At 45.1% G+C, this 144,179-nt stretch overlaps 1 protein-coding gene across 1 annotated transcript; it reads left to right on the forward strand.

Annotated features, from left to right (window-relative positions):
• Positions 1 to 13,405: 13,405 nt before the first annotated feature.
• LOC120919088 (junction plakoglobin) lies at positions 13,406 to 116,955 on the forward strand. The gene is made up of 15 exons (XM_040331087.1): positions 13,406 to 13,517; positions 78,966 to 79,186; positions 82,736 to 82,995; positions 83,638 to 83,876; positions 85,232 to 85,433; positions 88,654 to 88,798; positions 94,033 to 94,136; positions 100,894 to 101,232; positions 101,878 to 102,033; positions 105,040 to 105,159; positions 109,845 to 109,995; positions 111,921 to 112,042; positions 112,152 to 112,191; positions 112,524 to 112,672; positions 116,717 to 116,955. The coding sequence occupies exons 2-14, from the start codon at positions 78,973 to 78,975 to the stop codon at positions 112,655 to 112,657; spliced, it is 2,226 nt and encodes a 741-aa protein (XP_040187021.1). The 5' UTR covers positions 13,406 to 13,517; positions 78,966 to 78,972; the 3' UTR covers positions 112,658 to 112,672; positions 116,717 to 116,955.
• Positions 116,956 to 144,179: the final 27,224 nt, after the last annotated feature.

Genomic DNA, 144,179 nt, shown 5'->3' on the forward strand with positions numbered 1-144,179 from the left:
ACTCTCTCATACTGGTCACTGGAAGTTCAACATGGCACCTCATGGCAAAGAACTCTCTGAGGATCTGAAAAAAAAAATTGTTGCTCTACATAAAGATGGCCTAGGCTATAAGAAGATTGCCAAGACCCTGAAACTGAGCTGCAGCACGGTGGCCAAGACCATACAGCGGTTTAACAGGACAGGTTCCACTCAGAACAGGCCTCACCATGGTCAACCAAAGAAGTTGAGTGCACGTGCTCAGCGTCATATCCAGAGGTTGTCTTTGGGAGATAGACATATCAGTGCTGCCAGAATTGCTGCAGAGGTTGAAGGGGTGGGGGGTCAGCCTGTCAGATGGATGAGCAAGTTTGGGGTGGAGGAACTGGACTGGCCTGCACAGAGTCCTGACCTCAACCCGATAGAACACCTTTGGAATGATTTAGAGAGGAGGCTGCGAGCCAGGCCTTCTTTTCCAACATCAGTGCCTGACCTCTCAAATGCGCTTCTAGAAGAATGTTCAACCATTTTTTTGCATTTCTCAGCCCTAATGAAAGAAGGAGTTTTAAACCCCCCCGAAACATGTTAGCTTTCTTCTTCTGTATTATGTTAAATAAAACCATCTTCTGGGCTCATTCAACGGTTGTGTTGTTTTCATCTTTCCAATACCCTACAGACTTCTGAAGGAACCCTTTGTGATACCCCTGTCGATGGACAGCTGCCTCCAAAAGGTTTTACATTTTGGTCCACTGGCTCTCATCCGGTCTGGGAATCCAGCTCCTCTGCAATACACATCTACTACGGATCTAATGTTCTGACATGATTTTTTTTTTAAAGGTTAAAAGGTGTTTGTGTGCGCCATCGGAATTGCCAAATGTTTACTTTAAGACATGCTTCTAGTCCAGTCACACTCTGACCCTCTAATGCAGGGGTCTCCAAACTTTCTAAACAAAGGGCCAGTTTATTATCCTTCAAACATTCAAGGGGCCAGACTATGGTCAGTAGGAGTAGAAAATGTTGTGGTATCGGTCGCATCATTGGTGTCAGTGGGAGGAATAGTGTCCCATCATTGGTGTTAGTGGGAGGAGTAGTGCCCTCTCATTTGTGTCAGTGAGAAGGACTAGTACCCCATTTTTGGTGTCAGTGGGGGGAATAGTGCCCCATCATTGGTGTCAATGGAAGGAATAGTGTCCCATTGTTGGTGTCAGTGAGAGGAAAAATGCCCAATCATTGGTGTCAATGGAAGGAATAGTGACCCATCATTGGTGTCAATGGAAGGAAAAGTGTCCCATCATTGGTGTCAATGGAAGGAAAAGTGTCCCATCATTGGTGTCAATGGAAGGAATAGTTCCACATCATTGGTGTTAGTGAGAGGAATAGTGTCCCATCGTTGGTGTCAGTGGGAGGAATAGTGCCCTCTCATTTGTGTCAGTGAGAAGGACTAGTACCCCATTGTTGGTGTCAGTGGGGGGAATAGTGCCCCATCATTGGTGTCAATGGAAGGAATAGTGTCCCATTGTTGGTGTCAGTGAGAGGAAAAATGCCCAATCATTGGTGTCAATGGAAGGAATAGTGACCCATCATTGGTGTCAATGGAAGGAATAGTGTCCCATCATTGGTGTCAATGGAAGAAATAGTGTCCCATCATTGGTGTCAATGGAAGGAATAGTTCCACATCATTGGTGTTAGTGAGAGGAATAGTGTCCCATCATTGGTGTTAGTGAGAGGAATAGTGTCCCATCATTGGTGTTAGTGAGAGGAATAGTGCCCCATCATTGGTGTTAGTGGGAGGAATAGTGTCCCATCATTGGTGTTAGTGGGAGGAATAGTGTCCCATCATTGGTGTTAGTGGGAGGAATAGTGTCCCATCATTGGTGTTAGTGGGAGGAATAGTGCCCTCTCATTTGCGTCAGTGAGAAGGACTAGTACCCCATTTTTGGTGTCAGTGGGGGGAATAGTGCTCCATCATTGGTGTCAATGGAAGGAATAGTGTTCCATCATTGGTGTCAGTGAGAGGAATAGTGCCCCATCATTTGTGTCGATGGAAGGAATAGTGTCCCATTGATGGTGTCAGTGAGAGGAACAATGCCCAATCATTGGTGTCAGTGGGAGAAATAGTGCCCCATCATTGGTGTAAGTGGCACAAACTATGCCCCATTGTTAATGTCAGGTGGATGAATAGTGCCCCAAGGGCCGCATAAAAGCAAGCAAAGGGCCACATCTGGCCCCCGGGCCATAGTTTGGAGACCACTGCTCTAATGCATCCTTTATAATAGACATTCTGTGTGGTCACATGATGAAAGCTGCCCTGATCCACCTTTATTGTCAAGTTGCATGAAATGCAACAGCCTTAAGCTGGCCATACATGGATCAAAATGTGGCCGATTCTGAAGGGACCAAACAAATTTTGATCCATGTATGGGCTAGCTGGTTGTACAAAGGTTAATTTTTTGATCAACTTGTGTACAACCAGCCTGGCAGGTTTTTCCCGAAGGATCAGGGAAGGCTCCCCACCGGCAGAATACAATAGCTCAGTGGGTAGGATTCTGGTTAAACCCCAAAAAATTCATCATGTATGACCTGCCTTAGGTTGTGTGAAGACCCTGACCCATGGGGTATGTCAATGGCAGCCAGGGTTTTCAGAAAGGTTTACAATCTAAACGGAAGGTATTTGCAAGAAATACTATGACGTATTTTTTGCAAAAACTACCCTGCGAGTACAGGACATAAAAAGAAAAAAATATGAGGAATCCCGGCCGTGTGATGTGCTCCCTAGCAGTTTTCCCGTCAGGAAAACAGCCGGGAATCCCGACGGGAAAATAGAGAACCTGCTCTCTATTTTACCGTCGGGATTCCCGGCAGAGTGTTTCCTGCCGAGAAAACCAGTCGTCTGTATGCTTACCTGCAGTGTAGAAAAACCGTGCATGCTCGATAACATTTTGACGCATGCGCGGCAGCATACAACGTTTGTTTGGGGTGTAGCAAGATGGCGGCGACGGAATCGAATGTGATGAGACACCGGCTCGTCATAGTTGATGACGTCACCGCGTTCTTGCCATTTTGTGTGGCCGTGTGTATACACAGCTTTTCAGGGCAAGCCTGCCAGGAATCCCTGACGTTTTTTTACAGGGATGGCTGGGGGGCTTTGATCTAAGGTAAGTAATTCATAATGAGCTAGTATGTCTATCACAAACATCACACTATGCATACTAGCTCATCATGCCTTTGTCATGCAGGTTTTTTTTTTTCTTTTATTAGGGTTTACAACCACTTTAAACATCACGGCCTACCCGAGTATTGTTGCTGACCATGTCCATCCCTTTATGACTACAGTGTCCCCATCTTCTGATGCCTCCTTCCAGCAGGATAATGCATCATGTCACAAAGATCCAATCATCTCACCACCACCAATAGAGCACCTTTGGGATGTGGTGGAACAGAAGATTTGCATCATGGATGTGCAGCCGACAAATCTGCAGCAACTGTGTGATGCCATCATGTCACTATGGACCAAAATCTCTGAGGAATGTTTCCAACACTTTGTTGAATCTATGCTATGAAAAATGAACCACGTGTTTACTGGGCACTTATGCCCCCTTCCTGCCCAGGCCAATTTCCAGCTTTCAGAGCTTTCACATTTTGAATGACAATTGTGCGGTCATGCAACATGTACCCAAATTACATTTTTATCATTTCTTTCACACAAATAGAGCTTTCTTTTGTTGGAATTTAATCACCACTGTTTAAAAAAGAAAAAAAAAAGAAGTTTTTCATATTTTGTTATAAAACTGGTAATTTTTCTCCTTCACTGATAGGCTGCACTGATCGGCACTGATAAGGCGCCACTGATCAGGAGGCACTGATGAGGCTGCACTGATGGGCACTGATAGGTGTCCCTGATGGGCACTGATAACAGGCACTGATGGGTGGCAGTTATATGCCGCACTGATAGGTGGCACTGATTACCAGTACTGATGGGCACTGATAGATGGCACTGGTGGGCACAGATTTGCAGCACTGGAGGGAATTGATTAGCAGCACTGTCCCTCTAAGGCTACTTATACACCGAGTCGTTTTTCAAGCGCTAAAAATAGCACCTGTAAAGCGCCCGAAATATGCCTCCCCTGCCACTCCAGTGTAAAAGCCCGAGTGCTTTCACACTGGGACGGTACGCTTGCAGGACAGGGAAAAAAAAGTCCTGCAAGCAGCATCTTTGGGGCGTTGGGGGAGCAATGAATACACCACTCCTAAAACGCCCCTGCCATTGAAATCAATAGCCATCGCTGCCGAAGTTCCCACAAAGCGTTTCGGCAGCGGTGCTTTTAACCCTTTTCCGGCCGCTAGCAGGGGTTAAAAGCGCTGCTAAAACGACTGTAAAGCGCCGCTAAAACTAGCGGCGCTTTACCACTGAAGCCCCCCCTAAAGTGCCCTAACAGAAGCCGGTTACCTGCTTTATTCTTTTCTTTACGCTGACAGCGTGAAGAAGAAAAAAGTCAAGTAACTGGTTTCTGTTTACTTCCGTGATCAGCTGATCACGTGGTAAAGGGCCCGCTGTGATTGGCCCTTTACCCTGCTCTGTGATCTGAGGGGTCGCAAGAACTCAGCAATCACAGAGTGCACCCCCAGGGGTGCGGGCATGTGGCGCGAGAAAGGGAGGAGGACGTACATGCTCAGAGGGCCCTTAGAATGAGGTTAGAGGTTAGGAGTTAAGCTCAGGTTAGGTGTTCGGGGTTATTTTGGGATATGAGTAAAGAGGACGTTAAGAATTAATAAAGGGTTTAGGTTTCCTGCGTTGTGTAACCCAAAAGCATTGGTCTTGTATAGTACATGTGTGTATTGTACAAAATGTATACATTTATTTTTCAACACCAAAAACTCTGAGCACTTGGGTTCTCTTAGCTGAGGGGTTGAGAAGTTCATATGTATATTTTATTTCCAATCGGTCAGTTGAGCCTTAGAGAACAACTAGCGCTGAAAATGTGTAACGCAGATCAGGTTGCAGTTCACGTTTACCTCGAAACAATACAGACTGGGTGAAGGGTAAGAGATCACCACAGGAAACACTACGGTTACATTCCCTTATCCAAAAATAAGGGAAAAATTAAATAAAAGTTTTGCCTGTAGTTCTACTTTAACCACTTGCCAACCGGCCGCCGCAGTTGCGGCTCTATTGCGCAAATCGCTGTACCAGTATGGCATTTTGTGTAATAGATACAGCGGGCGCTTGGTGCTGGAGCCGATTCACATGGGGGGTTGGCCGAGATGTCCGCCAGCCATCCGCGATCGCTCCACAGAGAGGCAGAACTGGGGTCTGCCAATGTAAACAAAGCAGATCCATATTCTGTCAGGGGAGTAAAGTGTGATCGTCAGTTTCTAGTTATCAGGAACAGCGATCTATCGATACACTGATCACCGGCCCAGTGTCCCCACACAATGTAAACACACTTGGGGGGTTATTTACGAAAGGCAAATCCACTTTGCACTACAAGTGCAAACTACAGGTGCAAAGTGCACTTGAAAGTGCAGTCGCTGTAGATCCGAGGGGGGCATGCAAGGAAAATAAAACAGCATTTTAGCTTGCACATGATTGGATGCTGAAATCAGCAGAGATTCCCCTCATTTCAGATCTACAACTCAGATTTACAGCGACTGCACTTCCAAGTGCACTTTCAGTGCAATTTTAAGTGCACTTTGCACTTGTAGTTTGCACTTGTAGTGCAAAGTGGATTTGCCTTTCGTAAATAACCCCCAAAGTCCCCAAAACAGTGTCCCCAAAACACGTTCCCACCCAGATGTCCCCCACATATGTAACAGTAAAATCACATGTCCCAATGATCATCTGCACACATATGTCCGTGATCACCTGCACACATCTGTACATGATCATCTGCGTACATCTGTCCGTCATCACACAAGCCAATTATTATACACTTAAAGCGGAGCTCCACCCTAATTCCAACATTACCTTAATTGTACCGCTGATATTAAAAATGCTTAGAATGGATTTTTCATATGTGTACAGTACCTTTATATTCTTGTGCCTTCCGGTCGCCACAACTGCGGGTATTGTTCGGGCATTGCGTCATTTCCCGTGCCACGCAGTGTGCTCTGGGAGGTTCTCTCCTAGCTCAGCGCGGAGCTGTGATAGCAAGTATCGCGCGATTTCTGAAGCAGGAAGTGATGCGCGACATAAACAAAGGAAGGAGGGCGGGCATTACAAACTCCATTACAGGACAGATACAGCTAGCGATCGGCTCCCCGTTGCGAGTGCGCATGAGGGGACATCAGCATCGCCGCAACAAGGAAGTGCCTGATTGTGGGCTTCTAATGCCCACAGTTAAAATAGCAACGGCACGAACTGCAGAATATGGGGCAGATCCACAAAGAATCCGCGTCGTATTTTTGTTTTGAATCCTCAAAACAAGATACGACGGCATCTGGGTTAGATCCGACAGGCGTACGCGTCTGTTGGGTGGCATTCTCATCGTAATCCGCGTCAAGTATGCAAATTAGCTATTTCCGACGATCCACGAACGTACGAGCGGCCGTCGCATTCTTTTACGTTGTTTCCGTTTGGCTTTTTTCGGCGTATAGTTAAAGCTGCTATTTGGTGGCGTACGCAATGTTAAGTATGGCCGTCGTTCCCGCGTCGAATTTGAAAATATTTTTTTTGTTTGCGTAAGTCGTCCGTGAATGGGGCTGGACGTAATTTACGTCCACGTCAAAACAATGACGTCCTTGCGACGTCATTTAGCGCAATGCACGGCGGGAAATTTAGGGACGGCGCATGCGAAGTTCGTTCTTTGAAGCTTTGAAAAGTAAGTTACAGCGGCGTAGCGTATCTCACATACGCTGCGCCCATGCAATTGTACGTGAATCTGCAATTGTACGTGAATTTTTGCGTGGGAGATCCGCTTTAACAGGATTTTTTTAACCAAAGACATGAAGCAGAACACATTTTGGCTTAAATTTATGACAACATTTTATTGGATTTCTTTTAAAATAAAAGTAGAATAAAATATCGTTATTTTTTTTCAAATTTCTGCTCTTTTTTCGCTTATATTGCAAAAAATAAAAAACAGAGTCGTAAATAAATACCACCAAAAGAAAGCTCTATTTGTGTGAGCAAAATGATAAAAATTACATTTGGGTACATCGTTGCATGACCGCGCAATTGTCATTGAAAGTGCGAGTGCGCTGAAAGCTGAAAATTGGCTAGGAAAGGAAGGGGGCGAAAGTGCCCGGTATTGATGTGGTTAAAGGAGACCTATCATGAGAAAAAATGCCACCATGGCTGTCCTCTCCCTCTAAAAATGCTAGCTGCTTGACTTCAATACATTCTGGCCCAGATTCTCGTATGAGTTACGCCGGCGTATCTCCAGATACGCCGTCGTAACTCTGAGTTTGAGGCGTCGTATCTATGCGCCTGATTCTTAGAATCAGTTACGCATAGATTTGTATTAGATCTGACCGGCGTAAGTCTCTTACGCCGTCGTATCTAAGTTGCATATTTACGCTGGCTGCTAGGTGGCGCTTCCGTCGATTTACACGTTGAATATGGTAATGAGCTAGATACGCCGATTCTCAAACGTACGTGCGGCCGGTGCATTTTTTTTCGTTGTTTGCGTAAGGCTTTTTTCGGCGTATAGTTACCCCTGCTCTATGAGGCGTAGATGAGGTGTACTAATGTTAGGTATAGACGTGGTTCCCGTGTCGAATTTTGAAAATTAGATGTCGTTTGCGTAAGTCGTCCGTGAATGGGGCTGGACGTAAGTTACGTTCATGTCGACTAGGCATTGAGCGGGCGCAATTTAATTTGAAAAATCGACGATACTAAGCATGCGCGCGCATGCGCCGTTCGTTAAAAACGTCAATCACGGGTCACGATACATTAACATAAAACACGCCCACACTAGCCTAGTTTGAATTACGCGGGCTTACGCTGTATCAGATACACTACGCCGCCGTAACTTAGAGTGGTTTCTGAATACGGGACCTGCCGCTCTAAGTTACGGCGGCGTAGTGTATCTGAGATACGCTACGTCTGCCTAAAGATAGGCGATTCTACGTGAATCTGGGCCTCTGACTTCATTACACAGAAAAAAATGAAGAAATGAAACAAGGACCAGGACCATCTGAACTCTCTATTCAGCAGTTTTAAGCATACCTGTATTTCACCCTCAGTGGAAATGAATTGTTCTATTTGGAGTCAGGAAGGATGTCCTTTTTTTTGCCTTCCTCTAGGTCTACAGAACAATGGTTCATAAAGCAGACTCTGAGAAGACACCGATATACAGTAGATAATTTATATCTAACAATTGCATCTTTATACCCTAGGCTTGCCAAGGACTTATGCCCTGTACACACGGCCGGTTTTCCTGACATGCCAAAACCCAACGTTTTTCCAGACGTGATTCCTCTCAAGCCTGCCTTGCATACACACGTCTGGTCAAAAAAAACGCTTGACCAAAGCGCGGTGAGGTCCAACGTGTATGACAGCACTATAAAGGTGACGTTCCATTCAAATGGCGCCACCCTTTGGGCTGCTTTTGCTGATCCTTGTGTTAGTAAAAGTTTGGTGAGAGATGATTTGCGCTTTTCAGCCTTGTGCTTTTTAGTTACAGCATGAGGCCCCGTACACACGTCCGAGAAACTCGACGGGCAAAACACATTGTTTTGCCCGTCGAGTTCCTTGTGAAGCCGCCGAGGATCTCGGCGAGCCAAGTTTCCTCATTGACTAACGAGGAAATAGAGAACATGTTCTCTATTTGGCCCGACGAGATCCTCGGCGGTTTCCTCGGCCGAAAGTGTACACACGGCCGGGTTTCTCGGCAGAATACGGCTCCCGTCGAGTTTCTGGCTGAATTCTGCCGAGAAACTCGGTCGTGTGTACGGGGCCTAACGAATGTGCCATCTCCATTACAAACGCTAGTTTTACCAGAACGAGTGCTCTCGTCTCATTCTTGATTCTGAGCATGTGTGTTTTTTTTCTCCCTCGGAAAAGCATACACATGAGCGGTTTTCGCGACGAGAAAAAGACTGACGGGAAAAAATAGAGCAGGTTCTAATTTTTTTGCGGGCAGTTTTCTCGTCGGGAAAACTGATATGGAGCATACACACGACCGGTTTTCCCGACCAATGTAAAAAAATGGCAGTTTTCTCGTCGGGAAAACCGGTCGTGTGTACGAGGCATTGAGGTTTGTTGACTATTTATATTGTGTTTATGCCTATTGCATATTGTACATTTTAAAATTTTAAAGCAAAAATTTAGGCAATTTTTACAGATAAAGGGTTTGTAAAGGTACAAAATGTTTTTTTCCTAAATAACTTCCTTTACCTTAGTGCAGTCCTCCTTCACTTACCTCATCCTTCCATTTTGCTTTTAAATGTCCTTATTTCTTCTGAGAAATGCTCACTTCCTGTTCTTCTGTCTGTAACTACACACAGTAATGCGAGGCTTTCTCCCTGGTGTGGAGAAAGCCTCGAGGGGGCGAGCAGGAGTGTCAGGACGCTCACTAACACACAGCTCCTTTCTCTATCTGCAAAGTAGAGAGTGTCCCGACTTGCCTGCTCACCCCCTCAAGAGGCTTTCTCCACATCAGGGAGAAAGCCTCGCATTACTGTGTGGAGTTACAGAAGAACAGGAAGTGAGGATTTCTCAGAAGAAATAAGGACATTTAAAAGCAAAATGAAAGGATGAGGTAAGTGAAGGAGGACTGCACTAAGGTAAAGGAAGCTATTTAGGGAATTTTTTTTTTTACCTTTACAACCCCTTTAAGCCCTGGTTCACACTGGGCTGCAAGAGTGAAGCCGTGCGAGTTCAGCTGAACTCGCACGGCTTCACTCCCGCTGGCAGTCCCGATTTTGGCCGCGATTTAAGAGACATCTGTGCAGGTTTCTGCACAGATGTCTATGTAAATCGCGGCCCGAAGTCGCAAAAAGTAGTACAGGAACTACTTTTTGAAATCGGTGCAGCGCCGCAGATGCGGCGTCGCACCGATTAGGACGGTGTCATTGCCGACAATTGCCGGCAAATGCCGCCGATTTGAGATGCGATTTCACATGTGAAATCGCATCTCAAATCGAAGCAAATCGTACCCAGTGTGAACCAGAGCTAAATCATAACATGTAAACACTTGAAATGCGCTGGTTTGCCCATGTCAAAGGTGTGAAACCACCTGAAAATCAGTCACCTCAGGTAGGAGCCTGGCCTAAGGCCCCTTTCACACTGAGGAGTTTTTCTAAAAATAGCGCCTAAATACCGCCTGAAAAACTCCTGCCTCAGCATTCTCAATGTGAAAGCCCGAGGGCTTTCACACTGAGGCGATTCGCTGGCAGGAGAGAAAAAAATCTCCTGCAAGCAGCATCTTAGGAGCGGTGAGAGGAGCGTGGTGTATACCGCTCCTTCACATTTAAAACAATGGGAAACCGCGGTAATACCGCCCGCAATGCGCCTCTGCAGAGGCGCATTGCGGGCGGTATTAACCCTTTTTCGGTCGCTAGCGGGGGTAAATACCGCACCGCTAGCGGCCGAATCCCGTGGCAATTTCGACGTTATAGCGCCTCTATTTTTAGCAGCGCTATACTGCCACCACACCTCCGCTGCCCCGTGTGAAAGGGGCCTAAGGTGTGAAACCACCTGAAAATCAGTCAGCTCAGGTAGGAGCCTGGCCTAAGGTCTGAAACCACCTGAAAATCAGTCAGCTCAGGTAGGAGACTGGCATAAGGCCCCTTTCACACTGAGGAGTTTTTCAGGCGGTATAGCGCTAAAAATAGCGCCTAAATACCGCCTGAAAAACTCCTGCCTCAGCATTCTCAATGTGAAAGCCCGAGGGTTGGCTAGGTCAGGAGCAAGACCATCCGAGTGCTTCCTACAGTGTGTTTGGGCGGCTCTGGCGGAGGCGGTGACTGAGCAGGTCGTGTGATGTCATGGCGCAAGGGAGCCAAGCAGAGCGGCCAAAGGCTCGTGTGCGGGTCAGGAGCAAGGCAGGCCGGGAGCGGGACGGTCAGTGCTGTTTAGACTGGAGGGATCACCTGGTGTGGAGAGTGACTGTCGCTGTGACTCAGGAGGGGACATGTCGCGTCGAAGATCTGAGTCCTGTCCCTGAGCTACTTACTTACTATATCGAAAATAAAATAAGAAATATGTTTTTTGCTATACTATGTATCTTAAATCGTATTGCTAATTGCATATTGTATTTGTTTGGAGCCTAATAGCCAGATTCAAGTAGAGTGCCGCATCTTTAAGGCGGCGTAGCGTATCGTATTTACGCTATGCCGCCTTAAGTCAGAGAGGCAGGTACTGTATTCACAAAGTACTTGCCTCCTAATTTACGGCGGCGTATCGTAAATGTGGCCGGCGTAAGCGCGCCTAATTCAAATGAGGCTGGGGGGGCGTGTTTTATGTAAATTACTCGTGACCCGACGTGATTGACGTTTTTTTACGAACGGTGCATGCAAAGTACGACGCAAGGACGTATTGGTTTCGACGTGAACGTAAATTACGTCCAGCCCTATTCACGGACGACTTACGCAAACGACGTAAAATTTTCAAATTTCAACACGGGAAGGACGGCCATACTTAACATTGACTACGCCTCCTAGGGGGCAGCTTTATCTTTATGCGGCGTATCCCTTACGGAAACGGTGTATCTTTACTGCGACGGGCGCACGTAAGTTCGTGAATCGGCGTATCTAGTCATTTACATATTTTACGCCGAACTCAACGGAAGCGCCACCTAGCGGCCAGCCTAAAAATTACACTTTAAGATACGATGGCGTAGGAGACTTACGCCGCTCGTATCTTAGCCTAATTTAAGCGTATCTGGTTTCCAGAATACGCTTAAATTAACGCCGGCGTAGATTCAGAGTTACGACGGCGTATCTACTGATACGCCGGCGTAACTCTCTATGAATCCGGCTATTTATACTGAAATTTGCACGTAAAACAGTATTTTTTAAACTTTTGGAAATGCTAGTAAAAACGTGGCTGTGCCAGTAAATTTTGGGTGGTTTGTCAGTAAATTTCAGTCTGGTAGGTTGGCAACACTGGTACAACGTCGCACGACCGCGCAATTGTCAGTTAAAGCAAAAAAATGGCCTGGTCATTAAGGGGGCAAATCCTTCCGGTCCTTAAGTGGTTAAAGCCTGGCATGTTAAGCATCTATTCACTCGACGTGACATCATCTTTTATATTTTACTCCAAAAAACGGGTATTATGTTGTGTTTGTGCGCAATAAAATGTATTGTTTCCCTAAAAAAAAAAATGCATCAGAAAAACCATTGCACAAATATCGTGTGACATAAAAAAAAATTGCAACACCCATCATTTAATTCTCCAGGGTCTCTGCAAAAAAAAAATGATATTTTTTGTAGGTTCTACGTAATTTTCTAGCAAATTTTTTTATTTTTACACGTCTGTGAGAAGCTTTTTGTGCGACACACATATTCATTTTAATGGACTGTCCTACAAGCGGCACACTAGTTTATGTAGCTTTTTGCCGCATTGAGCCTTGCGTTTTTTATTTTTGTACCGCACCTTTTGCTGATCATTTTTTTTTTCACGCATCTTATTCCTGTTAACAATGGATGGTACCGGCGTACCGCAACAGCATATTTTAAGCACGTTTTATAAACGCACACAAAAAAAATTGTAATTTTGGAGCCTTAATGTGTCAGGCTAAGGCAGCCAATTGGAACGGATGGGCTTCCAATGCAGGAAACCCCCAATTATTATATCGTTATCGGACGTGTTGCCATATGATACAATATGGTTGCTATTGGAAATGAATGTGAGTACATGTGCCAGGGGTGGTCACGTGGTGCTGTGCAATGTATATAGATCATGGGTGCTCTACCTGTAGCCCTGCAGCTGTTGTGGAACTACAAGTCCCATGATGCTTTGCAAGGCTTACTGTTACAAGCATGACTCCGAAAGGCAGAGGCATGATGGTATTTGTAGTTCCGCAATTGCTGGAGGGCCACAGGTTGAGCACCCATGGAGGTGAGGGGAGGGGGCTGGGAATGGACTTTATATCTGCCAATCACCCCGCACACACCTTGCTGGTACATGAGCCGTGTATGTTTCGGTGTCTGCCCCTCTATGACTCACACACCCTTCACTATTACTCACCTGGCCAGGTGAACCCGATATCGTCATTCCAGGGCGGTGCCATCCCTCTATTGGCTAAACTTTATTTGACTGAGATCGGCACCAGCCAATTATCGTCTTCTGTGTGAACTTGCACCCAATAGCCAGTGAGTTTCGGAAGCACGGCGAGAAAGCAGGTTGAGCGACATCCGCCTTGGCCAATCAACTTGCTCAGGGCGGGGACGACGCGGCGAGAGATTCGGGGATTGATTTCTGTATCGACCAATAAGAGTGGTAGGAGGGGGGCGGCGCTAGGGTAGGGGCGGCTCCTCATTGGTCGGGCGGGGGGTGTCGCTGTCAGCAGGCTCGGGGTTGAGGGTTTAGTTGTCGGAGTGAGTCCGGAGCGCAGTCACAGGATACCGCCGCCTCCTCCAGCGCCTGGCACCGCGGGGTAAGAGGACCTGTCTCGCCTCCTCCTAGGCTGGGGCTCTGTGGGTACCATGTGGAAGGACTGGGCGCGTAGTGGGCTGCACTGCTTGGGGGGGAAGGGAGGAACTGGCATTGTCTCATCGCTCATTGTTTCTTATGTCAGGATTGTGTCTGCAGCTGGTGTGTAAAGGCTCCCCGTACACCACATGACCCTCTCCTTTACAAAGTCACATGGGGACAAACCTAATCTATTCAATTGGTCATCATTGTACAATCAGATCGCACGGTGTATGGTCAGCCTTAGTAGGGTGTTGGTCTTGTAGTGATCCTAGTGGAGAACAATGGTCTTCATGGATCAGATAGGAGGAAATGTTTGTCTCATTTTGTGTTTTGTTTACCATGGCTGGACAATTGGAGGGGCGAGGGATTGTATAGGTAAACCAATGTCTGGAGGTTGGATGGGAGACCTAGAACTTCTGGCCTATGGTGGAGGAGTTTCTAGAGATCCCTATGTGTTCTAGATCACGCTTTCTCACTGGGGTTCCTCCAGAGGTTTCTATATGATGGCACCTGCATGGTTCCAGGGCAATGCCACTTGGAAGAGCCTGCTGTAGGACACCAGTAAGCTCTGAAGCTGGTATTCTCGCCACCAATGTCAAGGACGTCCCGCCCCCTCTTTTCTCACCACCAATGTGGACACCCCCCCCCCCCCACTGTTGGTATTCTTGCCACCAATGTGAAGTATTCCCCCCCCCCCCCCCACTGTTGGTATTCTTGCCACCAATGTGAAGGATTTTCTCTCCCCCCTCCCCCCCACTGTTGGTATTTTAACTACTGATGTGGGGGGCGCGGGGATGTTCTTCCTCCTTGACCACCGACTTTGGTGGTCGGGGAGGAAAACGCACCCCCCTATGTGGCAGTGCGTCCCCCCTTGACCATCAGGGCAAGAGGGGGAACTTCTGCCCACAAGCTGAGTGCTTGTGGGGGGTGGTGTTTTATTTTTTGCCTGGACCTCACCTAGACTTTAATATTGGTTGAGATAACTATTGTATTGGGTATTCTTCCCATTGACTCCCAATGTGAGGGAAGTTCTTCCTGCTAACTGCCAAGTACATGGGGGGGGGGGATTGGTGGTTCTTCTTGCTAACCGCCAAGTACCTGTTGGGGGGGGGGGGGGTGTTCTTCCTGCTAACCGCCAAGTACCTGTTGGGGGGGTGTTCTTCCTGCTAACTGCCAAGTGTGGGGGGGGGGTGTTCTAACTGCCAAGTGTGGTGGGGGGGGGTGTTCTTCCTGCTAACTGCCAAGTGTGGTGGGGGGGGGTGTTCTTCCTGCTAACTGCCAAGTGTGGTGGGGGGGGGGTGTTCTTCCTGCTAACTGCCAAGTGGGGGGGGTGGGGGTGTTCTTCCTGCTAACTGCCAAGTGGGGGGGGTGTTCTTCCTGCTAACTGCCAAGTGGGGGGGGGGTGTTCTTCCTGCCAAGTGGGGGGGGGTGTTCTTCCTGCTAACTGCCAAGTGTGGTGGTGGTGGGGGGGGGGGGGTGTTCTTCCTGCTAACTGCCACCGTATTGGGGACATTCTTCCTATGGACTTTGTGATGGGTCAACTAGACCTGAAGTTTCGTTAAGGTTGAGAGATTCTGCCATTGGTGGTGTAATCTTAAAATCTGATCCTCCGTGTCCAATCTGAAGTTCTCCTGGTTTTATGTGTTGGGATTAAATCTTTCTGGCTGAATTCTATATAATTTTGTCTAATCTGACCTGGAGATTTGTGAGGTTCAGGGTTGCCCTGAATCCCGCCTACTCTCCAATGTTACATTTGCGTCTCCATTTATTTGTGTCTCGGGAACCTCAACTTGAAATCTGGAAACAAAGTTCCATAATTTTATGTTGCAAGTGGATTGGGAGTGGTCATTATTTGTTACATGCCCGGAGTGTAAACTTGTCCAATGTCCGAGTATTGCACATTACCTGTAGCTGGTATGGGGGCATCTGCTGAGATTTCTATAGGACATGAACACTATTGTTTTGTTTACTTTTTTTTTTTTTTTTTTCTTGACAAAAGTGATTTTTTACAAATGTATTTATAATTTTATATATATATATATATATATATATATATATATATATATATATATATATATATATATAATATATATATTTTTTTTTTTATTTTATTTTATGCTGAGATCAGATCTCATACATTGCTTTCATACATAACCCTGTGTGTCATAAGGCAAGCGTCGCCTCTCCTCTTCCTAGCATGATCTCATCGTGGGCTGGCATTGCTTCCTTTGTGATCCTCTCCCCTCCTACCTGTGGTTGGTCTGCTGTGGAACTTCACAAGGGAGATGAATTCCATGTACTATTTTTATGAGCTTCTGTTGGAATAATAGTGTGTGTATGTGTGTAATATAAATATATATATATATATATATATATATATATATATATATATATATATATATATATATATATATATATATATATATATATATATATATATATATATATTTTCCCGATGCCTTGATAATATCTTATTTATAAAACATTTTTTGTATTGTTCTAGATTTTCTATATATATATATATATATCTCCACACACATTATTTTATATTTATTATATATGTGTTTTATATATATTAAAAAATTATATGATATATGTGTTTTTTATATATATATATATATATATATATATATATATATATATATATATATATATATATATATATATATATATAAAAAAAATAACACATATATAATAAATATAAAGTGTGTGTGTGTGTATGTATGTGTGTGTGTATATATATATATATATATATATATATATATATATATATATATATATATATATATATATATATATATTCTATCCATTTTCCCCCAGTATATCTGTTCTTAGAACATCTTTCTTTTTTTTCTACTAGAACACAGAATTGTCAAAAAAACTGAATTATTAATATTTTTGAGCATAACACTCTTACGAACTGTCAAACTAATGTCTGGATGTGCTGTGTCTACATTGGGTATATGCCCCCCCCCCCTGTCATTGGAACAGGAAGAGCGTATCCTCCTTTGTCCTGTGTTTTGGTGAACTTTGTACGCTGCATCTCGGAATAGGTCCTCCTCCCACCGGCCGCCCAATACTAATGTTACTTTAAAGAATATTCCCAAGCTTTTATTTGCTGATTGAGTGGGACAATGGGCGCTTGTGTGGGTGAAATTCTGCCTTTTGTCATTGGTAAGCACATGACTTGGGTCTCTGCCTGGCTCGGGCAGTGTTTTTGTTTCAGCGTGACGGAGAGGTATTTGTAGACACATGGCCGGTCACCGTTGTGAAGGGATCAGGGCAGCTTGGGGTCCAGCCATGGCTAGTGAAAATATTGCTAATGAGCTGGCATAGGGTTTATTAATCCTGAAAGTGGTCGGCATCCATTTCTGGTGAGTGTCATTTATACCCCCGGTGCTCCGCCTTGTACTATGTGCTGAACTAGAGTTGTGGCATTGATTGGCAGCCTTCGTTACTGAGAGAGTGCAATTGGTGCCACCAAGCGATTTACCATGAGCAATGTGTGGGGGTAAGATCTGAAGATGTCATTCAGTCCCATCCTATTGTCTGAAATGAAACTGTTTAAATCGGTGTGGTGCCACACAGATCTGAAAAAGTAGTTGCTGCACTACTTTTTGGCAATTTCAGGTGCAACTTGCATAGACATCTGTGCATGAAGTTGCACTGTTGTGGGCCAAGTTGCACCCGAAGTTGCACTGTTGTGGGCCAAGTTGCACCTCTATGCAGTATACATAAGAGGAACATGACGGTAGCTTTGCAGTTGCCTCTACAAATGGAATTAATGGAGACCGCTTGTTGGGAAGTGTTATCAGTGGAGCTCTCAAGATGGAAGAATCCAATGTGGTTTAACTTGTCAGCAATCACCCAAGACTGAAATATTCGGTTTGGATGGAGTTGATCTTGGATCATTTTTGCCTGGATTGCTTTTGGGTGCTTGTTAATCTTGGTATTAGTTGAAGTTCTGCTAATGTATGGCCATTGATACTGAATGGATCGATTGTACAGTTTCTTTTAGTCCAGCGGCTTTTTGCAACTCTGATGGGTCCATAGAGATGCATATTTTTGTGTTTTTTTTTTTAAAAAAATGGAGTATAAGTCAGTGGTCTCCAAACTGCGTCCCAGAGGCAAAAAACGCACCATTCTCTCTGCTGGGGCCCAACAATGGGGCCTCTCTTCTTGGCGCTGGGGCCCAGCGATGAGGGGGTGGCTCTCTTTTTGGCGCGGGGGCCCAGCGGTGCGGGAGCGACTTTCTTCTTGGCGCTGGGGCCCAGCGATGTGGGGGCGGCTCTCTTCTTGGCGCTGGGGCCCAGCGATGTGGGGGCGGCTCTCTTCTTGGCGCTGGGGCCCAGCGATGTGGGGGTGGCTCTCTTCTTGGCGCTGGGGCCCAGCGATGTGGGGGTGGCTCTCTTCTTGGCGCTGGGGCCCAGCGATGTGGGGGTGGCTCTCTTCTTGGCGCTGGGGCCCAGCGATGTGGGGGTGGCTCTCTTCTTGGCGCTGGGATCCAGCCATGTGGGGGTGGCTCTCTTCTTGGCGCTGGGGCCCAGCCATGTGGGGGTGGCTCTCTTCTTGGCGCTGGGGCCCAGCCATGTGGGGGTGGCTCTCTTCTTGGCGCTGGGGCCCAGCCATGTGGGGGTGGCTCTCTTCTTGGCGCTGGGGCCCAGCCATGTGGGGGTGGCTCTCTTCTTGGCGCTGGGGCCCAGCCATGTGGGGGTGGCTCTCTTCTTGGCGCTGGGGCCCAGCCATGTGGGGGTGGCTCTCTTCTTGGCGCTGGGGCCCAGCCATGTGGGGGTGGCTCTCTTCTTGGCGCTGGGGCCCAGCAAACTTTTCTACTCCCCATTGGCCACAGTCCAGCTACCTTAAAGTCGGTCTAAAAGAGCGTAAACTGGCCCTTTTGTTAGATAGTTTGGAGACCCCCTGATATAAAAGAACCAGGTCTCAGGTGCATGTGTAGAGACCTGAATTTTTATGCGCTAGAAAAGTTCTCGGGTTTCATCAAGGGTACACCATACCCATTGTTTTCTGTGTGCCCTGTTTACGAAACGGAGCCCTCGGGCACAGTGCAGTGTGGGAAAAATGCAAACTTTATAGACTGGATCTATACTGAAGTCTCTACTTTTCCATATGGGCCAATAGAGGTAAAATGCATTTGGACCCATTGAAATGTTTTTTGGTACTTGGGTGTCTCTTGGCGTGCAGTTTCGTCATGTTCTTTTAGGCTAGGTTGGCACTTGTGTGCTATTATTGCATGTTGGGGAGCCTATTGAAATGAATAGAAGAGCAAGAAAACATGTTATGTTCCACACATCAGGAAAGGAAGGAGAAAGCAATGCATATACACAAATACACATCAAGTCGCATTGCAACACACAACACAACATACTACATTGAGCGCGCTCAGGTGGAAACCCAGCTTAACTTGCTAAGCTGCTTCTTGTCCCCGCAACGCCTAAAATGCTACGCCGGCCATTTTGTAATTTGTTTATCTTTCCACTTAAATTCTGCAGTCAGCGTTGGCAAAAACATTCTCTTCCTTTTTTATAACCACAATAGCCATGTAGGGAAAACATCTCTTCTCCCCTCCCCCGAAATGTCATTCTTTGCTTCCTCAGCTGTTTTTCTCTTATTACAACTCTGGGACAGTTTGTGACACAAAGCCTTAGGGTGAGGAATTGGTACTGGAAGGACCTGTCTTGGTATCTACAAAGCACAAGCGGGCAAGAATCTCCAAAGATAAATGCGGGCGTTTGATTAACTACATGGCTGGTATACAGTAATTTGTTTTTCCAATAAAAATTTTTTTCGCTTTTAAGTATGGCGTGTTTTTTTTTTTTTTATTAAAAAGTGGGAATGTGCAGGGCAAAAAAAAAAAAATCGCCACAGGTAAAGGACACCCGATAAAACCCAACTGTGCACCCCATTTTTTTTTCTATACTTTTTTATATGTTGTCTCAGTGTGAGGCGTGTAAAAAGGACCCGATGTCTGCTGCACATTTTAAGAGGAGCAACAAATATTGAATTGATTAAAATTGAGGTCAAAGCATTTGCGCTTTAGTTCCCCCCCCCCCCCCCCTCTGTGGAAATAATTGTTATTTCAGCCACAGAATAAAAAATAAATAAAAAAATATTCAGGCTAACAACCAGAGCTAACGGTGTCTGTAAGAATGAAGTGTATCATAGCTGGTTTATAGCAAATTAAGAAAGTTTGCTTTTGTTAAAGGTGACCTTTCAGTTATTGGTATATGCTGGCGGCTTCCCCCGGGCCTGGAGGAGCCCAGTGGGGGGGGGGGGGGCGGCTTCCCCCGGGCCTGGGGGGGCCCAGTGGGGGGGGGGGCGGCTTCCCCCGGGCCTGGAGGAGCCCAGTGGGGGGGGGGCGGCTTCCCCCGGGCCTGGAGGAGCCCAGTGGGGGCGGCTTCCCCCGGGCCTGGAGGAGCCCAGTGGGGGCGGCTTCCCCCGGGCCTGGAGGAGCCCAGTGGGGGGGGGGGGGCGGCTTCTTCCCCCGGGCCTGGAGGAGCCCAGGGGGGGCGGCTTCTTCCCCCGGGCCTGGAGGAGCCCAGGGGGCGGGATCTGTTAACATTCCTTCATGTGAGGAATCCAAGGGCCTCTTCCTAGGCTTAGAATGCAAAGGTGGAAGCGCTTCACACTGAGGGCATAGCCTTTTGTGATATAGATATATCCTTTCCGCTGTAGGAGGAGAAGCCTTAAAGGGGTTGTAAAGGTTCCAGTTCGTTTTTCAGAGAGTGACCTTGATTTTCGTGTTCTGAGGTCCCTCGGCGGCTGTCTCGGCTCCCCCCCAGCAAGAACTACACACGTTCTGGGAATCGCTCTCCCAAGGGTGTTAGCTTGCGGGGCGCGCTGCCATGATGCAGTCAGCTGCCATAGGCGCCGACTGTATCATTCAGCCTGGCGTGCTTCATCACTGATTTGATTGACCGCAGCGGGAGCCAATGGCTGCGCTGCTATCAATCATCCAATGAATGAGCTGAGAAGCCAGCGCGTTCACGACGTGGAACTTTCGAGGGCTCAGGTAAGTAAACGGGGGGGGGGGGGGGCTTATGGGTGCTAATCGTCAGATGTTTTTTCACCTTAATGCGTAGGATGCATTAAAGCGGCGCTCCGCCGTACAAAAAATATTGAAAGCCAGCAGCTACAAATACTGCAGCTGCTGACTTTTAATATCGGGACACTTACCTGTCCTGGAGTCCAGCGACAACGGCAGCAGAAGACGAGCAATCGCTCGTCACTCGGCTGCCCCCACCGCCATCCTCGGTGAGGGAACCAGGAAGTGAAGCATTGCGGCTTCACTGCCCGGTTCCCTACGGCGCATGCGTGATTCGCGCTGCGCCGTGCTCACTGATCCCCGCTGTGTTCTGAGAGCCGAGTGTTTCCCAGAACACAACAGGGGGGACGGGATCTGATGTTCTACCCGCAGACTGTGTGGCCGAAAGTGGGTGCAAATACCTGTCTTGGACAGGTATCTGCACTCCCCCTTGAAAGGTGTCAAATGTGACACCGGAGGGGGGAGGGTTCCGATGAGCACAAGTTCCACTTTAGGGTGGAGCTCCGCTGGTGAAAAAACATGTACCTTTTTTACAACCCCTTTAAAGGAGTTGTAAAGGTAGGTTAATCTTAATGCATTAAAGTAAACCTTTTGTGTGTAGCAGCACCTGTAATTACTTGCCTGATCCTCATCTCTCCAGCGATGTCCTAAGTCGTCCGGGACACTTCTCCTGATTGGCTGGGACACAGCAGCAGTGCCATTGGCTCTTGCAGTCATCAGTCGGCCAATCAGGGGAGAGAGGGCCATGTTGGCGCTCTGTGTTACAGCCCTGGTTCACACTGGGCTGCGGGAGTGAAGCCGTGCGAGTTCAGCTGAACTCGCACGATTTCACTCCCGCCGGCAGTCACGATTTCGGCCGCGATTTAAGAGACATCTGTGCAGGTTTCTGCACAGATGTCTATGTAAATCGCGGCCCGAAATCGCAAAAAGTAGTACAGGAACTACTTTTTGAAATCGGTGCAGCACCGCAGATGCGGTGTCGCACCGATAAGGACAGTGTCATTGGCGGCAAATGCCGCCGATTTCAGATGTGAAATCGCATCTCAAATCGAAGGAATTTGTACCCAGTGTGAACCTGGGCTAAATGGACACATGGAGCTGTGACTCGGCTCCAGTGCCCCCATAGGAAGCTGTTGACTGTGGGGGCACTCGATAGGAGGGGAGCATTTCCGCCTTATCTGCTACTTTTGTTTTGCATCGGCCTTCTTTGGACTTGTTAAACTACAATGTGTGTTTTATTATTTATTTGTAGTATTTGGCCTTTTAGGTTTTTTGTGTTTTTTTTTTTTTTTTTTTTTTTTTTGTGTGTGGTGTTTACGTTTCCTTGTAAAATAGCTGGAATCTGGCTGCTTGGAGCAACTTTATATGTCCCCCCTGAAGTGTATGTGGCATACCGGTCACCCCCTTTCCAGTGGGTTGGGTTGCTTACAGAGCCCTAGCAGTGCAAGAGTTAACAGTTCCAGCTTGCCATATCTCATGCATGTGAGAAATTTCTGGTGTCCTCCCTAGTTTAGTCATGGGAAGGTTTCTGACTACATAGAGCAATCAGACAAGGGCAGGGCCAGGGGCGAGGTTCAGACGCTACCAGGTTGGAGCAGAGTTGTAGCAAAGGCAACTTGGGTGTTAGCTTGAGGAAGGCTTGGCCCGCCGGATGAGTAGCCTGTAATCGCTGAGTATTTTACCTGGAAGGTACAGACTGTGCAAACACCATGATGAGCGCTTTCTGTTGACACACGTCTCACCTGACGGGGTCAGTCTGCTGCTTGGTGGCTCCCGTGGATGGGTGCCAGGATCTGGTATCCTTATTGGTAGAGCAGATTAGATGTCTGTTGGTTGGCTTTCATTTAAAGCATTTGCAGGATAGGCGTTTTGTTTAAAGTCGCACCATTCTACCGCAGTGTAATGCTGATCATTTTGGCTTTACTGCTTGAATTGATTGTGCATAATACAGATATCAGCAGAGGGAATTTTAAAGTTTACTGCCATTGTAGCCGTCCACGTTCCAGGTTAAGAATAACCCGGTAATTGGGAAGTGCTTCAGATCATGTGATGAGGGCCGTACACCAGTATCTTTAATATTTGAATGGATTTTCCCGAATAAAAACCACATAAGCTGTTAAAAGTTCCATTGTTATGATGTAAATTTCTATCCTGCTCCTTTAAATGTTATCACTGCGTTCGAAATAAACGTCAGTTTGACCCCATTAACCGCTAAAGGACCTGGGCAGTTTTTGCGATTCGGAACTGCGTCGCTTTAACTGACAATTGCGCGATGTGGCTCCCAAACAAAATTGGCGTCTTTTTTTTTTTTTTTTTTTTCTCTCACAAATAGAGCTTTCTTTTGGTGGTATTTGATCACCTCTGCGGTTTTATTGTTTGCGCTATAAACAAAAATAGAGCGACAATTTTGAAAAAAAGCAATATTTTTTGCTATAATAAATATCCCCAAAATATATAAAAAAAAAAAATTAATTTTCCTCAGTTTAGGCCGATAAGTATTATTCTACCTATTTTTGATAAAAAAAAAAATCACAAGCGTTTATTGATTGTTTTGCGCAAAATTTATAGCGTTTACAAAATAGGGGATAGTTTTATTGCATTTTTATTTTATTTTTTATTTTTTTACTACTAAGGGCGGCGATCAGCGATTAATTTTTTTTTTTTTCGTCACTGCGACATTATGGCGGACAATTTTGACACATTTTTGGGACCATTGTAATTTTCACAGCAAAAAATGCATTAAAAATGCATTGTTAAAGCGGTTGTAAACCGCGCAAACTTTTTTTTTTTTTTTTTTTAAACTTGCAAGGCAAAAGGCATAATCGGCTAGTATGCACCGCATACTGGCTGATTATGAAATACTTGCCTCGGAACGAGGTGAAGAACACTTACCTGGTCCACGCCGAGCGAGATGTCATCTTGCTCCGGCGTGTCATCCGGGTATCACCGCTCCAGCGCTGCGATTGGAGCGGCGATTACGTCACTCGTGCGCACGGGAGATTTAAATTCGGCAAGGTCCGGCGGCTGCCGGTCCTTTCGCCGTGGATCCCCCCTGCACATGCGCCGCTGCAATCAGAGGTGCATTGCGAGGGGAATATCTCCTAAACCGTACAGGTTTAAGAGATATTCTTTATACCTACAGGTAAACCTTATTATAGGCTTACCTGTAGGTAAAAGTGAAAAAAGTGGGTTTACAACCACTTTAAAATGACAATTGGGAGTTAACCATAAGGGGGTGCTGAAGGGGTTAAGTGTGACCTTATTTGTGTTTCTAACTGTAGGGGGGTGTGGCTGTAGGTGTGACGTCATTGATTGTGTTTCCCTATAAAAGGGAACACACGATCAATGACGGCGCCACAGTGAACGGGGAAGCTGTGTTTCCATGGTGCTAAGCGCTATGGAAATGCATGGTGCTAATTTAGGGTGGGTGGCATTCAGGGCAGCCCCAGCACTCAGAAGGGGACAGACGTTTACTTTTTTTTAGGACTATTTATCCCCCTGCACAGCCCCCCCCCCCATTACCATGTTGCCACATCTGAGTTGAGCCACGCTGATTTAGACAGGGCACACAAGGCATAGTTGAAACTCCCTACAGAAATAATTGTGGTCTCTGAAAATGGGAGACTCTGTGGGGTAGGGCCACATGGAGGGATAATGAAAATCGTACGACGGACAAGCTGTATTGGAAAACAAAGCGTTTGGGTTTAAAACGCGTGAAGCATGTTTTTTGACTTACTGGCATGTCTCTTCATTGATGACACATTGTATGATCACATATGTTTGGATAGAACAAAACCAGCAGCCCGGATAATGTAAAGCCATATTGCAGCCTTATTGTTTAGCTGTTTACATGGCCTCTAGTATGCACAGGCTCCACGTTTGGCAGATGCCGCTTCCCAAGGCAGTTGCAGTCATAGCGGCTATTTTTGGCACCACCATCCTGCCAGTTGGAATCTTTTTGTTTTGCTTTTCAAACAAATGGAAATTCTTTTCCTGGCAGCTTGTGATGCATCTGAAATCTGATTTCATTGTGTTCAGCGAGATGGACTTCCTACATGTTTAACCCCTTTCTGGGCTGAGCCGGAGGCAGTCTAGCTCGGATCTATTAACTGCAACGCACCAGTGCAGGGTCTGATGAAAATCCGAAGACCGTTCTTTTGGTACCGGTAATCGGTGAATCCGGACTAGCGGAATATTCTGGAGCTTCTTTGTGTTGCTGGCCAGAAAGTGTGTTTTTTATTTTTATTTTATTTTTTTTTCAATTTTTTTTGTTTGGTGTGTGTGTTGTGTTTTTTTCCTTGATTCAAATCAAGCCAGAAATGCGACACCAAGGAAAGGAGTAAGGGTCGCCCACACCAAGGAAAGGAGTGAGAGCCGGTTCACACTGGAGCGACTGAGCTGCCTGACGAGTCGCGTCCCATTCTATGCAATAGAACCGTTCTAATAGAAGAGACCTTAGAAAAAGGTTCTTGTACGACTTCGGGGGCTCGGGGCGATTTGCATTGACTTCTATACAGAAGTCATTTTGCTAATCGCCTCAGAAGTCATCTTCAGGACGACTTGCAGAGTCGCCCCCCAAAGTTGTGCCGCCGCAGTGTGAACCGGCTCTAAGGGTCGCCCACACCAAGGAAAGGGGTAAGGGTCGCCCACACCAAGGAAAGGAGTAAGGGTCGCCCACACCAAGGAAAGGAGTAAGGGTCGCCCACACCAAGGAAAGGAGTAAGGGTCGCCCACACCAAGGAAAGGAGTAAGGGTCGCCCACACCAAGGAAAGGAGTAAGGCTGTATTCACACCTGAGTGTTTTGTAGCCTGAAGCTATAAAACGCTAGAGGGGAATAAAAACCTTATTCTGAATGGAGATGGTTCACATCTCCACTCCAAAACGCCTGGAGCTCAAACAAGTTCTGGACCCTTTTTTGTCGTGCGAATCGGGCTGATTTGGGCGTTTTTGAACGTTTGTATTCCCATAGAAACTAATGGAAATGCTCGATTCTAGCGCGACAACAAGCATTTCTACCGGCGTTTTCTCGATTTAATCTGTTCTGTGAAATTGAACATTCACCCAGGAATAAGATAAAAAAAATCTACAAACATACCAACAAATGATGAAAGAGATGATGATTTTTCCTATTGGCTAAAATAAAAAACGACGAAGTTCAAAAACGTCGGACAATGCTGGATGCAAACGTGTGAATACGCGCGACAAAATGCTGGAATAAACGACCGAAAACGATACGCTCAGGTGTGAATGCGGCCTTGGGGTCGCCCACACCAAGGAAAGGAGTAAGGGTCGCCCAATGATGAAGAGGAGCTTGAATTGCTCTTGCTTGATTAGTTCTTTCCCTGGCATGTGTTGGGATAAGTTTGAAACCTTTTTTTGACCTCCTGATTTAGCAGTTTGGGTACATTTTATGTAACCGCACTAAAGTTTTCTTTTCAAATACGCTATCCCTTTGGATAAGGTGTCTCTTCACGTTCTTCTATTCAAGCTCCGGTGCATTGCCATGAAATGTGATTTGCCATGAAATGTGATGGTCCGCCTCCATCACATCCTATTGGCTCACTCCTGTCACGTGACAGTCTCAGCTAGGCTATCATAGGGAGAGGATCTCCTCTCCCTGTGATAGCTGAACCTGCACGGAGCTGTTAGCGTAGACCTGTATGCACAGTACTAAATTTAGTTTACTCGCGCACCCAGGGAGGTCAACCCCCGTGCAGTTCTTCAAAGGGCTAAGAGAGAGGAGAGGGGGGCAGGCAGATGGGAGGCTGCTCCATGTTACACTGGCTTCTCCTTCCTAACAGTATATGTAATATGTTACACCACAAGCCCAACACTACTGCACTGCCTGCTCCCAGTTACAGGCTGTGCATGATGTATATACTTGGACACACAGCCTGAGGGGCTTTCTCCTGCCTCATATAGCACCAGCTTCGTGCAGGTTCAGCTATCACAGGGAGAGGAGATTCTCTCCCTATGATAGCCTAGCTGAGACTGATGACGTTTAACTATGTCACGTGACAGGAGTGAGCCAATAGGATGTGATGGAGGCGGACCATCACATTTCATGGCAAATCGCAATTCATGGCAATGCACCGGCATGAGCTGACCTGTCCATGTACAGTTATCATCTGTGTTTGTAAAGGCATGGCTAGAGCTGTTGCACTAAACTGGCTATTCGTAGTCAATTAGTAGTCTAGACAAGAAATTGAAAGGAGGATGGGGGTTGGACCTTAATTAGGGTTGTCCCGATACCACTTTTTTAGGACCGAGTACAAGTACCGATACTTTTTTTCAAGTAGTCGCCGATACCGAATACCGATACTTTTTTTTAATGTCATGTGACCGTTTTCAAACCACAATACAGACCAAAGATATTTTCTTTAGATTTATGAAGAACTGGTACATCATGGTGTGGGGCTGTTTTTTAGCATACGGTACTGGAAAACTACATATCATTGAAGGAGTGATCACTGTCAGTGCAGCTCATCGGTGCCAGTTCCCAAAAGTGCAGCTAGCCAGTGCCACCTATCAGTGCAGATCAGTGCCCATTAGTGCATCAGTGCAGGGAGGCAGCTTATTAGTGCATCTCATCAGTGCCACCCAATCAATGCCAGTGCCACCTATCAGTGCCATCCATTTATGAGTGCCATTCAATCAATGCCAGTGCCACCTAGCAGTGCCATCCAATGGTGCCATCCAATTTGTGTTCGATGTCACAAAAAAAAAAAAAAGTATTCTATTTTGGTATCGGGAGTATTTGCACGAGTACTAGCGCAAATACTCAGTATCGGTCCCGATACCGATACTGGTATCGGTATCTGGACAACCCTAACCTTAATGGTACTGTATATTAACTGATATCCAGTCAAGATTTAAGAAAACACAAAGACTGAGTAATTTTACGTATTCATAGAATAAAATATTTGATCATGAAATCACTGTACATCCTATAATTTCCAAGTAGAATATCAAAACCATCCATAATAAATTGCTTTTTAATTTCTCAACATGTTTCGCAGATTTTTTTTGTATTACTTGCTTCTTCAGGAGCATTGCTTACACATATATTGTCAGATGGTAAACACATAGTTGTCAGACTACAAACAAAGGAGAAAAGACATTGGTATTCTTTATCAGTGTGAATAAAGACAGTTGTATTTTTTTTTTATTGTGTAAAAGAAAAAGGCATTCATCCCATGAACTACCCTTAAAAGCCGCATAGATGTCTCCCCATAGGGAGTTGTGCTAATAGAAAGGAGGCGGGGACCGGAGCATGAAATGACCCACCCCGGAGGACACAGGAGTTCCTGGAGGGACGTCCACATCCGGTATTAATCTAATTTACAAATACAGGTGTATAAATAACATCATGTAAATGCATTGCTAATAGAAGCCAATGTTTTTTTTTATGTATAGCACTCCTCTACATTCAATCAGTAGTCGGTTGTACTTGGTGACATGCATGCCACATGCAAAGGTTAATTGGCTGCTCATTTTTAATTCATGTGTAAAGCGGCTATCGTCATGGTGTATACCTGACCTGGTTATTTAACCCCATTTTGAAACCTCTCCAGTTCTAGTTTACTTTCCAGTCCTGGTATGGTGGCTTTAAGACACTGGTATGGTGGCTTTAAGACACCAACTTTCAACAAGGCTTTTTTCTTTTTTCTAGAGATTTATAGCAGTGGGGTTAAGAGGCCAGCATACTTGTACTGGGCTTCTTTCAGCCAAGTAACACAATACCCACAACACGATGGTGATGACTATTTCAGCTATGTTGGTGTGCCGGGGAGCTTCTTTTGTAAGCTAACCGTCCTTTTTTTTTTTTTTTGTCATAGACTGTGTGACTTTTCGGTGTGAAATGTTTTCTGTTGCTCGGCTATAGAGATCATAGATGGAATCCATGGACTGGACATAATGTCTTTTTAACTGCTCCTAGTATTGTCTGTAGCGGTGTTGACCGTGAGCTGCGCTCCCTCCAGCTTGGCTGTGAGATGCCGTAATGACTAGAATTGATGAACCAGCTTCACGGCTCCAAGACATGTATTTGAGGTTTTTGGGTCAGATCCAGCCATGCCTATTGTAGAGTAAATATCTTAAATCAAAGAACCCATAAAGTTTTACTGCTGTCAGTCGTGCACATTAATTTGTAGAACGTCTCCTGAATGCAGTTCTGCATTCCTCATTATTTTCCCAGATTTTATTTTTATTTTTTACACATTTAAAGCAACCAGACCTGGGACTCTCCGAGGACTTTTGGTTAGGACCGCTACATTTCAAATGATCCTGTGCCATGCAACCATACCTGTGTTCTTTAATGCAGTGTTACCCAAATGTTGGTCTATGGGTCACTGATGGTACACTGTCCCATGCTATTTTCGAAGGGAGCTCTTCACAATAGCTGTGAATTTTGGAAGCCGTGACCTCACCCACAGGCTCCCATAGTTGGGTTGAAAAAAGACACAAGTTCAACCAACCATAAAAATAAATAATAAAAAAAAATATCAAACAATCCTATACCCGTAGTACTCCCATGGCCCAACCGCTGTCGGCTCCCCCTATTTCCTCTGCAGCAGCTGCTCACTGGCGCAGGTAAGCTAGAGCCACAGAATATTCATCTTGTATTCTGACAGCAATAAGGCCGGTGTTCTGACGAGATGGGTCTCCCATCGGATAATTCCTGGGCTGGTCAAAATTGCAGAGGATGAACAGCTGATCATCAGATGTAGACGGCGCCTGCGCAATACGCTGCCGCACGCTCCCGACGCTCGGGGCAGGTTATTCATTAAACGCAACAAGGGGCGGATGCATACAGAAGAGGCCGCATGATGGGCAGAGCTTATAAGTGCTGCTTAATAATACATTTGCCCCTTTGCGAAAAGCACTGCTCATGTGGCCTCTTCACCTTGTTGTGTTCGATGTATAACCATACATCTGCCCCTTGTTGTATTCAATGAATAACCCGCCCCGAGCAGCATTCGCCCCGTGTTATATTCAATGACTAACACTCTCCCCCCTCCCCCAAGCATCGGGAGCGAGCGGCGTGGTGATTGCGCATGTGCCGTGTATAGGTAATGAAGGCTGTTCATCCTCTGAGATTTTCGGGGGCTCCGTTTGCGCAAGTCCTGCACAGTCCAGCACCGGGCATTAACCGACGGGGGACCCAAATCGTCTGGACACTGGCAATGGACAGAGGGAATTTCTTTCCAGCAACCAGTTACTTGATTCTCCCATCAACAGTGTTGATTGGGAATCCCTCTGCAGAGCCTTTCTGTTCTCCTGGGAGAACACAATGGCTAATCGCACGTAAAAACTCAACGGACTGGATGTACCCAAGCCAGCATACTTGTACTGACCTAAGACTCTCCAAAGACATTTGGGTAGGACCCCTGCATCTTCTCGGATAATCCTTAGTCTCGATTGATCAACTTGGGTACATTCAGCCTGCCCATACAAATTCAGGAACCGGCTGAGATTCGATCCATCTATGGCCAGCATTAGCAACGCTCTTGCAGTTAGCGGCAGCATTGTGAGCCTGGTGTGTAACCTTCTGCAGGCCGTTGGGCTGCATATTGGGCCCATCCAATAGACTACCCAACTGAAGAAGCACAAATGGCATGCTGTCTGACCTTTTTCTGCTGAACCAGCTGAAATATGAGCCTTGGATGGCTCTTAAGCTGGCCATAGATTGGTTAAAATTCAGCGTGTTCAGTAGGGACTGGGCAAATTTTGATTAGTCTATGGCCGTTTCCATTTTTTAAGAGAAGTCAATCCAAAGCTTCATACACGCGATCGGACTTCCATTGGACTTTTCCGTGGATTTTGCTCTGAATGGGCGTTGGCTGTGAACTTGTTATGCATACAAACGGCAGCCATCTTTCACCAAATCACATTTTTTTTTTCAGCTCTTTACTGCCACCCTTTGATCTTTAGCATTGGTTCTGAGCATGTGTGTTTTGGACTTTGGACTTTAGTCCGATGGACCGATTGGATTATCCTCCATCGGACATTTGTTGCCAGAAAGTTTGTCTGTTTTCACAGCAAACATTTTGTCCGATGGAGCATACACGCGGCCTGATTGTCTGATCAAACGGGTCCATCCGGACCGTTGTCAAAGTCCGATTGGTGTGTATGGGCCTTGAAGGTTGATTTCTTCCAGTTTGTTCGAAAATTGTTTTATTTTGATCAACACTGCAGCCAATCGTATTATAAATATATCTATCGCTATAAGTTTTGTAATTCTAATTTTGAGTGTCCATCTTTCTTTCCTTCTACTGACGGAAGCAGACGAGATTTGTCTTGCAAATTTTGTTGCTCAAGTGTTAATACAAGGCAGGTGTTGATACGGGATCTGCCCAGCTGTCAGACCAGCAGTGTTCAATGTAGTCTCTTACTTTTCCTGCATTGTGAATTGGTGGTTACCAGTGCTTTGCCATTCCGCTCCAAAATTTAACTCATGATCATCCTTGAGATGTTTCTGCAACTTGATTGGAGTCCACCTGTGGTAAATTCAGTTGATTGGACGTGATTTGGAAAAGCACACAGTTAACAGTGCATGTTGGAGCACAAACCGAGCCATGAAGTCCAAGGAATTGTCTGAACATCTCTGGAGAGATCTGAAAATGGTTGTGCACTGGCGCTCCCCATCCACCCGATGGAGCTTGGGAGAAACTACCCAAAAATAGGTGTGCCAAGCTTGTAGCGTCTTACTCCGAAAAGACTTGAGGCTGTCGTTGGCGCCAAAGGTGCTTCAACAAAGTATTGAGCGAAGGCTGTGATTACTTGTGTACATGCTATGTTATTATTCATTATGTGGTTTGGTTTGTAGAATTTTGAGGAAAATTGCTTTAATAAATGTTGGAATAAGGTTGTAACATAAAATGTGGAAATAGTGAAGTGCTGTGAATAATATCTGGATGCACAGCGCTTGGGTGCACAAGGGCAGGTCCACCATTGGGCATCGTTTTGTGCATTGCACTAAGGATTTTTTTTTTTTCTGGTATCTGTTTCTTCTTCGTTCGGCTTAAAGTTCTATAAAAAAAAGCTGACCTTCGGCGTGCGTGTGTCTGTCTGTCGCTGTTTTGGGGGTGCACCCCCCTTTCAGAACACAACATCTCAGCGGTGGAGATCACTGCACCAACATGGTGAATGGGGGGGTAAGAAACTCTGTGTACCAGGCTAAAGAATGAAGGGGAGTAGTATGGACTGTCACATGAATCCCATCTGAGTCTGCTGCGGCTGCTGACAGCAGATAAGAGGTGCTGGGTGCCGCTATCTCAGGCCTTTTGGAGAACTATGCAAGGGAAGCTTCTACAAATGAACAACTTGCATAAATCTCAGATTCGCATAAACTTATGGGAATTTTTCTGAAATTAATGGCCTGGTAACGGGGTCTCTTCGAAGCTAAATTCCAGGTATGGCGTTTTATAGCATAGTTGCATTATTTAAGCTTGAACCAGTGTGTGTTGGAAATCCTTAGAGTAGTCTTTGCTACTCCAGCGATTACTATTTTTCAGGTCCGGTCACGCTCACGTGGAATGGACACCATTCACAGAATGCCTTGCAATTTTCTCAATGAATACAAGGCCTAGGTGGAGATTGTGGTAGAACTAGCCTGCCTGTCCACCTCATCCAATCAGAGAATGCCTTTTATTCTTTGAGAAAACTGCATGCAGTTCTGTCAATGGCACCCACCTGTGATTACTGTATGTAGTGGGGCAGCCACTTGGCACGGGACCTGGCAGTTGGAGGTGCTCACTGTGGCATTGGTGAATACTATAGTGCTTTTCAGCTTCCACTCAAATCCCACGTGTGTGTGTGTGTGTGTGTGTGTGTGTGTGTGTTTTTGTCCAAGTTGGACCAATGGAATAGAATTATACCGGGAGGTCAGCTCTAAGGGCTCTTTCACACGTCCTGTCAGTTTCTTTTGTCGGCTCAGCGGGAATCCCTGCTGAGCTGTCGGCGGATAGGGCGGTCCCCGCACACAGTGCAGGGACCGCCCTGTCTCGGCTCCGCTCTGCCCTATGGGGAACCGGATGCAGACGGACCGTCTGTCCGTCTGCATCAGTTCCGTTCCGCCGGACGGAAAAAAAAAAGGTTTTTCTTCCGTCCGAAAACCGGATCCCGACGGACGCTAGCGGATGCTCCATCCGTTAACGGACGCGTTCCCATAGGGATTCATTACAAGTCCGTTAACGGACTTGTAATGAACGGACAGGCGGAACGGACATGTGAAGGGGGCCTAAGGTGCCTGTGATTTATTGGCAGGATTTATCGTTCTTGGTCTATGGGACAACACCTGGCAGCCCTGAACAAGCATTATTGTGGAACTAAATGACTGGGCAGTCTAGAAAACCCATCCTGGCTAATTCTGGGACTGGTACTGCCCACACATTGCTGTACATAGAACACCTTTTTACGTGTTTAATGAGACGGCGAGGTAGGCCAGTTACATCCAAGTGTTCTATAATGTGCTTGATGGCCTGTGGGTTTGCTTGGCATCTTGGTATACACGCTGGTTTTCCGTGCTGTCCCAGCTGTGTCTGCTCAGTTTACACTGGCGCTGGTAGATTTGTGTAGATGAAGGTCACAAGAAGGGCAGACTTGATTACTCCGAATGTGTGAAACTGCACCAAAGGCATTTTTTTTCGTCTCCTTCCTTGTCTCTGTAACCCTCCAGTGGCTCCTAAATTGTAAGGAAAATCCATTATCACTTATGTATACACCCTTGACTGAAGGACAGTTAAGATGGCCTTTTATGAAAATGGAATATTCAGATTTATTTTTCAAAGTTCTCTGGAGTGTATCGGAACTTTTTTGTCCAGTTTGCGTTTTTTTTTTTTCCCCCCCCCCCGTCTAATAACCGCTCTGTAATACTTTGCAGTCAGCCGCCTTCCAGCCTGTGATGGCCAAGAGTGGAACAGAGAACCTCCATATATTCAATCCTATACCCATAACCCACAGATCCAGAGGAAGGCCAAAAGTGCCTAGTGAAGCATGGTCCAATTTGCTCCAGCAGGGTTGACACCAAGTGTATGTACAATGGGTCCTACAGAGGCTTGCTTTTGCGTTTGGCTCGATCTGGGGATTAAAGGCCTCTGCCTCTTGCATTTGTAATGCATATACTATGACTAAGCATTGAGGTTCAATGTGAAACGCGTCAGCTGTTTATTTCCCACTGTATGCTGTTTTTTTGTAGTGCATTTATTTTTACCCAATAAAGGGCACGTCTTTTTTTAGACTTATTGGAGTGCGGCTGTCCATATACGTTTCTTCTTTTTGCATATACCTGGGGTTGTAGAGATTGGGGGTGCCCAAACTTTATGGATATGCTCCTCATCCAGAGTAGTAAGGCCTTGTGTGTTTGTGTGGTTCTTTATTTTTTGGTGAAAGGAGCAGGAGAGCTTTTGTTAGGGTGCAAAAGCACTTGTGTCATGAATTGGATGCATTCATTGAAGTATAAGGGGCCCAAAAAACTTGGTGCCAGTTTGTGTCTATGCAGGCTGGTTGCGGTGCAAATTTTTAAAAGGGTCCTGTGCGTGTTTTTTTTTTTTGTATTAAATTTACAACTAAACCGCTGAATGCAAACCACACCGGACTCTGCATCAAAACCGGACCTGTGTATGTGAATCTAGTAGTATTTGATGGTCAGCAAGTAGGATGTTTCACCATTACCAGCAGATGTGTTCTAGGGTCACCAGATCAGGCAAACGATTGGTAGGGTAAATATATAAACAACACTTAAAGCTTGTTTGGCTGTACTTGGCTTATGGATAACAGGAGTGCAGTTCGTTCTGCACTCCTGTGACCCGTCTTCAGCAAGCAGCGGGCTGAAGTCACAGAGCCGGTCTAGGCTTGGGCAAGATTACGGCAGTGATGTCAGGATCTGCCCACATGTCTGAACCGGCACCAGGCTCAGCCTCTCTGTGAGCTGCTCACCCCCTGACTGAGTAGTTCTCTGCTCAGGGAGCTGTGAGAACTGAGTGATCAGCGGTGTTGGATCGCTCGGTTCTCAGTGTTTGAGCTGGTTGAGGGCAGATGCTGCATCCACCTAGGTAAGTATGATAGGGGGGAAGAATCTTTTTTTCTCTTTAACACCTAGATGAAAAACTGATTTGGGCCTCCATTCATGCAAGCACTGAGGCCTGTACACCAGTGGTCATCAACCCTGTCCTTGACCCATTAACAGGCCAGGTTTGCATGATAACTGAAATACATCACAGGTGATATCATTTGCTGCTCAGTGATTGCAGTATTCTTAACTGCATCTCCCCAAGGTAATACATAAAACCTGGCCTGTTAGTGGGCCCTGAGGAAGTTGATGACCACTGCTGTATACCATGAAATGGCCGTTTGTGACTGAAGCCGCCAGATGTGGCAGACAGCCCATGCAAGTCTACAGGGATGCGGTGGCTACACTGATACTTGCCAGGCCTGAGATGTGGGTGAGCCACCCCCCAAACTGTGCATTTTAGGGTCTCTCACCTATATGCTTGTTAAATTAGGATGAGTGGCTATTTTTCTTGCAGCCACTGCGCCTCCATAGAATTTCATGGACTAGCCCATGGGTCTTCAAACTATGCCCCTCCAGTTGTTCAGGAACTACAATTCCCATCATGCCTAGTCATGTCAGTTTTACAATGCCTCATGGGATGTGTAGTTCGCAACAGCTGGAGGGCCGTCGTTTTGACGATCTCTGGACTAGCCACATAAACAAATGACCAATTTTAGGGGTTTTGAGCCCCCATGTGAATGTGGCCTTGGCGCTTTTGCTATTCTATCTGTATGCATCTCAATGTCTGACAATACATTTGGTCTTTTCTATACCTTTTTATTAGTCTGGTAAATCTGTCCTTGGAAGATCAACATTATCCTGCTCTTCTAATTATGTGTAAAGTGCTGATAAATGAAGTTTGTGCTCCGAATTTTCCATTGATTGTTTTCGTTGCTAGCACAGAAACCCCCCTAGGCCATGTACTGGCTGCACCCATCTCTCACATTGTTTTGGTTTCTAGTAATCCGCAGGAAGAAAGGCAGAAATCCCCCCACGGTGGACCTGTTTTCTGACTCTGCTCACATTCCTGGCATTCTGGCAGCTGGGGCCGTCCTCTACCCTCGAGTGTCAACAAGCAGGTCAGCCCAGCCTGCAAATCGCACCTCTGTGCTAGCTGGGCCGTGCCCCACTGCTGTTTTGTTACTAAACACGGCTACTACGACCGCTAGCGCACACTATACTTAAATGGGTTGTTCCACCCCAAAATTGTGTTTCAGCTTTCACAAAATGCTGGAAGGTTGATTTCATTTTAAGCGATTTTCGTACTGGCATGATAAACCACAAGCAAAGGCGGCTTTTTATTAGATGGCCAGGTAAGACGTTTCTGCATGCCTCGTAATTGGTCCTCCGAATGAGGTGTAGCGCATGAGGTCACGGCCCCGTGTCTCTACCTTGTGAATTGGAGATGGTGTAGATCTTTGCCAGCACACCACGGATCTTCCACTTGAGTCCAAACGTTTTTTTATTGAAGTATGATCACAAACGAGAGCGCAACGTTTGGAAGGGACGCAAAGCCCCTTCGTCAGGCAGGTGATGACATTGCATGCCTGACGAAGGGGTCTTGCGTGACTTCAAAACATTGCGCTCTCGTTTGATGTAATCGTACTTCAATTAAAACCGTTTTTTGACTCAAGTTGAAAATCCGTGGTGTGCTGGCAATGATTTGCACTGCGTCATGCATGATCAGTCTCCAGATGGTGATTGCGGCAGCCCCCAGTATCTTGGAGCCTTTTTTCCAAGAAAGTGTGTGATGGGTATATGGACGGTTGTCTAATCGGAACACGTTGCAATCAGTCATAGAATGGAAAGTATTCTCTGACTGGCGCCCGTGCCAACTGGCCAACCACCTGTGTTTCCAATGCAACTGATCGGCAAGGGACGCAATACTATGTGGAGATAACTGGATCAGCAGTCTCTGCTTCAGTGATTTCCAGCCTTTAGGGGCATTGGTCAGATGTATGTATTTGGTCCAAGCTAGATCAATGTAACTGTGTATACAAAAACCATACCAGGAATCCTTTTAAAGTGGTTATAAACCAGGGCTGCACTGGGACAAAAATTTGGCCCTGGACTTCATCCAGACTGGCCCACTTTGACAGGTCTCTTCCAATGGCGGCCGGACAACTCCCGCACACCCCCCCGGCCACCCAAGCCCCCTCTCCCCATTCACTAGCCACTAGCTGTTCTACTTTATTAAAGTAGAACGTCTGGTACTGGTACTTTTATAGGCAGTACCAGAGGGGAAGCTAGGCATTATTTCACCCGGGGGAAAGGATCAGTTTGGTGCCCCCCCTTATGGGACAAGATTAGGCAGAAGTGAGAAACTCCCAGGCCATAGCTGTTGAGTCGGCTGTCCGTACCTTCACCCATGCTCCTCTGGTCCTCCCCCTGCTTCTCTGTCCCCCCCAGGTGAGCGCTGTGGGAAGGGAGAGACAGAAAAGCGGAGGGGGGCGGCGGTCCGCTGTCACTGAAGCCGGCCCACTGAGCCATCGGCCCACCGGGAAACTCCCTGTAGTCCCAATGGCCAGTCCATCCCTGTTATAAACTCTCAGAGGGGGAGAACCCTGCAAGACAAAGGCATAATGAGTTGGTATGCATAGCATACTAGCTCATTATGAAATGCTTGGCTTGGATCGAAGCCGAACAGCCGGTTACAGTGCTGTTCGGGGACCACTGCAAAAGCGTTGTAACCGGCGACATGTCTGCCGGAGTTATTTCCAGGTTCGCTGGCTCTGGCACGCAGGAGCGGCCGCTCGCGGCGCATCTACTAAAGCGGCACGAGTGAACCGTTTCTTCAGTGTGCTGATGACGTTGGCACATGCGCATGCAGTGACCGTTTCCTAAAAGGTGCAGTTTGTATTGCGGTTCGTTTCCCCTGTTAATGAGTTGCCCTCAGTATTTGTTTATCATTGTTTTTGTAAGTAAAAAACACCAAATTTTTGGGTTGTCACCAGAAAAATAATAGAGTGGAAATCTTCCAAACAGGAAGTGAAAGGGAATCCCTTTGGGACCCCCAGGTCACCAGAACTAGTGTGCTCAAGGGATTTCTTTTAATTATCATGGATTTCCTTTCGCTTCCTGTTTGGCTTTAAGACAGGAAGTGAAGGGAAATCTCCTCCACAATGGACCTGAAAAGGGTTCTAACCCTCTCCTCTATATGGGGGGAGTTTTGCCTATGGTTTTAGAGAACAATACCTATGCTGTTGGTCTTTGAAAACCTAATTGTTTTGCATTGAACATGGAAATAGTTGAGTCTAGTAGCACAGCGGTTGCCGCACAATTTTACAGCATGTTCCCAGATGCTAAGTTTGTCGCCAAAGAGTTGGGATAGTTTGCTGTGCAGGTGGTGTAACTTTACATCCAGTTGAGATTTAAAATGATGGCACATCTTGGCAGTGTGAAGTGGGGGCAAATATCTCTTTGCCCGTCATGAGCCCATAGCTGATTTGGTAGAATCGGCACAGGTGATGCAAAATGGCGCTTTTTCAAATTGTGCCGCCTGCCTGAGCTTTTCACACAGCAATTAGTAGATCTGGGCGGTAGACGCGGTGGGGATGATGCATGGGAAAGTGCGCATTCATCAGACTTGCCGTCTCTAGAACGTGTCTAACCAGAGAGATCACATTTTCAGACTTGTCAATTCAAGTATGATCCTCCGGCTGGCTGTAAGCGAGAAACGAAATGAGAGAGGGCGCTTTTTCTGCTGAGCAGCAACTTTCATAAACAAGCTCCGAGGATCTGATAAATGATTTAAAGGCTGATCTTCCTAAGTATTAGGCTTAATTTCCACTGGCGATTTTACAGCCACTTGTGTTGGCCTTTTTTACAGCTTAAAAACGCCTGTCCATGTTTATTTTGTAAAAAAAACACGGTAGCGTTTTTGAGCGTTTTTTAACGTCTGGCGTTTTTACAGCTCTACTCTGGAGCTTCAGAACGCCTGGTCCTGTGTTTTTTTTTTTTTTTTTTTTTTTTTTTACAGCTCAAACGCCTATGCCATTTGCAGCTCAAAAACGCCTATGTGGGCATGATGCCATAGAATAACATGGACAGGCGTTTTTAAGCTGTTAAAAACGCTCAGAAAAGTGGCTGTAAAAACGTCAGTGGAAATGAAGCCTTAGGGCGACGTTCGACCTCCTAGAATGGCTACATCCTATACTGAGCGGTGTTCAGCTTTTATTTTACAGGGGGTAGTCTTCCCAGTATTGAACCGGAGATTGGCCGTACACAAATTTTTTGACTGGAGATTTGTACAAAAATTCTCAGTGCATTTGATAACTTGATGAAGGCACTTTGTATTCTTTAAACATTCAGTTGTGGAATAAATGGCCTTTCCAAACGGCCACATTCACTGTATTAAATTAATTAAAAAAACAAACTAATGTTCATTTGACCCCACTAACCATTTGACAATCAAAACATTTTAAGGTGTATGGCCTGCTTTTAGACCCCTTTCAAACTGGTGCCACCCATGGCTTCGGCTGTAAAACTGCGCTATTTTACCGTCGGATTTGCGGCGCATTTCGGCCGCTAGTGTGGCATATTTAACCCCTTCTAGCAGCCAAGAAAGGGTTAAAACCGCCCGCAATGCGCCCCTACAGCTGGCACTGCCTATTCATTTCAATGGGCAGGAGCGGTGAGTTCACCGCTTCAAAAAAGCTGCTGGCAGCACTTTTTTTGACGTCCTGCTAGTGCACCGCTCCAGTGTGACAGCCTTCGAGCTTTCACACTGGAATGAATGGAGCAGCTGTTTAAAGGGCGGATCGCAGGCGCTATTTTTTTTTAAGAGTCCTTTCACACTGGAAACGCCTATAGCGGAGCGTTAAAATAGCGGTAAAACACCGCTAGTTTACCGCGTTTTCAATGGAGGGGTGTTTTTTGAGCGTTTTTTTCAGCGCTCAAAAGCTGCTCCAAAGATGCTCCTTGCAGGACTTTTCTCAACGCTCCTCCAGCGCAAAGCCTCAGTGTGAAAGGGTCCATTGAGATGCATGGGGGGCATTTTATGAGCGTTTTAATAGCGCTATTTTTACTGCAAAAACACACCAGTGTGAAAGGGCTCAAGCTATAGCGCCTGCAAAACACCCTCAGTGCAAAAGGGGTCTTGGTCCTTAAATCATGTGATGGTCAAAGTGCCCAGGGTCTTCTATTCTTGTAGGCATGGCTGTGGTGCACCCTGAGAACTGCACTACCTATTATCTTGAGAACACCGCTTCCTATGATTTCTTATCTGCCCAAAATTTGCAATTCTGTTCAACCAATTTTTTAATCTGAACATTCTGTGGGGACCGCACGTACACGGGATCAGACCTCGCTTTCTTTTCTGCTGTCAAAGCAATACAACATGGTCGATGACCTCCCCAGTCTGTGATTGGACAGTGAAGGAGCAGAAGCATGTTCATGTCAATCCTGTGCTTTGTTTTCCTTTTTTTTTTAGATTCCGGTCTTCTGTATACCCAGATAGACTTGCAGTACTGCTCCCTTTTATCTGCAGTCCTAAGGCCCCTTGAACAGTTGTGCCTCCACTAGCTCAGTCGGGGAGCTGTCCACTGAACCCCGCTGAGCAGGTGGATGACGAGTCTGTGTCCGCTATGCAGAGAGACACGGACACAGTCCCGCACTCCTATGGGACAAGCAGATGAAAACAAAACGGCCTGTCTGTTTCCATCCGGACGGATGGAAAATAGGACCACCGTTCGTTTTTGGCAAACCGCATCGGGTGGCGGCGGACATGTGCTTTAACTTGACAAATGGCTTCACTGACCTGTGAGGTCCATTTTGCAAAATTCAAAATTTACATTTATCGCCCATTTCTGGGTCTTCTGATGTTTCTGACGTGGTGTTTGCTGAAGGTTATCATTATGCATGGTTTCCAGGGTAGCATTCGCTCGCCACTTGTTGCCATCTCACAGAGAACTTGGCTGTGCCAATCAAACAATTGTATGGATGTGAAAGGTTAACTTCAGCTTGTATACAGAGCGGACTGGATATGTGGCGGGTGCGATGAAAAGCTGTCATTGTTGCTGGTTTGTTTATGGCTCATGATGATGGCTTTTCCTCCTCAGTAATATCGTTTTTAGAAAATGTTACAAAGGCTAACATTACATTTCCTAATGCATTTACTTCTACATAAGCAGTTGTTGTCATATCACTGTGCGCTAATGGATTCTGAAAGGCGTAGAGGTCTAGCGGGGCCTTCAATCATGGTGAAATCGCCCAATCGTAGGGAAGCGTATATTTGTTTGATTTGAGAAGTCCTTATCCGGCTTTGGGTTTTTCTCACTATCGTTTGAGGGAAAGAAAGCGTTGCCTTGTGTTTGGGTTGTATTGTGGTGCTTTGTTTTAATATACGTGGAGCTGCCACAAATTGAACTCTGCGAATACAAAAATCAAAATATTAAGCCAGTGAGCCCCCGATAAAGGTGCTGTTCAAATTTTCGGTGTTCCCCTCACTTCTGTTTTCGTTGACGCCTGAATGAGAAGTAACCTCAACCTGCCATGTGCTACTTCAGTTGGCTAATGGGTTGCCTATCTGGTCCGTGCATGCCTCCTGCAGACCTAATGGACAAAGTGCACATGATGGGCTTACAACACTACTATTTAGGCAGTCGTTCTTCAGCATTATTTGCTTGCAACAAGAAGTATTAACTGGCAGGATCACCAGGTAAGGACAAATCCTATACAGGAAGCCATGGCACCAACTATGGTGAAAGATTTTGGGGTTTGTCCACTTTTAGAGGTATGGCCGTTTTGTGACCAGAGACTTATTTTGTCAAACCTACAGAAAGTTAGTGTGTGTCAGAAGATTAAAGCGGGGGTTCACCCTAAAAAATAAATGTTTTTCTACTATGCCATCCAGCATACTAGCGCGAGCTACAGTATGCCTTTATTTTTATTTTTTGCGCCATACTCCGTTTAATCCCGTAGTTAAGTTTCAGACTAGGTAGGCGTTCCTATGCAGAGGGGAACATGATTGACGGCCGGCTAAGGCGCGTCACGCTTCCCGAAATAGGACTTGGCTCTTCACGGCGCCTGCGCAGTCAGATCCTAGTCTGTGCGCAGGCGCTGCATAGCGCAGTGAAGAGCCGAGTCCTACTCCGGCTATTTTCGGGAAGCGTGACACGCCATAGCCGGCTGTCAATCATGTTCCCCTCTGCATAGGAACGCCCATTCCCCGCGGGTAGTCTGAAACTTAACTACGGGATTAAACTGTGAGTACGGCTCCAAAAAATAAAGGCATACTGTAGCTCGCGCTAGTATGCTGGATTTCATGGTAGAAACTTGTTTTTTAGAGTGAACCACTGCATTAATATCTACAAATCAAGGTCTGCTAGATCTGTGAAGATGTCCTAGAAAGTCATCCCTGCTTTGGTTGATAAGGATCAAGCTTATATTTATGCTGCTAGAGATGTTCATCCTTTTTTTTATATCCGGGTTTCTCAACCAGGGTTCCTCTAGAGCAGGGGTGCCCAACCGGTGGTCTGCAGGCCTGATGTCGCCCGCGACCTCTTGCTCTGGGATGGCCGGTCAGAAAGCTCGGATCATGGGTTAGTGAACCGACATTCCAGAGCATCGGCGTTGTGAATGTAGTTGGCGGCAGAGGAAGCAAGCGGCTGCCGAGCTTTTAGGAAGTGCACCACGCCTTCAGGATATAATAAGTCTTTGGTAAAGTGCAGGAAAGCCACAGTGTGGGCAAACCACAGCACATCCGTGTGAAAGCAGCGATCGGGTCCGCCTTTCTGTCAGGTGCACCCAATGGGAATCTCCATTTACCTCTATGGAGCTGCTGATGTAAACTGACTTGTGTTTGTTTACACTTGCCAATCCGACCCGCTAAAAAAAAACAAGAGGATCTGCCTGATCGGAGGGCCAATGGAGCAGAGCGGGCGGTGTTGATGTCCGCTCTGCATATACAGAGTGGACATCGACCTGCCGCCCGTGAGCAGTTACCATGTCGCTTAAGTGGCCCTCGCTCTTTAGAAGGTTGAGCGCCCCTGCTCCAGAGGTTACTAGGTGTTCCATGAGTAACTTTCTGCCTGTCCGCTAAGTTCCCACACCATTTAAGCTTTTTAGCTATGTGTAAGGGGTTAATTTCTCCAATTGACCTAAAGTGTAAGAAGCATTCTTCCCAGTGACCATCACACTAATGTATTGAGAGTTGTAGATCCTAGTTTATTTACCACGTCCTCCTCCTGGACGGTGGATTATGTGACCATCCTGGAGAGTCCCGATCCTGAGTGATCGGTTAATATATTTGCAGGGGTTCCCTGAAACCGGAATGTTATTTCCTCTGTGTTGGGAAAAGGTTGAGAGCCTACTTTATACTGTCCTAAAGTGCAAGAAGTACCAGTAATGGGTCCTTGGTGCAGGGGTCGACAATATCCGGGCGCCAGGTCGCAATTGCAACAAGAAATTGTGACCTGGCGCCCGCCGGTAATTGAGGCCGCGGCCTTGTGAAGTCCCAAGCTCTTCCTTCTGTGAGCTGGCGCCATCTGGTGGTGGCCGTTGGCATTACAAGTTAAACAGCAATTCTAATGTAATTTTTCACTGCCATCTCCTTCCCTCTAATTGGAACCCCCAAACATTATATATATTTATTCTAACACCCTAGAATAAAATGGCGATTGTTGCCACACCGTATTTGTGCAGCGATCTTACAAGCGCACTTTTTTGGGGGAAAAATACTTTTTTTAAATTAAAAAATAAGACAACAGTAAAGTTATCCCAATTTATTTATTTTTTTTTTTAATTGGGAAAGATAATATTACACCGAGTAAATTGATACCCAACATGTCACGCTTCAAAATTGCGTCCGCTCGTGGAATGCCAACAAACTTTTACCCTTTAAAATCTCCATAGGCGACGTTGGAGGAGGTCTAGAGCTAGAATTATTGCTTTCGCTCTCTAACGATCGCGGCGATACCTCACGTGTGGTTTGAACACCGTTTACATAGGCGGGCGCTACTCGCGTATGTGTTCGCTTCTGAGCGCGTCGGGACGGGGGCGCGTTTTCTGCCTCCTAACTTTTTTAGCTGGCTCCTAGATTCCAAGCAAATTTGTCAAACCCTGTCTTAGTGCTTCTCCATTTTGGGACTGGTGAAATGTACACTCACAGTAAAATCCCAATAGTACCGGTAAGCAATAAATAACGTTGTTTCACTTTTAACCTAATGCATGCACTGCTGCGTAAGTGCGTACATACCATAAAATTGTTCATTTCATTTGCACTGTAAAGGTTAGCAAAGACGCAGTTGCTGTGTAAAACTCCATCTGGTCATTCAGGGCTGTGTAAGCCATTCTTAATTACTGTTGTGCTTGTTCTGGTGCACTGCCCTAGTCCGGCCAATAAACTCGAGCACTCTCTGCTGTTCTTGGGGATGTATTAAAAAGAATTGCCATAATTCATTAACCTTTTCACTCCCACAAAGCCGCCTTTAGCAGGTTGGAGCCATCAGTCTAATTAAATTGTCTTGAAAGACCACAGGAACAATTTAGAATTTGCTTCGGTTTGTATTGGAACATCTGTATCCCAGCATCTGTTGAAGCTGCAGTCGGCTGCCTTAATCTTTCAGCCAGGAAAGGGGTGATTGCAATTCGGCGAGATGGAAGAGAGCGTTCTGTGACCTTACCGGACCCGCAGAGAGTGTTTTTATTTTTGGGGCTTCATAAAACTAAAATGGGGTACACTTGGATGACTTGGGTAGGCAGATTTGCACTGGGTCGTCTATAATTCACCGGTCACCAGGCTGTGTGTGCGTGTCCAATTTATCTGTTCCATAGGCACTGTTCACATAGGCTTCCGTAAATATTAAAGGGCAGTTGAATGTGTACAACTATGGGGTCTTCTTCTCTTCTCTGCCCTCTGACCACAACTATGGGGTCTTCTCTTCTCTGCCCACAGCTATGGGGTCTTCTTCTCTTCCGCCCTCTGACCACAGCTATGGGGTCTTCTTCTTCTCTTCTACCCTCTGACCACAGCTATGGGGTCTTCTCTTCCGCCCTCTGACCACAGCTATGGGGTCTTCTTCTCTTCCGCCCTCTGACCACAGCTATGGGATCGTCTTCTCTTCCGCCCTCTGACCACAGCTATGGGGTCTTCTTCTCTTCCTCTACCCCCACAGACTTACACCAATGATTGCCACCTAACCACAGGGTGCTTCTTGCTCCCCCTGACCCTGATCTTGCTAGAAGCAAGGCTTTGCTTTCTCATATCTGGACTGCTCCATAAATACTGGTATTGGTATAATTAGTGGGGTATATTGTAGGAGAGTTGCAGGATGTAGAAGACCCAGACTGAATCTAGTAAAAACAGGGATACCTTTGAACTCGTTACAGCTTTTGCTCCAGCAAGAAGAACCTTGAGCAGTGCAGTTGTGACCTTGCTGAATCCCATAAGACTTGAATGTTTAAAGCGGTAGTGCCTTAGATCTTGCACTGCAGATATACTGTTATGAGACTTAAGGTAAAGACGCAGGAAATCCCTATTTTTTTTGAGGTGGAATTTGAGTCAAAGCTATATAAATGACTGTTGGCAAACTCCTTTTCCAGGCACCACTATATGGATTTTTGTGAATCTAGAACAAGGAACCACCTGAAACTTTCTGCTATACAGAATCGGTTGAAACCCATTCTACTTGATCGGTTTTATATCAAGAATGTGTACCAATACTTGTAGTCTCCGTAGCACTGGCAATTTTCTGAAGAGATGTAAAATGACTTGAGGAGAAACCGTCCTTGCTGTCATAGTGCATAGAGAGAATGCATTAAGTCAAGATGGGCTGACTTTATTTCATCCCCCACTGCCTCTGCATGAAAAAATGTCCATCAAGGGCAATAAATAGATGAGTGAAAGCCTTTAGGCGGAAAGCAGCTCCAGTTCCAGTGTACTGAAGCCAAGCATTACGATGCATTTGTGGAGTATGTTCTAGGCTTTGCAAAGCCTTATCTAAAGGATACAGGGAATTGCGCGCTAGCTGTGAGTCATCCTGTTATAACTCGGCCTTCCTTATTGTCTTAAGACAAAGAAATTCCCTTAAGCTTGCTCCCGGCTTAGCCATGCCTCAGCTACTTAGACAAAGGCCTGTTTGCACACTGACCCGTGCCTTCCCCACTGAGTTCCATGGACGGCTAATCAGTCTGAAGCCTCTGTGCTGACATTCATTCAGTTCAAGGGAGCCACACTTGTAATATCACAAGTAATAACTTCAGAAGACCAAGGATTAACATTATATATTTTTTCTTATTACTTTATAGCACCGGCATCTTCCAAGTGAGGCCCTCACTGAGACTAAAAACAATTGAATACAAGTAGAAAAATGATCATTATTCGAACTAAAAGAACTTGGCGTTTTTGGCAGGTTGAATTCAAATTTTTCCCAGACCCAAAAAGTTTTTATGCTCGTCACTGTTTACCTGAGTAATTAATACAAGAACATGTTTGGATAGATGTAAACGTCCATTGCATGATGTTTGTCAAATTTGTATTCTAGACACGTGACTCTTATGCACCCCTGAGGAAGGAGACCTATATCTCCGAAACGTGTTGGGTGAACGAACAGGCCTCTGTCATTTAGGACCGTTTTGTAATGTGTGCCGTACTTAGGTTTTTTAACCTCCTTCTCTTTTTTTTTTTTTGTTCTGCATTAACAATAAAAAGTTGGGAAACCTTTTTAACTTGTATGTGCTGCGATGGTCCCTTTTTAAAATCCCACTGGGGTCATGCACATGTATCTAGTTGATAAATTGGGGATGTGGCACAGATAAATTCAGAATACACCCACTGTTGGATATTCATACCCAAAAACTGGATTACACTAGATTAGGGGTCTCAAAACTTTCTAAGCAAAGGGTTAGTTTACTGTCCTTCAGGTTTTAGGGGGGCCAGACTGTGGCCAGTGGGTGTAGAGAATGCCTTAGTGTGGGCGCAAAAAAGAGGCCATCATTGGTGTGGGTGGCAGGTATAGTACCCCATAGCTGGTGTCAATGACAGTAATTATGCACAATTGGTGTGAGTGGGAAGAATAGTTCCTCATGTAAGTGGGGGGGAAAAACAGCGCCCCAAGGGCTAGACAAAACCAAGCAAAGGGCCCCCTGAATGCAGTTTGTAGACCACTGCGCTAATCCTGTTCCTCATAGTTGGGCTGGTTCGTAGTGCCTAAAGGATTTCAAGTATGGATATTTTATACATGGTTACATCGATGTAATCGATGTAACTAAGTATATACCATACCTGTCTGATGCCCCAGAAAGCTGGAAATCCTTGAAATACACACTTACTCCAGTGGCCTCCACTTGCTTCCATGTCCAGCACCGAGGGCAAATTGATGAATGGAAAGAATACTGTGATTGGACAAGGTGTGATGGTGACGTCACACTCTCCTTTTCCATTCAGTCAAAGAACACTTTACGTTAATCCAAAACCTTCCGCGAATGGTGCCCATTCCAAGTAGCCAACCTCCTCCTTCTGCGGTACAGGCCCCAGACGCAAGTGGAAATCACTGAAGTAGCCATTTCGAGCTTCGTGGTTTTCAGGTGTGTGTGTGTGTGTGTGTGTGTGTGTGTGTGTGTGTGTGTACATTGGGCCAATGTAACAAAGTATAAAATATCCATACCTGGAATTCTTCATGTTATCTATTTCTAATATATTTTGTTGGCATCATCACAATGGCATTATGACCAAAGGAAACTGATATCGGAACCCATGGCTGGTTAGGAAGGAGTCTGTTATTCCTGAGAAACGAATGCCAGTGAGTCATTTGAGGTGCAAGCTATTTCTTCAGGGGGTATTTTCAGGCTTTAGCATTTTTGCCAATGGGAAGCTAGATCGTTGTAGAGGCAAATTTTATGTATTTTTTTTTTTTTTTTTTTTTGGCCTTCCCATTTGAAGTCTATAGGAACCAAAAGCTCCTAACTCTGCGCCAGGGGTTCATGAATTTATGGTGCTTTGAATGCCGGCTTCAAGCGGCATGACCCTCAGGTGTAAATGTGTCGCCATTAAATATATAGGTATTTTTGAACCACTTTGAACTCTTGTCTGAACTGGATCCGAAGGTGGGTCTGTAATATGTGTGTGTGTGTGTGTGTGTGTATATGTATATGTATATGTATATGTATATGTGTGTGTGTGTATGTGTATATATATATATATATATATATATATATATATATATATATATATATATATATATATATATATATATATATATATATAATTTTTTTTTTTTTGTGTATGTATATATATTTTTTTCTCTGAATTCAAGCAAAGGCATTGCAAGCTGCAGTCTATACAAACCCCTCAAAGTCTCTCTCATCATAGGTTGATGTTGGCTGAGATTCCATGTAGGCGTACACCAGAAGATAAAAGTTCTTATGATGCTGGAGAAATCTATCGCACGTGGCAATTTCCCAACTTCAGAAGGCAATGTCGGCAAGAGTAGTGGTAGTGTCACTTGTGCGTGCGCGGTTTCAGTCCTTCGGGTACGAGAGATGGCCGCAGACCCCGGTACTACAGATGGCTCGTTTTTCTGACACATCTGTCTAGCTTTGACTGGCCTTATTTGACCTGCTTCTGTGTAACCCATTTTATTTCAGTTGTATCAGATTTGATATGTGTTCTATAGGTAATGGTCCTTGTGTGTCTTGTGATGCAAGGCTAACTCCCATTGAAAGCAGACTGTGACTACCTCCATAATTATTCTTGTCCAGGTCATTGACGGGTGACAAATTCTCTTTTCCTGCCTGCATACGAGGGGAGAGTTTCTGTTTTTGTCAGCACAACAGTCTATTATTATGGAGAAGGTTATCTTCTGTGCGTCTGACTTCAGATCAAAGTGGTTTCATTAAAAAGAAAAAAAAGTTTAATGCAGATGCTGTTTATGTACAGATCCATACTGGGAAAGATGGCTGTGTGTAGTGTTGGGACAAGGTCATCCAGTATCCAGGGTGAAGATGCAACCCGCCCCCAGGAGCAGCAAAAATGCACCCCCTCCCAAAAATTTGGGCACGTGATGCCCCCTCCTACCTGACATATCGCCACACCCAGGGAAGCCTCCGCTCCTGCCCACCCCTAGTCCCGACCCTGGCTGTGTGGCAGTCCTTGGCACAAGTGCCGAGTCAAATGTGGGTTCTAGCTTGCTATGCTTTTTTTCAACCTAGGTCTGTAAATATTTTTCCTTGCTGAAGCTCTAGATTCCTTTTTTTACTTGTTAACCAGGCTAATTATGACTGCCCTGTTGGAGCTCTGTCGTTCAAGCAAAGACCATACTCTGTTCATATAGCGCCCTGTGGAGAATATTTTTTTTTTTACATTCTTACTATTACCTATGTTGTTGTGTTGGTGACCCTGTCATGTTAGAAAATTACCCAAAATCCATATCCTGCAATAGTGTACATACTAAACTGTTCTGCTGCATGGTGCCGCCAAACTGTTCTGTAGTCAAGAGTTGGTAATGAGGTATGGGGAGCACGCTGAATTCTGGCAGATTTTCTGTACCTGCACCTTTCAGGCGTAAGGCTTTGTGCATGTATTGTGTACTGTACCTCTTAAAACATACATTTTAATGGATTCCTAAAGCCTTTTCAAATGATTGTGGGCTTCCTGATGGTTGACGTCCATCACCAGTATTGAGGTAGCTTGTTGGTAGAGCATTGCACGGTAGGTGATTGACATTCCTGCTCTGTTATGTGCTAGTGGAAGGTATGTGAGCTTTTAAAGTGTCTATTGTTCTGCTGAGCCATTGTTATCTTTATACAATAAGTGGATGGCGGGAACTTGTGTGACATTTTGCAGCAATACGTTTTCTGTATCAAAGTGGCCTTGGATCTGGAATTCCGTAAATGTGTGAGCAGATTCTGTACATGCCAGAGCCCATTTGGATTGTGAACCAGCGTTCCCCAGATTGTTCTACAGTTCACGGGAAGCTGGAGACCTTGGTGACTTTGAAGGACAATTCCATGGCTTTTCTCTTTTTTTTTTTTTTTTTTTGTTTACTGTGTGCAATTTTAAATAGGCGATCAATGAGTGTAAGCGACTTGAATTTTATTTTGAATGACATAAGTCTCCATTAAAAAAAAAAAAAAAAAAGGTAAGGCTCTTAATTAAAGAGACTTCAATGTCTCTTCTGCATTAAAACAATCCTGCCTCTTCTTTAGGTCAGTTCCATACTCCATACTGGGCATCTTTTTGCTGATTCTGTATCCACCTTGGAGCTGCATGCAGGAGGCTCATAGAAGTAGATACAGATGCATCGGCTGAAGAGAAACTCTCATGCCAACATTTTGAAATGGTTGCTTTTAATGTAGGACGGGATTATGCGCCCATCTGAATAAGCCCTTAGAAGTTACCCTATGCTGTGCAGTCTACATTCCTGAGAGCTCTTATGACGTCGTCCCGCGCCAACCAATAACAAATGGCTGCAGCTCGAGATCCAGAAAAAGCAGGTAGTAGAGGCTGGTGATTGACCTTGGACCCTAGAATAGGAGGCAATTGCACATGTTGGTTCCACTTTTTAGGTTGACTATGGGGGATGCTGGCTGTGGAGCTGAGAAACAAAGATCACTTTATTTCCCCATCTATGCTAAACGGCACCAGCCTATTTTATTGTCGGCCATTGCTCCCGTGGCTTGTAGAGTACTTGAACAGTGATTGGATTCAGCCACCAGTTTTCGCCCTGTTCCTTAGATTTTCAGTTCGAAGGGTTTTGAGCGTGAGGCGGTCAATTTTCATACATTGCATGTTTGTTAAATTGTATTCTAGATGTGACACTCTTATGCACCCCTGAGGAAGGAGACCTATATCTCTGAAATGTGTCGGGGTGAAGGAAAGTCTTCAGAAAAGACCCCTTCAGCTAGAGTGTCTGCTTAAATGTGCCTTGATACCAACTTTTATGGTTTCTCAACACGGCAGTAATTTACCTGGCCATACACTGTGCAAATGTTGGCTTTGTTTCTGATGAACCGGACAAAATTCAATTAGTGGGTAGCACAGAAAGCCCCCCCCCGTCCAACATCCTTCAACTGAAAAGAAATTAATCAAAGGAGCCAGGTGGAAAATTGTTGCCCGAATGGCGGCTGTGGTCAATCAGATGAAGCCACTCTTGGGGTTTTCTCGGCTACCAGAGTTCTATTGCCAGTCGTGCAACTGGAAGAGAAAGCGGTAAGATGACCTTATCGATGTGCTTCTGCTCTTAGCTTTCTAGTTGGCAAGCTGGTGTACATTTGGCCAGGCTGGGCTTATCCACTGTAGTGGCGTTCCGGGGCCAGGCTGGGCTTATCCACTGTAGTGGCGTTCCGGGACCAGGCTGGGCTTATCCACTGTAGTGGCGTTCCGGGACCAGGCTGGGCTTATCCACTGTAGTGGCGTTCCGGGACCAGGCTGGGCTTATCCACTGTAGTGGCGTTCCGGGACCAGGCTGGGCTTTCTGGCAGCAATGCTTGGTTTACACACTGGTTGCCTAACTTTAACAGGGAACCTATTTCTTATGTGTCCTCTTTTGGCTGTTTTTCTTCTTGGGATTATATTTTGGGTAAACTCCTCAACCAACACTGTTTTTTGTGAATGACATCCACCATTACTGTGTGAGTTCGCAGCTCATCAGGAAGCCAGACACTCCTTGCTCCTGCCTTCTCCTATCCCAGTGATAAAAATGCATTGAAGAATGCATAATTTTGAACTAAGCTTGGTCTTCTGGAGCCTACAGGTTCTCTGCAGAACAATATCCCTTCCCGTCATTGTCAGGAAGCATCCCCCTCGCTTCCTGCTGTGTCTCTGCAGGATTTCTGCCCTGCCAGCCTATCCTTGGTGGAAAAAACCCTGATCCTCCACATACTTTACCCCCCTCCCGGTGTTCACACTCCTCTGTTCATCCACCACATTGAAAACGCAGGTGAAATTTCTCCGGCTTGCTGTAATCTGTCAATGCATTCTACTGAAGAACTCTGAACTTTGGAGTGAAACTGTTGAAGCTGCTTATCAGCCAGGAAACATGGTTACAATCACAAAATAAATACTGGTTTCCCAGCTCTAAAAGGCAAAAGACCTTGGATGGGAAGCCAGTGGTTGGATTTTTCCTGTAAATCGGGCTGGATACTAAAGCACTGCATTGTAGCAGATGGGAGCCAACCAACCGTACATGGTGCACAGCATTAAAAAAAAAAAAAAAAAAAAAAAAAAAACTTTTACTATCAGACGCTCATTCAAAATAAATATGTAGCCTTACAAAGCATAATGTGCCATTTTCTGCAATGCAATAATGCTAATGGGCCCCACATGGGTGCAGAGAGTTGGACAGCGTAAAGTGTTTCTGTGCCCAGAAGCCACAGGTGTTTGCATGCAGCTGCCTATACAAATCAATGACAGGCTGAGGCTCTATTTACATTTGCTTGCACACAGGGACATATGAGTGGCCCTGGACACAAAGTGTCTGCTGGGAATGCGCGGATGCGGAATTGCCTGCATGACGTCACAGCCTGTCATTGATTTGTACAGACGGCTTTATACACTTGTGACTTAACACCTGAGCAGTGCTGAGTGTACAGGGATAGATGTATGCCCTTGGGTAATTTGCACCCAGGACTGTCCATCTGTCCAGGTGTGTATATGAACGCTCGGATGTGCGATTAACAGCATAGGCACTGCATGCAAAGACCTGTGGCTTCTGGGTGTAGAAATACACCCCCCCCCCCTTTTCCCATCACTGTCTGGCCCTCTGCACACATGTGGATGAGCCTTTTGTGCCCATTGACATCTAGTGCATTGCAGAAAATGGATCTGCGCATCCAAGCAGTTGCGTATTTGCACTCCTGGGATGAGATGGATTGTGTCCAGGGTCTTTCATCCATCCCTGTAAGCATATAAATGGCGGTATGTGCGATTACTCTCATACTGCCCCAGCCTGTCATTGATTTGTACAGGCAGCTGTATGCACAAGTTTGTATTCCTGGGTGCAGAAATATACGCTTGTATTGATGGTGATCATGTGAGTGCTAATGCAAGAAAATGTATTTATTGGGTAAGGGTTTATGGAATTGTACTTGTATCAATGACATATGATGTTATATTGAGCCCCCCCCCTCCCTCGGTGTACTTCTCTAGCCATTAATACCAGTCTTGTCTGTAGCATGGCCTGGATACAAGTGTCTGCTCTGCTCTCATTTTGTCCCCATTAGGGAGATAATTGTAACAAGCGGCAATGATTGGAGGCAGTCAGAGCTTGTTAATCAGAATTAGGCGGACATCTCGGGGGCTTGTGGCATTGCATCACAGGAGCGGCCTGTCAGACATCCGCTCACTTACTGGAGCTGTCGGGAGCGCTCGGGGAGCTGCTTTTCTCTTCTACTCACTCGCCCTTTGCTGAGATGAAGCGCAGTGCTTTCTGCAAGGGATAGTGTCGGGGAGTAATCTTATTAGATCTTTTCACTTTGAGTTGGTATTTGTAGACCCAATCACTAAAGTTTTTTATTTTGTTAATGTCATTGCAAATGTTCAGTATTTATAAATCTGCAGATTTTATTAAAATTCCTGTTGATCCTGCCGTAGGAGTCCTTGTTTAGGCACTTCCTGTTATAGGGTGACAACGCTCTGTCCCTTTTCTCTCATTTTGCACTCCCGCATGGCATGTTGAGCACACATTACACAGGCATTGTTCTACAGTTGTCGGCATCAGGAAACCCGCCCTGTGAAATGCTACGGAGCCTTTGCTGAGGTGCATGTAGACAGCAGGTGACTACATAGAGGCTGAATGAAATCAGGATAACTGAGTTGTAACCAAGGATTAAAAAATATATATACTGTATGTACTCGCGTATAAGCCGAGGCACCTACTTTTACAACAAAAAACTGAGAAAACGTATTGACTCGAGTATAAGCCTAGGGTGACCATCTGCATGCTTCACCGTGCCTGGAAATCGGGAAGTAAATTAAGAAATGCAAGAAAGTACACAAGTAAATAGTGTGTGTGTGTGTGTGTGTGTGTGTGTGTGTGTGTGTATATATAATATATATTTGTGCAGCTCGGGAGCAATCCTGCTTGGGTGCCCCCCGTTGCAAGCTGCTTGCTCTGGGGGCACTCTGCAGAAGGAAGGAGCACTAGCGAGGGACTTCAGAAGAGGAGGATCGGGACTGCTCTGTGCAAACTATTGTGCAGGTAAGTATAACATGAATTTTATTTTCTAAATACTTTATCACGTTTTGGGTAAAAAAATATTGCACAGAGCAGGCAAGTATAACTTTGTAAAATGATTGATTTTTTTTTTTTAAACACTTTAATATACGTTTTATGACAAGGTTCTGAAGCCTTGAGTGCGCAATTGCACATTGAGGAAAGTGGTAACTCCCTTGTATATTTAAAATTCGTTTTTGTTTCCTGGTTCAGTTCTACTGAATTTGCGCACAGATGACACTTTAGGGGTGTGTGTGTGTGTTGTTGTTGTGTGTTTTTTTTTTTTTTGTGTGTGTGTGTATGTATCTTGGTCTTTTGTCTCAATACTGTTAACCTCCTGCAGCCCACTCCAGCCTTTTCCTGTCTATATGCACGCACTTAATTGGGTACACGTTGCTGTGAACTGGCTTGCTAGTGGTGACAATAGCTGGTAACTTTATTTTTCAGGTAGTTGTATAGCGCCGTCAATTTTTAATTATACTTTGTACATTCACATCAGTCCCTGCCCTTAAGGAACTTGCAATCTATGGTCCCTAACGCGCATATGTACAGATACTAGGAACCAGTTAACCAACCGCATGTCTTTGGTGTGTGGGAGGTAACAGGAGTACCTGGAGGAAACCCACACAGGGAGAACATGCAAACTCCGGGCAGGTAGTGTTGGGATTCGACCCTTTTGCTTCTAAGCAAAGTGCTAACCACTAAACCACTGTGTTCCCGCAGAACGTGTGGGTATGGCCCATTGTAGTCACCACCAGGAGCTCTTATGGTAACTCTGAACAGTTGGGAGACCGGGACAGACTGTCACCCTGTAACGGAAGTACTTGAAGAACCTTCATGGCTGAATCTCCAGGAGGTGAAATGCAGATTTACAAAGTTTGGAATGACCTGTCAAAGCTTAGATGACTTTAGCGTAGGGTTTAGTTCTACCGTCGTAGCCTCAAATGCTTGACTTTTAGGCTAGTCCTTTGTAACTCAAATTCAGCAAGTTCCTGTTGGCACCCCACAACTCAACAAACTTCAGCTGGAAAATTGAAGGGTTTGGGTGGGAAATTGTCAACTGAGCAGGAAATGGTAACAGTGTTTGGCTGCGGGTGGGTGGGTGGTGCATGCCATAGGGTCCATTCTTGGGTCAAATATTGACGGACTCGTGAGGAACTGTCTGACATTGGAGTTGCATATGGCAGCCTCCAGACCTGCACAAGGATATGGTCTGGCCAGTATAGGTTTGGATTATTCTTTCTGTAGAGTTTTACTTTATTACGCATAAACCACATTTTTCTGGATTTCATACTTTCGTTCATTTTTCTGTTTATTTGTAACAGCTGAACAAATGTTCCATATTCTGAAGTTGTGTGGGCAAAATAAGCAGAAAAATGTAGCGCAGCCAAAATCTAATGACTGGCGTTCATGACCATACAAGGTTCGACATGTCTTTTCTCACACTCTGGCCTGGGAAAACATTGGCATTTCATGCTTGGTTTACACAGAACGCGTTGGTTTTAGTAACACTTTAGTGATGCCACCTGTGCCTCGGAAACCAATGACTTTCGAATCTAAAATGGTCTTGCTTACTGCGTTAAGCATTATCTACCTCAGTGTTTTTCAACTCCAGTCCTCGAGGTGCCCCAACAGGTTATGTTTTCAGGCCTTCCATTATTTTGCGCTGGTGATTTGATCAGTTTCACTGCCTTAGTTATTACCACAGCTGTTTAATCTGAGGGAAATCCTGAAAACATGACCTGTTGGGGAGCCTTGAGGACTGTAGTTGAGAAACACTGATGTACCTTATTGTTGCAGGCTTCCGTATAGTTGGCGGCACAGATGGTTGTATGCCAGGGACCTACAGACATGAAGCGCTCTGCCATATTTACTTAGGAGTGCCAAGGCTGTGGGGGTACCTGAACCTGGATGTGGGGGAGGGGAGATCTAGCCCCACCCTTACGTTTTTTGCACACTCTTCCACTTTTACAACCATATTAGGTTAACGCCTATTTCGTATTTGTTGCATGTTCCCGTTCACATAGCATGACTAAATTGCAAACTTCCTTTTTTACTAAGGGCAGTTTCACACTGGGGCGTTGAGAGCATCGGCGACAAAGCTTTACGGTAAGCTTTTCAGCCGCTAGCGGGACGCTTTTAACCCCCTGCTAGTAAGCGAAGGAGTCAATACCTCCCATGTAGTACAGCAGTGCTCATTAATTTCAATGGGCAGGGGTGTTTTAGGGGCAGTGTATACACCACTCCTAAACCACCCCAAAGATGCTGTTTGCAGGACTTTTTTTAACGTCCCGCAAGCGCGCACTGCTCCAGTGTGAAAGCACTCTAGAGTGACCGGAGAGGCACTTTGCAGGTGCTCTTTTTAGCGTTAAGCGCCTCAGTGTAAAAGTGGCCTTAATGTGGGAGTAAACTCCCATGCACAAATTTTACCTATAGGTAAGCCTGTAATGAGACTTACCTATAGGTACTATAAATATATCCTAAACGTGCACGAGATATTTGCTGTAGCTGCAACCAGTGACATCACCGGCGCATTCGCTCTGAAGGAATGGCATACTTATGCCTTCAGCTTTCTGTGCCGTAAACAGTGGCTCGCGCACGCGAAGGAGTGATGTTGTGGCTCCGGCCACTCGCAAAGCCAGAGTCCATGAACCCGGAAGGAAAACCACTTTTGGCTGTGACAGTGCGCAGCTGAAGGGCTTTGTTCTAAGGTAAATTTCTCATATATGCTAGTATGCGATGCATACTAGCAGATTGACATTGCCTTGCAGGTTTAAAAAAAATAAGCCAGCGGTGTGCTACAGCTTTAAATTCTACCTTGCTTTCCCCTTTAATGTTAAAGCAGACCTCTGAAACTTGCTCCCTCCATACTTTAAATTGCTGGTTTTAAATGCCTTTTTAGGGGCGCCGACCCTGCGCTTCCACTTTTCTCACCCAGCTACACGAAGCCTCCTAGCATACACACGTCATGTCAGGAAGCTTTAAGGACAATGTTGAACACACTACACATGCGCCACTGCACATCAGGAGGGCCAACTGGAAGAGATAAATGGCTCCTGATGACTCAAGTGCAGTAGATGGCGGCAACAAGACTAGGATTTCATGGCCTTGGGTTACAGAAGGTCAACGTTGGCTTCCACTGGATCTGTGAGTATGTATAAGATGGTAAAAATAATGGGGGGGGGTGGGTGAAGTTGCTTTTCTTTCTACCCCCCCCCCTTTTTTTTTTTTGCGGGGGCTGCCATAATTTGCTCTGTACTGGGATCTCATGGGGTCATGTGTTGGATGCTTTGAAAGTGACAGGTTCACTTTATTCTCCTGATGACTGTACTTGATGCTATCATCCATAACTTATTGCTGATGGCCCTGGAGTACACTGTGTATAATCAGATTTATTAGGTGATATATCATGCTTTATGTACCCATGTCATAGGCAGTGTTTGGCTTTGCGTAATTCCCGTAGATCAATACCTTTCTCTAGAGCTATAATGGTCAGACACATGCCTTTCTTTTTTGCTAATGGGTGTTTGTATTTAATGACCTGATGCCTTTAACTGTCTTCTCACATTATTTCAAATAAATGGCTTTATGGCCCATCCCCCCCATGATCATAATGCAAAGTGTAATTAAGGGTAACCATAGAAATGAGAAGACTGCTCTCCTATCTGGGGGGTAATTTGTGTCCACGAGCACCCCTAGATAAATGAGGCATAGGTAATCAAATCGAGAACACCACATCCCGATATATGAAAAGCAAAAATTTGTGGGATAGGGTAACAAGCCCTGGGATTTTTAGGGTGTCATTCTATGAAAATAGATCCAAAACGATATAGTAAATAAAGAAATTAATACATATAATATTTCATAAAAGGAATACAGAACACTGATGATCTCTCTGATAGTTTGGCGGCTTTGAAGAAAAGCAGCAGCAGAACCTGTTAGGGGATGCCCGACATGTTTCGCTCAAGGAGAGAGCTTCATCAGGAGCAATACAACAGGATAAACTACAAAATAAAGAAAGAACATAATACATAAACATAGGGCATTGTAGATAATGCCACCCCCACAGGCTGTAAAACCTGACCTAACAACTATTTTGAGCCAAGGGGCACTAGAAGCGCTCATAATTCTCTACTCATTCTTCTTGCCTAAAGACGGCCATAGATGGAGCATCTTTCATTCCTGCAACCAAAGAATTCCTCCCATGGAGCCGTTTTCTCCTGGTGGGGTATGTGGGTACATTCAGCCTGACCATACATGGTTTGAATCTCAGCCAGTACCTGCTGAACCGGCCAAGATTTTAACCATTTAATGCTGGCTCAGTCAAGCTGTCGTGTTTAACATCATATCCTGGTCTGACTATGCATTCACATGGGAGTAACGGCCTTTTTTGCAGTCTGCCCATGTAGAGTTCTGCATTTAAAATGATAGTTGTGTTGGTTACCGTAAACCAAAGTTATGCCCGCATGTAGGTGGTCAAATCCTCTTCATTGAAGGTTTTTTATGTGAAGCAAATCTTCCCATGATTCTTCAGATTGGGAACTGTGGGACGTCTCCAACTTGTGTGGTGTTTGGGTTCAGTTCATGGATGTTGAGAGGATCCACCATCCTTTTCAGTGCAGAACTGTTCATCAGTTGCTAATATTTTGTCTATCAAGTCCTTTGAAAGTTATTAAAATACCAATGTCCATTAACATTCATTTTCTCTGTTTTGGATTGTCTTCCATGAGCTTCTAATGCCGTGTACACACGATCGGTTTTCCCATCTGAAAGTCAGATGTGAGCTTTTGGACGGGAATTCCGGCCGTGTGTATGCTCTATCGGACTTTTTCTGTCGGAATTTCCGCCAGCAAATGTTTGAGAGCTGGTTCCCAATGGAAAAAGATTCCTAGCGGAAATACTGTTCGTCTGTATGGAATTCCGACGCGCAAAAAAAAAATGCATGCTCAGAATTGAGCAGAGCCAAACTGCCTATTGAACTTCATTGAACTTCATTGAACTTCATTGAACTTCATTGATCTCGGCTCATCATACATGTTGTACTTCACTGCGTTCTTGACGGGCCGAATTTGGTGTGACTGTGTGTATGCGAGACAAGCTTGTAAACCATCCAAGGTTTTTCCAACGGGCAAGCCGATCGTGTGTATGCGGCATAACTGTGCTATGGTGGCTGGTTTCGGGAAACTGTCTTGGGGGCTTCTTCAGACAGTCCAATGATCACTCTGGATAGAAGATTGCCGGAATTGGAACTGATCCTCCATTTTTTTTTTTTTTTCACCTTTTGGCACCCAAAGTTCTAAATCTATAAAACTTTCACCTGTTTCTGTGAGACTTTACAGCAGACTATAATAAAAAGCTGCAAGCTGTTTGATGCCGGAGGAACTTTAAAGATGTGTCTGAATTGTTATAACCTGAGATTTTCCAGACCCAATCTGCCACCAGGAAATAAAGTTATGATCTTCGGATGCGGCTTAAGGGAAAAAAAAAAGCCTCAAAGACTGATCTTGCGGAGATTGGCATCCATCTTTTATATAGGTAAAAAGGGACAGTATAAAAATAAATCGCCACTAGCTGGTTAGTTCAGGTGAGACTTTTCTGTAAAATGAGCAGTCCTCATGGATATATCACTCACGAGAGATAATTGGTTGTGTATTCCCAAAATTTCACTTGGTCTACCTTTTTTTTTTTTTTTTTTTATTTAAATTACAAAAGCCTTTGGAATACAGTTAACATTAAATATCAAACCGCTTAAAATTGTCATAAAAATATATATTTGACATTTTTTATGCTAATAACTTTGGTGTGGGCGGATTTTTTTCAACCACAGGCTGTGTGCTTAGAATAAGAGGGAAGTGAAGCCACCGCCAATCAAGATGTAATATCCCATCCTCCATTGCGTTTAGCTGGTTAGTGGGCATGGAGGAAGTCGGCTGTCATGTACCACTGTGTAAACGCCAACATGTGTGACTAGTCATATGGGCTGCTCCTATGTGATCAGCATGGTAACTGCAGACTGAGCATGTGCACTAGCTGCCAACGGCTGCTCTGCAGAATCCCCAGCTGCAGTGGGGACATGAACAAAAGGGGAGGGTTAGAGAACGGCAGTATCAACCATGTTTTGCTGGTTGCAGAAAGCAATTGCCATAGTGACTGTCCTGTCTGATGCACGTTTCCCAGGGTGTAGCTCAACATGCAGCTAAACCTTCCTATTCTGCAATAAGCCAGCTCATATTGATTATATGCATCTGTACTTTTTCTTTAGTTTCACCAACCCTGTTTGGTTAAAAGCTGTAATTTTGATGCATTTAACCAAACTGGGTCAGTAAAGCTATTGAGAAACAAAACAGATGCATATAATCAATATATAAAATATAGAGAAATAAGCTAGGCTGTAGATGGCGATAAGTAGTTCTCATCAGCGATCCTGCATTTAGGAGATGCAAGTTTTAGGCCAACATGTGCTCTTATAGCTGGTTCCTTCTTTCAGTCTCGAAGATGGGAGAGTTCCCAGGATGCATCTGTTTCTCTTCCTAAGGCCTCTTTCACACTGGGGCAGGAGCAGTGTCAGCGGTAAAGCGCAGCTAGCGGGACGCTTTTACCCCCTTGCTAGCGGCCGAGAGGATTGCAGAGGTGCTTTGCCGGTGGTATAGCCGCAGTGCCCATTGATTTCAATGGGCAGGCACGGTATACACATTGCTCCTTCACAGCTCCAAAGATGCTACTAGCAGGACTGCTTTTTCAGGTCGCTTTTGCAGGTGCTATTTTTAAAGCGGGAGTTCACCCATAAAAAAAAGTTTTACTCTTAGATTCATGCTCATTTTGTCTAGGGGAATCGCCTAGTTTTAAAATCAAAGCTGTACTTACCGTTTAAGAGAGCGATCTTCGCCGCTTCCGGGTATGGTCTTCGAGACTGGGCGTTCCTATTTTGATTGACAGTCTTCCGACAGGCTTCCGACGGTCAAATCCATCGCGTCACGAGTAGCCGAACGTCGGTGCGGCTCTATACTGCGCCTGCGCACCGACGTTCGGCTACTTTCGGAAAATCGTGACGCGATGGATGCGACTGTCGGAAGCCTGTGAATCAAAATAGGAACGCCCAGTCACGCAGCCCATACCCGGAAGCGGCGTAGAAGATCACTCTCTAAAACGGTAAGTACTGCTTTGATTAAAAAAAAACTAGCCGATTCCCCTAGACAAAATGAGCAGGAATCTAAGGTTAAAATTTTTTTTATTTCCGGGTGAACCTCCACTTTAATGTTATAGCACCTGCAGAGTGACCCAGGGTGAAAGGGGTCTTAGTCTGAAGAATGATGGGAACTTTTGTTAAAGGTAAACCGTTTCTAGTTCCTGCAAAAAAATTGTAAATTTACCACTGGCTCCATCTTGTGGTCAAATCTGATATTGCAGGCACAACTTATGCTGGAGGGCAACAGTGACTGAGCATGAACAGCACGTACTAGAGCATTTATTGATGGTGTTTTTTTTTTAATGTTGTGGGTTTGATGCTTTAAGCCTCTGGTCCTCCACGTGATCGCTACTTCATGAACCCCGTAGCTCCAGTTCTTTTGGTGAAAGCTTTATTGATCCAAAACAAATGATGGTGGCATGGAACTCCATACACTAAGAACCATGGCTTGTGGGCACAGCTGGGAAATCGGGTTCTGGTATTCCCAAGTGAGAACCTTTTTCCATGGCCTTCTTAAAATTGTGTGTCTTGTGGTTATATGGTAACCTTGGCGTGGTTGGTGGCAAATACTCATTATGTGTCTTCATCTTTGCTTACATAAAAACTAGTGAATTCCTTGGTGTATATCAGTGGGAGTACCAATAGGCATGTACTATTGTGCACATAACAAAGACCAATTTATTGTTCTAGCTGTGTATATGCTTTAGACGATGCATGTAAGGGAATATGAGTCATCCCATTTAACTGCCGTGTAGCAAACAAAATAAGATCTCTGCTCTGACCTCCTCTGTCTTTTTCCCGCCTGGCCTGCAAATCCCTGGGATGGAAAGCAAATGTGTCAGTTGGTGCATTATTTAGCACAGCGGAAGAGCAAGTCTGGCAGTGCAGGGTAATGTGCCTGACAAGCGGCTTCCACTCCTGACGTGGAGGAGAGACATCAAAACCCACCACGCTGTTCTGTAGTGACAGCACAGGCAGATATAGGGATATACTAGACTAGGGACTGTGCTACAAATTGCATGGGGCTTCCACGGAGAATGGAAAAGTGGTACTAATATGTATTATATGTAGCAGTGGAAACAAGCCAGTTTATAGCTTGGGCCATGTGACGTAATAATAATTTGTGGCCTTAATCCAGTGTTTCTCAATTCCAGTCCTCAGGCCCCCCCAACAGGTCAGGTTTTCAGGATTTCCATTATTTTGCACAGGTGATTTGATCAGTTTCACTGCCTTAGTAATCACCACAGCCTTTTCATCTGAGGGAAATCCTGAAAACCTGACCTGTTGGGGGGGGGGGGGGGCCTGAGGACTGGAATTGAGAAACACTGCTTTAATCTGATGGATGGCATTTAACAATGAAGAAATGTGGATCTGGCATGTTTTTAATGCATAAAAGAGCATGAAGACTCCATGAAAAATGCCTGTAGCAGCAGTCGGTCCCTCTTCTTAATTTGCCAGCATGCTAAAGACGAGGATCCTTGCGCTGTGAAATCAGTGGTCTCTCTGCAGTGGTCCAACTAACGCTTATTCCTGCCGTTTGGCAAGCTCTTGCTCTGACTCAGAAGGGGGGTGTTGGACTTGTGCATCAAAAGCAAGAGTCCTGTATAGATTGCTGGAAGAGGACAGGCTTTTTTTTTTATTTTTTTTATATTCGAGCTGTGGCTATTTTTTAACCGCTTAAGCCCCGGACCCCTTTTGCCAGACAAAGCCCCTTTGTGTGGCCAAAGACCAGGCCGCTTTTTGTGATTCGGCACTGCATCGCTTTAACTGACAATTGCGTGGTCGTGTGACGTGGCTCCCAAACAAATTTGACTTTTTTTTTTCGCAAATAGAGCTTTCTTATGGTGGTATTTAATCACTTTTTTTATTTATTTCGCGCTATAAACAAAAATAGAGCAACAATTTTGAAAAAATCCTATTTTTTACTTTTTGCTATAATAAAAAAAGTGTGTGTGTGTGGTGCAAATTAACTTTTAATTGATTAATCTTTAATTTTTTTGATCGATTAAAATTCTTTTGATTGGTACTCACCTCTCCGCCAGCTTCAGGGAGTTCTGTCGGGGATCCGGTGACGTCACGGACACGGCGGGGCTTGCCGTGTCCATCTGAAGGGCTCCTTTGCTGTGCCTTCATATCTGCATGCTGGCGGGACCTTACTATCTGCCACACGCAAGGGCTGTTACACTTCCCTCTATCACTTCCCTCTATCAACCTGGGATTCTACAACCATTCACTGGGAGTTGATAGTTCCCTTCACGGGACATCTACATGCCGACGGACTGATGTTTACCTCTCCTCATCTGTATTCAGCAGTGGTATGGTTGTACACATTTTTATACCAGTATCATACTTGGCTCCATGTTTTTATGGCTGCATTTGGTATTACTCGCACCATTTTTACAGTTTATGTAGCTACATTGATTTTATCTCCATTGCAATATTTATTTTGTTACCTACTTGAAGACTATAAAAGTTTAATGCTATTCCCATCAAGCGCTGCCTTTGTGTGCTTTTTGTATCCTGCTATCCATTTTTTCAGTGGTTGGTAGCTGCACTGGGAACCAGCCTGCAAGGAGATCAGCTAAAAGTAGTTGGATCTGTATGTGCGTTATATTTAATCAAAATCAGTCGATTAATCGATTAAAAAACAAACGATTAATCGAACAGAAAAATTTTGATCAGTAACAGCCCTAATATATATATATATATATATATATATATATATATATATATATATATATATATATATATATATATATATATATATATATATATATATATATTCTCATCAGTTATACGCATTCTACATATTTTTAGTAAAAATCGCAATAAGCGTATATTGATTGGTTTGCGCAAAAGTTATACCATCTGCAAAATAGGGGATAGTTTTTATATATTGAAGAAAATTATTTATGCATGCATACATACATGCATACATACACTTTTGACACCATTTTTACAGCTATCGGTGCTAAAAACAAATGCACGGATTACTTTAAAAATGGCAGTGAAGGGGTTAACATGTAGGGGGCGCTAAAGGGGTTAAGTGTGTCCTAGGGAGTGATTCGAACTGTTAGGGGGCAATCCTACGAGTGACACATTATTGATCGCTGTTCCTGATGACAGGGAACAGACGATCAGTGACATGTCACTAGGAACAACGGGGAGATGTTGTGTTTACACCGACGTCTCCCCATTCTTCAGCTCTGTGACCTGATCGCGGGACACCGGCGGACATCGAGTCTGCAGGCACGGTGGCGTGCTGCCACACGGCGGCAGATTAAAGGGGACAGATAGATGGATAGGGATAGATATATCTCCATTTGCCCAGCCGTGCGACGGTTGGCAAGTGGTTAAAAGTAAACTTTGTTTTTGAGTGAGTTTTTTTTTTTTTTATATACAACTTTAATGTCTTCAGCTGATGGGAAGTGAAAGCTCAGTTGGGCTTTAACATTTTACAGGTTAGGCCAGCAGTTGATCTCATCACATATCTATCTTTTTTAAAAAGTTTACTCCAATTTAGCTGCTAATGCTTGGTGTCAGAAAATTGAGCCCCGTGGGAATTGATAGCTTCTGGTCCTTTCTCTGCATTATCTGCAAAGGAATGCATGATTAATATGAGATGTGTATGAACCTGTTATTGATCCTTCACCTCCCCTCTCCTTCCTCACTGATAAACAGCATTCCTGCTTTGTGTGTAATGGGAGGAAGTGGAGGAGGACCTGTCCGCTGCCCCCACCACATCCCCACACTGATTGATTACTTCTGTTTTGGTACACTGGGCTTTGCATTTAAAGGGAACCTGTCACAAAGCCATATGTTTTGCATGGGCTCTTTGCTTGCAAACCTCATCCAGACTTCATAGCGTTCAAGATTGATCCTGAAGAAATGGGCAGTGATAGTGTATTAAAATGTAAAAAAAAAAAATCTCATCACTGCCTAGTTTTTGCAAGTGGGACTTTTCTGGAAATTATCAGCCGTCGATACATCACTCAATAGAGCGGATTGGTTGTGCAAGATCGTGTATTCACAAAATTTCACTTGTCCTAGAAACCTTTTATATTGAGTTGGATTTTGATGGCACCATAGTCCTTCTTTTTTTTTTTTATATATAATATATATATAGTTGGAACCCAATGGCCAGCATGCTGTTTGAGAAGACCTTTAAGACTCTATATGGAAGATCAATGTCCACCCCGTACCCCAAGTTCTTTTGGAAAAAGTATACTCCACTGGGATGACCATGGCTTGTGGGCAAAGCTGGCAATGATTGGTTCTGGCATACTCCACTGGGATGACCATGGCTTGTGGGCAAAGCTGGCAATGATGGGTTCTGGCATAATTTCTCTGGCATACTCCAATGGGTATCATAACATTTTGTATACGCTTTGTGTGGTTTATAGTATACTGTGCCATTGGACTGGTTGGTGCCCTTGTAACTTGCCAAATACTGCATCTTTTTGTTGCCTTTTGTCCGCTTGCATAAAAGCGAGTGATTTACTGGGCATATACCAGTGGTCTCCAAACTTTTGCCTGCTTTTATCTGGCCCTTGGGGCAATTTTTTACCTGACACGAACAAGGGGCCATAACACCTCCCCCCCCCAACACCAATGAATATAAAAAGCCTTTTCTTGCAGTGAAGCTAAACTGGCATGTTCTCGCTTCTTGGGGCTGGTATGAGGCATGGGAGTTACGCTGGCTGCTTCTGTTAGAGGTTTTCGAGAACAGTGTCTGGCCACGTGATTGTCCCATTGACTTTGGCCATCGGTCAGTCTACTTCTTCCAGTGCAATTTTTGTTTTACAATTCTTTTTAGGGTTTTCAAAGTTCAAAAACCAATACGCAGAAGTGCAATGTGGCTACATCATTTGGCACTGAAACGTTACAACTAGCCCAGGCTATCACAAGACTATTCAAAGTTCTTCACTAGCCAAGGGCAAGTCCAGAGAGTAGACGAACTCCATAACATTGTCACAGTTCAGATCAGTAGGGCAAGTATTGCCTATAGGTTTGTACACCCCTAGGGAAGAAAAAGGGTGGGGGGTGGTAGAGGGGGAAGAAAAAGGGTGGGGGTTGGTAGAGGGGAAGGGCTCTAACTCCCAGGACAGGGGAGGTGGAAACCAGAAAATGGAAGGGAAGCGGCATCAGAAGACCACCAACTGACCAAAGATGGCCTAAAGGATGAAAAGAACGGAGAGGCGGGAGCCAGGAGTAGAAGCGGAAAGGGGAGCACCAGGAGGAAAAGGGCACTTGCCTGGGGAAAAGAGGGAAAACGGGAGGAAAAAGACTTTCCTGATCAAGAGGAGTAAACCAGGCGGAAAGGGGCACTTGCCTCGGGCAGGAAGAAAAGAGAAGCAGAAAAGGGGACTTGGCTGGGGAGAAGGAAGGAAAGTGTCCTGTGCAATGCATCGTACTGTCACGGGGTGGACTATGCTAATAGTCATTGATATAGCATGGCTTCTAATTCCATTTTGAAAGCCAAAAATGTTTGTTTCGGAGCTTACAAAGCTCGAGTGGCTGAGCTGGAGTCTGCATGCTGCTTTGATTAAAGAATAAAAAAAATGTAATTCCTATTTATAGAATGCTTCACAGTTCGTGCCAGGTCCTCGAACGATAGAGCAGGGCCTGTTGAATGAAGAGATGTGGACAAGTCAAGTGATGCCTTCCTAATTTTGGGCCTAGTCATGTGCCTACGCCAGCTTAACTGCTCCATGGATTTAGAGAGGACGGATAAACGGAGATTGTCCAGCTCACAGGGAGCAACTATTGCGTAGTCCAATGTCTGCCTCCATTCTAATTACAATAAGGTCAAAACTGTTCTTTGCAGGTTTCGTCAACATGAAGTGCACAGTACCAATAGGGAGTCAGCTGCTGTAATGTCACGTCTTAAATGACAGACCTGTTAGGACTCATTCACATTTTCATGTTTGGGTATCAAACGGTACAAACACATGTTGCCCAGTGGCAAACGGTTGAAAAGAGGCCTGTGTGCAAGACCCAGGTTTTAGCTACTGGCCAAGCAAAAAGAGCAAAGATGGCCATACACTATTAGCATTTTGGTCAATTTCTGATGAATCTGCTGATAATTACATCCTTGGCTGGCCCTGTTGCAACTTGTCTGCCCCATATTTTTCAATCAAAGTAGCCGGACAGAAAGCGTCAGCCACAATGGCTCCATCCAATCGGATGAAGCTTCTACTGGGGCATTCTGACAACCACTGGTGCCGGCTGACGGTACAGTAGCCGCAGCGGGAGATTTGTCTGTCCATGCTGTATAGCCTGGATGGAAGAATCTGACCCATATTCAGTAAAAATGGGTTCCCAAGTCTTGGAGGTTCTTGTGTATGGCTGAACTTGCATTGCACAGACATCGCATGTGATCAGCACAGCAGTGCGGGTGCGCATCACATGCAATGTCTGTCTGCTACAGTGTGAACATACTTGCTAGAACTTTCAGAAGTATCAATTCTCTAATTCCCTAGCAAAGCTACTCCATCCTTGGACATCATAGCCCTCTCTTCTGGTAATGTCTAATGACTGTGCTGTCCCAGCTCTTCTGCTCCTTCTGCAGGAGATGCATAAAAGGTTACATGGCGAGTTGAAGGGTGAAGAGGAAAGGTGAGGGTCTTGCATGGAAAAAAAAAAAACGGATCACCTACCTGCCTGGGACAATCAGATCTGAGGCCAACCTCAGAGTGCCCTAGGAGATGCTTGCTATCCCTCACCCAACCCCCCCCCCCCCCTTCATCCCTTTCCTCTTTCATTTTTTCCTACTAACGATGGGCTCTGCACGTGTTCGCATAGAACACGCGCAGAGCCCGCCAGGAAGTGTGCACGGCTCTGCGATAATAACAGCCAGGGAGACATTTCACGATCCCCGCAGCCGAGCATCGGGACAATGTCTCCCTGGCTGTGATTAGCACAGCACCGCGCACACTTCCTGGCGGGCTCTGCATGTGTTCTATGCTAACACGCCAGAGCTCATCCTTACTTCCTAGAGTTGTTTAGGCAAACACAGACCAGCTACCGTGATCGATTCATGGCCGAGATGATTTATCTTGGACGAGAGCGCCCAACGGTCATGCAGCTCCCCTTTGGCGGCTGCATCCTCTACTCAATTATAGGTACCAAAATGGCATTATAGCGGATCTTTAGCAACCACTGGTGTACGTCACTAATATTATGTACTTTTCTATATTTGTATGGTTTTAGATCTCTACGGTTTATAATCTTAATACAATTGATTGGAAAAGCAAAGTTTATTTTGAAATGCAAAGGGTAGCACGATCAGATATATTTTTCAGATGGACCTCTACAAAAACTCTGCGAGAGCCTATAGGCACGCAGATGTGAACGAAAATGTGTTTTTATAATTGATGACAGTCTCCAATTCAAAAGCTTTTTTTCGAATATCTGGGGTTTCACAAAACACCTGGCCACCAGGTCATTCATTCAAGCAAAAAATCTAATGGTATGTGCGCATTTACACGTTAACCTGTAAAATCATTCCTTGTGTAGACTTCTAAAAGCCGCCATCTTGGATGTGATGTCAGTAGCAGTCATGCAAGACCCTCACCTTTTTTTTTAATCCTCCGCTGTATTTGACCGTTGCCCACTTCCAGGAGACAGGGCCGTGGCGTAGTCTCTCGGAAGTTTGGCCCTCTCCTCCTTTCTCTGCTGCAGGACCAATTGAAAAGTGCAGCTTGCTTTGCGCGTGCTCAGTAGGGAATGCTCAGTTCCCTTACCAGGAATGGCAGTGGCTGCACCCAATGGCCAATCTGAAGATTGGCTGGGGTGCTGACATTGCGGGCTCCCTGGACAGGTAAGTGCCGGTTCACACTACAGCGACTTGGGATCCAACTTGTTTCGCCCCCAAGTTGTGCGACATGAAGAATTCCATTGAAGTGAATGGGAGCCGTCTTAATGCACACTACTGAAGTCGCTCCGACTTCAGAAAAGGTTCCTGTATTACTTCTAGGCAACTTGTACCCATTGATTTCAATGGAAGTCGCCTCCAAGTCGGATCAATGTCTTAACTGATGCAACTTTACAGGAAGAGAAAATGTTTTTCTCGGGAAAACCCCTCGCTCCCACAGAGCTGATGATTGATTATTTGATTGGGCACTGGCAAAGTCGCCTGTCCTGGAGGCAACTTGAAGTCGCGTTGCCCCTGTGTGAACCGGCACGGAGTGTCCAGTATTTGTAGCTGCTGACTTTTAATTGTTCGTGGGAGGGATTTGCCACTAATTTAAGAGGTCAAAAGATGGCACTGGGGGGTTTCCAAGATCGTTATTCTGGCTGCTGCAAAGATGAAAGATATTGGGTGTTGGGTAGGTGCATCTCAAAATAAACTCTTTTTATTATAATTTTTATATATACTATCCCTTCTGACAGGCGCTTATGTCAGCAGAACAGGTGTCTGTCTCCATTGTACCACCATGATTGTGGAGACTAGATAAAGCTGCCCCTTTTTTTTATCCTGGCCTCCAGCCTACCCGCTTTTTCCTGCCAATGTCAGATTGTCCCTGTAGGACAAAGCAGCGCGGCGGCTCTGTTCAATAACGCAATGTTTACACACACTTCTCATTGTGTGGCTGAGCAGCCCATTGAGTTTTGTCTTTATCAGCCTGTCCCATGGGGTGCTGGAGATGGATCAGAGGCGGATGAGAGCCATGTAACTCCACACTGCTCCATCCCATCTCCTCCCTGTAGCTCATGTTCTAGGTAAACCAGCTCGGTGGCTTCTCTCCCCCACCCAGGAACTCCAGAGGAAGCGGTGACAGCCTGACATTCCACACCAGGGTGTGCCTGGTCTCTGACAAGCAGCTGGCTTTGTCTCTGCTTGTTTATTGTCTCTATTTTCTTCCCCCTCCCCAGTGCATTTGGCAGTGTCTCCAAACAGGCCGTGTCCCTCCACCACTCCCTTCCCAGTTTTTCTGAAAGTCGTATGACCGCCTGCCATCTTTTTACAAGCGTGTTTGTTTCCCTTGCAAAGTGGTGATATCGATTAACGTATACTGTAGAAGTTAATTGTTTCACTTTTCTTTTCTTGTTCTCATCCACTAAATGTATAGAATGCAAATGTTGTGAACATGCTTTGAGGCCTGCACGTGCATGCAATAGCGTGCTTTGAGGCCTGCGCGTGCATGCAATAGCGTGCTTTGAGGCCTGCGCGTGCATGCAATAGCGTGCTTTGAGGCCTGCGCGTGCATGCAATAGCGTGCTTTGAGGCCTGCGCGTGCATGCAATAGCGTGCTTTGAGGCCTGCGCGTGCATGCAATAGCGTGATTTGAGGCCTGCACGTGCATGCAATAGCGTGATTTGAGGCCTGCACGTGCATGCAATAGCGTGCTTTGAGTCTTGCCCATAAAAGGCCACAGTTCATGTTTGCCTGTCTTTCCCGATCTCCCTCATTTCTACGATTTTTTTTTTTTCCTCCCACAAAGCTTTGTATTTTATACGGACTTTTAAAGGGGAGATTCACCCTAAAAACGACTTTCTAGTATTACAATGGCCCCCCACATTACAATATAATTATGCCTATTATGTCTTTTTTTATGCTGTACATACCTTGGTACAGCTAATTCACCCGTGGCTTCCGTGTTGCGAGTCCCGCGGGAGTGGGCGTTCCTAACTTGCTGGTGATTGACGTGATGACCAAAAACGAGCTCCCCCCCCCCCCGTCGCGTAAGCTGCGTCACGATAGCCGAAAGGAGCCGAACGGCGGTGCGCAGTATAGCACCGACTTGCCGTTCGGCTCCTTTCGCCAATCGTGACGCAGCTTACGCAATGGGGGAGCTCGTTTTTGGTCATCACGTCAATCACCAGCAAGTTAGGAACGCCCACTCCCGTGGGACTCGCAACCCGGAAGCCACGGGTGAATTAGCTGTACTAAGGTATGTACAGCATAAAAAAAAAACATAGGCATAATTGTATTGTAATGTGGGGGGCCATTGTAATACTAGAAAGTCGTTTTTAGGGTGAACCTCCCCTTTAAGTCATTTGAACCTACTCCTTTTTAAAGTGTTTATTTCCCGATCAGCTGGCGTGACGTCTCCATGGCGCATGCACACACCGCATGAGGCATTTTTCGACGGGAGATACCATTTGACGGGCAGATATAAAAGCTATGCAAACAGTTGTCAGATTGAGCCTCGCTGTTGCAGGGTGGGTTTTGTCTGTGTTACAACCCGCCCTTAGACACAGGCAAAACTCACTATTCAACATGGCGAACCCACCCTGCACCACAGACAAAATCTGACCTTGAGCACACTGTAAACCCGCCTTGCAACAGCGAGGCACAATCGGACAATCCCTCCGCTGTTTCCTTGGCTTTAAATTCTGCCTGTCAAATGGTACCTACCATCGAAAAATGTCTCTTGCAGTGTGCTATGGTGACGTCACGCCAGCTGATCAGGCAATCAGCTGGAGTGGCCTTCCGTACTGCGCATGTGCTGTGCACTTTTCAATGGATGGCGCTGTTCGATAGAACACAAGACAGATCAGAGAGATACTCTGTGCAGGTGCTGACCAACCGGATCTGTCCTGGAAGCGTTTAACAGAGGAGAGGGAGAAAAGTGGAATTTCAATTCTTTGTACTGCTACATGGGCTGTGTTGGCACTGACGGCTCATTACCCAGTGAAGTACAGTGGATGCTGAGGAAGGGGGTACAGTGTTCACTTTTTTTTTTTCTCTGAAAAGGTGAATTGACACTGCATTTAATTATCCTGATGGCCACAAGATCTTGTGCTGCTAAACACATGTAAATGATGTGCCAACATCTACAGGCGTGGACCCTGTTGGCCACTGTCATCTGTAGTCGGTGCACCTCTGCTACCACTAATTGCATACTATATTGTTTACACATCGGCCATGAATGACCCATTCATGCAACAGCACATATGCAAAATAACCCACAGTGCCGTGGTAGAGTGGTTAGCACTTCTGCCTTGTAGCACTACCTGCATGGGATTTGTATGTCCTTTTTTATTGGTAAAAATGTAAGCTGGGTGTTTTTTGGGGCCCCTTCTCACTTGTGCACTGCGGCAAAGCATCTGTTCAATGTGGGGCGCTGCTAATTGTTGGTAGTTAGTGGAGGGTCATCGTTTCTTGGAGGGCCAGTGAGATGATCGGAGGGGCCCTTTTGTGACCACCTATGACTGTGGAAGGTGATCAGTAAACCGTTGTGGCGCTATACTCTTCATATGTAGAAAATGAAATGGCGCCTGATGAGCTCCTGAAAACTGCTTCCCATTTATTTCAATGAATGCTTTCACACTGGGGCAAGGCAGTGAAAAGTTCTGCAAGCAGCATGTTTGGAGCGCTTAAAGCATCTCAAACACCCCTGGTCAATTAATGTTGGCCAATCGTCTTGTTTTCCCATGTTAATGCCAGCACTGGGTCTCTAAAAACAAGAAATCCACATAATTTTCCTTTGCGGTAGTTGTCTTGTTGGTTCAATGGCTTTTTAGTAATCCAAGTCACCAAGTATGCTTTGCCGATCATTTCTAATGCATGTCCTTCAACTATGGAGTTGGGACTGCAGATAATCCTGAGGTGCTGTGAAGTGGCCTCTGCAGCTTAAAGGGGAGGTTCACCCTAAAAACGACTTTCTATTATTACATTGGCCCCCCACATTACAAAACAATTATGCCTATTATGTTTTTTTGTATGCTGTACATACCTTGGTACAGCTAATTCACCCGTGGCTTCCGGGTTGCGAGTCCCGCGGGAGTGGGCGTTCCTAACATGCTGGTGATTGACGTGACGACAAAAAACAAGCTCCCCCGTCGCGTAAGCTGCGTCACGATTGGCGAAAGGAGCCGAACGGCGAGTCGGCGCTAAACTGCGCCTGCGCACCGCCGTTCGGCTCCTTTCGGCAATCGTGACGCAGCTTACGCGACGGGGGGGAAATCGTTTTTGGTCATCACGTCAATCACCAGCATGTTAGGAACGCCCACTCCCGCGGGACTCGCAACCCGAAAGCCACGGGTGAATTAGCTGTACCAAGGTATGTACAGCATACAAAAAAACATAATAGGCATAATTGTATTGTAATGTGGGGGGCCAATGTAATACTAGAAAGTCGTTTTTGGGGTGAACCTCCCCTTTAACCACTTCAGTACCGTGGGTGTTTTTCAGATTTGGTGTTTACAAGACTAGAACATATTTTTTTGCTAGAAAATTACTTAAAACCCCCAAACATTATATATTTTTTTTCTAACACCCTAGAGAATAAAATGGCGATCATTGCAATACTTTTTGTCACACCATATTTGCGCAGCTGTCTTGCAAGCGCACTTTTTTTGGAAAAATTCACTTTTAATAAAAAAATAAGACCTGCAATAAATTTGGCCCAATTTTTTTTTATATATTGTGAAAGATAATGTTACGCCGAGTAAAATGATACCCAACATGTCACACTTAAAAATTGCGCCCGCTTGTGGCATGGCGTCAAACTTTTACCCTTAAAAATCTCGATAGGCGACCTATAAAAAATTCTATAGGTTGCATTTTTTGAGCTACAGAGGAGGTCTAGGGCAGGGATATGCAATTAGCGGACCTCCAGCCTTTGCAAAACTACAAGTCCCATCATGCTTCTGTCTCTGGGTGTCATGCTTTTGGCTGTCAGTCATTCCTATGCCTCATGGGACTTGTAGTTCTGCAACAGCTGGAGGTCCGCTAATTGCATATCCCTGGTCTAGGGCTATAATTATTGCTCTCGCTCCAACGATCGCGGCGATACCTCACTTGTGTGGTTTGAACACCGTTTTCATATGCGGACGCTACTCACGTATGCGTTCGCTTCTGCGCGCGAGCTCGTCAGGGCGCTTTAAATTATTTAATTTTTTTTTTTTTTTTTTTACACTGGGGAAAAAAAAAAAATTGATCACTTTTATTCCTATTACAAGGAATGTAAACATACCTTGTAATAGAAAAAAGCATGACAGGTCCTCTTAAATATGAGATCTGGGGTCAAAAACTTTAATGCAAAAAAAATGGAAATTTTGTCATTTGAAAAAAATGACGACAAAAAAATTTTGTCTTTAAGACGCATGGGCGGGACTGACGTTTTGACGTCACTTCCGCCCAGCAATGCTATGGGGGCGGGTGGGGGCCATCTTGCCCTCACTCGCATCCCCACACAGCATGTGAAAGGACCCGATCGCCTCCGCCGCGGCAGAGGGGCCCCCTCTCCCGCCGCCGATAACGGTGATCTTGCGGCGAATCCGCCGCGGAGACCACCGTTTTCTTTTACAAGACCGCTCACACTAAAGATGGATATCTCGGTTGTGGCAGCAGCTGCTGCCGTTACCGAGATATCCATCTTTAAAGTGCCGCCGTATATAGTCCTAAGGCGGTCGGGAAGTGGTTAGACATGTATTTGCAAACTAAACCCGTGTTTTTAATGCAAACTGTTAGACAAGATAGTTTGGTTGCAGACTGGTCGGTAATTTGAGCTGGGAATTTTCTTTGGTTTTGTTTGACGTGTCGCCCTTCCATGTGCTCCTTGCTGCAAGGCCAGTTAAAGGTGGACATTTGTGTGGATCAAGAATATATATGTCTGAAGGTTCTCCTTTTTATTTTTTATTTATTTTATCCAGGTCATAGTAGCTGCTCGCATTCAACCAGACTTGTTCTGAAGATGTGTAGCGTACCAAGCCAGGAGGATCTCCAAGCATTTATGTATTCACGGGTAGCGCCGACACCTTGATCCATTCACCATGGAAAGCCAGATGTTGTCCAATCTTCAACATATAATGTGGTTGTACACCTCAAATATGAACAAAGAATATCCCTCTATATAGTGTACTTGTCTCAATCTGGAGCAGTAAGTGCCATTTCTGTCCCCTGCCTCATTCCTCTGTCGCAGTGGTCATCAACCTTGTCCTGCAGGGCCCACTAACAGGCCAGGTTTGCAAGATAACTGAAATGCATCACAGGTGATATTTGCTCCTCAGTGATTGCAGTATTCTAGTCTGCATCTCCCCAAGGTAATACATAAAACCTGGCCTGTTAGTGGGCCCTGCAGGACAGGGTTGATGACCACTGCTCTATCGGAATGAATCGCTTCTGACACCAAGAAAAAAAATGGTGACGCAGAGGGATCTCTTGCTGATGGACAGCCTCAGCTCTGTTCCTGTGTGTTGTGTGAAGGGGAATGTGTCCCTTCCCTCCAGTCGGCTCTCACTGATGTATCTTCAGCTCTCTGTCCCCTGAGAGATCCGGTGTAAATTCTGCACTTTGAATGGATGTAGGGGGAAAGAACGCTGTAGATAAACATGTACAACTTATGTAGGAGGATGAGTTTCATCTGTATCGCCTGAGGCCAATCACTTCACTGGGTATAGGTAAGGGCTTACAACAGGGGTCAAGTCCTGGGGAAAAAGTGTGGGAACTCCCATCCAAGATCCACTCCCCCACCAAAAAAAAATGATACGCTCATATGCATAATTACTACACCGCATGTTTTTTTTTTCCGATCCACTGTACCTCCGTAATCCTTTGTTACTGGCTGCTTCCTGTATATGGATTCATCGGGTAGTGTGCGAGTATTCCGTCACTTCCTTGATGCCGCAATGTCTCCTGGGAGCATTTGTCATTGTTCCCAGGAGACATTGCGGAGGCGAGTTATCGCGGGATTTAGAAAGAAGCAAGTTCATAAAGCGGCCAGTAACATAAAGGATTACTAAGGTTCGCCTGCCCCTGACAGTGACTCGAGCTGGGCATCGCCGCTTAGTGAAGGATTGGCTCGGGCGGCTCGGCTGCTCTAGTCCTGCAAAGGGAACTGCGTTCCTGCTGTGAAAAAAGTGCAGGAACTCCGTTCCCACGCGTTCCCGCAGGACTTGAGCCCTGGCTTACAACCACTTTAGCAACTCTACCCCGTCATTTTGACAATTCACATTACCTTAATGTAATTCAAAAGATTAACGTATGTGAAGCCTTTTTAACAAGGATGAGGATTATGTAACTAGCGCAGGGTGGTTCCACAAATTCCACCCCTCCCATCCAGTTCTTGAATAACTTCCACCTTTCCGTAGTGACTGGATTAGGGTGGGTCTACCTGTTTGGATATGAATGCTGGGGATCGTCTGATAAACCGAAGAAGATAACAGATTGAGTATGACGATCAGGAATTATGATTTACCGACGGCATGCTTGTTCAAGGGCATTTACTCTAAGTTCTGAAGCAATGAAAACCAGAGAACGAGCATTTTCAAGAAATTCAGCAACACAAGGCCTAATTGTTGGCACAGGTTCTCTTTTTAAAGGGGTTGTAAAGGTAAATGTTTTTTCACCTTTAATGCATCCTATGCATTGGGTGGAAAAAACATCCGACTGTACCGCCCCCCCCCCCCCCCCGAACCCCCGTTTTACCTCACCCCTCGAAAGTCCCGCGCACGTACTTGTGATCTTCGGTTCCCAGCCTGACCGTTGATTGGCTAGGCAGGACGGATTGATAGCAGCGCAGCCATTGGCTGGCGCTGCTGTCAATCGCATGCGATGACGCAACGCGCCGGGGGCGGGGCCGAGTGCAGTCGGCGGCTATGCCCACCTCTGTATCACGGGAGCGCGCCCGCAAAAGCTTTCCACCATGCTCGCATGAAGGTGGAAAGCTTTTGCGAGGAGGAGCTGAGACAGCCGCCGAGGGACCCCAGAAGACCGGATTCGGGGACACTCTGTGCAAAATGAGCTGCACAGTGGAGGTAAGTATAACATGTTTGTTATTTAAAAAAAAAAAAAATCTGCCTTTAGTGTCCCTTTAAGCCCCCTTTCTTTATAATTAACATTGACCCATCCATAATTCTGGTATAGTGATGGTCGTAAAGTTGGAACGACCAACCACCATCTGACGCCTGTGACCAGCTTTATTGCGCTGTGTGAAATCTTGACTCAAAGCATTTTCCTAATCGCAGATCCCCAGCTTTAGTCTGTACAGATCAATATCCCGCATCCCCTGTTCACGCCATCCATGGCACGTCAATGCATGCTTGGCTTTGCGGAAAAGCTTAACATGTCTTTTCGCCTCCTATTGAAGAGTTCCGAAGACGAGCTTACCAGCTGCCCCGTACCTGCCAGAGTCGCCCTTCAATACAGATCGTTTCCTGTTTAATCATTCGATACCAGCTGCCTCCTGCATAAAACATTTCCACTACAAGCGGCAGCTGGAAATAGCTTGTGGCTCTTGTGTTTTTTGCTCTCTAAAAACAGCTGAACGTTTCCCAAATAACAGATTTCCCTGGAAAATGGGAGATTTCGCTAGACTAGTTGTAGTGGGATTGGGATCAAATTGACGTTCGCTTTCAACTGCAGTGACAGGAGAACTTGAAGCTGGATTGAAATGTATTTTCTTGAATGCATTTCTAACCATTTTCATTCAGAAAAATACTTTTTTTTTTTTTTCTTATTAATCTTGGGAGCCTGTAAAGCATTGTACCCGTGATCAGATCATGGGTGCACTATCCGGCTCTTGCAGACTGGTCAGTATAGCTGTATGCCCTTACTTACAAAACGGTCAGGACGTTGCTAATGTCCACAAGAAAAATCGACTACAAGAGCGTTCACCAGCACCCTTGCAGTCCTTTTGAAAGCTACAAGCCGTCGGCCACAATGACTGAATGTAGTTGTAGTTCATTCACTGAATTCTTTTTTAATTATGACAGCAGGTGCAGGGAAACTGTCCTCCACTGTCACAAGGAGGTGGAATCGGGGGAGGGTCTGCGGTGGTGGATACTTAACATATTACCTGACTACAGGTATAACATGGAGAGATTGACTTATCTGTACTTAATGCAAGCAGTACAAGCCCCTGAATATGACTTTGTCTAACGTCTGCTCTGTACAAGCACCTGAATATGACTTTGTCTAACCATGTCTGCTCTGTACAAGCACCTGAATATGACTTTGTCTAACCATGTCTGCTCTGTACAAGCACCTGAATATGACTTTGTCTAACCATGTCTGCTCTGTACAAGCACCTGAATATGACTTTGTCTAACCATGTCTGCTCTGTACAAGCACCTGAATATGACTTTGTCTAACCATGTCTGCTCTGTACAAGCACCTGAATATGACTTTGTCTAACCATGTCTGCTCTGTACAAGCACCTGAATATGACTTTGTCTAACGTCTGCTTTACAGGGACAGCAAGAGGCTGATAGAGGAAAAAGCAGTACAATCTGCCAGCCAGGGCAGTGCTCATATGCCAACAATGAACATATGAATAGGAAAGAGCTACTTCTCCTTTCACTGTCTAGTCAGACTAGGGGGAAGAACAAGACCTGTAAGTGTTGCATAACTGCAGCAGAGAAAGGTTGGGTCTCCAGACAGCGCTGTGCTGTGTTTTAGAGATATTAATTTCTTAGAAATGGATAAACAGGTTCAAGACCCTTGGCAGATAAAATTATGCAGATTTGATGTTTTGGTCATGTTTTGAGGAGTAATAGAACTTTTTTATTTTTTATTTTAATGCATCTTTGAGACCAACTGCAGTCTCTACCACAATTCCCAGTTTTATGTCAAACTGCCAAAGCCATTACAGGGCTAAATAATGGTGTCGCGCTTGCCTAATGGGTTTTCCATAATGGAGAATAAACAGTGGGGGAATAGCGCTGTGAGACGCGCAGAGATGCTGTAATAAATAACGTTTTGATGAGACTTTGTACGGAGTATGAGGTTTAGGTTGTTGGTATTGCTGATCTGCTGCTTTTTTTGGTCAGTGTGGTTTCTGCAGAACGGTACAATCCTTGTTAGAACTGATCATATATGAACTTTTGTGCACCATCTCTCATGGTGAATCATTTTGCATCTACTAGTAGAAGTAAATGAGATAACCAGGTGACTCTGTTTACGCATGCTTCTACATCCCGCATGGTAACGTGCCCTGGAACTAGCACCCTTCCCTGTGCCAGGTAACAACTGCCCTTCAGAGTCTGATCTTGGTTTCTTTTTCCACAGAAGCAGCATGGAGATGATGGACACAATGGAGAGGCCTATTAAGGTCACAGAATGGCAGAAGACATACACCTACGATTCCGGCATTAATTCAGGGATGAACACCTCGGCACCATCTGTGACCGGCAAGACCATGCTAATGGATGATGATGATCTGGGAGGCTATTCCCAGTACACAACAGTGAAAACTACTACATACTCACAACCACAAGTACAAGCATCGGGTATGTTGAAAATATTGATGTAGCACGTACCTACAATGTTCCTATCTTCCATGATATGGCGGGAGGCTGGTTTTCCCCCCCCCCCATCTCAGAGTAGCACTCTTGCACTGGCCTATCCATCTTGGAGAGAGCTGTCACACTGGGTAGTAGGGGGCATCACGACCACCTTGTCCACGCAGGGAAAAGCGATGGTGCCACCTTTTTTTTTATGGTGCACTCCTCACTCATCTTAAATCGACGTGCCTTTTCATAGACTTGCCTCCATTTTCCGGTTGCTGCCACTGTGCACTGTTTTAAATCTGTGCAGCCTAAAAGGCACCAGATAGAGCCTAGTGCTCTTGGTCATCAGCACTCGGTAACAGGCCTGGTCAGGCGCAGCCCCCTCCTAACTTTCTGCAGTCAGTCTGGTGTTAAGACGCTTGTGATGAGGGGGTGTGACTGGTTCTTGTCTATTCCAGCAAAGGGCACTGGCGCAGGAATGCAGAAACCCCAAATGGTAATATACATGGTACAGGACTCTACAGGGGTAAAAGGTTTAGAACTTCAATTTTGCTTTTAAGCGTAGAAGTATTTTAAAGACCTACATTGCGAATGGAAAAAAAAAATAAAACTGCTGGATAACTACAAAAGTGTGGTGTCTTTAGGCCAGCAGTAGTTTAAAGTGGAAGTCCAGTTAAAATCTAACTAAGCTTAAAGCCAGACATAGCTGGGCTGAAGTTCGGCAGGGACCATCTACCGGCGCAGGCGGGGCAGCCTGTGACCATCGCCTCAAATTACATTTAGCGATGTCGGTCTGGAGCTGCATTTGAGGCCCCTAAATCAAAAAAGCGAACCACCACTCGCTTATGCAGTTTCTGCGCTATGCCCTGGTATGGTATTTAGACAATATAAGAAACTCGAGGCATTACTTTTGCCTCTAGTTTGGTGCCCATGGTGTGCCATTATGCCTCTTATACTTTTTAGAAAAAGGGACGGGCAGATGGCACATACCCTACAAGGCCATTGTTTCCCTAGTGTGTACACACAGCGTGTCTCATCCATGTGAATTTCCAGAGGGGGACTGTAACATTTCCTTTAACTGCAGCTGGCACCAGCCGCTTTAGCGTGGCAGCAATCCTGACCTTGGGCAGCGGAATAAAGACCTCATTGTAACTCGCCACTTGTCTTTAGCATATTTAAGCAACCTCTTTAAAAGCTGCTCTAGGCTTTATGGCAAGTTCCCATGATGCAAGCCCGCACTGTAGGGAAGAATTGATTTTAAGAAGAACTCCGGTTAAAGTAAAGTCAGGATGTGACTGCAAAATGAGGAGCTGTTGAAATTACTACAATACAAATGATATCTCCTATATGACCTCTATGCTTGTAAGGGGAGAGCCACTAATAAGCAAGTCTGCGTCTTCTCTCCAATATGTGACTGACAATTGCCCTACCTTTCGAATGGTAAACTTTTATGTATTTCTCCAATTTTTTTTTTTTTTTTTTTAGCACCGCCCTATCGCACAGACCTTTTTGCAGGGTATAAAATTAGACTTTAATCTGCTGTGGACTTTTTGGGCTTGTTTTGTATCCTACCCTCTCCATCTGTATTGTTTTAACCTATTGGGTAGATTAGAAATCTTGATCAATGGGTTTTTATCCCTCTTAGATTTACCGGTGTCCCTTTCCTTCTCTCCTCATCTTAAAAAAAGGGAAACTTGGTGGCGTATGTTCAAGCCAAGAAGAGCTGTGCAATCTTAGTCCACCAACCTGTAAGGTGTTCTTGGGTCATCCAGAGTACAGACCACCATGAGGCAGTAGCAATCGGAATAGGTTTTATTGCCTGTAGGGCAGTGGTTGTCAACCTATGAGCTAAAGGAGGCCTCAAATGTGGCCCCTGACACCACCAAAGGGCAACGCATAATGTTCAATATATATGTAATGCTTGAGAGGACTGTCAAACTGCACATCTAAGGTGTGTTTTGTGTAAAAAAAACAAAAAAAAGTCTGATCGGGCGGACCTGTTTGGACCTTCCATTCTCCTCCTGGAGCGGCAGGTTTAAATGGACATGTGACCATTTGCACCCACCAACATCCAATCTGCTGAAGGCATTCCCCTTTTAATATAGCGGATCAGTTTACATCCAATTCTTCACATAGAGAGTGGGCTATGTCGCTCTGCATAAGCGGAACAGACACGTAGCAGCCACCCGCTTGCTCAGCAGGGATCGGCCAGGGGTTTCCTCGCTGAACAGGTGGACTCCAACAAAGCCTGCCCCTTGTGGAAGGGGCCTTTATAGAGGGAATTATGATTTGGGCTGGGGATATGATGTAGAAGACCATATGAAACTGGGAATATGTCACATGCCTGATGTTGTAAAGCGCTGCACAAACTGTTGGCGCTATATAAATCCTGTAGTAGTAATAATAATAATAATAATAATAATAATGAGGCTAGTAGAGATCTATGGCGTTACCCGAATCAATGTTCCCACTACAGCGTGCTGAGGTCCGAACATCCTATACCAAAGGGCCACAGGTTGGGCACAAGGGCTGTAGGCCATTGGTGAACCCAACCAAGGTTGTCTCCTTATTAATCCACAGATTGAAATCTCATATCCTACGGCACTTTGATGGAATGCTTATTGGGTGAGATGTAGACTGATTATTGGTGAGGAATTTACAAATCTAAATATATATCTGAAACCTCAGGATTGCTTTTAATCAAAGTTTTTCAAAAATTAAATTTCTGAAATTTAAATGTACAATATTAAAGTTACTGGAAGATCCATTATAATGGGGAAAAGGAACAAAAATACGTTGATCTAGTGACATAACTTTAATGTCTACAGAGTGCACAAACCGTGTTTAATTGAGAGTAGAGATTGGATACAGATCAGACAAAGTGGAAATCTCCATTATAGGGTTACATAACTAACTACGGGCAGGCTTGACTGTTTCAAACCTACAACCGCAATGCCTTTATACCTTGTGACAAGCGTTGAACGAAGCTAATGAAATAAATGAGCCTGGCCAGAATCACTATAGGAGCAATTAACCAACCCACAGGGTTTGCGCTTAGCAGCCACTGCACTGCGGGGAGAATGTTAATGGACTATATTCGGTAAATGGGCTGTGTATTTGCCAAGTGTATCTTGTTAGCCATTCTCTTTGTTGTCACTGTTAATTAACTCCCTGGTTCTCTTGGATGTAACAGTCTGGAATAGTTAGCCAGTTAGACTTCGTAAATTGAATGGCGAGATCAGCTCAGAGAGGCGGTAGAGTGTTGGCACAGAGGCGATGTTCTTCGATGGAAAATGTTTATTAAAGCTCTACTCCAGTAACGTATTGGCATGCATAAGGGCTGGAAGGTGTTTTTCTCCACCCTGGAGACTTTGGTGGATCTTCTGAGCTGTCACAGGCCCCAGGTGAGCTCAGGGCGCATTGAGAAAAGGGGAAAGGCACATGATGGCCCTCTTTACAATTCACTTTCCTATGTATTCAAGTTGTGTAGCATGTTACTTGCATAGTTTCTTAGTTCTGCATTGTAACTTTTTTTTTTTTTTCCTGCAGGAGAGATGGAGTCGCAGATGGCCATGACACGTGCCCAGCGTGTGCGTGCTGCCATGTACCCAGAGACTGTGGAAGACCACCACTCTGCCTATCTACTTTCCACACAGATTGATGGGCAGCAGACCAACGTACAGAAGCTGGCTGAGCCCTCACAGATGCTGAAATCGGCTATTGTCCATCTCATTAACTATCAGGATGATGCTGAATTGGCTACCCGCGCCATCCCTGAGCTGACCAAACTCCTGAATGATGAAGATCCGGTATGATTGTCTTGTAGCTGAATTGTACAATGCATTTGACAAGCTGTCCTATTTTATGTGGTAGCATGGATGCCATTAACTTTTTCTAGCACTGGCTCCTTTTTATAACACTACCTTTTTTAAGTAAATTTCAGTTTACTTTTAATTGACACTATTTTAGGTGGAATAGCCCACTGGAATGTGTTTTTTGGAGGCTCTGATGTCTAAGATTCTGGCCTAGACTTCTTAAATCCACACTAACTTAACCTTATTGATGATCAAGCCCTTATTGCTCAACTCTATCACTTTGTCAAGACAGCCAGGTGGAGTTAGGAGCTTGTTCCAAAGGTTTTCCCACTAGTTCCTCATACATCTGTGTGAACCTGGTTGGTGATTCCAAACACTGGCATCTATAAAAATCAAATTTGGCCGTTCTTGGAGCTTACAAAGGACTAAGCATTGTTCTATAGAAGCCTAACTAGGAAGTGCTTGAAGTTTACACAGAACCTCTCCTGGAAGCAAATGGGGCAGAAAAGATTTTGTAACTATATACAGCTGTTGAGGTTTGCTCTTCAGTAGGGTTCACGTTATTATTTTGGCCAAACCACTGAAATCTGGTCATTGCACACCAATTCTGATATGTATTTATATCTGTTTTTATAGGTGGTGGTGAACAAGGCCTCTATGATTGTCAATCAACTTTCCAAAAAAGAGGCTTCTCGCCGGGCCCTGATGCAGTCTCCACAGATTGTGGCCGCCGTAGTGCGCACCATGCAGAACACAAGCGATATGGAAACGGCCCGATGCACCACCAGCATTCTACACAACCTGTCCCACCACCGAGAGGGGCTCTTATCCATCTTCAAATCTGGAGGCATTCCTGCTCTTGTGCGCATGCTTAGGTATCATTGTCTGTTTTTTACCTTGCCTTACGATCAGTTTTTGAGACCTGAGTGGTCAGTAACCTTCTGATGAAACTCCAAGTAATATTAAAGCTGATCAGCTGGCAGATATAAGCAACAGAAATTAATGCAGCTCTGTATTTATTAAAACATTATTTTTATAAATAAGTATTGATGGCACATCATTTTGGCTTGGTATTGGCCTCTTGCACCCCCTGTACAGTAGAGCCCAGACTTGGGGAGCTAAATGCAGTACAATGAGTCGGTTGTGAAGCAGTGCATGCAGTATGCTGGTAGGAGAAGCGTGACAGAAGGGCTCAATACTTTGCTGCTTCTCTTTTCACTGTCCAGTCACAGGCTGGAGGAGGAACATTACATTTTGAAAGGGCATGGAACTTCTCCATGGGGAAAATTGGGACTCCCGTCCTATGTGTATCTCAGAAATGGAATGGATGAAAGTCCATTGGCAGGAGTTGGGGCTTTTCCACTTAAGGGACTTGCACACTAATCAATTGATGTGCCTTGTAATCTAGAAGGGAGTTGTCAAGACTACTCCAGGTGGGTCCACACCTCAGGACTTAACATTCAGCACACAAAGGGTGCTAGCCAAGCTTGCAACTGATCCAATGTAAAGAGAGAGCTGGACGACTGCACTCCACAGATCCTCCTTATGCCATTTTATTAGAAGCAAATCCATAGAATCAGCCAAAACTAATGGGGGGGGGGGGGGGAGCAATGGTTGACCATGTTTCGCTCAGGGCTTACTCATAACCAGGTTATGAGCAAGTCCTGAGCACAGTGTGAAATTTGTCAACCTAAATAAAGCTGGTTGAAGAAGGATCTATGGAGTGCAGCTATCCAGGTCTCTTTCTATACATTAAAGTGGCATGTTGACGTGTCAATCTGTAATTAAAAAATACTGGTGATCTGTGGTAAGTGAAGTGCACATGGCATTGGTTAGTACATCGGGTGTCAAGACAGATGTGCTACCTAGCCCAAATCATTGGATGGAGTCTTGACTTCAATCCTAATGCACTTCTTTGGGTCTAATTGGGACAGAAGACCTGGCTTGCAATTGTGTTCCAACATCAGAACCTGACCTCACAAATGGTCTTTTGGCTGAATAATGGGTACAATTTCTCTATGGTTTTGGAATGGGGTCTGATGGCTGGTTATTAAACTTTTTTGGCTACATACTTTTTATCTTTGCTATGGACATCTGAAGCACCTTTTTATGTACTTGTGCATTACAGTATGTACCCTCATATTTTTATAATAGTCCTAAAAGACAGCTTGATGGAAAGTATTTGGGTGTTCACATGTCCTCACATCTGTGCCATTCTCTCATCTTCTAGCTCCCCGGTGGAGTCAGTGCTCTTCTACGCCATAACCACTCTGCACAACTTGCTGCTATACCAGGAAGGTGCCAAAATGGCTGTCCGCTTGGCTGACGGACTGCAGAAAATGGTTCCACTGCTCAACAAGAACAACCCCAAATTCTTGGCTATCACAACAGACTGCCTGCAGCTTTTGGCATACGGAAACCAGGAGAGCAAGGTAAGACACAAGTCGCCAAAGCCTTGCATATTATGTTGGTACAAACAAAGTGTCCCTGCGTCCAGGTATCGACTAGGTTTAAAGTTTCAGATTCTATGTAGAGACTGACAACATTTCAACGCTTCTTGGTACTGTATACCTGAACCTGAATGTGTTTAAACTTAGTCAGAAGCAGTAAAGTCATCAAATTTCTGTAACCCATAACCAACCTAAAATCACCTGCTGAAGTCACTATAATTGATGCTTTTGGCTATTGTGGGTTACTGCTCTAGGCATGTTTCCTTTAGCTCACCCTATTGAGATGGCCGGATTACTTCCTTTTTTCAAGCGTTTGCCTTATAGGAGCCTGACGGATTGATTCGGCATAAATAAGCCGATCTGGCATGGTGGTCAAGGTCACAGACCTTCACTAAAGTGTAACCTACAGTGCAGTCTGATAGCTGTAAGCAGTTTTTCTGGTTTAATCATTGTTCACATGGAAGTGTGGTGGTTCTATAGAGGTTGATATTGGAAAATCTGTACAAGACATTAGATTGTAATAAAACTGGAGTATAGATGGTACACACTCAAGCCTTGTTTTATTAAATATGTTCTAAAAAAATGTCATCTTAAATACCTACGTCTGATCAGATGCAGGCACTGTATGTCCAACACTGATCTGCCCCCTTTGATTTTTCAATCAAGGGATATCGGGCAGGAGACCACCCAAGAAATGTCTGAAATTTGCTTAATGTGTGGCCGGCTCAAGGCTGATAATGATAAACTACCCTCTTTTTATAGAAGGTTGAGAGAATAAGGTTGGGTGCGCCTTCTTTTTTTTTTTTTTTTTGTAAATTTTTTATTTTATCCAAGGTTAAAAAAAAAAAAAAAAAAAAAAAAAGAAAAACAAAAAAAAAAACAGCAAAATTAACCTCCATAAAAAGTTACATTCTCTTATTTTTTATTTTTTTAAGTCTTCAAACACTTTATACATTGTGTTTTTTTTTTTTTTTTTCGTGTGTGTGTGTGTGTGTGTGTGTGTGTATATGTATATATGTGTGTATATATATATATATATATATATATATATATATATATATATATATATATATATATATATATATATATACCCACAACTTTACTTCTAAGTCTATAAGTTTTATTTTTTTTAAGTGTATTCTTTTTCTGGAGGTTAATTTTGCTGTTTTTCCTTTTATTTGTTTGCTGTTCAATATTTGACATTTCCTATATGCATTGCAAACAACCTCAAGTGATCTTCCATATGTCAGGGATTGTAGAGTCCCTAGTTAATATTTTAGAGAGTCTACTGTTCTTTGTCAGGCTTACACTGACAGAAGAGCCGTAAACCAGAATAATTATGTTTCCATTCACTTTACAAGCTGTGCATACATTTAGAGGCTAGCTACAAATGTTACCTTCTGCTAAAACCATTGTTAAAAAAATGAACGGAACATAATGGACCTCATTCAATCCCAAATTACATGAAAAAACCTACAAGGCTGTTGGTTGCAGACCATGGGGTCTTATTCAGTTCTAGCTCAGATTTTTTTTTTTTTTTTGCATTCACGACAATAATAAATCCATGAATAATATATTTTAATAAAGGTGCAAAAAATGCACACCTGATGTTCTAAGTTTGTATTTTTTTTTTTTTTTTTTAAACCTTGGATAAAATAAAAATTTACAAAAAAAAAAGGCGCACCCGACCTTATTCTCTCAACCTTCTATAAAGAGGGTAGTTTATCATTATCAGCCTTGAGCCGGCCATACATTAAGAAAATTTCAGACAATTCTAGGGTGGTCTCTTGCCCGATATCCCTTGATTGAAAAATCGAAGGGGGCAGATCATTGTTGGACATACATTGCCTGCATCTGATCAGACGTAGGTATTTAAGATGACATTTTTTAGAACATATTTAATAAAACAAGGCTTGAGTGTGTACCATCTATACTCCTGTTTTATTACAGCGGACAGTTACGCTTTTAGTTTTCTGTGCAATAAACATAAGCTTCCAAAATTCTAAATTGTATTGAAAAACCTTTTAAATTTTATTAGGCTTCCTATGCAGCAGACATGTGGTTTAGACAGCAGGTCAATAAACAGATACAAATGCCCAATGTATCTTTAAAAACAACCAAGGACAAATCTAAAGTCAGGAAATCTATCTATCTATATCTATCTTCAAGCTCATCTCGCATCAGTCCCCCAATGGCTCTAACACTGAGAACGGAGCGATCAAACCCTGCTGATTTTGCTCGGTTCTCACAGCTCTCAGAACAGAGAGCTGATGACTGTCATTCGCCACTGTCAGCTCTGGCTCTCAGTGGCTCGCTGAGCTGGGTGCCAGTCCAGGCATGTGGGTGGATCCCTACTTCATTGACATGATCTTGCCCAGGCTTGGACCGGCTCTCTGACTTTGGCCGACAGCAGGCTTTAGCTGAGAACCGGTCACGGTAGTAAAGAAAGGACTGTGTACTCCTATGATCCACCTGAGAAGTACAGCCAAGCAAGCATGGTCTCTACTTCTCCTTTTTAAGTAGGCTATGAATTGTGCAATTTTCTTTCCTTCCACAACAGGTGGAAGGAAAAAAATTGCCCGATTTCCCCACCAACACAGTGTTTGAAGGGGAAATTCTTCCCACAGCGCCATTGTGTTCTGCCAGTGGGGAGCCTTCCCTGCCGTCAGATCATAATGTTTAGTGTTGCCGGCTTATAGCCAGCGGCACTAATTGGGGGGAACCTGAGACTGGTTGTATACTAGTCGATTTAATGGATAGACTTGTGTATAGCCAGGGTTGCACATACATGGATCAAAATTCATCCAGCCCCTGCTGAACCAGCCAAATTTCGATCTATGCATGTTAAATCACTTTGGCATTGTCACCCTCTGCTCCCGCTGTAGCTGCTTGGACTACATCAATGCATTGGGACGTAAGGGAGTGAGCCACCCCAGTCCTCACCTCTGATTGCCCATCTCCATTCTGCATGTCGATGGAAAGCCATGCCAATCTCCTTCAAAAGTCAATGTGAGTGACCACAGCCAAAGGACTACTAGTACATGTAGCCCATCCCTTAGAGATGCGAAGGAACATTTTGAGGGGTGTTTTGTTTTAAATGTTTTCCTCAGGGGCCTGCATTTAAATGCACATGGATGGTGAAATGAAATGGTTGTTCTCGTGTCAAGTGCACTGGTATAACAAATAACTTGTGTTTCTTCAGCTGATTATTCTGGCCAATGGAGGCCCACAAGGTCTTGTGCAGATCATGAGGACCTACAACTATGAGAAGCTGCTGTGGACCACAAGCAGAGTCCTGAAGGTTCTATCTGTCTGCCCCAGCAACAAACCTGCCATCGTGGAAGCCGGTAAGCAAAGCCTAGAGTTTGTCCTTTTTTAGGGTGATAGTCCTCATACAATATCCTTCAAGAGGCTCTATGAAATGCCTCTCTCTAGGATGGCATTCTAGCATGGCCATAACTGAGACTTCTCACAGGTTTGCCTGTGCTTGACCAGATGGCAAGTTCCTGGCAAATGTTGTTCTTGACCCACTGCTGCAAAATTGGTCTGCTTGTCTGTGGAGGACCTTTCATGCACAGTGGAACTAATCTGAACATGGCATGAACAATATTGTTGGAGCATTGAAGCCACTTGCAGGGAGGCTTGGAGCTGTCCTGAACAGCAGGTTCTCCTGCTTGAACTAAAATTGATCCTTATTTCTAACCTTTTCCTTAAATTGGTAGTAAACCGTTGGAAAAAACAGCCTGCAAGACAATAGCATAACCTGTTGGTATGCATTGCATACTAGCACATTATGAAATGCCTTAGAACGAAGCCCCCGCAGCAGCGCCCGTTGAAGTGCTGTAAGCCCACATGCGTGCGGGAGCTCTGAAGTTCCGGCACGATCCGCCAGACCTTCAGCAGTTGCATATAAGGTGACATCTCCTAAACTGCAAGTTTAGGAGATATTGCTTTTTACCTACAGGTAAGCCTTTATATAGACCTACCTGTAGGTAAAATTGATCAAGCGGGGTATACAACTGCTTTTAAAGTAGAAGTTCAGCCTAACACTAAAATCTCTCTAAATCAAGGATCTTCAAACTACGGCCCTCTGGTTGTTCAGGAACTACAATTCCCATCATGCCTAGTCATGTCTGTGAATGTCAGGTTTACAATGCCTCATGGAATGTGTAGTTTCACAACAGCTGGAGAGCCGTAGTTTGAGGATCCCTGCTCTAAATCTACTGTCTGCCACATTCTAAGGCTAACCTATCTAACCCTGTAAATATAGACCTACCTTTTTCTAAAGCCGGTCCAGTCCTATGCTGAGCTGTTCTCTGTGGAGGCATGTGCAGGAGAGGCAGCCAACAACGGAGGCCCATATAGTCTATGGGTGACGTGACTGACGTCACTTCCTAGGCATTTCCAAGCCGTTTCCAGCTGTCTTTTCCAAAGAGCATTCGCCGCTGGAGACTGGACTGGATCGGAAACAGAAAATGTATGTTTAGCAAATATTAATTTATTTTTTTGCTTTTACAGGGTTAGATGGGTTAACATTGCAATGTGGCTGCAAGTAGATTTAGAGATTTTAGTGTTCGGCTGAACTTCTACTTCAAGGAATCCTGCACACTTTTGAGTGGAGTGTTCATTGTATTGTGCTGTTGATATGTAGTGCATTGCGGTTCTATTCCAATGGCTACCCAACAGATAGATATACTTGTTCAAAGCAAACACACTGCCTCCTAGCACACAGAACATGCATTAAAAATTCCCCCGTGTCCAGAAAGCTGTTTCCGCAAAAGAAGATAAATACAGTACTTGTCCCGCTAGTGAATGCTTCTCCGATGCAGAAATGTCATCCACTGACTTCTCCCCAGAAATGACACTATAGAGCCGTGGTTCTAAACTCCTGTCCTTGGGATCCACTAACAGGCCAGGTTTACAAGATAACTGAAATACATCACAGGTGATATAATTTGCTGCTTAGTGATTGCAGTATTTTAGTCTGCATCTCCTCAAGATAATACTTGAAATCTGGCCTGTTGGTGGGTCCGGAGGGCAGAAGTTGAGGATCTTTGTCCCCCCTACTCTCCTGGCTCCTCGTGCAGATCCAGATGTCCCTGCAGGACACGGTAGTGTTGTACTGGTCGGCAGGAGCAACCATGGAGGGGAATGGGAGATCAAAGTGTCTGTTTCTGATAAGACTTCAGCAGATGAGTTCTCTGCATCAGAGTAGCATTCAGCCGCAAGGGTAGCAGGAGAGGTTTGATCTTTGGTATGGACCACTTTAATGCACATTGAGAGCCCATTGATAATGCATATATAGGTTGCCTCTATAAAATGTGCACCAGCCTATTCACGAATGTAAAGGGGGCCTTGCATGTTACCAAGTGGGTTTCTAGGTGGAAACTAGAATTTGGCCAGAAAAGTACACAAACTCCTTGCAGATCACTACTCTGGTGGTATTTGAACCCACGACTGCAGTGCTGACTATAGTCGCTATATAGTCCAAGTACAAAACACATGAAGTACATTGGACGACTTCATAGAATAAAAATACACTCTTTTGATCAAAAAGGTCTTCTGAGAAATTACTAATTTTAGATCTTATTTCTTTCTGGTAAGCACATTACCTGTTGTGCAGCTTCCTAATTTATATATATATATTTTTTTTTGGGTTGGTAGTCCTTCAAGCCTGGTTAACTTTAACAACCTGCAAGGGGCGTGATATGTTGTCACTCAGCTGCAGTTTCAGGTGATAATTGTCCTGAAGTTTCGGAGTTCCAGCAGAGACGGAGATGAGTTTCTCCTAATCACGCTGGTATTGTGTCATCTTATTAACTCCCTCCTTAATCCCCCTCCACCTCCATTTCTTCTGATCTCCCCTCATAGATTTAGCAGCAGGTCCTTCTGTTGCGGCAGCTCTTTGTAATGCTCCGTGTCAGGGCTTGGAGGCAGAGGGCGTAAGAAAGCTGTTGTGTAATCTGTCGCATATGACTGCGTGCGGTGCTGGCTCACCAGGGACCCCGTGCCTTGTATTCATTGCATTTCCCCAAGAGCGCAGAACCATAGAGCACGGTGTAACGGGTTGGAAGTAATTACCCTTTTCACGCAATACATCTAGGCTAGTTAAGATCACCACTTTCTTTTGAGCCACCAGGGCATGATACGGCCAAATAGTCACACTTTTTTTTTTTTTTTTTTATACTGTCCATTGCTAAATGACATGATCTAGATTTTCCATGACTGCGAAATTCCTTGTACATTCAGCTATGTGATCTGAAATCTGAATGCTGTGTGAATCATTTTTGCTTTTTCCTGGAGTGTTTAATTTTTATTGGATCTGAGTGTCCAGGATCCTGGGGCGCCAAGCTCGGCCCCCTTCTCGGGGCGCCAAGCTCGGCCCCCTTCTCGGGGCGCCAAGCTCGGCCCCCTTCTCGGGGCGCCAAGCTCGGCCCCCTTCTCGGGGCGCCAAGCTCGGCCCCCTTCTCGGGGCGCCAAGCTCGGCCCCCTTCTCGGGGCGCCAAGCTCGGCCCCCTTCTCGGGGCGCCAAGCTCGGCCCCCTTCTCGGGGCGCCAAGCTCGGCCCCCTTCTCGGGGCGCCAAGCTCGGCCCCCTTCTCGGGGCGCCAAGCTCGGCCCCCTTCTCGGGGCGCCAAGCTCAGTCCGATCGCACTGCACTCCATCTGCTGTGCTGCGTCTGTGCACCAGCCCTTGCAGACCTTGTAGGCAATTTAAACTGCAATTAAAAGCATAGTAGTTTTTAGTAAATGATTGCTTGAAGCATTTTTTTTTTTTTTTTTTTTATTATATAGAAAGACCTTTTTCATTTATTTGCAATGAGCCTCTGAACTTCTTGCCAACTTTGACGACTTCAGGAAGCGTCCATTCCCTAGCACAGGCCCCTCACTCCTTGTACATCACAGACCTCCCCCTCCTTTTAGGGCTGTTTCACATGTATGGCCAAGGGGCAGTAAAAACAGATGGCTGAGCAGTGGGTTTAGTACTCTTCCCCCTCCGAGTTGCTCATCTGGATCCTAACATTACAGCATAAGGAGGGCTGTACACATGCAGCTTCTGCAATGCTTTGCGTCATGGCATTGTAAACTCGGGCTGCAGTTTGACAGGTGGAGCTGCCTGTCAAACTCTCCCATTCACAATCAGCAGGCCAATTCCAAGCCTGAAAAACATTTGGGTTTGGTTCACATCTGTGGATGGCTGCGGGAGAAGGAATTGCAGCGATTCCCACACCCACCCGCAGTGACACTGCGCTGGGCTACCAAATTATTTAAAATGATACCCCCACACATGTTAAAATGCAGTGCATTTGCAAGTGCAGGAACCACACTGAAAACGCATGGTCAAAATTTCGGGATTCCCATGCAGGATGCGTTTTGAAAAAAGGTGCATGCACCTTTTTTTCTGTGGAAAACGCAGGCACGGCAGCTCTTTGAAATGCCTTCCATGCCCAAGCAAGCACAGATGGATGTGAACCGAGTCTGTCTATGGGAAGATTTTGTTGCACTTTGTCTCGAACGCAAGGAAGCAAAATCTCTCCAGTGAGGGGAAACCCCTTCGTAAAGCTGGACTCTGGACTTTAACCCTTTTAATTTACATATACTCCAATAGCCATTAGGGATGTAAATCCACTTTTGTATGCACTAAATGCCTTTACAAACCCAGATATTACCTTTGGAAAAGTAGCCATGACATCAATATTGTGCTCTCTAGTTTCGTATGGGAGATGAGCTCCCAATCATGTGACCACTGTGACAGCCAATCCCAGTGCAATGGAAATAGAACTGCTTGCATGAGATGCCACCCCCCCATCCTGTCCGCTCAGCATGTAAACAGACTGGTGCAAGACACATGATCGGCTCCTGTTCTCCACCTGTAGTGAACTCTGACGCGTTTTGTCCTTTTTGGGGCTTAATCGTAAAATGCATCTGCAGAGAACAGGAGCTGAAGCCATATTTTACCCATTCCATTAACATTTCTGCAACATGGAGTCGGTGTCTTTGTACACAGTCAACATTTTGTTGTAGCCAATCCCAGTGGTTGTGCTGACAACTCCGTCGTCCTCTCATCCCACCAACACTTCCCCAATTCTGCTTTAGGACCCATTTAAAGGCCTGCGGCGGATGAGAAGTGGTAAAATGTGAAATCTGAATGCACAGCTCCAACTATTCAAACTTGTTAAAATTGGCCAAAGGGGAATTGCGCACAAATATTTCTGAATGCTTTGTAAACGTCCCACAATGGACCAAGCACTAGCCACCCTGCCTCAAGGGCTTCTGGGTAGAGTTTTGGAGATGAAAGTGAAAATCTCTGCTTTCTGGTGCCAATTACACCAGTATGTCTCAGTCCCCGAGGGAGGCTCCATGATGTCAGAGGTTAGAGTGATTTAGATCCATTGATGGTTATTTGATCCCGTAGTCCAGGCACACGTCATGTTGCTGCATGTTTGTTACGGCTGCCTCGAGCCATGTCACTGTTTCGTGTCCTAATTTTTTTTCTATTTTTTATCTGAGACGGCCTTCATATCTGCCCCACAGCGGCGTTTTCACAGCTGCCTTTAATTGGTTTCATCATCTTGTCTTCTAGGGGGAATGCAGGCTCTCGGGAAGCATCTGACTAGCTCCAGCCCCAGACTTGTACAGAACTGCCTATGGACTCTGAGGAACTTGTCTGATGTGGCCACCAAACAGGTAAGAGAAACCTGCTGAACATCTGTGTCTGCACAGCATTACCCAGCTGGGGACGCTGATGTTTCCACACATTGCCGACACGGAATAAAGTTATAAACTTGGGGATCCTACAAAAGATTGAGGGCCAGTTCACGCCACATGCATTCCAGTGCTTTTTTTTTTTTTTTTCCCCGAATGTAGGTTATATGGTTTTCAGAGGCATAGTTCACACCAGTGCTTGTAATTCCAGAAAAAAAGTAGAACATGCTGCATTTTTCCCTGCACTGGCCTGTAGAGCTGCATGATTAATCGTATTAAGATTGCGATCTCGATTCACAGCCCACTAACCACCCCCCCCCCCCCCCCGATCTCCAGGTTGGATTAGCGCAATTTTCAGGATCTCCCCCTCGGAACCAGCGTGGAACGCAAATGGCGGCGATACCGGAACTGACGTGAGCAGAGTGTGATGAGCTGCTGCTTTGTCAGATTTTCCAACATCGGCTCCTGCGCATTTGTGAGCGTGTTCACGTTGTCTTCCTATCGGTCTCCAAATTCATAGTGCGCCTGCACGGCCATTCATTAGCACGCTAATCCCCTGAATAAATTGAATCCATTTACACCACTCGCTGCTGCACTGCTTCTGTCAAGTACGAAATTCAAAACCATACATAAAAAGCACTTTAACACCTTTAATAACCTGACTATATTAAATACTTTACCACTGCGCCTGCACACCTGTCGCCTACAAAATTCAAAAGCACTGCACGGTACACCAAAATAAATAAAATGTATATTAACAAATTAAAAGCAAAAAAAAATTGACAGGCGCTGTATTTTATTTTAGTGTAGTGTGCAGTGGTTTTGATCAGTGCTTTTGAATTTCGTAGGTGACAGGCGTGCAGGCGCAGTGCAGCGGCGAGTGGTGTTAAAGTATTTAATATAGTCAGATTACTGGTGTTAATGTATTCAGGGGATTAGCGTGTTAAAGTGCTTTGTATGTATTTTGAATTTCGTAAGTGACGGTAGCAGTGCAGCGCTGAGTTGTAGATCTGTGGGTGGTGCATGGTGACTTAGGGAGGACCGAGAGAATCGTGATCTTTATTCGAAGCAAAAGAATCGCGATTCTCATTTTTCCCAGAATCGTGCAGCTCTACTGTCCTGTACTAGAACCCCACATGTCCTTTATTTAAGGTTAAGAAAAAGAAGGGAGAAAATGCACTGGACTGCATCAAAACCGTGTCAGAAACGCAGCCAGATGCTTGTCTGCATGCGCTTTTCTATGGTGTGAACTGGCCCTCACAGTGAAAATATCTGCGTAAGGTGGGGAAGCCCGTATGTATTGTGAACGATTTGGCTGACTACCAACTGTAACAACCAGGAAGAGCCGAGGAAATCTCGGTTACTAATCTGTATATAAAAATATTTTGCAGACCTAGCGGTCCAAAACCGAAAGCCATAATGAGCGGATTTCACTCTCATGCAATATTGGGTCCAGTGCGTTGTAGGTACACATCACAGGCATTGCTGATGATCCCTATGTAACATGGCAGTTAGTAAATTGCAGCAAAGATGCTGCTAGCAAGACTTTAGTACTCACACTCCTCAAAAGACTACTTTACATGGCGTGGAGGCAAGAGGGAGGTAAAAAGATGGTTGAGCCACATTCTTTTACCGCCGACCCAAAACCGGCTGAGGTATGCTTAACGTGCATGCTGAGTTGACAGGCCTGCCGACCGTGCCCTTTTGATGTGAATGGGACCACGCTACACCTGGGAGCCAAACTGTTGGCTTGCGGCACGGAATTTCATTGCAAAATCTTTACATGCAACATGGCATTGGTCCGATTTGTGGGGGATGCAGTTGCTCCAGGATCGCAAGTCAGCTTTGAGACTCTGGCTGAGAACGTTTGCTGAATGAATGAAATGAATGCATCCAACTTGGATCCTGAAGAAAAGCTAAAGTCAGGCAGGAAAATTACCAGTAGTCAAGTTTCCTCGAAGCAACCAACCAGATGTTAAGCAATCCTTTCCTTTTAGCAGTCTTTGCAGGCCAACTACTTAACTGCTCAGGTGCCTTTGTGTGTGTGTGTGTGTGTGTGTGTGTGTGTGTGTGTGTGTTTTTTTTTTTTAAGAGCATCTTTAGCACCCTGAAATTAAAGATGCTGAAGGCAGTCAAGATTTGCATACAGCATCTTTGATTTCAGGGTGCTAAAGATGCTCTTAAAAAGCATCCCCAGAGGGATTGCAGCACTGAATGGGGTGCTGAGGTTTGCTAGAGGGGTCTGAAGTGGCTAGGAAATCTACTGTTGCTGGTAGGGATCTATTGTTGCTGGTTACTGGAGGGTCTATTGATGGTGGCTGCTGGGAAATCTACTATATTGTTGCTGGCGGGGATCTGTTGGGGGTATTTTGTTGCAGCGAGGATCTCTTGTTACTAAGGGGGCATTTTTTATAGGGAGGGGAGAACTAGTTTGTTGCTTTTCTTATTAACAAAGTGCATACAAATTACTTGGCACCACTAAGTGATACTGGGTTCTGTAGTCTCTGAAAGGGGTGGTACGTAGGGATGGTGCTTAGAGATGGGTGGGGGACGGAGACGGTGTGACTCAGAAGGGAGGAGTACCTGCACCTATTTGCGGAAAAAATATGTATGCATTTAAAATAAAATATATAATTTAATTTAGTATCCGATTTGGCTGTTTGCTCAGCATTCAGCTTTCTTGATGCTTTGATTGCCTATTTCGGACTACAATGTCATTTTTTTTTTTTTTTTTTTTTCTTTGCTCTGCCTTATTAAATAAGCCTCTGTGAGTTCTCCATTTTCTTGCCTTAATGGGAATAAAAATGATTTACAAAGTCAAAAAAGGTAAGTGGATTTCAGAGAAGTGAGCTGATGTAAAGAGGGGAAAGGGTGATGGATTGGGGCTGTAATTCTTTCTTCTGTCCACTGTGCAAAGAAGTGAATCATTCGGATCACTCAGGTGGCTGACCTTGGGAGGTTGGTGTTTATTGGCTGCATGGAGAGAGTAGTCCAGCCTAGAATAACGCTTCCTAACATTTGGACAGAGGAGAAGCGTGTGTGTGTGTGTGTGTGTGTGTGTGTGTGTGTGTGTGTGTGTGTGTGTGTGTGTGTGTGTGTGTGTGTGTGTGTGTGGCTGCTGACTTTTAAGGGCCAGTTCACACCAGATGCAGTTCAGTAAATTTTCGGTGCAGAAAAAAAAACGGGACTGCTGTGAATTAGAGCCATTGGAAAATTAGTGCAGGGAAAAAAAAGGACAGGGAACTGAACCAACTGCGTCTAGTGTGAACTAGCACTAATATAAGGACACTTGCCTGTCCAGGGATTCTGCGATGTCGGCACACCGTCCCAATTCGTCAATTGGCTTTGGGTGGAGACGCCTGGCTTTGCAGCCAGTTCCCTACTGCGAATGCGCAAGTCACCCTGTGCTTTCTGAATGGTCCTGCTGTCCTCTGGGACGTGGGTGTCGAGGAGGGGCCAGAAATGTTGTAGATCACCGATGGTGATATTACCTGGCAGTGGGAGCGGGTACCTGTCAAAAAGGGCCAAGTATGGCACTGACGGGAGGGGGAGCTTTCCCTTGTGGGTGAAGCTCTGTTTCAAGAAAGGTGGGCATTAATTTCCAGCCGCAGCACAAATGCATTTTATGGTGCATGAGGTTGTGTGGTGAGAGCGCTCTAAGCTGTCACCAATGGCTCTCAGGCAAGGCTTCTTATAGGGAGCCAGTGGAATGGGGTACCAATCATGTGACCATTGTGAGGGTGCTAATTATGGGGTTAGTTGTAAAGGGGGGGGGGGGTTCAGTCATTTCTAATAGATGTTTTTTTAGGAGGCTTTGTTCTAAAGCTGGGCGTAGAGCTTATAGCCAATAACTGATCTCTTAAGACATCCAGATTTTTTTTGATCATTTGAAGCAAATCTTTTATACAAGGTATGTAGGCTACAATTGCTGGCCACCTCTGGAGAAAGCTAGTTGCCTGGCTGACTACATTTTAGCATTTTGATGCTTTCTGGGAGACGATCCAGAATCCTAATCTGTTTCATGCTTTACAGTGCTACATAGGAGCAGTTAGATTACAACCACTATAGAAGTTGGAGGACCCATAGAAGCAATGCACTCTTTTTTTAAGCAGTCATATCAACAGTTGAGAGAGACAACGATAGTACTGAGCCATGCCCCCTCTAGTGGCTAATCCTATAGATCTGTATAATTTGATGGCAACGCAAATATGGAATGCCAAACGTGTAACATGAGACAGACAGGGGATAGAAAGATGGAGATAAATATTCTATATATAATATAATAATATTATCTCTATCTCCTCTATTATCTCTATCTCCATCTAACATTTTAAGGACTCATTCACTCCACTCTGGTCTGTTGTGGTGGGATAACCCCTACACGCTTTACTGCTGATCTCAGTTCACCCCAATCGCATGTGTACATGGCCCACTACAACAGTATATAATACCTTGCTTCTGGGGGTACCATTGAACACATGTGACATTATTGCAGCAATTCAAAGTATGTATTTGCTATATTGTGTCTTTTTAAATATTGCTTTTTATATTGACACATTTCAAAATCGGAGTGTCCTAGATTCCTTCTGCTGTAGTCATTCTGTAAAGCCCTGCTCCACCCAGATCTCACTCCAATGACATGCTCAATAACTTTTATTATGAGCATAAAGCAAACATGGGTGTGTTGACTTGTGAGAGTGAGCACACACCTTACCTGTAATAATCCCTGATTGCCTGCAAAGGTTTGTGGTTTATGAGTGCCACACCTCGGCTTGTCCCATGTATTCCCAATTACAGCTCTAATCACTCCCTGGATAATGCGGAGGAGATGATATATTGGGCTGAGATCACACCTCTGTAATGGAAGGTCTGGAGCTAGAACGACACGGGCAATTTTTAATATTTTGTTACTGAGTGATTTAACCAATTGGGGGAAGTTGGGTATCTCACTTGGAACCAAGACCACTAGCAATTTAATAAGGAAGAGTAGCAAGTGACCCATAATCATCCTGGCACGATTGGCCTCTTTACGGCATGAGCCAAACAAGTAGCATGTAGTGGCATCTATTCGGGATCATGATTGGAGCATTGTGCAATCGTGAGAATGATCCCAATGAAAGGAAATGTGTAATTTTGTGTCTATTTCTATAGATAGGCTGTTCCAGGGTTACGAACAAAATGGATTTTGTAGGTTTGTTCTTAAAGTTTACAGAAAATCTGTAAGGTGAATTTACACGGGACCCTCCCCATCCCACCGGTCCCGCTAATCTGGAGTCTGGTGATCCACCCGCATTGATGGCTCGTATGGCTGCTGTACCAGTCCAAGGATTTGAAATCCTGGTGGCTTTTCCTCCTTCACCTGCGGTGATAAAACAAGCTACATGGGTTCTGATTGGTCGGCGTCGTACATGTGATGCCGCTGACCAATTAGAATGCTCCTAAATGTACCTCCTGACAAGGTATGTTTTTTGGAGATTAACCTGTGGGAATTTCTAAGCCCTCGACCAATGAGGCGGTGACCCGATGTCTCCTAGCGGGGGATCACCATGCTCCGGGACTTGGTGGGGTGTACTGCTTTTTGAGGAGGGGTTCCTATGTAAGTTCACCCTCAAGATTTTTCTGTAAAGGTAAAATAAAAAAACATTTACCGGTTACAATTTTCATACAAATTCAAGTGCACCTCCAGCCAGAAAATAAATACAATTTTGGATAGCATAGGGAAGTTTTAACTGCCCATGCAGTTATGTGGGATTGCTGACGGGTCCCTCCGGACAGTAGGTGACAGCATGCAGTGAGCAGCAAGACGGCCGCACAGCGGTTTCCGGTACCAGCATGACGTCACGCTGCCTCCATTCTTAAAGTCGTACTAAACCTACAACCGGAATCTGTCTGTATATGCAGAATGGCATGCTTTTTGTACTCGCTGTGAAACTTAAGGGGTTAAACCTCTGCATTGTGCAGAAGGGTTCTTTGATACTCTATGCATAGATCTTCCCCCTCCTGCAGGGTCTCTTGGCAAGGCCAGATAAGACAAGTAATGGTAGTAAAGCTGCACATTCTCAGTTTGATCTCTATTGCTGGAGAGAATTTCCTTGCTGAGCTTTTCAGGTCACATGATATTGACATCACACATGTGTATGCAGATCCTAAATGAAAGCCCAGTCCCTCCCTCCTCCATGCCCAGTAACTAAAAAACAGTGGGTGGGATGTCGCTTCTTGATGGATGATCCACCTCCCATAATAGCATGAGGACATGGGCTATAGTTGAAATTTCCTCCTACCTGAAACTCAGCACTCAGGCAAACCCTGCAGTTTTTCACATGACTGTACTATATAGATCAGTCCAAAAAGGTATATAGTGGCAGTATTTTACTGTAAAGGATTTAGAAGGTCAACGATTTGCTTTATTTGAGTCCTATGCAAGTCAGATGTTTGTAACTCGGGAAATGCCTGTATATTGCCAATTTCAAGCCAGCAGCTGGGGATTGTAGGCACCTTTTCCCTGACTGTGCCCATTTATTTTGCTGAAAAGCCTTTAAAAAAAAATAAAAAGTCCAATAGCTAAAGCTGAAATTCATACATTGAACAAATGAGTAGACACAGTGACTCCAGTCCCCTTCCTCTTTCTGCCCCCCCCCCCCTTCTTTAAACCTTTTTATCTTAAGTGTTATCCACCTAATACAAGTAAATGGCTGGTTTCCAGTGTGTTTAATACAATATTGTTTTTTTGTGTTTATAGGAAGGCCTAGACAATGTACTGAAGATTCTGGTGAACCAGCTAAGCTCAGATGACGTGAACGTCCTCACTTGTGCCACCGGCACCCTCTCCAACTTGACTTGCAACAACAGCCGCAACAAAACCCTGGTCACCCAAAGCAACGGAGTGGAGTCTTTGATTCACACCATCCTGAGAGCGAGTGACAAAGATGACATCTCAGAGCCAGCAGTTTGCGCCTTGCGCCATCTCACCAGCCGTCACCCGGATGCAGAGGTGGCTCAGAACTCTGTGCGACTTCACTATGGCATCCCAGCCATTGTCAAGCTGATTGGCCAACCCTACCAGTGGCCACTGGTCAAGGTAGGCAACAATGTCCTTTTTGTGTAAAGGCATTTGATCATATTCATCATTGCCCTTCCTTACTTCAGGAATGTACCGATTTTAGTGGAATTCTAACAGTTGGTTGGTCCACTCGAATGGCCAATGGGAACTTTTAAAGAGTCCTTGTACTGTAGTAATAAGTCCAGGTATAGAGGGTAGTGAAGAAATTTGCTTTCCTTGGATCTTCTAGTAATAACTCCAGGAGGAGGAGCACAGTGAGCAAACGCTGCAACACACTTGAGGGGGAAAAGAAAGGCATACAGCTCACAAGTCTGACCATTGGAAGACAGGCAGGCTATGCTCCCGGCACATCCAGAACATGGACTATGCTGGGATAGATGTACTTCTATGCCTAGCACTGTCCATTTTAAAATGGACTGGTAGGATCACCAGGTATTTTACACAAAGGAAGCAATGTAAAGCGAGCAGCTTAGAGATGGCAGCCTCTTCCATGGGTTAACATGTTTATTATAACCTTATGCAAAGTGGAACCTAAATGGTAACCATCTCCTCTACTCTCATCCTTTGCGCATATGTTTGGTTCTAGGGATTTTTACAGGTCTGTCTTCAGCCTCATTGCAACAGTTGAGTTTTATTTATATATATTTTTTTCTCTTTTAACAGGCAACCATTGGATTGATCCGAAATCTGGCATTGTGCCCTGCCAACCATGCCCCACTACATGATGCTGGCGTCATCCCCCGCCTGGTCCAGCTGCTTGTTAAAGCTCACCAGGATGCACAGAGGCATGCGGCTTCAGGAACCCAACAGCCATATACGGTGAGACAGTGATGCAAACGGTGATGGCTTCCATCCAAGGTCATGTTTTGTAGTGCAGAAGTTGGTGTTCATTTTAGTGTATAGAGGGGGTGCCTTATTTACCATTTTAAAGGCAGTTGCATGCTTTTTTGGCTGTACTTCTCCTGTGGGTCACAGGAGTGCACTTGGTTCTGCCTAGACTCCTAAAGCTAGTTTTTGGCTGATGTCAAGGAGCCAGCCTATGCTCTACAGCAGGGGTGTCAAACTCGATTTCATTGTGGGCCGCATTAGCATTATAATTGCTCTCAAAAGGGCCGGTTGTATCTCGAAGATTAGATGTCCAGCGCATCCCCTTACATTGAATGTCAAGAGCCATCCCACCATCAGAAGTTGAGTCCCCCCACTCTCCCTTACATCACAGTGCACCCTCCTTTCCTTATGCTGCTGCTGGGAAGAAGATGGATGCATTGCTTGAAAGCAGAAAGTAAGGGTCTGGAGTAGGACCCGAGGAGGGCTGGAGCTTTCCTGCAGCTGCAGTAGAGGTGCGAGGGCCACATGAAATGGCCTGGAGGGCTGGATTCGGGCCGCGGGCTTTGTGTCTGACACCTGTGCTCTACAAGGATCCCTACAATGCCTAGATCGGCCCAGATGCCTGGGTGGCACGCAGCTGAGTGTCTGACTCAGCTGCTTCTGCCCCTCCAATGCTCACACCCAGCTGGGGAGGGGGCGCAGCATAGAGCTGGTGACTGACAGCCACCACTCGGTGCTCAGAGCAGACCCAAGGACTGAGCAATTGCTGGTCTTTGATCGCTCAGTTCTCGGTGTAGAGCCAGCAGGGGACTGCTGCAGCATTGGATCGATGCTGCAGGAATCTAGATAAGTATTGTGTGTGCTCAGTCATTGCTTTGGAGTGTCAAATTATTCAAAAGGTTGCAAGTTTTGTACTTTTCTGTCTCGTATTGCACAGAATTAAGGCTCATACATGTTGACCTACAATTTGCTGCGTTCACATCAGTTCACACAGTATTTAGCTGCATAAATCAAAACTAAAAAATTCTGCATTCATAGTGCCGCTTGGACCGTATTTTACGCTGTATGCGTGAGACAATTTGTGCTGATGTTTACATGTACATTGTAAATAGACCCCATTTACTGTCACTGCTGCTCAGGGGCTGTCTTATGCAAACATCAGTGGTCAAGGGGTGGACTGACCTGGGTCATTCTGTATATACACCACCGCTGCAAATGTATACATTATTATATAAAGTACATGTGTGCTGCAGAATGACTGAAGCTGAAGTCATTCCGTGCCACTGGCACATAAATGTTTAATTTGGAACCAGTGTGTAAAATCTGAGGGTGGCACAGGCACACACTCAGGCCAATGCGAACATAAGCGTTTGTATGTCTGTATACATTGAAATGCAATACAAACTATTTAAGGACTGATCTTGCTGTGTACAAGGGGCCATTAGGTATGTGCTCTTAGCTTTAAGACCATATCCTTTTTGTAGTGAAAAAAAAACAATTATGTTGTAGGTTAGAAACAATAAAAGCTTCATTGCAAAGTCCACTCAGAACGGAAATTTCAATTTTGAATTGGTTGGCACCAATGCGTTGCATAACCTGCCAGCCTGTAATCTCTCAGATCCTAGTGACTGCTGAAATGTTCTCATTTAGCAGTAAATGATCTGTTGGGTATCTACCCAACAGATCATTTACTGCTAAATGAGAACATTTCAGCAGTCACTAGGATCTGAGAGATTACAGGCTGGCAGGTTATGCAACGCATTGGTGCCAACCAATTCAAAATTGAAATTTCCGTTCTGAGTGGACTTTGCAATGAAGCTTTTATTGTTTCTAACCTACAACATAATTGTTTTTTTTTCACTACAAAAAGGATATGGTCTTAAAGCTAAGAGGTCTCTTGATTGGTAAGCTGGCAGTACAGCAGCCCATTGAATTGCTGGCCTCGGACAGTATAGTCTTCCAGTTTGGCAATCTTATTAGTCGCTGTGCTGCTCATTCCAGGTGTAGACAGGTGGTAATGACATGTGAGAAGCCAGCATAGCATGCAAATGGGTAACCTAAATGGTGTGTTAGTTTATACAGTGTGTGTGTTGGAGCCCTGTCACACTGGCAGCGCCCGGGCGTCGGCAGTAAAGCGCTGCTACTTTTAGCGGCGCTTTATTGTAGTTCTAGCAGCGCTTTTCGGCCATTAGCTGGGCGCTTTTAACCCCCCGCTAGTGGCCAAAAGAGTTAAAAGGCGATTAGACAGTATAGTTATTTGTTTATTCAATATCATTTATCTTGATCATTAGCAAGTTCATGCAGCGCAGCTTATTCCTTTTTTTTTTATTTGTTTTAATGTTTATATCTGACATTTTTTGCTGCAGCAGCATGTTTAGTTTGAATCCGTTTTGTACTTCACAGCATCACTGTATTTATTTTGAGACCTGTGCAGTATGTTTCCCACATTTGCAGATTAGATGGCGCTATCAATTTCAATGGACAGAGGCGCTTTAGAAGTGGTGTATACACCGATCCTAAAGTGTCTCGAAGCTTCTTGCAATACTTTTTTCGATGTCCTGCCAGTGCAGCGCCCCAGTGTGGAAGCCCTCTGGCTTTCACATTGGAGTGAAAGGATGGGCGCTTTGCAGACGCTATTTTTAGTGCTCTAGCGTCTGCAAAGCGCCTCAGTGTGAAAGGGGTCTAAAACAAATTGCTGCAGGTTATTTTATTTACATGGTGTCTTTCAGGGATCTCCAAATTTTCAAAATAAAGGGGCAGATTACAGTTTAGATTTTAGGGGGAGCGCAAACTGTGCCCAGTGAGTAAACAATCCTTCCTAGAAACAATTTCACTAATACTCTGTGAGTTGTAGATATAGTAATTAGGGGTCCCTGAGCCCAAGAAAATTAAGGGTTCCCCCAGGTTAAAAAGGTGGGAAAGAGCTAATCTGCATACTTGGGGAAATTCAATAATGACAATCGGCTGTTTGCAAAACTTTGCCTTCTGTTTTCCCAGGATGGTGTCAGAATGGAGGAGATTGTGGAAGGCTGCACTGGAGCTCTTCATATCCTGGCAAGGGACCCCATGAACCGCATGGAGATCTACAAGCTCAACACCATCCCCTTGTTTGTACAGGTAAGGCTGGATGCTGCACACCCGATGTAGGCCCTTGTAACGATTCTGACTTGTTTATAGGGGCTTTTTTTAAAGCTCAACTGAGGGGGGGGGGGGGGGGGGGGGGGGTCTTTCCCATGCAGTGGCGCCATGCCCACACTACACAGGTCAACTTCTTGTTTTGGTCTAGGACAGTGATGGCGAACCCTGGCGCCCCAGATGTTTTGGAACTACATTTCCCATGATCAACTACACTGCAGAGTGCATGAGCATCATGGGAAATGCAGTTCCGAAACATCTGGGGTGCCGAGGTTCGCCATCACTGGTTGGGGATTGGAGAATACATATTTGCCTGATCCTCCCAGCGCTAGACTGGTCCCTGTGGCTCCTGCCCCTCCACAGTCTAGTGCAGTGGACTGTTCCTGACGTCATCGTGCCCATAGACTTGCTCTGGATCGCGGGGGAGCACTGCTGGCAGAGATGTATTTAAGGTTGGGTGCTGCCCTAGACCTGAATATACTCATGCACCCCCTAATTTAAATATGACCCACCCCTTCCTGTCAAGGCCACACCCCTTGCGATTTAAGACCCACCCTGAAATTTTCAAGTGGGGACACTAGTTCTGATGGCCTGGGGGGGGGGGGGGGGGGGCAATGGATTCCCTTAATTTGCATATATTTCCTCACTTCCTGTTTGGCTATGGGACAGGAAGTGAAGGGAAATCTCTGCAATGGGACAGGGATGGTAAAAAATTTGAAGCAACGCCCCCACAGTTGCAGAATGCCAACCGCCCACATACTGGAAGCAGTGCGGCAGATTTATGGGGGTGCTAAACTAATTTACCTAACAGTGTAGCGCAAGCCGGCGGGGACACTGTCCGTGCTGCCCCAGGCCTGGGCCTTGTTGGCCTAGGCCAGGATACAGCCTTGCTTGCAGGTGAAGCTTAGGATTAGGCGAGTATTAACGTTCTCCTCTATCTTAGACAAAAACGAGAACTTGACCCATGCAGTGTTTTTATAGGGAAGTTGGGCTTTAAAGAACTGATGGTCTTTATGCCTCATGTCAATTGGACCTCACTTTTTTGGGAGAATCTGGAAAAGCCACCTAGTCTAATGTGTTGCCTGCTCTTGTGATGCCGGGCACTACTTGTTTGGCTAAACATATTCTCATTTTGTGAAGTAGAACCTTTGTGACGGCTCGGAAACCAATATTTCCTAAAAGAAGCTAGCCATTGCAATGTAATATAAATGAAATATTTAGTCCCGCTGCAGATTTTGGGATCAGTTCTAGGATATGGATTTTATCTTTAGAATGGCAGTAATGAGCTCCCCTGCACACACTGCAAAATATCTTGGCACGGAAGAGTTTCTGCATTGTCAGTCACTGCGGTGGCCTCCATGTGACCCGTTTCTGACCTTGGCTTCTTAACCATCATTAGCGCCCACCACTATCCTATCTCTCTGTAATATATGCTGACACATCTCACAGGTCTGCTGCAGAGAGTGCTCACTTTACCAGCAGTCCCCGGACATTCCAGAGCTGGATCCTGCACGCCATCATTGATTTGCATGGAAGTCCTCAGCTGGAAACACGCAGCCTCATTAATTAGTAATTTGTGCAGCTAATTGTTCCATTAACTTGATCCATATTTCCGGCACGGTGGTGGGCAGGCTGCACTGTTAAAGAAAAGGATTTATCAGCGATTGGTTGGGGAATCAATATAGTAGATAGTGCTGTGTGATCCTTTAAAGATGGTTCTTTTTTGCTTTGAGTTCTCTTTTTTGCTTTGAGTTCTCTTTGTGGTTTTGAAACGGACTGCCATGCTCTTTGTTCTGTAAGCTGGAATTACTGCGGTGGTGCCCACTGATTTGGCATACGGACAATAAAGCTGGACATTGGGTCAGCAAGGACCAGCCAAGATTCAATCCATCTATGGGCAGGCTAATTGTACCAAAGTCGATCAATCAATTTGGGTACAACCAGCATGTTTAATTTTTAGCATTTGCTTATTGCCAGTGGCTATAGCTGTTAGCAGTAATCATTACTGTTTTCCCATCGGGTGGCTCTTTGCTACTCCCTGCCAGGAGAACACATGGCTCCACAGTGTTGATGGGGGGGGGGGGGAATTGTGGTGCAGGAAAATATCGCATAATCTATGGCCTGCTTTACACTAGCAACACTTGAGGTTGTTTTGTACATTCAATATACAACTGAATACATATTGAGGGGGGGGGGGGGGTTTATTTACGAACGTGCACTTGGAAGTGCAGTCGCTGTAGATCCGAGGGGGACATGCAAGGAAAACAGCGATTTAGCTTGCACGTGCATGGATGATGAAATTGGCAGAGCTTCCCCTCCTTTCAGATCTACCCCTCAGATTTACAGCGACTGCACTTCCAAGTGCAATTTGCACTTGTAGTGCAAAATGGATTTGTCCTTCGTAAATAACCCCCATTGTGTGCTGAAGAGTTTCCTTCTAAATCCATATCGGCTTTTTAATGTTTTTAAACCCTGATGAAGGGGTACTTTATGCCCCTCAAACTAGTTGGCTCTAAAGCAGGGGTCGACAATATCCAGGCGCCAGGTCGCAATTGCGACAAATTGTGACCTGGCGCCCGCTGTGAATTAAGGCCGCGGCTTTGCGGCCTACAAGGCTGCGAAGCCGTGGCCTCAATTACCGGCCGCCGCGGGCCCGCCGCAATCGCGCAGTAGGGACGCACGGAGGCACAGGATCCTGTGTCTCCGTGCGCCCCCACCTTCCCCCGCCGCGGCTTTGCGGCCTTGTGAAGTCCCAAGCTCTTCCTTCTGTGAGCTGGCGCCATCTGATTGTGGCCGTTGGCATTACAGGTTAAACAGCAATTCTAATGTCATTTTTCACTATTTTCACTGCCATCTCCTTCTCTCTAATTAGAACCCCCAAACATTATATATATTTTTTATTCAAACACCCTAGAGAATAAAATGGCGATTGTTGCAATACTTTCTGTCACGCCGTATTTGTGCAGCGGTCTTGCAAGCGCTCTTTTTTGGGGAAAAAATACTTTTTTTTAAATTAAAAATAAGACAACAGTAAAGTTATGCCAATTTTTTTTTTCTTAATTGTAAAAGATAATGTTACGCCGAGTAAATTAATGCCCAACATGTCGCGCTTCAAAATTGCGTCCGCTCGTGGAATGCAGACAAACTTTTACCCTTTAAAATCTCCATAGGCGACATGTAAAAAAATTCTACAGGCTGCATGTTTTGAGTTAGAGGAGGTCTAGAATTATTGCTCTCGCTCTAACGATCGCGGCAATACCTCACGTGTGGTTTGAATACCGTTTACATATGCGGGCGCTACTCGCATATGTGTTCGCTTCTGCGCGCGAGCTCGTCGGGATGGGTGTGTTTTCTGGCTCCTAACTTTTTTAGCTGGCTCCTCGATTCCAAGCAAATTTGTCAAACCCTGCTTTAAAGCATTTTATCCTAACCCTTGGCTTGGGGCTCTTGTTGCATTCTTGTGTTGTGAGTTGTTTTCTTGGTACTCGTTGAAGGGGAAATCCTTGCTTTTATACAGGCCTGAGCCAGTGAAGCTTCACAGAATTGGTGCTTTACAATTTTTTTTCTTTGCTCCTGGCGAAGATGTAATTGAAGTCCCATCAACATGTCGTCCTGAAATGACAATCTGTTATTGGTCATAGGTTACCAAGGCCTAGGGTACATGGGCTTGGACTCGCAAGCAGGTCAAGCTTGGCATGTCTTGGGGAAGGAAAATTGGTTTCATTTGAGTAGTTTTCAAGCTGTCTTTGTTTGCCTTCATATTGGCTTGCTGAATAATACAAGCAGTTCATAATGGTGTAAAGAAAGAAAATTCTGCAATAAAAGGCTGTGCACTTTGCTTCATAGGATCAGGGGTCAAGTCCTGGAGAAAAAAGTGTGGGAACTCCCAGCCAAGATCCACTCCCCCACCAAAAATAAATAAATCGTATGCATGATTACTAAAAGCAAGTTCTTTCTAAATCCCGCAATAACTCGTGGCAGACCTCCGCAATGTCTCCTAAGAACAATGACAAAAGCTCCCAGGAGACATTGCGGCATCGAGGAAGTGACGGAATACCCGCACAGTACCTGATGAATCCATATACAGGAAGCGGCCAGTAACATAAAGGATTACTAAGGTTCGCCTGCCCTGACAGTGACTCGAGCTGGGCATCGCCGCTTAGTGAAGGATTGGCTCGGGCAGCTCGGCTGCTCTCGGCTGCTCTAGTCCTGCAAAGGGAACTGCGTTCCTGCTGTGAAAAAAGTGCAGGGACGCCGTTCCCACGCGTTCCCGTAGGACTTGAGCCCTGCATAGGATCCAGTACCATATTCAAAATTTGCACGTCTCATCTATCCAAACTTGTTTCCTAAACCATGGTCAGAGTAAAAAATAAAGGCCGTGTACACTAGCCCAACTAATGGCCCTGATCCTTACAATGCCCAGTTGGCTTAAGTGGTGCTCCATTCCTAGCCCATAAGCAGCCATGTACCGGCAGCCTTGCCTTGAATAGCCTGGTCAGTTGTTCCAGTTTATGGAATGGCTCCTAGCAAACTTCTTGTATAGTCTATAGACTCCATTATTCAGAGTACTAGCAGCAGCTGGTGCTGTAAGGGTCCGTCCAACACAGCAGCCCCAGTGTCTTTCAGGGTGTTGGCATTTTCAGTAACATGCTATTTTTTTTGGACAGCTCCTGTATTCACCCGTGGAAAACATTCAACGAGTGTCAGCTGGAGTGCTCTGTGAATTGGCTCAGGATAAAGAAGCAGCCGACACCATTGATGCCGAGGGTGCGTCTGCTCCTCTGATGGAACTCCTGCATTCCCATAATGAGGGCACAGGTAAGCTGGACACCATTTATATAATTACTTTAGATGTTATATGCTACTTGGGAATATAAGTCATGGTTGTGCAAGCTCCATGGAGGTATTTTTACGTTTGCAGACTCTCTAGGCACCTTTTGCAGGTTGGTGCCTACAATCTGTTAGTCGAAAATCTTTAGAGGTCCACTTTTCACAAAAAAATGCACGTTTGCAGAAAACAAAACCTGCATTTATTTTTTCGGTGAAGCGTTGCAAATGTGATCAGTGGATCGCAGATGCAATTCCAGACTTCTGTAGACTCTTCTTCCAACTACTTGACTTTAGAGGTACAGACTTTCAGGGGGTGGCGGACTATGTGTTCAGTGATCACCACAAGTCTGTCTGCTGTGGTGGATGACAGGACTTACCGTATTTATCGGCATATAACACACATGTATATAACCTTCATTTTAAGAGGGAAGTTTCAGGAAAACTTAAAGCGGTTCTCCACCCTAAAGTCCCGCTGATCGGAACCCGCCCCCCCTCCGGTGTCACATTTGACACCTTTCAGGGGGGAGGGGGGTGCAGATACCTGTCTAAAGACAGGTATTTGCACCCACTTCCGGTCACACGTCTCGGGCAAAAGACGGGTTTTTCCAGACTTCCTGTCTGTCCCCCATTGTGTGCTGGGAACACTCGGCTCCCAGCACACAGCGTGTGAGCCAATCGGCGGGCGCAGCGCGACTCGCGCATGCGCCGTAGGGAACCGGGTAGTGAAGCCGGAGCGCTTCACTTCCTGGTTCCCTCACTGAGGATGGCGGGGCGAGCAGCAGAGAGACGAGCGATCGCTCGTCCTCTGCTGTGGACGGCGCTGGACCCCAGGACATGCAAGTGTCCTAATATTAGAAAGTCAACAGCTGCAGTATTTGTAGCTGCTGGCTTTTAATATTTTTTTTTTACTGGCACATCCGCTTTAAATTAAGAACTTTGAAGAAAAATAAGGGTCAGTGGCCATCAATGCAGCTTTATCAATGCCCATCTGCAGATTCACCATTGTCCATCAATGCAGCTTAATGCCGATCTGTAGCCTCACAATTGCCCATTAATGCCCATCTGCAGCCTTCCCATTGCCATGAATGCAGCCTGTCGGTTTACATACAGCGAGAATGTTTACTCGGCGGCCTCTTTAATATAGTCCCGCCTCCTGGACCGGCTTCTATGATGGACAGAACACTGGTCCAATGCCGGCCCAGGAGACGTGACTTCCTATTACAGAGGACTCTGAGTAAACAGGAGATTCTCGCTGTATGTAGTAATCTGACGGCGCTCGTCCCGCCCCCCTCTCCGTTCTCTCCGAGGCAGCCCAAATTACATTATCGGCGTTTTTTTACACACACTACTTGCAGGGTGAAAAAAGTGAAAGTTATACGCCAATAAATACAGTATTTTTAGAGCCGGTTCACACTGGGGCGGCACGACTTCAGGGGCGACTCGGCAAGGCGTCCTGAAGACGACTTCAGAGGCGACTTGCAAAATGACTTCTGTAAAGAAGTCAATGCAAATCGCCCGACTCGCCCCCAAAGTCGTACAAGAACCTTTTTCTCAGTCGGAGCGACTTGCGTCGCTCCTATTAGAACGGTTCTATTGAATAGAATGGGACGCGACTTGTCAGGCGGCTGAGTCGCCTGACGAGTCCCCCCAGTGTGAACCGGCTCTTATTGTTTACGCACAAATTTCAAAAGTAACAGCTGCCGCAAGGAAAAGTACCCGGCACGTGGTTATGGGGAGGGGGTCAGTTTGAATCTCCTTGCAGGGACATGGATGACAATAAACATAAAAGGAACTAACCCTTCCCTACTTGATTCAAAACGAAAAAATAAATGATGTCTCCTATACTGTTCCTTACAATAAGCTGTTGGGGTTTATTCCAGTCAAACCGTAAAAATGTTTTTCTCATCACTCAGCTACCTATGCTGCTGCCGTCCTATTCCGTATCTCTGAGGACAAGAACCCGGACTACAGGAAGAGAGTGTCTGTGGAACTGACCAATGCCATCTTCCGCCAGGACCCCGCAGCCTGGGAAGCGGTAAGCACTTATCTTGCTCTATTTCCTAATGAGCCTCCAGCTTTGTAATCTCTGCTGTACCCATTAAATTTGGGCTGCGTATCTGATTTCTTCAACATGCTTTTTCTAGGCACAGAGCATGATCCCCATTGGTGAACCTTACGCTGATGGTGAGTGATTTTTTTATTTTTTATATATACAGATCTTATTTATTGGGCTTATTAGACACGTGTAGGGTTTCTATTTTAAGGACGGTGTCCAATATAATAAAATGGCACTGTGGTGGATTTTCTGTGCAACGCTTTCTTTTTAAAACTGCTATGGTGGGGGCCATTAAGTTGAACTCTGTGATAAAAATCCTGTTTGATTAGAGCAGTGTTTTTAAGATGTGGGTTTGGAAAATTCCTTTGGATGACCAAGGAGTTGTCTTTTGGACAGATGATCTTTTGTGCAGCACTTTCTTTAAATGCCTTGGTCACTAAAACTTTGTCTCTCCCCACAGATGACAATTACCGTCCCATGTATCATGATGAAATCCCTCTTGATCATATGGGTGATTTAGAGCCAGATTATGCAATTGATGGTTACAGTGACCACGGAGGGCGTTTGTATGCCGATAATAACATGATGGCTTAAATCTTTAAGCACAAGGTAAGAGGAACCTTTAAGATTCACGTTTTACTCCAGGACTTCTAAAAGCATGGAAGATTAATGGAGGCTGCCTTTGTTGACGTCGCTTTTGAAAATAAAAATTCCTGGCTGTCATTCTGATGTTTTTAGTGCTGAGTAGCTGACCTGGAACAGGTATAGCGATGAAGCGTTAATAAAATTTTAGCCATTTTTTGTTTTTTCTGGATCTGCGTCTCAAACTATTGATGTCAGACACAGCAAGCCATGTAGAATTTTAAGATGGAAGCCATTATGCTTCTCTCACAACAGTCACTTAAGGTTTCCTAGTAAAGGAATGTATTTTATGGAGGTTAGCTAGTTTATTATTGTGCTGTTAAGCCCCTTCAGTTGCATTAGGCCAGGGGTGTCAACCCACAGCACAGATGGATGCCGTGCAAGCACAGCAGTCAAACCAGCCCGACCCATGCACATCCGTAGGGACACCAGAGATTCTGTGCGAGAACAGCAGCTATTGAAAACTACATTGACAAGCCAGTAGAGCTGCACGATTCTGGCTAAAATAAGAATCAGTTTTTTTGTTTAGAAGATGGATCACGATTCTCGCGGCGTAACATCTTTCACATGACAAAAAAAAATGTATTCCCTAGGGCAGGCATATGCAATTGGCGGACCTCCAGCTGTTGCTAGTTTGATCCAAGAAGGAAGTTGGTTACAATGTTTCATATTAAAAAAAACTTGGCAGATTTTTCTTTACACACAGAATTTTATCCCTTTGAACTAAACTTGGCAGACTGCCCAGACTTTCTTTTGACAGCTGAGTGAGCAGATAAATTCTCTCCACATATGAAAGAATCGTCAAACTCTGCATTGGAGATTGTCGGGGGGGTTGAATCGAGATCACAATTTTTTTAACGATTGGCTTGTAGAGCTGCACAATTAGTCAAATGCACACCTTGAGGGTTGCTGGGGCTGCTATGTTTGCAATAGCGGTGAATGCGCCAGAGAAGTGCTGCCTGGCCGGATCTTCCCATTCCCAAACTCAAACGCAATGGTCGGAATTTTTGACACACCTATCTCAGGTGACAGTTCTGGAAGTTGGTTTCTTAAGTCGTGCTCTGCGACGGGTCCTGATTGCTTCTCCGTTTGCTACTATAAGATTTGGCCCCTCTTTCCTCTTATATGGCTATGTTTGTCAATGCCCTCCGTGATAGCACCCCCCTGGACAGACACTTGAATTTTAGCTTGTGTCTCAGTCATCCTAAAACCTGGGAAAGATGCAAGTGAGGTTGGCAACTTTCGCCCACTCTTCCGCAATATTGAGCTCAAAATGTGTGTATGTATGTGTGTATGTATGTGTGTGTGTGTGTGTGTGTGTGTGTGTGTGTATGTATGTGTATGTGTGTGTGTGTGTGTGTGTGTGTATGTATATATATTACACACCAGTGTTTCCAACCTACCAGATTGAAATTTACTGACATAACACCCAAAACTTACTAGTAAAGTGCAAATTGGAGTATTTGGGCTACAAACAAATACAATATGCATGAGAGAGAGTCACAGTGATACCACAGGCCACTCCAATCTAAACCGCACTGAGGGTCCTGGTCCCAGACTGCCTTGTTCCCATATCGCAGACCCCCACGTGAGGCTCTGGCCACTCTGCTTGGCTCCATTGCACCATGACATCACACGACATGCTCAGGCACCGCCTCCGCCAGAGCTGCCCAATCACTCGGCTGATCCCAGCCAGCTCCGGACATAGCCGAGCGTGAATCTCATTTCACTGCTTGGCTCCCAATGGGATGGAGGCACTCCACAAGAAGGCTTTCTCCTCTCCATTGATGATCAGAAAACCTTTGATTCTGTTTCCTGGCCATATCTCTTTAATATTCTTATTTGCAGCCCAAAAAGGTCAAAAGGTTCTACCCCTGCGTTAAACTAATGTCATTATGTACTTGGGCTGCAAACCCTGTCCATTCAGCATGGATTTTCCAGGATTTTCTTAAGATAGTTGGCATTGGGTGTCTATAGAACAGACTCCTTTCTAGCCTGTGATAATAGCTGAAATGTCATTTTGACATATGACACTTTATTGTGATTATCAGATGTCTGGGTCTTGGTATCTGAGGATCTGACTACCAGCCCAATGCAATAAAAATGCTTGAAACTAAATGTCTACAACCAAGAGGACGTAAGCACCAATGCATGGCTTGCATTGCTCAAACACAGAACAAAGGGCCCAGCTATCAGATATTACTGAATGAGAGGAATCTAGTAGATTCATCCATCAATGCTGAACAGCGTGGGTGGAGGAATCTCCCCTGCCGCCAGGTTTTGTATTGTGACTGCTGTAGTGTCCCCAACTGCCTGAATAGTTAATAGGGTTGTCCCGGTACCACTTTTTTAGGACCGAGTACAAGTACCGATACTTTTTTTCAAGTACTCGCCGATACCGATACTTTTTTTTTTTAAATGTCCCCCCACATATGCAGCCATGTCCCCCCACATATGCAGCCATGTCCCCCCACATATGCAGCCATGTCCCCCCACCTATGCAGCCATGTCCCCCCATACCTAGATGCCGCCGCATGGGTTAAACAGCGTGCGGGGAACATCACAGCTTTCATTTGAATAGCTGTAGTATTCCCCGCTGCGCCGCGTATAGACACTCCCCCTTGCTCGGGATTGGACAGATCCCGAGCAAGGGGGTGTGTCTATAAGCAGCGGGAAATACTACAGCTATTCAAATGAAAGCTGTGATATTCCCCGCACACTGTTTAACCCATGCGGCTGCGGCGTTGTTGCGGTATGCGACGGGGTCGGCGGCGGCATTCGTTGCGGCAGGGGGGGGGGGTTGGTGGGTGTCGCAAGTATTCTATTTAGGTATCCGCGGGAGTACAAGTACTCCCGCAAATACTCGGTATCGGTGCCGATGCCGATACTGGTATCGGTGTCGGGACAACCCTAATAGTTAATGTATCTCAAAAGATGCTGTCATTGTTCAGCTGACATTTTTCAACCGGTTCCTTTGATCCCACCCCCCCAAAATCAAAAGTTGTTAACCTGGATGTTGCTGGTGGGTCCAGCTATAGCCATAAATACCAGTATGTTAAATTTGCAGGCACCTTGGAGCCCTGTTAGAAACATTAGAAAAGTGTGTTTATTTATGCAGCATTGTACTGATCTTCCCAGGGAAGATGCCAAGCAAAAGTAGAGATGGTCGGTCAGAGACCTGTTCTGTCCCTCACCAACTATTGGCTGATTGCTCTGTCAGTCACTTGTCTGCCATACACTGTGCACGATCTTTGCAACTGTTTCTAGGATGGCAGGATCAGGCAAAGTGCTTGGTACTGTGCAACTAATTCTCCTGAGACATGAAGATTATTTTTTAAAGTGGAGTTCCACCAATAAATATAACATTACATCAGTAGTTTTAAAAAGTCATTAGTTCTTTAAGATTTTTTTTTTTTTTTTTTTTAGATGCCTTCAAAGTGTTTTTGCTAGGCAGAATAGTTAATCTTCCCACTTCCTGCACCGAGGTGCTTAAGCTTCCTAACCTACACCGCACAGACTCCTGGGAATGTAGTGGGTGTAACTTTCCAGGAGTCTGAAGTGTCAACTTCCTCTGACACTCCCGTTGCTATTGAAACCTGATCTGAAACCTTTTACACTGCTTGTGCAGCACTGAGCATGTGCAAGATCTGCAAGGCTGAAATCCAGGAAGTCATACAGTCTGGCTTCATGATGCCCACACTTAAGATGGCCCCAGTCAATTTCTATTTTATAAAGTGTCTAAATGCTGTAACAACCTAACAAAACGGACCTTAGTTTACAGACTAACTTTACTAGAATACATTAAGCTTGTGTATTACAGGGGTATTTATATATAAAAAGTGAAATTGTGGCAGGAACTCCGCTTTAAGGAAAGAGTATGAACAAATCCCTTGTAAATGTGATTCTCTTTGACCAATCCCATTCTTGTTCTTGCTGGCATGCACGATTGCTCCTTATTTTTCCTTACCCATGCAGTTCTGTTCATGACTTTCCCTTTTTTTTTCTCTCTAGATCTTTTTCATGGAAGAACATAACCAAGACAGAAGTGCCTACAAAGACCACGTTCCCGCACCTCCTCTCCCCTTGAAGCATCCCTTTTACAAAGAGCTTTTATTTGATAGACTTTTGCACGGGGTCATGTGTCTTCTTTCATACCCTCCCCTCAGCATTTGGGGTTCTGCTTTTAGAATGCGGTGTATTAACCTCCATCTCTTCAGCCTTGAGGTTAATAAAATATTTTCTTTGCCATTTTAATTTTTTATTTTTGCGTTGGCCTAGAGCCTTTTTTTTTTTTTTTCTATAGATTTATAAATATATATAAATATATTTCATTTTTTAATTTTTAATATGCAAAAGTCTGATGCTTGACCTTATTTTATTTTTACAAAGATTGTTTTTTCTTTTTTTTTCTTCTTTCATTTAAGACCTATATTTAGAAAGAATTTAATGTTTGGTTACTTTAACTTCTAAAGTGCTCTTGCCTCTGATATTTGAAGACTTGGTGCACATGGGAGTACTGACCCTGCCTTTCCATTGGTTTCCATGTATGACTTTCTACTCTTCAACGTTCATGTTTTTAGAGTAAACCTCTGTTCAGTGGTAATCATTTTTTTGTGAATAAAAGTAACCCCGTTTTTTAGTTTTATTTTGCACACTTATCTTGCAGTCAGGAAAGCCATTAAGAGCCTATGGGCTAGCACAGTGCATTTGGCAAGGACCGGTGCGTTGACGATATATATGGGTATTTGCAATATATGTAGGCAGCCAGGAAAAGTGGACTTGTTGGATGTATGCAGAGAGGTGCCAAGTTTTCTAACCATTTAGTGTATAAAGTAAACCTGTCTTGGCTTCAAAGCCTCAATGAGGTTTCATTTTTAACTGGATATTTAAGGAAACTGGTATGTACATATTTACTTGAATTGCCTTGCTTAAAGCCGAACACAATACTTCCTTCAAGCTGACCATAGACATTTCGAATCTTCAGCAGGAACTGGCAGAGATTCGAACCGTGTGTGAAGGCTATATGTACCAAAGTTAATCCTCTTGGTTGCAGGCAAGAAATTGGCTCCATCTATGGCCGGCCTTACCGCTAAGTCTGACACCTGCAAGTTCCCTCGCCGACCACTTCTCTGCCTTTTGCCAGTCCTTATTCCTGGTCGCACCATGCCAACCCCCCCGACAGGGAGTGTCGGACCTCTGCAGAGAGACCACTGCTTTCACACAACAGAGTCCTCTCTGCAGGGGGCTCGTTCTTTAACACAGATTTCTACTGGTGCAAGGCAATTAAAGTAACAAGTGTATGTAACCTTTTACTATCTACCTTACTTAAATCTAAAGTTAAAATTAAAAATGCTTTTGGATTTGAAGAGGCGGCAGTAACCACCAGCTGCCTCTATGTATCTCCTGACACATTTTTCCATCCTTGTGAGCTCTAAAAACAAATCTGCATCTCCCCTTTCCTCATTTTCTCAAGGTGAAGTGAGCACTAGTAAGTGGCATGCACCGATCACTACGAGGGCATCTTTTGGGCAGGATGGGATGAGTGCAGAGTTTAGATTGCACTCGGCTCAAGTTTTTTTGTTCTGTTTAAAGTCCTAATAAGACCCCCTCTTTCATTGCCTATTGGCCCCTTTTCCTGGCAGTGTGGGTGCTTTCTATAAAACATTTGTCTGGCTTGCAGCTAGTCAGATCTTGCTCCACAAGTGACTTGGATCTGTAGTTTAGATGGGACATAGAGGCAAGCCTAATTGTTGTACTATGCACTAATTTCATCCTGTTAGTGGACAACCCCTTTAATCCTTGTGGCAGTGACCTTAGTCAAGGACTAAAATCCCTGAACCAATGTGGACTGAGAGGAAGAGGGCAATTGTTAGGCCAGGGCATTGGTGGTAAAGCTCACCATGCAGGGTACGATCTAGCTATATAATCTCCTTTAGCCCCCTAAGTATGAGCAACAGCCTGCCTGAACGAAAACCCTTCTTTGATGGCCTAGTTTAGAAAGGTTGCATATCTTTGGTAAATCCAAAGGAAATTTTACTGAGATTGTAAAATGTATGGTGAGCAGGGACCGTCTAAATTTCGATCCATGTGTGACCGCCGATCTTTAGATCCGCTTCTGTTTGAACAGGAATGTTGGAAAACGTTTCTCTATCAGTGGCTGCAGCTGCCAGTTGGTGTATTCCGATAACAGGATCCAATGTCCCGGCCGCGGGGGATTCCTCCATCCGACTCGCTTGTGTGACTAAAATCTGTTTTTCATTCAGCCTGCTGAACTAAACTTTTTTTTTTTTTCCCCAATACATAGAATTTTTATTATTTTTTTTTTTTTCCACACCTAGGTTTGTTTTTCACAAAATTTTGGTTGCACATTTGAACTCACGGTTTGTTCCTTTTACAATAGAATCTGATGAAAAACACAACACAAGTTGTTTATCGGTGGTGCATTGCCTGGTTGTTGAAAGAAAATTTTGATTCCATGTAATATAATTTGCCCTCCAAGTGTAGTTACCCTTTGCAGCCATTGGAGGGCCCTCTTTTTCCAAGTCCACAAAAAAAGCGGTCAGTATTGTAACCACTAAATGCGTTTCACTTCAGCTTGGTCTTACCGGTATATTTGATGGTGGGGGAAGCAAAAATGTTCTTGCCCATGGATACCAGCTGTGGAAAGTGTGAATCTGGTTGGCATCTATTGGGCATCCATTTTTTTTTTTTTTTTGCCCCCTCTCCATGAGGTCACTGCCCATATCACCAGTCACTCGGATGTCTAGTTTTTCCTGCCTCTAAAATGGTTACCACTACATTTTTTTTATTTTATTTTGTGCAAATGCTACTGCTTTATATCCATATGTTTGGATTTAGAGGTCTTGGTAACCTCAAAGGATTCAGATGTTTGGTTTTCCTTGTTTTCCCTTTTGATCCTATCTACATAAAAGCATATAAAGGGTTGTGTATGCTATATGAGAACTAGTGTGTTTTTTATTTTTTATTTTTTATTATTATTTTAAATTGATGCATCCAAAGAAAAGGTTATTGATGTACAAGAGGTCATCTACCAATGGATACTTCTCTATGGTCACGGTAGATTTGTACTGAGCTTCGTTCACCTCTTGGTGGCATGAACATTAATAATCAGTGCTCTTCATTGAAAGCCGACCAAAAGGCAATGAGAACAGGTCCTCTTGACGTATCTTGGTGGAACACTGTGAAACCCCAAAGGGTTTGCTACTAGAATCTGTTTATCATTTTTACAGTTTTGAGTTTATAAAGAAATGAATGGTGCTCAGTACCCAGAAGCTGTAGATGTGGTTTCCATGGCCAAAAAGTTGACATTTTAGAATCACTGTGAACAACGTGGGGCCTATCAATTTGTGGGACATCGCTGACCCTGTGGGTCCATTTATAGCGGAATACCTCTTTGGGGATAAGATGGACTCAAGTTGCTACCCCCTACTTTGTATCGGTGATGTGCACTTTAAATCCTGTTCCTGACACTTTTTTTTCAAATGCCATCATCTGAAACGTGCTTATTATGTTAATGACTTTTCCAATGTTATATGCAAATAATTCAGATTGTGTTTGATATGGGGAAAATAAGGATTGGACATAACTGTTCTGCATTTAACTATATTCACTGAATCCTTGTTCTGGTTTTTGAACATGTATATACATCCCACGCCTTCCTGTTTGATATTTGATGTTTTTTGGCAATAAATCGAATTAATCCACTGCCTTGTTTGTTCCCTTTTTTCTTAATTAAATGTGTGTGTGTGTGTGTGTGTGTGTTACTGATTAAAATTTTCGTGTTCGAATTAATAAATTATTTTTTTTTAACCACTTAAGGACCGGACCAATATGCTGCTAAATGACCCAATGGGTTTTTACAATTCGGCACTGCGTCGCTTTAACAGACAATTGCGCGGTCGTGCGACGTGGCTCCCAAACAAAATTGGCGTAATTTTTTTCCCCACAAATAGAGCTTTCTTTTGGTGGTATTTGATCACCTCTGCGGTTTTTATTTTTTTGCGCTATAAACAAAAATAGAGCGACAATTTTGAAAAAAATGCTATATTTTTTACTTTTTGCTATAATAAATATCCCCCAAAAACATATATAACATTTTTTTTTTTCTTCCTCAGTTTAGGCCAGGGATCTGTAATTAGCGGACCTCCAGATGTTGCAAAACTACAAATCCCATCATGCCTCTGGGTGTCATGCTCGTGGCTGTCAGAGCCTTGCTATGCCTCATGGGATTTGTAGTTCTGCAACAGCTTGGAGGTCCGCTAATTGCATATCCCCGGTTTAGGCCGATACGTATTCTTCTACCTATTTTTGGTAAAAAAAAATCGCAATAATCGTTTATCGGTTGGTTTGCGCAAACATTATAGCGTTTGCAAAATAGGGGATAGTTTTTATTGCATTTTTATTTATTTTTTATTTTTTTACTACTAATGGCGGCGATCAGCGTTTTTTCGTGACTGCGACATCATGGCGGACACTTCGGACAATTTTGACACATTTTTGGGACCATTGTCATTTTCACAGCAAAAAATGCATTTAAATTGCATTCTTTATTGTGAAAATGACAGTTGCAGTTTGGGAGTTAACCACAGGGGGCGCTGTAGGAGTTAGGAGTGTGTGTGTGTTTACAATTGTAGGGGGGTGTGGCTGTAGGACTGACATCGATCGAGTCTCCCTATAAAAGGGATCACTCGATCGATGCAGCTGCCACAGTGAAGCACGGGGAAGCCGTGTTTACATACGGCTCTCCCCGTTCTTCAGCTCCAGGGAGCGATCGCGACGGAGCGGCTATAAACGAATAGCCGCGCCGTCGTCCCGGATCGCTCCCCGCGGGAATCCGACCGCCACATGTAGCGGGGTGGGGGGTGTCCCGATCGGACCCCCGACCCGCGGAAAGGCAGGGACGTACAGGTACGCCAATGTGCCTGTACGTGCCATTCTGCTGACGTATATCTACATGCGGCGGTCGGGAAGCAGTTAAGGACCATGGCTGTTTTTCAGATTTGGAGTTTACAAAACTAAAACAGTTGTTTTTTGCTAGAAAATTACAACCCCCAAACATTTTATATATAGATATATATTTATATCTCTCCATCTATCTCTCTATATATATATATATATATATACACACACCGTAGACCAACACAAAGTGGCACATAATTGTGAAGTGGAAGAAAAATGATAAATGGTTTCAACTTTTTTTACAAATATGTGAAAAGTGTGGGGTGCATTTATATTCCGCCCCCTTTACTCTGATAACCCTAACTAAAATCTAGTGCAACCAATTGCCTTCAGAAGTCACCCAATTGGTAAATAGAGTTCACCTGTTTGTAAATGAATCTCAGTATAAATCAGTGTTTCTCAATTCCAGTCCTCAGGCCCCCCCCAACAGGTCAGGTTTTCAGGATTTCCCTCAGATGAAAAGGCTGTGGTGATTACTAAGGCAGTGAAACTGATCAAATCACCTGTGCAAAATAATGGAAATCCTGAAAACCTGACCTGTTGGGGGCCCTGAGGACTGGAATTGAGAAACACTGGTATAAATACAGCTGTTCTGTGAAGCCCTCAGAGGTTTGTTGGAGAACATTACTGAACAAACAGTATTGTGAAGGATAACGAACACACCAGACAGGTCAGGGGATAAAGTTGTGTTGAAGGTTACGGCATGTTTAAGTTATAAACAAATATCCGAAGCTTTGAACATCTTGCATGCACTGTTCAATCCATCATCTGAAAATGGAGAGAGTGTGGCACAATTGCCAACTTACAAGACATGGCCGTCCACCTAAACTGACAGGCTAGGCAAGGAGAAGCAGTCAAGAGGCCCATGGTAACTCTGGAGGAGCTGCAGAGACCCACAGCTCAGCTGGGAGAATCTGTCCACAGGACAATTATTAGTCGTGCACTCCACAAATCTGGCCTTTATGGAAGAGTGGCAAGAAGAAAGCCATTGTTAAAAGAGCCATAAGATTTCTTTTCAGTTTACATGAGGCCATGTGGGGGACACGGCAAACATGTGGAAGAAGGTGCTCTAGTCAGATGAGGCCAAAATTTTACTTTTTGGCCTAAAGGCAAAACTAACACTGCACATCACCGTGAAACATGGTGGTGGCAGCATAATGTTCCTGAAATGCCCAACAAGCAAAATCCCATTCATTTCAATGGCACCTGTTCACATCTGAGTGTTTTGTCACCTGAAGCAAAACACCTGAAAAATGTCTAAAGCTCAAAATAGACCATGAGCTTCTTTGGGACAGATTACAGGAATTTTTTTTTCTTTTCTTTTCTTTTTTTTTTTTTTTTTTTTTTTTTTACATTGGTGACCTGTACAAAATCGTGGCAAAAACGCGTGACTTTGAAACGCTCAGGTGTGAATGCAGCCTAATGCTGGCCATAAATTTTGAAAGAACTTTCTTTAGAAAATCTTATCTAAGAATTTTCGTTTGTATTTCGCACCATTAGTGGGCTGCAGCAACAGCTGATTTTCGTGCGGCTATCGAATTTTAATAATCCAACATGTTGGATATTTTTTTTTAAAAAATTATTTCTAATCGATGATGGGAGAATTGTGCGAGATATGCAACCGAAAAAGAAATGCGCGTGTGCAAGAAAATTTGCGGAAAGAAAAGATTCCCAGACACATTCTAATTTTTTTTTTTTAGGGACACGAGGTGAAATTAAAGGTTTGGTCGGTCGAATTTTGAAATCGCCGGTGGCACCATTGGATCACAAAACGCACAAATTTTTCAGATTTTCAAAAGGCAATTCTTTCAAAATTCAACCAGTGTATGGCCAGCATTATAAAGTCTACAAGCTATGGTGCCAATCATTGAAAATTGATCACACCTGATATACTGTCTCATTTCTTGAGACCCTGAAGTGTCAGGAAAGTACAAATACCCCCCAAATGACCCCTTTTTGGAAAGTAGACAGTCCAAGGCAGGGCTGGACTGGGACAAAAATGTGGCCCTGGACTTTATCCAGACCGGCCCAGGGCACAACCCATCAGCGTATAGTGCACATCAGGGCATGGTACAGAGCTCAGCACATCAGGGCACATCGTTTACCAGCCAGCATGCAGAGTAGCGCAGGAGGCGTGTGTTCTCTCTCTCAAGTCACACTGCAGCTGCTCCCCAGCGGCCCCTCCTCTCTGCTCTTCTCATCCATCCCAGATAATGTCACAAGCAAATGGGGATGACGAGAAGAGAGAAGGGGCCACCGGGGGGCGGGGAGCAGCCGCAGCGGGACCTGAGAGAGAGAACACGCGCTTCCTGCGCTACTCTGCATGCTGGCTAATCTCGATCTACCCGTCAGGCGCCAGCTGTCGACGATTGATGGGTAGATCGCCGCGGACCTCCGACCAGCCCACTGAGCCATCGGCCCACCGGGAATATCCCAGTAGTCCCGATGTCCAGTCCATCCCTGGTCCAAGGTATTTAGTAAGAGGCATGATGAGTTATTTGAAGTTGCAATTTTTTCCCACAATTCTTGAGAAAAATTAAGAAATGATTCATTAATTTATTTTTACACACACTTGTCATAAGTTACTTCTCACACACGGCATATTAATACTTCCAATTGCACCCCAATATACATTCTGCTACTCCCCTCAAATATGGCGATACCACGTGTGTGACTTTTTCACAGCCTAGCCACATACAGAGGTCCAACATGCAGGGAGCAGCACCTTCAGGTGTTCTAGGAGCATAAATTACATATCTATTAGGATTTTGAAGGCCCTGGAGCACCAAGACAATGGAATTACCCACAAAATGGTAATTTTGGAAAGCAAACACCAAAACGTATATTCTATGAGGCATTATGAGTCTATTAAACGATTGTTATTTTTTTTCCACAAGTCTTTCAAAAACTTGTAAAAATAAAAATGAAAACTTGTTTTTTTTTTTTTTTACACAAAGTTGTCAATTTATAAGATATTTGTAACACAGCATGTACATATCAAAAATGACACCCCAAAATACATTCTGCTACGTGTCCAGAGTATGGCAATGCCACATGTGTGAGACTTTTACACTGCCTGGCCACATGGAGAGGTCCAACATTGAAGTAGTACCTTCAGGCGTTCTAGGAGCATAAATTACACATCTAATTTCATTCCTACCTATCACACTTTTGAAGACCCTGGAGCACCAGGACAGTGGAATTACCCACAAAATGACCCTATTTTGGAAAGAATACACCCCAACGTATATTCTATGACGCATGGGATAGGCACTGCAGATAGGTGCTCGGGTACTCTGGTCTGAAGATAGGTACTCTGATGGGCTGGTGACGGGTACACTGATGGGGTGGTGACAAGTCCTCCTTATTAATGGGGGGGGGGGGCTATTAGTGTGTGTTGATGTGCACTGTAAGCGGTAGCGAGTTGTTACCGCATTCTCTTCCTCACACATGAACGGTGTTTGAGGCGGAAAACCCGGTAACAGCTTGTTACCGTGGATTGTTTACATTCTGTGACCGGATATGGTTGGACACAGCTGGTCATGTGGTAAAGAGCCAGAGTATGGCTCTTTACTGCGACCAGGGAGGGTCTGTGTTAGGGTGACAAGCCTTGTCGCCAATAGCCGCTCTGTGTACCCCTAGGGGCACGCACAAGCGCTGTGCACGAGGACAGTGCATGTGACCGGCTGTGATTGGACACAGACTGGATCCATGCTGGGCATGGAGAAAAGTGAAGCCAAGATGGCAGCTACGCATCCCTATGACCTTGGAGGACCAGTGCAATGTCTGCTGTCACTTCCGGTTCTCGGCCATAGTAATTCATTATAATTTTTTTTAATGAAAGTCAATTTATTTATTTTTGCTTTTAAATAAGAGGCCTCTCATGAATGAGGATGGATGATCCAGGGATGGAGCATGGATGAGCAATGGATAGAGCATGAATGTGGGTGGATGAGGCAGGGATTGAGCATGAATGTGGATGGATGAGCCAGGGATGGGGCATGAATGAGTGAGGATGGATCATGGATAAGCATGAATGAGGATGGATAAGCCAATAAGTCAGGGATGGAGCATGGATGAGCATGAATGTGGATGGATGAGCCAGGGATGAGCATGAATGGGCCAGGGATGGAGCATGGATGAGCCTGAATGTAGATGGATGAGCCAGGGATAGAACATGGATGAGTCTGAATGTGGATGGATGAGCTAGGGATGGAGCATGAATGTGGATGGATGAGCAAGGGATGGGGCATGAATGAGCAAGAATGAGGATGGATCATGGATAAGCATGAATGAGGATGGATAAGCCAATAAGTCAGGGATGGAGGCTGGAGCATGGATGAGCCTGAATGTAGATGGATGAGCCAGGGATAGAACATGGATGAGTCTGAATTTGGATGGATGAGCCAGGGGTGGAGCATGGATGAACATGAATGTGGATGGATAAGCCAGGGATGGAGCATGAATGTGGATGGATAAGCCAGGGATGGAGCATGAATGTGGATGGATGAGCCAGGGATGGATGGATAACGCTGGGATGGGCACAGATCAGCGCTGTGGGTACTTCAGATCTAGCACACAGCGCTGCTGCTCCGGCTCCCTCGCTGTAACGATCGGTGGGAGGAGCCGAATCGGACATGCTCTGGTTGTGGACAAGTGATCACTCTGTCATTGGACGAAGTGAACACGTGATAAAGGGCCACTGTCATTGGCCCTTTACCTCGATCCATGACACGCTGGGTCTAGGAGAACCGACAGTCACAGACATTTCTGGGTGCGTGCCCCACGCGTGGGAGCACGATTTTGGGAGGACGTTATAATACACCATCCCAGAGTAATCCGACCGCGCTGTAGCCGTCTTTTGGCTATGGCCCGGTCAGCAAACAGTTAAAGTGTATTTTTCCCAAAAAAACTTGGTTTGAAAGACTGCTGCTCAAGTACAGTGTGACATAAAATATTGCAACAATCGCCATTTTATTCTTTGGGGTCTCTTCTAAAAATATATATATTTTTTTCTATCTATCTATCTATCTATCTATCTATCTATCTATCTATCTATCTATATATATATATATATATATATATATATATATATATATATATATATATATATATATATATATATATATATATAGAGATATATAAAATGTTTGGAGGTTCTAAATAATTTTCTAGCAAAAAATACTGACAAACCTTTAAACAAAAAGTTCCTGAAAATTCTGTCCATTTATAACAGTAGTTTTGTGTTGTACCACCAGGGGGCAGGTCGAGCCTGAGCACAATTGCTCTATCTTATTGTAGCAATAAACCTCAGGGAAATCTGTTTATATTAAGAATAATAATTGCCTTTTTAACCACTAGGGGGCCTCCTAGGACTATCATCTAATGTTCATAAAACATAATAAAATTAATTAATCAGCTCACCCCTTGTTGTTTTATATTGCATCGTGTGAGATTGGAATGTCTGTATGCAAACTGTGTTCTTAAAGTAAAACTAAAGGCAAAACTTATATTTTTTTTTCCATTTTGGACAGATTAGAAGAGGGAGTCGATACATTTTGGATTGTCACCAGAACAGGAAAAGAGGGGAAATCTTCCAATGGGGACACTAGTTGTGGCAACACCCTGGAAGTTCCTCATTTAGGAGGGATTTACTCTCACTTCCTGTTTTGGCTTTGGGACAGGAAGTGAAGGAAATTCTCATCAAGAGGTCACAGATGTTTAAAAGAAGAAAAAAAAAACAGACAGGGGTTATAACCCTCCATCAGGCTGCATTCACACCGGAGCGTAGTGTCTTTGAGCGATTTCCTGGCATTTCTTCGGGTGACTTGCGCGTTTGTATGCAGCATTTTTGGGCTTTGCCATTTTTTTATCAGCCAATACAGAAAACTATTATCTGTTGCATCATTTGTTGCTAGGTATTCCAGCTTTTTTAGCTTTTCCATTAGCTTTTTTTTCTTCTTTTATTATTATTCATTTATAATGTTTTTTCGTGAGGGTAAGGCCCCTTTCACACTGAATTGCCGCGGGATTCGGGCACTAGCGGTGCGGTATTAACCCCCGCTAGCGGCCGTAAAAGGGTTAATACCGCAATGCGCCTCTGCAGAGGCGCATTGCGGGCGGTATTACTGCGGTTTTCCATTGTTTTCAATGGGAAGGAGCGGTGAAGGAGCGGTATACACACCGCTCCTCTCACCGCTCCAAAGATGCTGCTGGCAGGAGATTTTTTTCTCTCCTGCCAGCGCATCGCCTCAGTGTGAAAGCCTTCCGGCTTTTACATTGAGAATGCTGGGAAGGAGTTTTTCAGGCAGTATTTTTTAGGCGCTATTTTTAGCGCTAAACCGCCTGAAAAACTCCTCAGTGTGAAAGGGGCCTAAGGGTTTTGAGTTCAGTTAGAGTTAGGAGTTGGGGGTTAGGGTTATTTATTATTATTTTATTTATTTGTTATTTATTTATTATTACATGAATAATAATAAATGAATAAATAAATACGTGTAAAATAAATAAATTCAATACTAACAATAAATAAATATTTAACCCTTAACTTTAACCCTTACCCCTTTCAGGAACCTCGTTACGCCGACTGCAGCCTAAGATATGCGTGGCATAAGGCTCTTATGCCCGCATCTCTTAGGCTGTATTCTTGCGATGGCCGCTAGGTGGCGTTCCCGTTGTGCTCAGCGTATAGTATGCAAATTGCATACTAACGCCGATTCACAACGTTCCGCGAGCCCTGCGTACGCAGTTTGCGTGCGGCGGTTTTCGCGTAAGGCTGCCCCTGCTATTAGCAGGGGCAGCCAATGTTACGTATACCCGTCGTTCCCGCGTCGCGAAATTTAAAATTTACGTAGTTTGCGTAAGTGAATCGTGAATGGCGCTGGACGTCATTCACGTTCACTTTAAAGCAAATGACGTCCTTGCGACGTCATTTACCGCAATGCACGTCGGGAAAGTTTCCCGACGGAGCATGCGCTCTACGCTCGGCGCGGGAACACGCCTAATTTAAATGATTCCCGCCCCCTACGGGATCATTTAAATTGCGCGCGCTTACGCCGGGCATTTTGCCGGAGGGCACACGCAATTTACGGAGCTACTGCTCCGTGAATCGTGGGTAGCGCAGAAAATTTGCGGGGGCGCAGGGCAAAAACGGTGCCCTGCGCCTACGTAAAAAAAGCGCAGATGTTACTGAATCTACCCCTCTAACCTTAACACAAATGTAATTATTATTATTATTATTATTATTATTATTAATAATGTATTTTTTTTTTGTCTGAGTTTGGGTGTTTATTATTATTTTATTATTATTAATAATAATAATGTATTTAATATTTTTTGAAGGACAGAGGATTTGAACTAGGAGGGGTGATTTTTGGGGGGGAGGGATTGATCTGGGGGTTTTGGGGGGATGAGGTGGGCAAGGATTTGCGCTGTAAAGGGGGGATTTCAACACCCCCAAAAAGTTTTTTGGCTATGGCCAGATCAGCAAACGGTTAAAGTGTATTTTTCCCCCAAAGACTGCTGCTCAAATGCAGTGTAACATAAAATATTGCAACAATCGCCATTTTATTCTTTGTGGTCTCTGCTAAAATATATATATATATATATATATATATATATATATATATATATATATATATATATATATATAATGTTTGGGGGTTCTAAATAATTTTCTAGCAAAAAATACTGACAAACTTTTAAACAAAAAGTTACAGAAAAGGTCTGGTCATCTGTCCATTTCTTACAGTAGTTTTGTGTTAAACCACCAGGGGGCAGGTCGAGTCTGAGCACAATCTGTTTATATTAGGAATAATAATTGCTTTTTTTACCACTAGGGGGCCTCCTAGGAATATCATTGAATGTTCATAAAACATGTAATAAAATGAATTGAATCAGCTCACCCCTTGTTTGAGATTGGAATGTCTGTATGCAAACTGTGTTCCTAAAGTAAAACTAAAAGCAAAACTTATATTTTTTTTCCATTTTGGACAGATTAGAAGAGGGAGTCGATACATTTTGGGTTGTCACCAGAACAGGAAAAGAGGGGAAATCTTCCAATGGGGACACTAGTTATGGCAACACCCTGGAAGTTCCTCATTTAGAAGGGATTTACTCTCACTTCCTGTTTTGGCTATGGGACAGGAAGTGAAGGGAATTCTCATCAAGTGGACACAAATGGTTAAAAAAAAACGGACAGTGGTTATAACCCTTCATCAGGCTGCGTTCACACCGGAGCGTAGCGTCTTTGAGCGATTTTCCGGCGTTTTCTCGCACGACTTGCGCGTTTCTATTCAGCATTTTTGGGCTTTGGCGTTTTTTTTTATTAGCCAATAGAGAAAACTATTATCTGTTCATCATTTGTTGCTAGGTATTCCAGCTTTTTTAGCTTTTCCATTAGCTTTTTATTTCTTCTTTTTTTATTATTATTCATTTATTATAATGTTTTTTTGTGAGGGTAAGGGGTTTGAGTTCAGTTTAGGTTAGGGTTAGGATTAGGAGTCGGGGGTTATCATTTTATTTTATTTTATTTATTATTACAAGAATAATAAATGAATAAATACATGTAAAATAAATAAAAAATAAATAAATTCAATACTAACAATAAATACATAATTAACCCTTAACTTTAACCCTTACCCCTTAAAATAAACACTCTAACCCTAAAACAAAATAAATTATTATTGTTAATAATGTATTTTTTTGGTCCAAGTTTGGGTGTTTATTATTGTTTAAGTATTATGATTTTTTTTTTTTTTTTTTTTTTTAAAGTGTATTTTGTGCGTGTACTCGAGAGAGGAGCCGGACTGCAGGAGTTGGGAGTAGGCAGGCCTCCCCCAGAGGCAATCTGCCACCTTTCTCCATGCCCCAGGTGGCAATGGTGGGTGTGTGAGGGGGTCCTCCCACACAGCCCACCCTACCTGCTCCGCTTTGAAGCCCAACGGGGCAGAGGGACTCCCTATAAGGGAGTGAGAGGATCTAGCCCGCTCAACCAGCCCCGTTAGTCCTTCGCCTCTCTTTTTAGAGACCGCGTGGTCAAAGTGCGAGATGTTAACCCAATTTCGAGTGCGTGTAAGTGTGGTGGTTTTTTTGTGGGAGGGGGGTGGGCGTACTAAGCGCAGGCTTACCTCGCATAGCACACCCACCGGGAGCCGGGCTCAGACCACCAAACTCAATTCACATGTAGCCGAGACCGGGATCCGAACCCCTAGCTGCAGAGGAGAATGGCTTGTCAGCGCAGTGCCAATCGCGTTGAGCCACCGCAGCTCCCTTTTTAAGTATTATGATTAATAATAATAATAATAATAATAATAATAATGTATTTAATATTTTTTAAGGTTAATTATTATTTATTAATGTATTATTACATATTATTAATTTATTTTACTTACTTATGATGATTTTTAGTTATTTGTGTATTTATTTTACATTTATTTATTCATATATTATTACTATTTTACTTTTAAAAAATGTAATTTGAGCAGAAAATCGTGCAAAAACGCGACAATACGCACAAAAACACGCGAATGGTGTGTTTCCAATCATTTCTATTAGAATAGAAATGCATCAAAAACATCCAAATCTGCCCCATTTGAGCGACAAAAAAAAGCTCCACAACTGTATGGCTGAACTTGCATTGCTCAGAGATCGCATTTGATCGGCACCTGCAGTGCTGGTGCGAATCGCATGCGATCTCTCTGAGATCTCGCTAGTGTGAACCCGGGCTTAAGTAGAACTACTTTTTCCATCAAGGTCGCCATGCAGACTAAATGGTTAAAACAAACTATTGCTGACTGTAGATGCCATACCCATACCTCCCAAATGTATGGGATGGGAACAAGGGACACCGGTTTGCAAAAGTATGTAGGCATAGGACACACCCCTGACACGCCCCCTTAAAAGGAGAATTATACAAAAAAAAACACAAGTGCTTTTTGAGCGCTATGGTAAGAGGGAAGGGAAATGGGCTGGATGGGGAAATTGTATGAGATTGGGGGGGGGGGGGGGATTTTGTGCTAGTAGGCATTAATGGGTGTGTGTTTGTGTTGGAGAGGAAATTTTGGGGGCAGCAGGTGGTAAGAATTGTTCTAGCCCCCCTATTTTACTTACCTGAGCCCTGGAACTTCACCCGGCGGAGACGTGCTGTCTCTCTCTGCACAGGGTTCCGGCTCTTGATTGGATAGATTGATAGCAGCGCAGTCATTGGCTTCCGCTGCTGTCAATCAAATCTAACGACGCAGGCGCTGGGCGGGGCCGAGTCATACCTTCGGTGGCTATGGACGCTGAAAGAATGACTCGGGAGCACAACCGCAAGGTAACCCCCCCCCCCCCCTTGGAGAGCGCTTTTCCTAGGGCAGTGATGGTGAACCTTGGCACCCCAGATGTTTTGGAACTACATTTCCCATGATTCTCCAGTACACTGCACAGTGCATGAGCATCATGGGAAATGGAGTGCCAAGGTTTGCCACCACTGTGTTAGGGGGTTATCCATACCTCCCAACATTTTAAAACTCCACTGCGGGACATTTTTGTTGAGGGGGTGGGGTGGCCGATCATCAAAGTTGTTGAGCGAGGGGGGGGGCGATCGCGGGGGGGGGGCGATCGCAGGTGAGCGGGGGGGGCCGTGGATGGATGTGAAGTTCTATACTCACCACTGCACAGCCTGTCAGTTCTCCTTGCATGTCTCCCCTCAGAACTTTTTCTTCTCCTTCCTGTGCGGGAAAGTTAACCCCTTCGCGGGACTGCGGGAGGATGCAGTCTGTGCGTGAAGTTCCCGCAGAATCCGGGCGGGTTGGGAGGTATAGTTCTGATGTGGGGAGAGGCCGCGAGAGCCGCCGGGGGAACCCCAGAAGTCCCAGATCGAGGCCGAAGTGTGAAGGAAGCTGTACACTGAACTGAGTGGGGGGGGGGGAACGGCTTTTTAGGTGTCCCCTATGGAGGATTTAGGTTATTGAAGCTTGTTGGCATTTCACGGGCACACATACTTGTTGGTATTTACATCTGCGTGTTCTGTGAACACACACAGAAGCCTACGTTTCTGCTTGTATTCCAGGAACGCGCAAAAAACGTGTGAAAACCAAAAGTCAAACATGCAGTGCTTTTAGTGCTTTAATTCTTAATGGCATCACAAACACGACCAACAGACACATGTATTCGCTGTAAGGTGCGCAATGACATGCATATGCATTCCCACTACGCTAGGTGTAAATGGAGCCATAAGGCCTTGCTCACATGGGCATACTACAGCATACGGTCGTGTGAGGACCACGTTTACCTGCACAGGTGTTCCGCGCATGCAGTCCTATGGATGTTTATGGGGACTCAGATGCTGCTCCCATTCTGACCGCTGTGCGGGTGTGTGGCCATGAACGCAGTGTGCGTTTGGGGACGTGCACCCACACAGGTGTCAAATTGGGGACAGAGGCCGTTTCCGTGCAGTGCCTGCATCCCAAATGACATGAGTGGGACTGACTGAAACGGGATGTGCAGAACGCCTGTGCATCCTCATGCCGGCAAACGCAGCCCTCACAGGGCTGTAGTATGCTGAGTGTAAAAAAGGCCTAAGGCCCGTGCACACGATCTGAATATCGGACGATTTTCGGATCGTGTGTACACTACTTTCAAGAGCCGATCACGACAGTTCATCCGATATTATTCAATTGGACAAGCACAAAAATTTTCCTCGTACGATGCCAGATTGTACGATTTTCGTTTAATCAGTATAATTGTCGTCCAAAAATACAATACAAATACATTACAACACATGACATCACTTCCGATTTTTTTTTCTGTCGTACGAGAATTTTCGTGACTTTAATAACCTATATAATTTCTACTTGCGACTATTAAGCGAAAAAAGTCATAGAATCTGTCGTACGATATTCAGTGTAAAAAAATAAATAAGCAATTTGTGATGGTATTCTTTTCAGAGAGCGCTTGCAATATTCCACCTCCTCACTATGTGCTTTAACCTTCCAAATGCTGACCCGCCACACCCAATTACGTAAATGGCATACATTGCGTGGTGGTACCGCATGCTGTTTATTTTTTTATTTTGCTGCGCCCACGGCATGAGCAGCTGCATTTCTGAATTTAGGTTAGTGGTCAGGGGCTCAACTGCCTGCTTTTACCATCCCTTGGGTGCGCCAGTGGTAAAGAGCCCCAAGAAACCTCTAGAAATTGGGCTCTGAGGTATTCGTTTTCTAACTTTCAATAAGCTTTTTTCTTCAAGTCTGTCTGGAATAAAACTAAGCAGGTCGTTTATTATCATGACAGGTCCACTTTATTATACTATGGAAACACACACACCGTCTGTTCTATAACTAAAGCCATTTTACACACTTATACAATTCCAGTCACAACTTAGGCCACGCCCTCCTTGTATAAGGTAAACTTAATTTCCAAAGTTAGAGGCGCGGGGCCCACCTGCTGCCCCGAGGCACCCTGGGAGTTGTAGTCTCTTCTTCCGCCTCTACCCTGACAGGTATGGCTGTGTGAACTACATCTCCCATGATGCTCCAGGGGGGAGAGCTCTGTTACCTGACTGAACGTGTGCGGTGAAGTTTAATGATTGTCCAGCCTGTCGGTGGTGAAGAAGAGGGAGGTGGGTGACCGAGGACACTGACAGCGGGGACAGGTAAGAACTGCCGGTTACTGGGGGCCTTCCAAGGACTTTCCTAAACTTTGTCTGCTGTCAGGTAGTCATGGTAACCAGAGACAGGACGAGGGGGGAGTTCTATTATAGAGAAGTTTTATTCTGATTTACATTGCAACCTCCCACCAGACACTTCTGTAGCTTGTAGGAGGCAGACAATTGCACTACATAGAGGAGATTTTTTATTTATTTATTTATAAATATATATATTTTTTTATTTCTTTTAATTTTCTTTTTTATTAAAGGGCCCAGAGGTCCCCAGGGCATCGGATGGCCACTCCCCTCCCCTTCTTTTTTTAATTTTTTTTTTTATATATATATATATATATATATATATATATATATATATATATTTTGTTTATTATTATTTATTTATTTTTATTTTTTTATTAAAGGGCCCAGAGGTCCACAGGGCCCCGGATGGCAACCCCCTCCTTCTTTTTTTTTTTTTTTCAAACGCCTTTTTTTTGGAAAAAAAAAAAACGGTTTCACGAATTGAAAAATAACAAAACAGTAAAGTTAGCCCAATTTTTTTGGTATAATGTGAAAGATGAAGTTACGCCGAGTAAATAGATACCTAACTTGTCACGCTATTAAAATTGCGCACACTCGTGGAATGGAGCCAATCTTCGGTACTTAAAAATCTCCATAGGCGACAGTTTACATTTTTTTACAGGTTACTATTTTCGAGTTACAGAGGAGGTCTAGAGCTAGAATTGTTGCTGGGGCTCTAACGCACGCGGCGATACCTCACATGTGTGGTTTGAACTGCGTTTACATATGTGGGCGGGACTTGCATGCGTGTTCGCTTCTGAGCGCGAGCTACCGGGGGACCGGGGCTGTTTAAATTTTTTTTTTTTTTTACACTTAAACATCCCTTGTAATAGGAATCTATTGTGACAGGTCCTCTTTGTGGATAGATGCAGGGTCAATAAGCATGAGATCGGGAAAACAAATGTTCTCCTCATCATAGGCGTTCGCAGGGGTGTGCCTGGGCACCCCCCAATCACCGCTTGAGGTGCAGATATCCTCTGCTGATATTGCACCAATGCCCGGAAGAAAAATAAAAATAAAATAATAAAATTAAAAAGCCACTGACACTGTCCACGGCCCTACTGACACCGACCTCTGCTCTACTGACAAGTCCATGTTTTAATACATTTGGGGTGCACACCCTAATGCAATAAGCTGCGCACACCTATGGATCTCATGCTTTCAGCCGTGATTGCGGCTTTGTTTACTTCTGGGTATCCGGGTGTGATGTCATAATGTCGCGCCCGGGCCTCCGACGGTCATAGAGATGACTGGTGATGATTCTTTCTCCGGGCCCCCGATGGCACAGGAGGGCCTGGAGAAGCACCGGATGGCAGTGGGACGGGGGGACGTCTCCTCCCGCCGCCTGTAAGAACGATCAAGCGGTGGAACTGCCGCTATGATCGTTCTTATCGCGCACAGAGTCGCCGGCTGCAAACAATGATATCTGAATGATGCCTCTAGCTGCACCCATCATTCAGATATCACTGCACAAAGTCAAGGACGTCATATGATGTCCTCGGTGTTGAAGTGGTTAATTACCACCTTAATCTGTCACAGAACCTGTGTAATTAAAATTGTTGACTATACAAGGGGTCCAGAGGTGTGTGGGGGGGCGGTGTAATGTAAAGGGGTCCAGAGGTGCAAGGGCTGTGTAATGTAAAGGGGTCCAGAGGTGCAGGGGGCTGTGTAATGTAAAGGGGTCCAGAGGTGTGGGGGGGCTGTGTAATGTACGGGGGCTGTGTAATGTAAAGGGGTCCAGAGGTGCATAGGGGTGTGTAATGTAAAGGGGTCCAAAGGTGCGGGGGCTGTGTAATGTAAAGAGGTCCAAAGGTGCGGGGGCTGTGTAATGTAAAGAGGTCCAAAGGTGCGGGGGCTGTGTAATGTAAAGGGGTCCAGAGGTGCATGGGGGTGTGTAATGTAAAGGGGTCTGGAGGTGCAGGGTGCTGTGTAATGTAAAGGGGTCCAGAGGTGTGGGGGGGCTGTGTAATGTAAAGGGGTCCAGAGGTGTGGGGGGGCTGTGTAATGTAAAGGGGTCCAGAGGTGCGGGTGATGTGTAATGTAAAGGGGTCCAGAGGTGCGGGTGATGTGTAATGTAAAGGGGTCCAGAGCTGCAGGGTGCTGTGTAATGTAAAGGGGTCCAAAGGTGCGGGGGCTGTGTAATGTAAAGGGGTCCAGAGGTGCAGGGGGCTGTGTAATGTAAAGGGGTCCAGAGGTGCAGGGGGCTGTGTAATGTAAAGGGGTCCAGAGATGCAGGGGGCTGTGTAATGTAAAGGGGTCCAGAGGTGTGGGGGGGCTGTGTAATGTAAAGGGGTCCAGAGGTGCGGGGGCTGTGTAATGTAAAGGGGTACAGAGGTGCGGGTGCTGTGTAATGTAAAGGGGTACAGAGGTGCAGAGTGCTGTGTAATGTAAAGGGGTCCAGAGGTGCAGGGGCTGTGTAATGTAAAGGGGTCCAGAGGTGCAGGGGCTGTGTAATGTAAAGGGGTCCAGAGGTGCAGGGGCTGTGTAATGTAAAGGGGTCCAGAGGTGTGTGGGGGGGGCTGTGTAATGTAGAGGGGTCCAGGGGTGCAGGAGGCGGTGTAATGTAAAGAGGTCCAGAGGTGTGGGGGGGCTGTGTAATGTAAAGGGGTCCTGAAGTACGGGGGCTGTGTAATGTAAAGGGGTCCAGAGATGCAGGTTGCTGTGTAATGTAAAGGTGTCCAGAGGTGCAGGGGGCTGTGTAATGTAAAGGGGTCCAGAGGTGTGGGGGGGCTGTGTAATGTACGGGGGCTGTGTAATGTAAAGGGGTCCAGAGGTGCATGGGGGTGTGTAATGTAAAGGGGTCCAGAGGTGCATAGGGCTGTGTAATGTAAAGAGGTCCAAAGGTGCGGGGGCTGTGTAATGTAAAGGGGTCCAGAGGTGCATGGGGGTGTGTAATGTAAAGGGGTCTGGAGGTGCAGGGTGCTGTGTAATGTAAAGGGGTCCAGAGGTGTGGGGGGGCTGTGTAATGTAAAGGGGTCCAGAGGTGCGGGTGATGTGTAATGTAAAGGGGTCCAGAGGTGCGGGTGATGTGTAATGTAAAGGGGTCCAGAGCTGCAGGGTGCTGTGTAATGTAAAGGGGTCCAAAGGTGCGGGGGCTGTGTAATGTAAAGGGGTCCAGAGGTGCAGGGGGCTGTGTAATGTAAAGGGGTCCAGAGGTGCAGGGGGCTGTGTAATGTAAAGGGGTCCAGAGGTGTGGGGGGGCTGTGTAATGTAAAGGGGTCCAGAAGTGCGGGGGCTGTGTAATGTAAAGGGGTCCAGAGGTGCGGGGGCTGTGTAATGTAAAGGGGTCCAGAGGTGCAGGGGGCTGTGTAATGTAAAGGGGTCCAGAGGTGTGGGGGGGCTGTGTAATGTAAAGGGGTACAGAGGTGCGGGTGCTGTGTAATGTAAAGGGGTCCAGAGGTGCGGGGGCTGTGTAATGTAAAGGGGTCCAGAGGTGCGGGTGATGTGTAATGTAAAGGGGTCCAGAGGTGCGGGTGATGTGTAATGTAAAGGGGTCCAGAGCTGCAGGGTGCTGTGTAATGTAAAGGGGTCCAAAGGTGCGGGGGCTGTGTAATGTAAAGGGGTCCAGAGGTGCAGGGGGCTGTGTAATGTAAAGGGGTCCAGAGGTGCAGGGGGCTGTGTAATGTAAAGGGGTCCAGAGATGCAGGGGGCTGTGTAATGTAAAGGGGTCCAGAGGTGTGGGGGGGCTGTGTAATGTAAAGGGGTCCAGAGGTGCGGGGGCTGTGTAATGTAAAGGGGTACAGAGGTGCGGGTGCTGTGTAATGTAAAGGGGTACAGAGGTGCAGAGTGCTGTGTAATGTAAAGGGGTCCAGAGGTGCAGGGGCTGTGTAATGTAAAGGGGTCCAGAGGTGCAGGGGCTGTGTAATGTAAAGGGGTCCAGAGGTGCAGGGGCTGTGTAATGTAAAGGGGTCCAGAGGTGTGGGGGGGGGGCTGTGTAATGTAGAGGGGTCCAGGGGTGCAGGAGGCGGTGTAATGTAAAGAGGTCCAGAGGTGTGGGGGGGCTGTGTAATGTAAAGGGGTCCTGAAGTACGGGGGCTGTGTAATGTAAAGGGGTCCAGAGATGCAGGTTGCTGTGTAATGTAAAGGTGTCCAGAGGTGCAGGGGGCTGTGTAATGTAAAGGGGTCCAGAGGTGTGGGGGGGCTGTGTAATGTACGGGGGCTGTGTAATGTAAAGGGGTCCAGAGGTGCATGGGGGTGTGTAATGTAAAGGGGTCCAGAGGTGCATAGGGCTGTGTAATGTAAAGAGGTCCAAAGGTGCGGGGGCTGTGTAATGTAAAGGGGTCCAGAGGTGCATGGGGGTGTGTAATGTAAAGGGGTCTGGAGGTGCAGGGTGCTGTGTAATGTAAAGGGGTCCAGAGGTGTGGGGGGGCTGTGTAATGTAAAGGGGTCCAGAGGTGCGGGTGATGTGTAATGTAAAGGGGTCCAGAGGTGCGGGTGATGTGTAATGTAAAGGGGTCCAGAGCTGCAGGGTGCTGTGTAATGTAAAGGGGTCCAAAGGTGCGGGGGCTGTGTAATGTAAAGGGGTCCAGAGGTGCAGGGGGCTGTGTAATGTAAAGGGGTCCAGAGGTGCAGGGGGCTGTGTAATGTAAAGGGGTCCAGAGGTGTGGGGGGGCTGTGTAATGTAAAGGGGTCCAGAAGTGCGGGGGCTGTGTAATGTAAAGGGGTCCAGAGGTGCGGGGGCTGTGTAATGTAAAGGGGTCCAGAGGTGCAGGGGGCTGTGTAATGTAAAGGGGTCCAGAGGTGTGGGGGGGCTGTGTAATGTAAAGGGGTACAGAGGTGCGGGTGCTGTGTAATGTAAAGGGGTCCAGAGGTGCGGGGGCTGTGTAATGTAAAGGGGTCCAGAGGTGCGGGGGGGAGGCTGTGTAATGTAATATAGAGATGAGGTGGCAACCCTAGCGACAAGGGCACATAGGGCAGCCCTTTGCGAAACTAGCATTTCCTCATGGAAAAAAACAAAAAATCGGGAACGCTTGTTCCCGGTACAGAAGGTCTGAATAGGGCTTACCATACACTATACAATCTGATTGGTTAGTCTATGACCAGATCATCTCATGTGATCAATGCAAAACAATTAATCATTTTCTTCCCTGGTCAGTTCACTAGTTTGACTGTGAAATTGAGCCTAATGGTGGCCAATAGAGATGGGCTCGGGCGTGTTCGGGATCCTAGTCCCAACCCACCTGCCCAGCGATCCCGCCAGGAAGCCGACACTGCACACCGCTAATCACAGGCATTTCCTGATCTGTACAGCTGCGGACCGGGAAATGTCTCACTGCCTGTGATTAGCGGTGTGCAGTGTCGGCTTCCTGGCGGGATCGCTGGGCAGGTGGGTTGGGACTAGGATACCGAACACGCCCGAGCCCATCTCTAGTGGCCATACAATCTGATTGTGCAATCTCTGGACATTCTCCCTAAAGCACACCACACACAATACAATCTGATCGGATTGTACAATCGGATTGTACACTGCGTTGTGCGGTTATGTGCAGGTACGTGCGATTGGAAAAAAATGCTACTGAGTGCACAACTTATTTTCAGCGCACTGCGAGGCGATCCACCTCCTTGCACTCCGCATCCCACCACCACTGTATTAGATGTTTGTGTGACGTCACAATAAAGTTCATTCCAAAATAAAGGAAAAGATGCAAGTCATTGAGTTCAGGGCGTCATCACTGCGCTAATCTCTGCCGGGTCGCCCCGCACACCAGACACTGCGCATTGCCTTGCAGCAGCCCTGAAAATACATGTAAATGCACCGCAGACACATTGGAAATGTATTTAATTTTATTTATTAGTGCCCCATGATTGGTGTCAGTGGGATGAATAGTGCCCCAAGGGCCGGATAAAAGCAAGCAAAGGGCCACAGTTTGGAGACCCCTGGTATAGTGTATGGTCATTAGATTTGTATTCAATCACACTTAGGCCCCTTTCACACGTGTGGGACCGTTTGTCCGCATTTTCATCTATCCGTTGCGGATGAAAACGGGACATACATGGGTCCCTATGTGATTGCGGATGACCATCCACTGACACCCGTAATTTGTCCGCCTCCGCAAAGCTCGGCTTTTTCGGACGGAAGAAAATCCTATTTTTCTTCCGTCTGGCGGATCGGGTGAACGCAGACATGCGGTCCCTGTTCATCCGATCCCCCATAGGGGAGAGCGGAGGAAAGACAGGGCGGTCCCTACACAGTGTGCGGGGACCGCCCTATCAGCCGACAGCACAGCGGGGATTTTACGGAGCGACCCCGGTGAGCAAAGCGGACACAAGGAGCCGATCATTACTGATCATTACTGATCCGCCCGTGTGAAAGGGCCCTAAGTCAATTCACCAGGATAGAACATTTATTGTTTTGCATCGATCGGCTGAGATCCTTCAGACATTCATCCTTTTTCGATGTGCTGGATAATTTATGATCGTATTTTTTTTGGGTGTTTTTGGACGGGTTTTCAAAATCCAGTCTCCTCCCACAAAAAATGCATCAAAACCCCCCTGATAAACGCGCATGATTATGGAGCAGCTCTGGTGTGATCCTCGGCTAATAGGAGAGATCAGTTGGAATTGATCGGTGTCCAGTCACCATAAAGGACTACAATCAGATTGTTTCATTTCTGGTCAGCCCCATACACAGAGCAATCTGATCGTTCAGTTCCTATTTTATAGATTTATAGATTCATCATTCATGGAATTCACCTTTGATGGTATTATTGGTTCCAATGTGTGTGGCCAGCATTGGGCTTCATTCCTGCATCCCGGGGGAGACGTCTCTGTACACCGTGTGAGTGACCACCTGAGGCTGCCATTGGATCTTGTGTGTAAATCGGTGGTCAGCACTGCCGTTGTTGGATGGAGTCCCATTCACATCTGAGTATTGGAAATGTGGCCAAAATCACACATATCTGCCTGTGTTTTCTGCTAAAAAAAGGGGGTGTTTTGTTGATGGCAAAACATACAAACAACTCGCAAAAGCGCACAAAAGTTGGATCAAAAAAAGGATACAGAAGCTACTTTGTTGTGTTTTTGGAGCTGTAATTTGCCAAATACATTAACCACTTGCTTACTGGGCACATATACCCCCTTCCTGACCAGAGGACTTTTTGCGATTCCGCACTGCGTCGATTTAACTGACAATTGCGCGGTCGTGCGACGTGGCTCCCAAACAAAATTGACGTCCTTTTTTTCCCCACAAATAGAGCTTTATTTTGGTGGTATTTGATCACCTCTGCGGTTTTTAGTTTTTGCTCTATAAACAAAAATAGAGTGACAATTTTGAAAAAAAATAATAATATTTTTTACTTGTTGCTGTAATAAATAGCTCAATTTTTTTTTCTCAGTTTAGGCCAATACGTATTCTACATATTTTTGGTAAAAAAAAAAATCGCAATAAGCGACTGTTTTGCGCAAAAGTTAAAGCGCCTACAAAATAGGGGACAGAATTATTATTTTCTATTATTTATTTATTTTACTAGTAATGGCAGCGATCTGCGAGTTTTATTGGGACTGCGACATTATGGCGGACACATCGGACACTTTTGACACATTTTTGGCACCATTCACATTTATACAGCGATCAGTGCTATAAATATGCACTAATTACTGTATAAATGTGACTGGCATTGAAGGGGTTAACACTAGGGGGTGAGGGAGGGGTTAAATGTGTACCCTGCATAGTGTTACTAACTGTGTGGGGGAAGGGGGGTGACTGGGGGAGGTGACCGATCTGTGTCGCTATGTACAAGGGACACAGATCGGTCTCCTCTCTCCCTGACAGGACGTGGATCTCTGTGTTTACACACACAGATCCACGTCCTTGTCTCTGTAACCACCGATCGCGGGAGCCTGGCGGACATCGCGGCCGCCAGGCACGCGCATCTGCATCTCAGTGATGCGGCGGGCACGTGCGCGCCCCCCAGTGGCCAGGAGGAGCGGAGGCCGTAAAAACACGGCGAGTCAGAGAATTAGAACCACCCTGCAGCCGTATAAAGTCGTACGGCCGTCGGGAAGTGGTTAATTTCCCATGATTGTCGGCTCCATCTAGTGGTCATATTGCTGTATTTTTCTGGATGGGGTATTTTAGGGGAAAAAAACATTGGGGGTTATTTACTAAAGGCAAATCCACTTTGCACTGCAAGTGCACTTGGTAGTGCAGTCGCTGTAGATCTGAGGGGGACATGCAATGAAAATTAAAAACAGCATTTTCGCTTGTACATGATTGGATGATAAAATCAGCAGAGCCTCCCCTCATTTCAGATCTCCCCCCTCAGATCTACAGTGACTGTGCACTTCCATGTGCAATGCAAAGTGGCTTTGCCTTTAGTAAATAACCCCCAATTGTGTCCACTAGATGGAGCTGACAGCCACAGAGAATAAACATATTAGGAGAATTACAGTGATTATTCATGACTGTGCAACTTGAGACATTCCTATAGCATTTTTTATTTAATTTAATATATATATATAAATAGACCCGGTTGCTGAAAAGTTACATCAGCAACAGGATTGGTCGTGTGACATTGGACTAAGGCAGGCCACACACTCTGCAATTTTCAGGACATTTCTTCCAACTTTTGAATGCAAAATAAACACAAAACAATCAAATGGTTCAAGGCAACCAAGCACCATGTGGAATGTTTCACCGGTTGTTGATGCTTTTAACCACTTCAGCTTCAAAAGTTTTACCCCCCCTTCATGACCAGGCCATTTTTTTTAATTTTTGCGACACGGCACTGAATTACTTTGACAATCGTGCGACGCTGTACCCAAATACAATTGGCGTCCTTTTTTCCCCACAAATAGAGCTTTATTTTGGTGGTATTTGATCACCTCTGCCGGTTTTTTGTTTTTGGCTCTTTAATCAAAAAAAGAGCGACAATTTTGAAAATAAAAAAAGAACAATATTTTTTATTTTCTGCTATAAAACACAGCCAGTAAACAAAATGAAAAAAATTTGAATTTCTTCATCAGTTTAGGCCAATATATATTCTTCTACATATTCTTGGTAAAAAAAAAAATCCCAATAAGCGTATATTGATTAGTTTGCACAAAAGTTATAGCGTCTACAAACTGATAGATTTATGGATAATGGCGGCGATCATTGGTTTTTTAGCAGAATTGCAGCAGACAAATCTGACACTAAGTGACACTTTTTTGGGGACCAGTGACACCAATACAGTGATCAGTGCTAAAAAAATGCACTGTCATTGTACTAGTGACACTGATAGGGAAGGGGTTAACATTAGGGGCATTCAAAGGGTTAAATGTGTCCCTAGGGAATGCTTAGCAGAAACACAGTATCTCTGCCTCTCCTACTGGCAGAACGGCGATCTGCCTTGTTTACATAGCCAGACAGCCATTCTGCCTCTCTTGTGAACAATCGGTTGTGTCCAATCACAGCGGAAGCTGGTTGCCGGTGGCGTGCGTGTACGCTCCAGACCTGGAAGAGAAAAATCACATACCTGTACGTGATTTTGTGCAGGAGAGCTGCCGCCGCCCTACAATATATGTAGGTGGGGTGGTTGGCAAGTGATTAAAGGCCACCTGACCATGTAAAATATCTTTAAGATCTGCCATCAACATGTAGTACAAGGTCCTGTCTGATTTTATCCTAATGGAATAGATTGTGTATGACCAGTTTAACTGTTCTTGTGACTGGAAGCTGATTGATAGTTTTTGACATTGCCTAAATATTGCCGTGTGTATGCCCAGTATTAATTGCTAAGGGATTTATCCAAAAGGCTGTCAACACAGCAGTGAAGAGAAAACATTGTTGGCTCTGGCTAGGCAGCTCAC

Source organism: Rana temporaria, chromosome 12 (genome assembly GCF_905171775.1).
Source record: "Rana temporaria chromosome 12, aRanTem1.1, whole genome shotgun sequence".
Lineage (NCBI taxonomy): Eukaryota > Metazoa > Chordata > Amphibia > Anura > Ranidae > Rana > Rana temporaria.

Excerpts from the sequence above, each read along its gene's own strand:
- LOC120919088 (XM_040331087.1), top strand. The coding sequence starts at position 78,973 with ATGGAGATGATGGACACAATGGAGAGGCCTATTAAGGTCACAGAATGG. Across the intron at positions 88,799-94,032 it reads ACCTGCCATCGTGGAAGCCG|GGGGAATGCAGGCTCTCGGG; the intron begins GTAAGCAAAGCC and ends CTTGTCTTCTAG. Across the intron at positions 109,996-111,920 it reads TTCCCATAATGAGGGCACAG|CTACCTATGCTGCTGCCGTC; the intron begins GTAAGCTGGACA and ends CTCATCACTCAG.